General features: G+C 31.7%; 14 protein-coding genes across 25 annotated transcripts; 7 read left to right on the top strand and 7 right to left on the bottom strand.

Moving 5' to 3' along the window:
- The first annotated feature begins 5585 nt into the window (after positions 1-5585).
- LOC8265574 (protein IQ-DOMAIN 33) lies at positions 5586-7903 on the top strand. 5 transcript variants are annotated; one of them, XM_025159092.2, is made up of 7 exons: positions 5586-5766; positions 6018-6205; positions 6283-6570; positions 6674-6880; positions 6961-7074; positions 7161-7532; positions 7651-7903. In XM_025159092.2, exons 2-7 carry the CDS (start codon positions 6134-6136, stop codon positions 7696-7698), a joined length of 1101 nt encoding a protein of 366 aa, XP_025014860.2. In that variant the 5' UTR covers positions 5586-5766; positions 6018-6133; the 3' UTR covers positions 7699-7903. The 5 variants fall into 5 exon arrangements, with proteins under 5 accessions (XP_025014860.2, XP_048232964.1, XP_025014859.2 ...); XM_048377007.1 differs by having other exon boundaries at positions 5586-5772; XM_025159091.2 differs by lacking the exon at positions 5586-5766 and having other exon boundaries at positions 5851-6205; positions 7646-7903.
- Positions 7904-8704: 801 nt separating this feature from the next.
- Positions 8705-10038, bottom strand: LOC8265575 (eukaryotic translation initiation factor 1A). Its single transcript, XM_002528900.4, has 2 exons — positions 9880-10038; positions 8705-9347 (listed from the first exon to the last, which is right to left on the bottom strand). Exon 2 carries the CDS (start codon positions 9331-9333, stop codon positions 8896-8898), a length of 438 nt encoding a protein of 145 aa, XP_002528946.1. The 5' UTR covers positions 9334-9347; positions 9880-10038; the 3' UTR covers positions 8705-8895.
- Positions 10039-10789: 751 nt separating this feature from the next.
- LOC8265576 lies at positions 10790-22556 on the bottom strand. The gene is made up of 11 exons (XM_002528901.4): positions 22282-22556; positions 21763-21896; positions 17548-17629; positions 15795-15865; positions 15568-15669; positions 15371-15460; positions 13671-13745; positions 13552-13584; positions 13359-13439; positions 11320-11379; positions 10790-11242 (listed from the first exon to the last, which is right to left on the bottom strand). The coding sequence occupies exons 1-11, from the start codon at positions 22334-22336 to the stop codon at positions 11060-11062; spliced, it is 966 nt and encodes a 321-aa protein (XP_002528947.1). The 5' UTR covers positions 22337-22556; the 3' UTR covers positions 10790-11059.
- Positions 22557-23578: 1022 nt separating this feature from the next.
- LOC8265577 (putative BPI/LBP family protein At1g04970) lies at positions 23579-27602 on the top strand. 3 transcript variants are annotated; one of them, XM_048376671.1, is made up of 6 exons: positions 23580-24085; positions 24862-25001; positions 25422-25773; positions 26229-26477; positions 26928-27053; positions 27157-27602. In XM_048376671.1, the coding sequence occupies exons 1-6, from the start codon at positions 23669-23671 to the stop codon at positions 27355-27357; spliced, it is 1485 nt and encodes a 494-aa protein (XP_048232628.1). In that variant the 5' UTR covers positions 23580-23668; the 3' UTR covers positions 27358-27602. The 3 variants fall into 3 exon arrangements, with proteins under 3 accessions (XP_048232629.1, XP_048232628.1, XP_015580708.2); XM_015725222.2 differs by having other exon boundaries at positions 23950-24085; positions 24832-25001; XM_048376672.1 differs by lacking the exon at positions 26229-26477 and having other exon boundaries at positions 23579-24085.
- Positions 27603-28477: 875 nt separating this feature from the next.
- On the top strand, positions 28478-31669 carry LOC8265578 (tRNase Z TRZ2, chloroplastic). Its single transcript, XM_002528903.4, has 8 exons — positions 28478-28990; positions 29288-29450; positions 29543-29613; positions 29891-29986; positions 30066-30179; positions 30530-30598; positions 30679-30753; positions 31442-31669. Exons 1-8 carry the CDS (start codon positions 28583-28585, stop codon positions 31529-31531), a joined length of 1086 nt encoding a protein of 361 aa, XP_002528949.1. The 5' UTR covers positions 28478-28582; the 3' UTR covers positions 31532-31669.
- Positions 31670-31778: 109 nt separating this feature from the next.
- LOC8265579 (3-oxoacyl-[acyl-carrier-protein] synthase, mitochondrial) lies at positions 31779-37175 on the bottom strand. Of its 3 annotated transcripts, none has more exons than XM_015725244.3 (14): positions 36894-37172; positions 36533-36765; positions 36042-36173; positions 35893-35964; positions 35611-35697; positions 35038-35189; positions 34248-34328; positions 34130-34163; positions 33982-34048; positions 33819-33895; positions 33502-33562; positions 33287-33369; positions 32765-32836; positions 31779-32357 (listed from the first exon to the last, which is right to left on the bottom strand). In XM_015725244.3, exons 1-14 carry the CDS (start codon positions 37018-37020, stop codon positions 32193-32195), a joined length of 1443 nt encoding a protein of 480 aa, XP_015580730.1. In that variant the 5' UTR covers positions 37021-37172; the 3' UTR covers positions 31779-32192. The 3 variants fall into 3 exon arrangements, with proteins under 3 accessions (XP_015580730.1, XP_002528950.1, XP_048232630.1); XM_002528904.4 differs by having other exon boundaries at positions 36066-36173; positions 36894-37171; XM_048376673.1 differs by having other exon boundaries at positions 32206-32473; positions 36894-37175.
- Positions 37176-38225: 1050 nt separating this feature from the next.
- LOC8265580 (phenylalanine--tRNA ligase, chloroplastic/mitochondrial) lies at positions 38226-45492 on the bottom strand. Its single transcript, XM_002528905.4, has 11 exons — positions 45317-45492; positions 44989-45218; positions 44414-44604; positions 44093-44299; positions 43876-43993; positions 43381-43457; positions 40450-40629; positions 40226-40270; positions 39971-40075; positions 38644-38757; positions 38226-38561 (listed from the first exon to the last, which is right to left on the bottom strand). The coding sequence occupies exons 2-11, from the start codon at positions 45215-45217 to the stop codon at positions 38511-38513; spliced, it is 1317 nt and encodes a 438-aa protein (XP_002528951.2). The 5' UTR covers position 45218; positions 45317-45492; the 3' UTR covers positions 38226-38510.
- A 6977-nt stretch (positions 45493-52469) lies between these two features.
- Positions 52470-56818, top strand: LOC8265581 (protein-tyrosine-phosphatase IBR5). Its single transcript, XM_002528906.4, has 5 exons — positions 52470-53248; positions 54367-54466; positions 55198-55255; positions 55474-55580; positions 56266-56818. The coding sequence occupies exons 1-5, from the start codon at positions 53012-53014 to the stop codon at positions 56574-56576; spliced, it is 813 nt and encodes a 270-aa protein (XP_002528952.1). The 5' UTR covers positions 52470-53011; the 3' UTR covers positions 56577-56818.
- Positions 56819-57560: 742 nt separating this feature from the next.
- LOC8265583 lies at positions 57561-63457 on the bottom strand. 3 transcript variants are annotated; one of them, XM_025159087.2, is made up of 12 exons: positions 63300-63457; positions 62041-62286; positions 61153-61362; positions 60320-60400; positions 60153-60239; positions 59923-60018; positions 59752-59805; positions 59357-59641; positions 58824-59269; positions 58591-58639; positions 58437-58476; positions 57561-57934 (listed from the first exon to the last, which is right to left on the bottom strand). In XM_025159087.2, the coding sequence occupies exons 2-12, from the start codon at positions 62281-62283 to the stop codon at positions 57783-57785; spliced, it is 1743 nt and encodes a 580-aa protein (XP_025014855.2). In that variant the 5' UTR covers positions 62284-62286; positions 63300-63457; the 3' UTR covers positions 57561-57782. The 3 variants fall into 3 exon arrangements, with proteins under 3 accessions (XP_025014855.2, XP_025014853.2, XP_025014854.2); XM_025159085.2 differs by having other exon boundaries at positions 58824-59641; XM_025159086.2 differs by having other exon boundaries at positions 58824-59641; positions 63244-63400.
- A 21930-nt stretch (positions 63458-85387) lies between these two features.
- On the bottom strand, positions 85388-87876 carry LOC107262041 (mitochondrial pyruvate carrier 4-like). 2 transcript variants are annotated; one of them, XM_015725236.3, is made up of 6 exons: positions 87730-87876; positions 87511-87601; positions 87306-87404; positions 87113-87165; positions 86077-86150; positions 85388-85586 (listed from the first exon to the last, which is right to left on the bottom strand). In XM_015725236.3, the coding sequence occupies exons 2-6, from the start codon at positions 87563-87565 to the stop codon at positions 85541-85543; spliced, it is 327 nt and encodes a 108-aa protein (XP_015580722.1). In that variant the 5' UTR covers positions 87566-87601; positions 87730-87876; the 3' UTR covers positions 85388-85540. The 2 variants fall into 2 exon arrangements, with proteins under 2 accessions (XP_015580722.1, XP_048233080.1); XM_048377123.1 differs by lacking the exon at positions 87730-87876 and having other exon boundaries at positions 87511-87717.
- Positions 87877-91112: 3236 nt separating this feature from the next.
- On the bottom strand, positions 91113-95303 carry LOC8265586 (probable lipid-A-disaccharide synthase, mitochondrial). The gene is made up of 8 exons (XM_002528911.4): positions 94956-95303; positions 94641-94740; positions 94449-94554; positions 94130-94353; positions 93816-93894; positions 93215-93453; positions 92034-92260; positions 91113-91614 (listed from the first exon to the last, which is right to left on the bottom strand). The coding sequence occupies exons 1-8, from the start codon at positions 95201-95203 to the stop codon at positions 91428-91430; spliced, it is 1410 nt and encodes a 469-aa protein (XP_002528957.2). The 5' UTR covers positions 95204-95303; the 3' UTR covers positions 91113-91427.
- Positions 95304-96832: 1529 nt separating this feature from the next.
- On the top strand, positions 96833-98785 carry LOC8265587 (GDSL esterase/lipase At2g42990). Its single transcript, XM_002528912.4, has 3 exons — positions 96833-97312; positions 97430-97922; positions 98509-98785. The coding sequence occupies exons 1-3, from the start codon at positions 96938-96940 to the stop codon at positions 98697-98699; spliced, it is 1059 nt and encodes a 352-aa protein (XP_002528958.2). The 5' UTR covers positions 96833-96937; the 3' UTR covers positions 98700-98785.
- Positions 98786-103342: 4557 nt separating this feature from the next.
- On the top strand, positions 103343-105810 carry LOC8265588 (GDSL esterase/lipase At2g04570). The gene is made up of 3 exons (XM_002528913.3): positions 103343-103782; positions 104196-104688; positions 105443-105810. Exons 1-3 carry the CDS (start codon positions 103408-103410, stop codon positions 105634-105636), a joined length of 1062 nt encoding a protein of 353 aa, XP_002528959.1. The 5' UTR covers positions 103343-103407; the 3' UTR covers positions 105637-105810.
- Positions 105811-117579: 11769 nt separating this feature from the next.
- LOC8265589 lies at positions 117580-118461 on the top strand. Its single transcript, XM_002528914.4, has one exon. The coding sequence runs from the start codon at positions 117739-117741 to the stop codon at positions 118324-118326; it is 588 nt and encodes a 195-aa protein (XP_002528960.2). The 5' UTR covers positions 117580-117738; the 3' UTR covers positions 118327-118461.
- The last annotated feature ends 6811 nt before the right edge of the window (positions 118462-125272 follow it).

Here is a 125272-nt window from a genome sequence, read left to right as displayed (position 1 = left end):
CTAAATCCAAATACTGCATCAAATTAGCATCAATTTGTCTTTAAAATTTACCCAAATAACAAAATCTACATCAAATTTTCAATTGAGTTTACTCGAAATTCTTACATCAAAAAAAGTCTTCTTCTTGGGTTTGCTTTTGTCCATAAGATATTCAGTTCAACTTCTTCTCTATAGTTATAATAAGGCCTCATCAAATGAGGATACGGATTCTCCATCTCACCTTCTAAGGCAATTCACTTTTGATTTTGGAAATTTTTTTTATCACCCCCCTCTTTCTCTTGTGATTTTGGCAAAAACTAATAAGAATTTGGAAAATAATTTTAGCATATTCAAATTGATTTAGTTTTAGAATTTTTTCATCACAAATTGATTTTGGATGTTAGGAATTGCTTTAATTTGCTTGAATCCACGCATTGTAAATGTAAGCAGAAAAAGGATTTAGTTAAAAAAATGAGTTCAGATGGCTATCAAAACCAAAAGAAAAGTTTAGATGGCCAAGTGACAAATTACAAAAAGATTAAAAGGTCGCATATATATTAAGGCAAAAAAATATCTAGACATAGTAACGTGACTTGAGCTGTAAAATGGAGGCCTAGAATGATAAGGACCAGCAAGTTTTAGACCATTAGGCTAAGGATGGATATGCAAAGAAAGATTGTTTAACTATTCATGGAGGATCAATGACAAGAGCTAAAGCTAAAAATAGAAAAGAAGCCTAAAGTTGTTTAATTGAAAGCATTTAGAAGGAGCAAGCTAGTCAAGATTCAATCAAGGTTCTAAAGATGCAAGAAGAGCCTAAAATGGTCTGTGAATCAAACAAGTCCAAATAATAAATACAAGAGTCCAACTATGTTAGAATAAAGAATCTAGCCCATATTTGAAGAATAAATGGCACAAAGGCTATGTTGGGTTATTGGGCTTAATTCGTGTGGGCTTGGATTTTAAATTTTAAGCAATTTATTTTAATTTAGTCTTATTTGGTTAAAGTTTTGTTTAGTACGAGCCTTATGTGTTTTCTAATTAAGAAAAGAGTTACATAAGCTAAATAATTGATGGTAAAAAGGGGCGGCATGTTTTTCAAGTTGACACTATTAAAAGTGGAAGTTACAAGTTTTGTAACTTATGCCTTTCATAAGCCTTAGCCTAGTACTAAATATACTAGATTGAATTTCTTTGTAAAATACATCATTTAAGTAATAAAAATATATTTTCAGCTTTTTGTAAGTGTTTTGTTTTAAATTCTTGGATGAACTTAGGACTTTACTAAGCTTATTCAACTTGTGGCGTTTTGAAGGATTCAAAGTGTTATTATAATTATTTTATCATCATTCCATTGATAAAACGATTAGAATAGTTTTTCTTACTTCAATCTTGAACGATTTTGTTTAGTTGGAGGGTGTTAGTTTGTGTTCCACTTATATCATAGCTCTTTAGCTGTTAGGATTTATGGTTGGATAATTAGTGATTCTCATAATTTAACATTAGAGCTTGGCTCAAGTTTAAGGTTTGCATATTCATTTATTTGTTTTTTTTTTTTTACTATCTTTCCTTTTTCCTCATTTTAGCACTATATCTATTATTAATCTTCTTTCTTCATATGAATTGTTGTGTTTCTTGTCTTATTATTCTTCTTTATTTTCGCACTTTATGTTTAAAGAAAAAGAATAAAAAAATCAGAATGAAAGAAAAAAGAGAAACTCTGCGAATTCAAGAAATTCTTACAAACAAATTCAGAAGTCTTTCTTTATTGATTTGGTTTCTTGTTTTCGGTTTGGTTAGTATCTAACAAAACAAACAAAATTCTTGTTAGCATAAAAATCAATATTTGAGCTTTAATCTTTGGTTGCGTGATTGAATTAAGTTTTGTATAAACCATTTTAAATTGGCATGCCTTTTAATTTTCTTTTAGATCTGCTCATTTTCATTCCATTGGATGGCTCTATTTTGAATTGTTTGTTAGTTAATCTAAGAATCAAAAAAAAAAAAAGTGGTAAAAAGCAAAAGAGGTAAGACTAGCATCGTAAAAAGCCATATAAAATGTGAAACACTAGCAGTGCGATTCATTATTTAAGTGAAACACGTGAGGAAGTGTGTGAGATTTTAACTTTATTTTTCAGGTAAAAACATGCCTAGCAAAGATAAAGAATCTTCCTATGTAAGAGATCATCTAGTAAAATATGATGACGCACTAGCCAAATTGCAAGGTGGAACATGTCGTGGAAGAAAATCAGCCTTTGTCAATAATGAATATGATGGTGAGGAAAACATTGACAATGACTAAATTACTATAATTGGTCAAGATGTTAATCTTACAAGACAAACTAGGAGAGCAAATTTTGATGGTATGAATCTCAATATAAGCAGCATCAAAATAAAGATTCCATCCTTTTAAGGAAAGAATGATTCATATGCCCATTTAGAAGGGAAAGAAAGGTGGAGACGATTTCTAAATGTCATAATTATTTGAAAAAGAAAAAGGTAAAATTAGTTGTTCTTGAGTTTTGTGATTATACTCTTATTTAGTGATAAGGAAATGCGTCGAAATGGTGAAAGGCTCGTTGAGACATGGTTGGAGATGAAATACATCATGAGAAAGTGATTTGTCCCTAACCACTACTATAAAGACTTGCAAGAAATAGAATTGGGACGTTATGGACATTCCATATAGATAATTGCACCAACATTTATAAACTTTAACACAAGGTTCCATGAATATAGAGGAGTATCGCAAAGAAATAGAGATAACTATGATAAGGGCTAATGTGGAGGAGGATCGAGAAGCCATCATGGCAAGGTTCTTGAATGGCTTGAATGAGAACATTGTTGATCTTGTGAAGTTGCAACACTATGTGAAAATTGAAGACATGGTGAATACGGTCATAAAAATTGAAAGGCAACTTAAATACAAGGGTACAAGTAAGTATGATTTTAAACTTTATTCGAGTTCCTCTTCTTCTTATAATACGAATTGGAGTAAAAAGATGATAACCCAATTATTGAACCAAAAATTGATGAAAACCGAAATAAAAATAAAATAGGTAGTAAGGATAAAAGTGAGAATAAAAGTAATCAAACTAGAGAAATTAAGTGTTTTAAATGCTTTGACATGGTTATATGGCATGTGAATGTCTTGATAAAAGGATAATAATCATGAGAGATGGGCCTGTTGAATTTGAAAATAAGAGAGAGAAAGATAATGATGACAAGTCATCTTTAGAAAATGTTAGCGATGTTGAGTTTGCTAAGGATGATATGTTAGTTGTACAAGTAATGGTTGCCTTGTGGTTAACTAAGTGTGCGTTGTAAAGAAGGATCCTTTAACCATTAATTAATAATGTGACTTGAGCTATAAAATGGAGGCGTAGAATGACGAGGACCAACAAGCTTTAAATCATTCGACTAAGGATGGAAATGCAAAGAAAAATCTTTTAACCATTCATGGAGGACCAAGACAAGAGCTAAAGCTAAAATTATGAAAGAAGCTTAACTTGTTTAATTGAAAGAATTTGGAATGAGCAAGGTAGTCAATATTCAATCAAGGTTCTAAAGGAGCAAGAAAAGCCTAAAATGGTTAGCATGATCCAAGTAATGTTAGAACGAAGAATTAAACCCATATTTGAAGAATAAATGATATGGACTATGTTGGTTATTGGACTTTAAATCTTAAGTATTTGTTTAATTTAGTCTTATTTGGTTAAAATTTTGTATAGTATGAGTCTTATGTGTTTTATAATTAAGAAAGAAGTTACATGAGCTAAATAATTGATGGTAAAAATAGATACATTTTTCAAGCTGGCACCATTAAAAGTGGAAGTTACAAGTTTTATAATTTCCGTCTTTCTTAAGCCTTAGCTAGTACTATATATATTGGGTTGAATTTCTTTATTAAACACATTGTTTGAGTAATAAAAACATAATTTGAGCTCTTTATGAGTGTTTTGTTTGAAGTTCTTGCATGAGCTGAGTAACTTATCAAGCTTATTCAGTTTGTGGCATTCAACACCTAAAATCTTTGTCTTATTTTTAACTTATCAAACCTATTAAATTTGCAGTGTTTTGGAGAATTCAAAGTGTTGTTCTAATTATTTTATTCCATTAATAAAGTGATTAAAATAGTTTTTCTTACTTCAATATTGGACGATCCAAGTTTGTTTCATCTAACTTGAGGATGTTAGTTTGCAGCTCTTTAGCTATTGAGGTTTGTGATTGTATAACTAATGATTTCCATCATAGAACTAGGAAGAAAAGGAGCATCTCATTAGCTGGATAGTCTGAGACTTAAACATCTTCGAGGTAGTCTCCATACAACAACTAATAGATAATGTCATGTGTTATTATGTAATTAATTTTGTCTATAAGTGGTAAATTAAATCTATTCAAGAATATCTCTTCCAAGCGGAGATCCATCTTCTCCATAAAAATTGTGGATTACTCTCTCCAGTTTAAATTCCTCTTCCCTTTGACACTAATACTAATAATACTTCCTACGCGAGCAAGCTAACCAGACAACACCTCAAAAGAAAAAAATAAAAGTGAAAATATTATAATTTGAAAAAGAATAGAAAGCATTGGAAAAGGGAAGCTGAGCTTTGAGCATGAGATTCTGCAGCATTATTGTAAGACACAGTACATAATTGGCCTGAAACTTTAAGCCCTGCAAGGCAACCCACCCAACCATCATTTTCCCGTGACATGAGCGATTACTCCTCTTCATTTCTCAACACTTCCGGAATGTTTTATTTTATTTCTTTTTCTTTTCTTATACAAAATTAGTTATTGTTAAAAATGTTCTTGTGAGAAATTGCATGGCTAGAAAGAACTCATTTGAGGTGTTTTAGAAAGATCAAAAGCTCAATCAATGAAACTATATGATTCAGAATGTCAATATGAAATCAATGTCAAAAATTTAATATGCAATTATCCCATAATTACTAGTTAGCAGCTTCCCAAATGAAATCATATAATGTAGCCGTTGGATTAATAATTGATTGGTCGAATATCTGTTAGTAGGCTAATGGTACAACATACCATGCTGGAGAGGCACACTACACTATTCAGTATATTTGTATGTTTGCATGTCCAAATAGATTTTAGTCATTGTCCATTAATAAGTAACAACATAAGCAGCCCTTAATGGTTGTATAATACAGTTGCTACAACAAGCAAACACGAAAAGTCATTATCAGTTTTCCCCTTATCACAAGCAAAATGTATAAGCTGCTTCAATTTAAAACAAAACCCAACACAGCTTTTGTTCTTACTTTATACCCCAACACTGCATGAGAAAGCATTTGGTCATTTTCCTAATTAGATGGCAACTTTTTTTCACTGTAGTCAACCACATAGGATTAATATAAATGTCTAAGAATCACCTATACTTCTAACAGGATGGAGTATTTGCGTCCAGTACATACATCCGACTGACATCGACATGACACTCGTATCACATCTTTTTTTTTTTCAAAAAAAATAGTCATATCAATGTATCTGTAGTGTACCGTTTATGTGTTCCGCGTCCTATTAGATAAATACTCGAATCAAACAGTCCAGTTTGATTAGGTGTTTTTTAGTCCTCCACAAATTCTCCAAAGTCATTCACATGTTTCTCAGGTCCAAAAGAAATTGAGTAGAGAGAGAGCATAAGAAAAGAAGGGCCACTTGGAAGCAGAAAGAAAGGAAATGGAACAGACATTAGCCCCAGAAGCAAGCAAACCTTTTTTCCTTTCTTCTTTTTTTGGCCAATCTGCTAGAACCCATGTGCAAAAAGTAAATGTAAAAGCAGATTTAATTATGCTCTCCTCAAATCCTTTCCATCTATTATTTTCTTAGAACTTTTCAGTCTCTTATCATTTCTGTGGTTTAATGCCCCAAATTCCAGCTCTAAAGCTGATAACTACAACTAACATGTGCTTTGTTATAAGATAATATGCATGTTTTATAAAGTATATTCTAGAGCAACCCATTTAGGCATTTTATAATTGTACTGAAGATAACTGAATGAAGCATGTCATATGCAGGCTGTAACTTTCCTTCCATATCAGCAATAATTAAAGGGAATCTCAGTACTTCTACTTATAGTATAATCGGAGACGCACCCTGTTCAAAGCATATTGCATTAGGGTTCCCGAGGAAAATGGGTATCACCGAAGAACTGGTCAGAAGTGTCTTCTCAAGAAGCCGGTCTGTTGGGACGCATGAAAGCAATGTAAGTTGCAAATTCTTCAAGTTACAATGAGTATGTTTCTGAATAGTTTAAGTTGGTTACTTTATGGATCAATCTAGCAGGCAAGAAGCCATGCAGGTAATAAGAGAAGGTGGACTGTAGTTAGATCATACCTTTGCGGAGATGAGTTCAATTCAGTACTTGCAGAGGAAGATTCTGCTTCAGTTAAGAGCTCAGAAGCAACAGTTACACAGCCCGTGCTTGATGATTCGGCAAGTAAAGGAGACATCCAAAGTGAAGTGACTAAAGAAGATAATATCCCAAACCAAAAGCATAATTCAACGTCTGAATTATTTAAGCAAGAAGATGCAGCAATAGTTATCCAGTCTGCGTTCAGAAATTTTCTGGTTAGTCCAGTTTGGTAGAAATTAGAAACACCTTTGTTCTGTTGCTATGCAGTTGGATATTTAGCGAGAATATGAGTCATTAGAATCTGTGTTTAAATTTCAGGCTACACGTCAAAGTAAAGAAATCATATTGGAGGATGATAAACAGGAGGCTGTCATGGCAGTGGACAGTCCAAATAGGGATTCTGTAGGCACATCAATTGAAGTTCAGACCGGAAATTCTACAGAAGTTCTGTCAGCTAAACAGGAACCGTTTTCTGTTCATTTCCAAATGCCAAAGAAAGCCAGAACTCAGATTTTCAGGATAAAGGTGACTGCAAACTGTTTTGCTTTAGCTACTAATACCTCCCTGCTCACATTCATATAATTTGCTGTATTAAACTAGAACAGGAAGACTGGGATGATAGCACAGTGAGTAGCAATATATCAAGAATGAGGATTCAGAACAGACTGGAAGCTACAAACAGGCGCGAGAGGGCACTGGCATATGCTTTTGCACAACAGGTATCCTGATAACTTTATTTGATTGAGAGCAGAAATTGTCTTCTCATCTATTCCTTAACCAAAAAAATACTTCATCACTTTTATAGCTAAGAATATGTTCAAGGAAAAAGCAGGCCAGATCTGATGGTACCGAACCCAACATGGGTTGGAGCTGGCTAGAAAGGTGGATGGCAACCCGACTTCCAGAATGCTCTGTTGAAAGTCATACAAGCAAGCAATTTGAACCTATAAATAGCAGTCACAAACTTGCAGCTAGGAAGAGAATTTTTGATATAGCAGGAGAAGAAAGGGAAAGCTGTGGATCTAATGAGGTCTCCGTCCAATTTGATAGCATGTCAATGACCACAGCCAGCGAAGATGGCGGCGTGCAAACCAGAAGGAACTGGGCTAGGTCAACAAGAGCCATATCAAGGAGGAAAACAGTGCCAAGCTACCACTGTCAGAAAGAGAATTGTAAGGTAAGAACTCCCTCCATATAATACCTGCACTTAGCAGCTTAAATTCGATTAACATGAAAAATCACCGAGTTTCAGTCCTCTGATTTTCCTCTCTGTTTGTACTCTAATGTTAGCACAGGTAATCAAGAAAGAGTGTCAAAACGAGATGAGCAACATGATAAGATAACCAAGAAACAGAGAAGAAATAAGTGCAAACATACTGATTTGCAACAGTTTAAGCTCCTTGTATGATTCTTTTTAAGTGAGACTGTAACTGTTCAAGGGTAAATTCTCAATTACTACTTGCAGATGAATAGTGTATGGCTTCAAAAAATGTTACAATTTCCCCTGTAAATGTAAGTTAATAAGACTGTTTATCAAATTGAACCCAAGAATCATTGATGAAGCAGGCTCATGCAACTCACTTGACCTTACACATCCACAATTCCTAAAATAAGCTCCTCTTTAAGGCTGCAAACAAACCAAGTTTATCCAACTTTGTCTTATTTAAATTGACTCTATATTGAATCAAGTCCATTAGGCTGTCTAAACGAATTTAATGAATTTAAATTAAAGATTAAATTATTTATCAATCTAATAGAACAAAATCTTTACATAAAAACTGTAACATACTTAATAATTTATACTTTTATTCTAATAAATATGTTTAGACAGATATTTTTATACCTAATATAAGTAAAACATAAAAAATATATAAATTTACGAACTAATTCATGAGCTGAATATAGACCATTAGCTTAAAAAGCTGAACTCTACCAAGCTTAAACAAGTTTTTATCGAGTCTAGCTTATGTGCGGCTCACTCATATGCAGTCCTCTCCTGTCCACTACCAGCTAATAACCACGCAATACCACTTGGAACAGGTAACATAAACATGAATATGAATATATTGAAATGGAAAAGCAAAATTACAGACAGCAAGACGAGCAGCTCATGCAAGCAAATCACACACTACAAAAAGTGAAGGTGACTCGAGGGTAGAAATTCTGATTACAATCTTGCCATTGTGCTTGCTTGTGCTTACGTTGCTGTAGAATGCCAAATTGTAAAGCAAAAAGTTATACGACTCTGCAATGCAAGCCAAAGCCATTAACCAAAGCACCGAGAAATATTGGCCAAGCAACCCCACATAAGGGCACATATTACAAGCTTCAACCATAGAAGTAGTAGAATTCAGAAAAGCAATAACACATGAGAGAGATTAAAGTGATAACAGGTATTACATGAAATATAACCAGTTTACCATATCAACTGCCAATTTATAAAGCACAAACCCTTGGTTAGGCTTTTAATATCATCACAAACTCTCAGAAGCTCACATCATAAATAAACATTGAAGAAAATGAAAGTCAGCTCCAGAACCCTAGATCTTATCTATATCTTCATCCTCAAACTCAATATAATCATCACCAGCACCGTCATCCTCCTCATCAAGACCTCCAGCAATACCTTCATTGAGTCGTGTACTCTCGGGGAGTTCACCATAAGCCTTTAGAAGCCTAGCTTCATCAGGCATATACTTCAAGATAACATCAGCCTTGTCGTCCTGATAGTCACGCAGGCCAACGAGTATTATATCACCAGCTGCAATCCAGACCTTCTTGTGCATCTTCCCGCGAATGTGACATAGACGCTTAGTACCATCAATACACATGGCTTCACAGCGACCATTTCCAAGCATGCGAAGCACTTGGGCATACTCCTGCCCATCTTCCTTAAAAATAAGCTCACGCTTCTCATCATCTGCTTCGTTCTTTCCTCTCTTCCTATTCTTTCCTCCCTTTCCCTTGTTCTTCGGCATGGTTTCTGGTCGTGCTACAAAAGAAAATACGAAATCATTTTACAACTATAGAAAAACTGCAAACTGAAAACCCTAATTCCTTTCAAGCCAAGAATTCTTGCACAGAGATATCAACAACTTGATTGTTCACTTCTATTTCCCCCAAGAACACACAAGAAAATGAAACCTAAATTAGGGTATAGCATCAAGAATAATTAACCTAGCATAAAATTATGAACAATCCAAGAAAATTCTTGAAAGAATTTAAGTTTATCCAGTAAGCAGATTTTAGTCAAGATACAGCAAAAACAAAAACCTAATAACTCCCAAAAAATGTTCAGGATTTCTACTTCATAAATTATACAATAACAGAAAGAATAAACTGGATCGCAAAAGAACAAATCAGAAACAAAATTGAAACCAATCAAGAACTTAATATTATAATTATTACCATAATAATATTGATCACAAAAGAGAAATAATCATAGATGTTTCTGATAAAATTGAAGACTAACTGACCTAAATTCGATTGGAGAAAACAAAATGAAAAAATTCAAAGAAAGATACCTTATTGATAAAAGAGAGGTGGCTTAGCGTAGACCTAAAAAAACCAAAAAGAAAAAGAAGCTCGTAGAAATCAATCACCGATTTTTGTGATTCTGCAAGTGCAAGCCCTACCTTTTTATTTGTTACCTACAAAGGAATGCGGGTCAAATCCGGACTCTTTACTTTCTTCCCAGTTCCTTTTTCCGGGCCCATGGATACTTATTTGGGTTATGGGCTTCTTAAATTGATTTTTCTTTTTAAAATAAAATAATTAATAGAGCTAATATTAAACTGAATTAGGCGGTTTAATTAGTTTGATTTGGCGTTCAGTTGCTTACTGTTAGTCAATTTACAGTTTAATTTCATTTTTTTTACAAGACAGATCAAATCACAAGATCATAATTATATACTAATATACGATAAAAATATTTTTTTTATTTAGTATTTAAAATTAGTCTGACTAATTTAGAATACACCGAAAAGAACTCTTACGAGTAGTAAAATACTATTTCAAAAATTCTAACACAATTGGATATTATAACTCGAGATTTTAGTTACCATTCTAGCATAACAGTATATTAAAACTCGAGACTTTAATTACCATATCATCTACACGCTTGTAACTTAAAAGTGAAAATATTTTTAATTTCTTTTAAATTTTTTCATCCAAATGCTAAATAATAAATAATAATAATGTTACTTGAATGAGAATATAGGCCAAAAGTAATCGAATAGCTTCTCAACTTTTTATGTGTGGCGGGCAAAGAAATCTTTCATATTCTTTAAAAGTGTCAAAATGCCACGGATCACTAATAAGCTTGAGAATAAAAGAAAATTCTGGAATTCTTCAACTATAATTTAGCAACTCCTCAAAGAATAGATGAAATTTTATTCACACATCATACAAAATTATCCACACCAAAAAGAAAAATATTCAGCAATCAAATGACTAATTTCTTTTTTTATTCTGTAATTGTACAGCAATGACTTTGTAGTTACAACAAAATATACTCCCTGTATGCTTTCTTTGGCAGCCAAGGAAACATCACATCGCCTATAATAATCTACATCTATATCACATGTTTGAATGATGAATCAAGTCATCAATCTAAAAATCGCACCACGCATAAGCATGGAAATGAATGCAAACACTACCACAGGGGCAACAAAATCCGCATATATGAAGTACAGAACTGAATAATTATATGCCAGAACCCAGTAAGTCGCGAGTCAACGACAGCCCAACTGGATATGACCTGTGTATTCTTGGTTTCATGGTCTTGATTTTCTCACTGGGTAAGTTTTCAACTTCACTTTTCTTCACATGTTCTACTGATTTGTCAATCGTATTCAACTCTGCAGATTCGGCGCTAAATAGAAGGCCCTGAAGTATTATTCAGGACGGTGTCAACAAAGCACCAAGACACGATATCCATGGAGGAAATGCAACTCTTAACATACCTTGAGAGACCTCTCCTCATATGTAATTGTTGAATGGTTTGCCACCTTAGCACCAACATCCTGCAAAGTAGCTCAGTTCATCACTTAATATGAGAGGATAAAAAATACAATGCCCATCCCCCAGAACTGCATAAAGCAAATATCCCCAACCTAGGAACTTCTGATACAGTTGTTGCCTAAGAGATGGAAAACCACATTAAGAAATTGGAGCTAGACAAGAAAGAGTGAGGACTAGAGACATTGCAGATTAATGAATTACACATACCATAGCAAATAGAACGTGGGTAGTAATCCAGGTCAAGTAAATGACATCTCCAAGTTTGGAAAAATTGCATAGGGAAATGGTCTTTTGTTGATGATAATGATAATAATAATAATGATAATAATAATAGTAGTAATAATAATAATCATATCAGCACTTATAAAATGCTTAACAGCCAAGAAAATCTGAAAAATATAGGTTTTTCTTTCAACTTTTTTGGTAATGGCCAGGAACCTATTAATTCCACCCTTAAGTTTTATCTCTAGAAATTATAGGGTTTCCAAAACTTTTCCTTCTAGGGTATAATAGCAGTCAACAGGATAGCACAAATTAAAAAGAGAAGGGGAAATGGACCGGAATTCTGTTTAGTGGTAAAAAACATCTTTTATTCTCATTTTTCTGTTTTCTTTTCTACTCAAAAAATGAAACTGAAAAGCATATTCATCTCTTCAAATTTTTCATTTTTCAATTCCATTCAAAGAATTTTATTTGTAAGTTCATCTTTGTCATATAATTGATGTTAAATGAAAATAGAAGCGAAGTAATGCATAATGTAATATATAAATATATTATTTAGTCACTTGAATGCAGGGTTCAAGATAACAGCCAATATGTGTTACATATCGATGCAGGGTGTTAGTGACTAACTCCAATACTGTTACGTTTCCCAATATTACCATTATTTACACCCTACTTAAATGATGATACCGTAACCTATATGAACTTTTAATAAAATTAGTCATTAAAATAAAATAAAAAGTTAAAGATGAATAACATTAAGAAAAGCAATAATATCCTTGTTGTAATAAGATGAAAAATCTTAGAGGCTAAAATAATAAATAAAGGTTATACATGGTATCAATGTTATGGTAACACAGTTGTAACTCTAATGTAAGCCTTAGAGTGAACTTGTGTGATTGCCAAGAAAACAAAGGAGTAATGGAGCTTCACACAGTCGAGCAATTTATTTTTGCTCTATATAATAAGATTAAAATAGCGGTACTTTAGCAAATGTGAGATAGAAACAATAATAATAAGAGGTGCAGGAATGAGAAAGAGACGAACTTAACTTCTTGTTATTATTATTTATTATAATTGTGTGTGAGCTTATGCTTTTGAGTGAGAGAGGAGCTGAAATGAGGAGCAAGAGTAATGAATAAGGGATATACATATATATAAAGAAACGGTTGTGGGATTTGACCCCACCAAACAAGTTTAACATGTTTTCTTTATATAAGAAGTTACTTGTTTTCAAATGAGAATAAGAAGTTTTCACTTCATTTATTCCAAGTCTATTCTTTATACTTAAAATATTACCCAAATAGAAGACAAAATGTTTTTTATAAAATAAACATGTTTTACAAATTTTCTATGAAAATGAAAAGTTTTCGTTTTCCTTAAAAATTAGAAAATGAAAATGGAAAAAATTCTCTACAAGTAGACAGGCCCTTAACTTTCCTATAGAGAGAGACAGACCAATGCCTAAAAAATTCGTTCAATTATCAAAGTTCACGTCCACCAACCTTTGATAATTTTCATACAAGTGACTATGATTGAAGAACACCTATAGTTTCAAAGTTATTGATAATTTAGCTCTTGTTCTTTTATGGGTTTTCTCAGCTTATGTGTGGGGATGAGGGGAAGGAATGGTTCCAGGCAACAAGTGTATAACCTGAAATCATCAGATCAAGCTCAACTTTTGGCAAGAAAAAACATCAAAATGCCCAATTTTTATCAGGAGACATATTTTAATTAGTTGCTACAAATAATATCTTACCTGAATAAATGGTGCACCATGCCCATCTTTGAAGCCTTCAGCAAACTGGCACAGATATGAAAGACCTGAGTTTGTTATGTCCTGCATCATTTAAGGAAAAAGGAAGGGAGTCACTTCAAAAACTTCATTAAAATTTGCTGCCAAAAAGGAAAAAACCAAATAAAAACCATTGCTTAGAGAAGTTGAAAATAACCTGTTTGCTCTCAAGAAGCTCAAGCTTTCCTTCCTGCAGAGTTCATTGAGATATCAAGAACATAATGAATCCTATGATAGGAGAGAAATTTGAAAATGCATAGAAGCATTGCAACTTACCAGCCCTGATATCATTTGTTGGATCATCTCAACGTCAAACCCAATTTGGGAAAGATTTGTTTTCATCTCATCTACCTGCATGCAAGTAACACTGAATGTTGTTCAAATATAGTTGCATATGCATCCATTACAAATTGCACCAACTAGATCTATCTTGTAGTATATGCATTTACATGTGGTGCACACATGTATATCATGTCACTAAAAAATGGCATAAAAAGATGAGGATTTGATGTATCCTATACATTTTAGCTCATTAGGAACAGCAAGGGATGCAGATTTAGTTACATTTCAAATTTAATGATGGTCCTAGTGAAAATCGATCGTGCAAGGTAATCTAGACATGATCCGATTATTAAATGCAATGCATTTATACTCGGTTGCCTCTTGTCATCCTATGCACTAATGACCTCCAATAGATTTGACACTGTATTTAGCGGGTGTCTCTCTAATGTAGTTTATTCCAGAAATGCCAGTTTAAAAACAAAAGAAAAAGATTATGCAATGAAAAACCAGCATTTACAAAAAGTCCATTTGCCATTGATTATCTCTCCCTAAATTAGTTGATGACACAAACATAAGGAAGCAGACATAATGGGCAATATCATAGCACATAGTATAGACAGAAACCCATTTTTCTAAACAACAATGGAAACAAGCTTCACGGACATGTCACCATGATGAGAAGAGCATGCAATAAATTCTTGAGCAGAAAAGAAAAGGTTTGCTCTAAACAATAATTTAAATGGCAAGAAAATATGCCAGCTTGAACAAAACTCCCATGATATAAAATGAAGAGAGAAAGATTGAGTGCCTACATAAGACAAAAAAAAAATGCATAGGAAAGATTAATTTTCACATATCTACTTTACGGCTACAATGATCTGGGAAAGCAAAAGGGAAAGCTTATGCCACCACATGCTGGCACTAAATTTGCCAAAGAAGTATGCAGCATGTCTAGTTCAGGCTGAAGATGACAACTGCCCACAAATAGTTTAGGCTCAGGTTGACCCCAAGTTTGGCTCAACTAGGACAGACTCAAAAGTAAAACAGGCAGAATCCAGGTCTCAAAATTGAGATCATAATATGAACAACTATACAAGTTCATGAGAGTCATGTTTCAGATGGGTTTGAAAAAATAATGCTGACAGAGGATCTCTGAATCAAGCAACTTCCTAACCTAGGATAGCTTCTACAGGCAAACCAAAGCATACGTATGCAATATCATTACGCTTTAACTGATACAGATGTAACATCAGAAGAAAGTCAAAGAGCAAAAGTTGCCTCCTAATACGAATAAGTTTGTTTCCAAATCACTTGTAGGCTGAGCTCAAGTGGTCCATGTAACTAGTGCCTTTTATGGCCCACTAGTTCTCTGACCAAGCCAAATGACATATGAACTACTTGTTCTTCAATTTTCACTCAGCACATTATCAAAATTTTTGGCAGTTCTGGTATGAGACAGCTTGGATGTTCAAGTGATATTTGTGTCATACAACTGCATAATCAGCTCAAGGTCCACTTAGTAGCTCATCCAGAAGCTATTGAGCTGAGCTTACACACCTGCACCTACAGGAAGGATGCATACAATACACATGCCCTCATGCACACAGAGAGAGAGAGAGAAAAAGAGAGAGAGGGTGTGTGTGTGTGTGTGTGTTTGTTGTATATATACAGAAACATGAGAAAGTGCGATGTACATCATTTGCAATGAGCTTGGATGTTTCTATCTGCTCCTCCATCTTCCAATCCAAGTTTTCCAGCCTCTTTGTCAGATGTCTCTTTGTTGACTGCACAAATTAATAGTTGACAAAGTATTAAGAATACTACAATCATGTCAAAACAAAGAGTTGCCATCTGGGAAAGGAAGCATTATTGACTAGCCTGTCTTACTTACAGCCAATGTTTCCGATACATTGTCTAACTGTTTAGACACAGTTGCAACGGCATTTGCCATGTTTTTCTTTGTGACAAACATTACATCAGAAAATGACAAGCCCTGCATCAAAGAAGAAAATACTTGTTATCAGCAAGAAGAAGCCATGCACTTGGAACTTGCACGTGAAATGCCAAGAGCATGTATGACAAAAGAAAATATTTCACTTGGAGTCACTAAAATCTTGCCTTCCACCACATGTAACAATATCCCATTGCTCCCAGTGCAGCAGCTGGCACTAAATAAGATGCAAAACCCCCTGTTTATACAAGAAAATATTAAGCATTTTTGTGGACCTTTAATCTGCTATCTAGACATAAAAACATGTGGGATGATGTTGCATGTAATGACACATGAAACACTATGAACTTTTAACAAATTCTGAATATAGTAAGGTACCGTTTGGAAACTCTAATTGGAATTGGGCTGCTGAATTCGAATTCAGCTGTTTGTATATCATTCAGAATTGGAATTGAATTCTGAACCCAATTCCTATGAATTGTATTTGGCTTATAAAAGCATTTCTTGGATTCCTGACTTGGCCCCTAGGAATTCTTTATTTTGACCGTTGGACCCTCGGAATTACAATTTGAAATCTTTTATCATCATATACAGTAAAATCACGATAGATTAGTACTTGATAAATTAGAAATTGCGAGAAAATAATATAATAGAACATGATTACAAAACCCTTAAATGTTTCTATATGTCACACTTACAATATAAATTAATAACTTGTTAATTTTAAATAAATATACATGGACAAGGATGCCTTAAAATATGAGGTGACTGCTCTTTGCTTTTTCTTGAAGTTGAGGTCAAGGATGCCTTAATATTTACAATGAATGCTATATACTGTACGGTTTTTATTTGATTAAATATTTATAATCAAATTAATTAGAAGTACATTGGATCTATGTTGATAATTAAGAATTTTTATTTTTTATTAGGTATTAAATAGGTAGAATCAATCTCAGTTACTGTAGGGTTTTATTTGAAAAAATGTTTATAAGAAAATTTATTAGAAGTATATACATTGGATCTATGTTGATAAGTACATATTTTAATGATTTTACAAGATTAAGTACGATGAATCTTAGTTATTTAAATAAGTAAAATAAACTGCTAGATGGATTAAATAAGAGCATTAGAAAAACAAGATATATTTTGATAAATTAATATATGTGTGTGTATTACATATTATTTATTATTTTATATATGAAATTACAATTTTGATTCCAATTTCTTATGTAATCCAAACACCAAAATTCTGTAATTTGATCCTAATTCCAATTTCAATCTGCAATCCAAAAGGATCTAAGTGAAATTGAGTGCTTTAAGGCATCAAGAAGAAGGATATCATTTAAGGGAACCTAAATCCTATTCTTCTTTATCAAGGAAGTAATTTAGCTAATCCTTTTTAAGGCTCCCATCACAAATTAGGTAGAAAACTAAATCATACTTGCTGATTCCAAATCACTATTCCTTTCAGGAGTGAGGGACATTACGAATGAAACATCTCCTACTAGCTTATCCTTCTCTTAACACATTACTTTGTATCTCATTATTGAGGCACCAACTTACTTTTTTTCAAATAACAATCCAAATATAACTTCCAAAGTAAGCAATGAATTTCCTTTATAAAAATCAAATAATACACATTTATTGGAGTCCTGCATTTAATGAATGAGGTCCACTAAACAATTTGGCTAGAACTGAACAAGAATCCAATAAATCTGCCAGGAACTTTTGATCAACTGTAGACTCACTAGAAACCAAAAAGACCTAATTGGATCATTTATCCACATGTAAATAATAAGTGAAGGATCCCAAAACTGAAATCAGATAGTTTGAACTTGGAAAAAAGAAAAATGATTGCAGAAATAGCATGAATAAATTACTTTGACTGTATAATTATTAAAGAAAATGTTGCCTACTCACCACTAGATGAAGAATTCCCATTATAGATGGTCACGGGGTTGGAAAATGTTAACTCCTTAATCTCTTGTGCCAACTGACGAATCTGACAAAATCACAGGATCAAGAATCCATCAGGAAATACAATCTCCATGAAGAAAATAAGACAGATTACTAGCTTTACTAATAAAATTAGTAAATAGAGTTTTGCATAAAACTTTTCCAAATCAATCAAAGCGAACCCTTTCATTCTGAATTAAAGATTTCAGAATCAAATCTCCCCAACAATTTTGTCCTCTTTTCAAGTAAGAATCTCTCTTGACCTAAATGTTGCCATAATTTCTAAATGAGCTTTTGGCAGTCGAAGCAAAATGTAGGCCATAGTTGAGATATAAATCAATACACCTGAACAACTTACCAGACTTCATAGATACCAACACCGCAACCCTTCTGCGATTACAATATAACTATTTAGTGTTGATTTTTGGGTAAAAATTCTTGACCTTTAAGACTAAAGCTAGAAAGACTGCAAAACGATGTAGGACAGATTTAGATAACCTATTCTACGACTTTTGCAGAAAATAAAAGTTCTAAAGTTGGACCTCAGGTCTGTTTTGACAGAAATTCAAATATGAAGTAGAAGAATAGCAAAGAAAATATAAGAAAACTTCCAAGAGTCAACACATCGAAGGTTTAGGAGTTATACTTAAAGAGAATTGAAACACACAATTCTAAAGCAGCAATTTGCAAAAAATCTTTGTTTGTTGAATCTGAAAAAGAAACTGAATAATAATTATTACAAGCCTAGATATTTATAGGAGTAACTAATCCTAAACCTTAAAGACTTTTAGACTCCTATTCCTTGAAGGATTGTCTAGATAAACATTTCCTCCTGATCCAACAAGGATTTAGAATAAGGCTGAACAATAATTAATAAACTTATAGGATAACTTATTCACATATCACACTTAACATAAAATAAAGACTTCTAAAATAAATTTTAACTACTATTCCAACAAAGCTAGAAATTATATAAATATCCTTTACTATTAGAATTGTACATATTAAACCAAAATTCTAAATGGGTGTTTGTTATTGTTTTTGTTTCATGTTTTTCATTTATTTTTTCAAATAAAAAAATAAAATTTGTTTGTTAAAATTGTTTTTGTTTTCTCTTTTCAAAACTTGTTATATAGTGTTTAAAAAATAAAATATATTTTCAATAAACCACTAAATGTTGTTTTTATAATTTTTGTTTTCTATTTTTTCTCTTCACATTTTTTCTTTCCTATTTTTTCTCCACTTCACTCCCCACAACTTATCTCTTTTTTTTTTTCCTTTTTCTCTCATTACATTCTTATGTAAAATTAAATAAAAAAACTATTTAAAGAAAATAGCAACTAAAAAGCATTAAACATTTTTTTAGTTTTTTATAAATAAAAAACAAAAAAACAAAAAATGATACCAAACTAATCCTAAATCTCTTGATTCTTTGAAATTCGTTTTTCTTGACGTTTTCCTTATCCGCATCATTCTCCCTTAGTTGGAGAAAACTCAACCTTAAGTTCTGAAATGCCTAAGAATTAAAAACAATAATGCATTGGACTTGAATTCAAGATTCTTCACAATTTGTAGCAAATGTAATACTTGAAACCTCCTTTAGAATCATCTATGAACTTGTTAAGAATAATGAAATTCATCTCTTGAACACAAGCAATATACAACACAAATTGACCATCTTGAGCATCTTTCGTAACTTGAACAATAAATTTGACCCCCTGTCTCTGTACCATTTGTTGATAATCATCTTGCATAGGCTGTACTTCTTGATGTATTTCTATTTCAATTGCTTCATGTTTAATGTCACAGGCATGCAAATTTTAGAGCAGGTTTCATGGTTTGAGGTTTTGTGGTTGCATGACTTGATTTTCTATTCCTTTTCCATGTTGATCAGAGTTGAATGCGCTCTTTTAATAGCTGCAATTATTGTTCCACCCCTGTTGAGAAAGTGTCTCTAGTTGTTTCATAGGCTTTACCATTTGCTGTCTTGAAATTCTTGCATGTAAATCTAACCTAAAACTTCCAGTTGCACATTTTGAGGTTTTGCCTCTTCAAATTGTGAATTTTGCAAAACTTTTTAGTTGTTGGTTCTGCATTTTTGGCTCTCTTGCTAATAGATTTCTTGCTCTTGCACCAACAGTTTAGCTTGCAGATTAAGTCCTAGGTTTGGTTTTGGTACAGTTTGTAGGCTTCAATCAACTTGTGGACATTGTTCCCCAATGATCTTAGATGCAACCTGTAGACTTAGAGCTAGTTTTTGTAGAAAGACTTGGCTACTAGTGGTTTTAGACGTTCTGAAGGGAATCTTTTTGAACAACTCATCCATCATAGCTTTCAAACGATCAAACTAATCTTATCATTCAATTTATCAAAATTCGATTCACACTCTTGATGAAAAGAATTCTACTTTTCAAGTTGCTTCAAGTAATTAGCCATTGGCATGCAGCTATATGTTGAATTACATACCTTCTCATGCATTCTTTGCAGATAATATGGTGGCAAAAAAATTTTTTGAAGCTTTGTTTTCATCTCTTGCCATGTATTATTTTGCGGTGGCCTCCCTATTTATATATCATATAATACTATACCACCATAATTTTGCAGATCCTATCAAATTACACTTTGCATATCTGATCTACACAGTTCCCCATAGTTGTAGCGATCAAAGTAAGTTTCGAGAGAATCAATCCAATCACAAAATTTTGTAGGATTACCTCCTTCAAAACATAAATCATATATTCCCATTGTTGATGAAGATCAAAACATCAAACTATAAGGATCTTAAAGTTCTGATACCAAAATTGATGTAGGACAAATTTAGATAACATGTTCTATGTTGATTTTCGCGGAAAATAAAGGTTTTAAAATTGAATTTCAGGTTTTTTTCACGGAATTCAGATATTAAATAGAAGAATAGGAAAAAAATTAAGAAAACTTCAGGTTTAGGAGTCACACCTAAAGAGAATTAAAACATACAATTCTAAAGCAGCAATTTGCAGGAAATCTTTGTTTATTAAATCTGAAAAGAAAAAATATTTCAAGCCTAGATATTAATAGGAGTAACTAATCCTAAAAACTTTAGACTCCTAATCCTTAAAGGATTCTCTACATAAACACTTTATTTTAATCCAACAGAATTTAGAATAAGACTTAACAATAATTAATAAACTTAAAGATCTCGAAAGATGTTAGGATAACTTATTCCTAATCACATTAAAATAAAATAAAATAAAGACTTCTATAATAAATTTTAACTACCATTCTAGAAAAGCTGGAAATTATAGAATACCCTTTAGGTATTGGATTGTAAATTATTAGACCAAAATTCCGAATCTTTTGATTCTTGTTTTCCTTATCCGCATCACAAAATCACCTACATTTTGTTAGTTTCATTTCTATAATTTCTGTTTTAACTGCTTTGAACCTTAGTTTCTCTAATTCTTCTAAATTCAAGTGCATAAAGGAAGATGTTTCCTAGTCAAGTGTATTCAACTGTTTCCCACACTGTAGAGATTGTTGGTACTGGTTTAAAATCTACATCTCCACATTGTTAAGCTATAATATCATGCATAAGTGCACATCACTAAGACAAATTGCTCAGTATAGAAATCAATTGTTTCTCAAGGGACATGTGAGCCTCATAAGCACATCAAATTGGGATTACTTTTTCCAATTTAGCATGAATCTTAGTAAAAATGAGGGCCTAACAACCTCATTAGTTTTCTGGTGAGGGTAAATTGACAAATACCTTAATTAGGAAAAATTGTCTATGATGCACTTAAACAGAAATCAATTCGAAATTGAGCACTCTCTAAGTCTAGACTGCTATCCCATAGTTCTTTTACACCCAGCCATGCTTTAAACAGTCACAGGTATCATAAACTAACCTCCTAATAAACTTCAGTGTCCAATGTTTTTCTGACATATAAAGGAACCCAACTCCTCCTTCATAATTAACCTCAAATTCTAAGCTTTAGTAAGAGTTCTATAGCTAACTTATCATTTGAAGCCATTTAAATTGTATATGTAGCATTTCAATCAAACTAGACATGCTACTCATACTTGTGAATAAAAATTGGAAAAAAGTGTCAAATTCTTATTTTCCTATTTAGTCAATGGGGAAAAAGAAAAAAAAAAATCAATTAAAGTACAAAGAGAAAAGAAAACCAAAAAAACAACCTGAGCAGCAAGAAGTGCACTATCATATTTGTAGGGTGAAATCTCAACTTCATTAACACCCTTAAGTAATTCATGAAGCTGAGCAAGGAGTTCAGATAATCGTCCATTGTTTAGAATAATTGAACCAGTCAAACCTTCAAAAACACCAAAAAATAAACAACAGTTACAAACCCACATGCCAATGTCCAAAAACCACAACAAATATACAGAAGTTAAGCTCATTAGTCATAACCATCAACAACAAACCCCAAAAGAAAAAGAGAAAAAACAGTCAAAATAAGAAAGAAACTTTAGGCACACTATAGTATAGAAAGCTGACAACTTTAACTGCAAGGAAATTATAAGAGTAGAAGATTCAAATGGATTGAAATTTGTGGAGCTAATTAAAAACGGTAATGACAGATCAAGAAATATAAAAGATATGAAGTAAATGATTAGAAGATATTAATTACCGAAGTAGCCAAATTTACAGTGTTAGAGAATAAAAAAAAAAACACAATCAGAGAGAAAGAGAGAGACCTGCACCGGCGAGGATGAGAACTTTAGAGCTGGAGAGACCAACCTGCATCGCCATGTTCTGATTGGTTGCTGTCGCCTTTTTCTTTTCGTTTTTTTCAGGCTGGAATCGTCTGTTTGGCGTTGTACGTCATTCAAGCCGAAAGGGATTTATCTTTCTCCTCTTTTGTTTTCAGTATTATTTGCTTTTACTTTTAACGATTTCTTTTTTTGTTTTCACATAAACAGATAATATATTTGGACACTTGAGTTAAGCTTCCAGCACTAAGAATGTTTATTTTTTTAGTTTTTTCAGAAGAAAGAATGTTTATTTTTATTTTTATACGAATAATTTTTATATTAAATAAATTTTTACTTTACTGGAACCAAAAAAAAGAATAGTTCTTTATTATATAATTACATCTCTTATAAATTAAAAGATTAAATATATCATTTAAAAATTAATGTAAAAAGTACAAGAATTTTCATATTTATAATTAATAGCAATTTATCATGCAATAGTATGATTATTTTATTTATTTTATATTTTAATTCTATATAATTATAATTTGTGATTATATAATATTAAAAAATATCTAAATAGATGTATTAAAAAGTATATAAATTTACTTTTTCTATTAATATATTTTATATATAATAATTATTTTAAATGAATTAAATTACTTAAATTTTTACTATTTATTTCTTATTATTATATTTTAATATATATATATATATTAAAATTTTTTCTATTTATTATATTATATAAATAAAATTTTATAAGAATTTTTATTGATATTTTATATTTAAATTTTATATTTAAATTTTATTATTATTGTTATAAATCTTTAGATATATGAATATAAATATATATTTTATTATAAAAATAAAATTTATTATAATATTTTTAATAATATAATAAATTATATTTAAATAATTTTTATCATATTTATTATTAGTATATTTGTGAATATATCACATATCATTTTTTTATTGGAAACAACATAATATGATTTTATGAGATTCTACTTTTTATATATATTATAAATTAAAAAGAAGTTATATAAAAAGAGAAAAATTATTAGATGGTTGATTGCATAACAAAATTATTATCATTTTATATTTATTATAAAAATAAGCATTCACATAATAATATAAAGAGAATAATTTGAATTTGAGAACTTGAGCTAATCGTTAAATATATATTTAATTTAGTTTTGAATTATATTAATTTTGATAAAAAATTAATAACTATTAATTATTTAACTATATATGAAATATCTTTCTTACGCCAAATAAACGAATTACGAACCGTTTATTTTGGATATATAACTATCAAGTATCTAAATTCCAATTTTGGACGTCAAAATCAAGGGAGAAGAAGAAAAGAAACTAAAACCCAAATCAACAGATGGCACCAACGTTTCTCTTCCTTCTCTTAATTTCTTCTCTTTTAATCCCTTCTTATACCCAAAATCTCCAAAACCCAGATCAAGAATCCTTCATTTCTATCCTAATTTCTCAAAACGGTCTCGACTTTATCAAGAATTTACTCATAACCAAAGCAATCTCCTCAATTATCCCTCTCAAATTGCCCAACATTGAGAAAACAGCTAAAATCCCATTTCTGGGTAATGTTGATATGGTTGTTTCTAACTTTACTATATATGAAATTAATGTCTTGTCTTCTTACGTTAAGCCTGGAGATTCTGGTATTGCAATTATAGCTTCTGGGACCACGTGTAATTTAAGTATGAATTGGTATTATCAGTACAGCACTTGGCTTTTGCCTGTTGAGATTGCTGATAAAGGAAGAGCTTCTGTTCAGGTATATGTTTTATTTAAGCTTGTTGGAGTTATGGTAACTTTTTGGTGAGCGGTGGTTAATGGCATAATGAGTTGGTTTTATCTACCTATTTTACAGTTCTTGAACTCGGTTGCTTTTTTGCTCTGTTCAGGGTAAAAGTTTGAGTTGCTTTGTTGTGTTATATTGATTATGCAAGTACCAAGTAAAGTTGCTGATGATTAAGGAAACATTTGCAATTATGAATTGTGTTTGGAAAGACTGAAAAATGCAAGAATTAATTTCAATTAATTCTATTAGTCAAGTTTCATGTTTGAAAAGACTAGTTACACGAATCCAATTCGTTCAACTTGAAAAAAAAAAAAAGGGGGGGGGGGGGGGTATTGGTGTTTGAAAATTTGATACATTCAATTATAGTTAGTGTGCTAATTATGGCTCTTAATCTATTTGAATTGGTTGCAATTAGGTTGGGGTTTTTGTAGCTTGTGGAAGAGTTTACAGCTTTTCTTTTCTTAAATTGAGTTTCAATTGATTGTGGTGGGAATTAAATATTGATTATTACTTTTGGCACTGAATACAATGTGCATTTCAGCTGCATTGTTCGTATACTTGTGTTTATGATATATTTTGGCAAAGAACTTGTTTTTGTTTAATCTTGGTCTCATGGTTGTAGCCTAACTCACTTTTATTTGTTAGTTTAGTTGCTCTTTTCCCTTAGTTATTTCTTCTACATGTTTGTTCGCTCATATTTTATCTGCCTTCTAACAAAGGGAAATTGATGAATGCTGCTTGTGGGTAAGGTTGAAGGCATGCAAGTGGGGCTTTCCTTAGGCTTGGAGAATCAAAATGGAACTTTGAAGCTGTCCCTAATGGACTGTGGTTGTTATGTTAAAGATATATCTATAAAATTGGATGGAGGAGCATCTTGGCTTTACCAAGGGTATGAGATTCTCATATATGCAACTCCCATTTGTTCAATTTGTAGCACTGTGCTACGCGGTTATCCTACTTGTTGCTTGCATGTTCTGATCATGATTGGTGAGCCTTTTGCACATTCTATGACAGAGGCTGGCATTTTCATCATTTCATCTGCTCAAACACTTGTGAGCATTTTATACAGAAAACCATATAGTACTATAGAAGTGATATTTATTTAAAACTTTTGATGGTCCTCGATAGGATAAACTGTTAGAAGTCGCTCCTGATAAAATAGGGGTCCAGACAGGTCAGGGACACTTCAGTTTGTGCTGGGTGGGGACTGGTATAGGGAAATTTTAAATGGATGATCTACATTCCCATGATCGTCCTGATCAATGTTTTATCTCATCAGCAGCTTCATAATTTTTCTTGTTATGTGCAGGATGATAGATGCATTTGAAGAGCAAATAGGAGCTGCAGTAGAAAGCGCTATTACCAAGAAACTTCGAGAAGCGATTCTAGAGTTTGATTCATTTCTGCAAGCTCTTCCCAAAGAAATTCCAGTAGATGATAATGCTTCTCTAAATGTCACTTTTGTGAAGGACCCTTCATTGAGTAATTCAACAATCGGGTTTAACATCAATGGGTTATTCACAGCAAAGGAAAAGATTCCAGTACCAATGCTTAACTACAAGAATTCACAACCTTCAGTATTCTGTACAGATCCATCTAAAATGCTTGGAATTTCATTAGATGAAGCTGTTTTTAACTCTGCATCAGCCTTGTATTATGATGTAAGTTTTCAAATCCAAGTTTTCACTCATAATGAGAGCTTCTAAATCCTTGTGTTAACTGTCCATGGAAAAGCAAATTGACAGTGAGCAGTAGAATTCTCAGAAATATGGTCCATCTATTTTGGTCTCTTGTTCTAGAACTTATTCTGGAAAAAGTCATGGGATTTGAAAAGGGAAGGAATATAAACCTAGCTCATGAATTAGTAATAAACTATACTATCATCTATATTACATCCAAGCAGTTGACATTGTATAGCTACCAGAAGTAAAGGTCCCAACTTGTGGTAGTGTCCATGGGAGACTGGAAGTTGGCTCGTAAAGTATGTTATTTGAATATCTTAAATTTGCAGAAGGTTCTTTTATTAATATTTTAAAAGCATGTGTGGTTTATAGAATGATTCCTTTATTTTTGTACTTCATTGTTGTTAAATAGTATGTTTCTTTTCTTTGGTTAGGCAAAATTTATGCAATGGATTGTGGATAAAATACCGGATCAGAATCTTTTAAACACTGCAGGATGGAGATTTATTGTCCCTCAGCTGTACAAGAAATACCCAAATTATGACATGAACTTAAACATCTCTTTATCTTCTCCTCCGATCATTAGAATTTCAGGACATGATATTGACGCAACTGTTTATGCGGACTTGATAATTGATGTTTTGAAAGCCGACCAAGTAATACCAGTTGCATGCATTTCATTGGTAAGTTTGTTGATGGGTGGTATAAACATTTGATAGCCTTTTTTGTCACTTTCTTTATAATTCTCATTGTGTTTGTTCTTGTTTGTTTTATTTTTTTCTTTTTCTCCTACAAATAAGTAATCAGTTACAGTACATATTTAGGTAACAATTGTACCTGAGGACCTTGAAAACTTATAAATGCCTTAATGTATTGTATCAAGAAATTGATTAATAGATAGCAATAAAACAGCATGCTGGAAACCTTGTCTAATAAAGTTACCAAAATGTAACTTCGGTTTGTTTCTCAGTAAAACTGGTTCCACTAAATACCAGCTAACACTTGTGTAATATTAAGAAGTCAGTTGTGTTTTGTTGTTTCAGTTTTTGCTTGCTAATTATATGCAACTTTATTTTGTCGAAGTTGCTTTATCTTAATGGCTAACATTGTATTATTGATCTGTGTTTAAACAGGATATTCGTGGCTCAGGTTCGGTTAGAATCTCAGGGAATAAACTTGGTGGCAGCGTGAAATTAATTGACTTTTCGATGTCTTTGAAGTGGAGCAATGTTGGCAATCTTCGGTTGTATCTTGTTCAGGTATGTCATGTCATAGTGCAATATTTTTCAGCCTTTCTTTCCTGCAGAATATGTTGATCAGTAGTAACTTTGGGCAATATGTTGAATGCTTCCCCTTCTACAGCCAGTGATGTGGACTCTTATCCAAACTGTTTTCTTGCCATATGCAAATGCACACCTCGGACAAGGATTTCCTTTGCCAATCATTCGTGGTTTCACCCTTCAGAATGCTGAAATAATCTTATCGAGTGCAACAATTACAGTTTGCAGTGATTTGGAATTCACAGAGTCTCAGGCTATTAATCAGCTGGTCCCTGAATTTTGAGGAGGCGAAATGTCAACCAGATACACATCAAGAACCCACCTACCAGATGTCAATTTCTCAACGTCTTTTCATATGTGAAGAAGCATAGGCAACCTCAACCCAGTTTGGACATGAATGTACAAATTGTAAAATAACCATATTATATAGGGTACATAATTCATACCAGGATACCTTGTAATATTCTGAAGCACTTAGTTTAGTTAGTGAAGATCTAAAAGAAGAACCTGAGTGAATTTGCTTCGCTATCCGTTTTCTCTCCCTGTTTCCTCTTCGCTCTTAATTTTTTCTCTTTTTTAAGATCTGGGGCTATCCCCGGTGACCCTGATCTCTTGTTTACCGGCGTTCCAGGGGCTTCTTTTTTTTTTTTTTTTTTTTTTTCCTTAGTTCTATTTTTTTGGTTGGTATTACTTTTTCTTCCATTCCTTTGCGTCTGGAGTGATGTTCGGGCACTGTTTAAAAGTGAATTAATAATCTCTTAACATTTGTTTTAAACTTTTCATCAATTATATTTCTTTTTTTTTTTTGTTGGTCAATTGTTACTCCCTTCTTTTTTCTTTTAGTTAATGCAGTCAAAGTGTTAGTCGATTCCATTAAAGTATTTAAATAATAACTAAAATTTTCAATTTAATCATTAATTTATAATTACCTATCAATTTCATTTAAATTTTTATTATTATCAATTAATTTCATTTTTAAGATGATTTAGTTTTAATTTTTAGAAAAAATAATTAAAATTTATATTTTTAGATTTTTTTAGTTTTATTATAGCAAAAATAAAATAAATTTATCCAACTCAACACTATTAATAACAGGTACCGAATAATATTGTCGTTAGCAATTGAACGATTTTATTTTGACATTTTATAAAATGATATAATTTTATTTTATTATAATGAGTGCTGACTATTGAATAACTTTATTTTGTTATTTTATAAAGTGATGTAATTTTATTTTACAATAAACAGTACTTTATTATTTAATTGATGAAGTGGGAAAAAAAAAAAAATCTTTAACACCAAATTTAATTCAGAGAGTTTTACTTTTAGTAACTAGAGCAAAACGCACCGTCTTATCTCTAGCAAATTGACTGCTGTCGCTAAATATCTATACTACACAGGTGCAAAATTCAACAAATTTAAAACAGAAACCTCTCTTAAACCCTCTCTCTCTCTCTCTCTCTCTCTCTCTCTCTTCCCCTTGATGCAATCTTCTCTCAACTCTCAAAATGCAGACTTCATTACCCATTTCACACTCTAAATTCCCGTCAATTTTCCCATTTAACCACCCCATTTCTCATAAACCAACAACCACAAGAACAACAACAGAACATCAATATCCCTTCCAAACCCATATCAAAAAACCCATAGGCCCAACTTCCCTCAAATCCACAGGCTATCTATCAGCAATTGGCCGTGTAATTGAGGAAGAAGAAGAGTACAGAAAGGCCCGTGCTGCAGTTATCCGTAAAGGTATCGACTTGGAAGGTTACTCAATTGAAGGACTGTCAATTGGTGGCCAAGAAACCTGTTTAATTATACCTGAATTCAAGTGTGCTTTCGATATTGGTAGATGTCCGTCAAGAGCTATTCATCAGAATTTTGTGTTTATTACTCATGCCCATCTTGATCACATTGTGAGTGACATTCTTTGCTTTTCTTGTACTTTGATGTGACAGAGAGATGGGGGTGGAAATAGAGATAGACACAATAAGATTTCAATATTGGCTTTTGTTAAAGTTGTTAGCTTTTTGTGTTTAGAGTTTCTGGGTATAACATTTGGCTTTCGAAATGTTAAAACAGGGATAAACCCAATAATATTTGGGGATTACTTTTTGTTAAAGTTGTTATCTTTATGTGTTTTTAGTTTCTGGGTATTACATTTGGGTTTTAAAATTGTTAATTTGAGTTCATTTCGCATTTTATCTACTCAGGGTGGATTACCTATGTATGTGGCTAGCCGTGGTTTGTACAACTTAAAGCCTCCAACAGTATTTGTGCCTCCTTGCATTAAAGAGGATGTAGAGAAGTTGTTTGATATTCATAGGTCAATGGGGCAAGTGGAATTGAATCTTGAGTTAGTTGCACTGGATGTGGGTATGTTAATAAGGCCCTTTGATTTGTAAGTTTTTTATTGTTTATAATATCTATTTGTTTTGCTTTAATTAACTTCAAAAGATTGAATTCAGGTGAGACTTACGAATTGCGGAATAATGTTGTGGTTAGACCATTTAGAACACAGCATGTTATACCTAGTCAGGTAACAAGTTTTGTTATGTCTTTCGAATGTGTATTGGAGAAGAAAAGCTTACAACTACTCAGATAATATAGACTTCTCTTTCTATCATACATAAAGTAAAATATTGACTTCGTAAAGGTTTTGAGCTTTTTCATCTGCCTCGAGATTGCTTTTTCATGAAGGTGGCATGCAGCCACAGACTGTTAGACATGTCTAATATTTTGCAAAACTCATGCTATAAAGGTTGAAATTTTAAACTACATTGACTGAGACGTAAAATTTCCTTGCTTTTTTCCAGGGTTATGTCATCTATTCTGTTAGAAAGAAGTTGAAGAAACAGTATACACATCTCAAAGGGAAACAGATTGAGAAATTGAAGAAGTCTGGTGTTGAGGTCTGTAATCTCTTCAATAGGGTCTTGGTTGAATTTTCTGATTCAAATTTTTCATTCTGCTTTGCACTCTGCTTGTTAGATTACAGACATAATGTTGTCCCCAGAGGTGGCCTTTACTGGAGATACCACTGCAGAGTACATGCTTGATCCACATAATGCAGATGCATTGAGAGCAAAAGTTCTCATAACTGAGGTATAAAATAAAGATATTCCTCTCCATGTAAAATGCTGTTTTGGGCAACAACCTTTTGATCTTGGAGGACTTTTTTACAAACATCGGCTTCAGCTAGCTGATGTCACCTTCAAATTTTTTTCCAATTATTATTGCAAAGTCCTTTCTTTTACTTGGAATGGAATGTTCTTGTCTGCTTCAAGTTGTTAGATCTGTTAGATTTTAGGTGGTATGGTCCAATCCGAGACGGCAAATCCAACTGGATCTATATGGTTAATTCCGAGCGCATTTCTCAAAGGAAATACGCCCTTGGTTGTATGATCTGATGCTGGACATTCACATGATATTATTCTGTGTTTTCTTTTTGACAGGCAACTTTTCTAGATGAAGGTTTTAGCATTGAACATGCCCGTCAACATGGTCATACTCATTTGCTTGAGGTATAAGTACTGATTCTCCCTTTATACAAAAAACCAATAACTGCTGAGAATTTGCAAAATGTCGTCTTATAACTCTGCAGATAATTGAAAATGCTGAATGGATTCGGAATAAATCTGTCCTTTTGACTCATTTCTCGTCTCGCTACACTGTAGAGGTGAGCATTAAAATTGAATTTAGTAGTCCAAGATGTAGTTATATTCAGGAAAACTGCTCAACACTTTTATCATCTTTATATTGGTATTCATTGAGATCCTCTGCATTTGATGAAAACAAACGCGAAAGAGGGGTTGATTTGCATCTGCTGCTTCAGGAGGTTCCTGCATTGCACGTAAGGTTGAGGGCTCTTCTATATGGAAAGTCTTGACAAAGTTGGTTTAATTGGGTAGTTTACCATGATTTCAAACCTAACCAAGGAATTGAAAAAAAAAAAAAAAAGAGTTTAAACATATTAGTATGTTGTCTTTTATTGGATAGACTTCTAGGTTAGTCTCCAAGTGACTTATATCAGGAAGATACTTGAATGATACCAGATGCATAGTCCAAACCATGGACAAAAGGGATGAATGCCAAGAAATGAAATACAAAAACTTGAGTTCAGAATTTGAGGGGTACTTGAGAAAAACTCAGGTGTCAGCTGTGCTGTCTTATCATATTCCTTTATGGAGAAAGCTTCGATGCTTAATTCATGTTCTGATTGCCAGGTTTAATAGCATGATTTTTGCCTAAAAGTTTCTCCTTGTGTGGGAGTATTGCTGATTGAGCCCATTTGGAATGCATTGGCAGCTCATCTGGAGTTGCCCTAATAGATTCACAATTTGAACTTTGGTTTCTATTAATTGCAGGACATTCGTCAAGCTGTACTCAAATTGCAGTCTAAGGTATCAGCAAAAGTTGTCCCTCTAACAGAAGGTTTCAAATCAACGTACTCTTAAAAGAATCGAGGTTCATTTAGTCTGTCAGGGAAATTGTAGAAAAATGTGACCGCTCATTGTAATTTTTCTGTAAAAAGGACTGATTTCTTCAAAAGAATTAATGGCACGAAATGGAACCTGCAGGCCACGTTTCAAGTGTGTTAGATGTTAATGACAGTAACTGGATTTAGTAAACAAAGAGAGGACCAAACATCTAATGGGGCAAAACGCCATTTATATGAACCCAAATCTTATAGTCACGATGAAATAGCATCTCAAATGTGAAATTCTATAATTGGATATCCTACCAACAGTATGTAGAATGTGAGAATCATTTGTATCCCTCCTCGGAGGGGAAGAAAGAAACAATTCCAGCAAAAACAAAAAGAAAAAGAAAACAAAAGAATGAAAGAAAGAAGAAAAACATGCATGATTCTCTGTGCCCGTTACAATGTAATGTAAAAGAGACTGAAGACGACTCTATGCAGATCCAGTACACAAGAAACAAGCCTGGTGATATCAGATGTAACTGGTAGATTATAGGCTGCAGTCTGATCTGAATATCAAGAGTTCTAAAATGTCATCCAATGCCAAAATGGCATGATGACCATCATATCATTTCATTGGCACCATACCTACAAAGGTGCTTCATTTTAGCTAACAGCTATGCCCGCAGTGCTGTCTAATAATGTCTTGTGAGCAACAAAGATGCATTTGTTCCTCCAAAGCCAAAGGAATTTGACAAGGCGGCTTGTATCGGCATCTTCTTTGAAGCAGTCAATGGCATAAATTCGTCTTTGAATATGGGATCTGGTTTATTGAGGTTAAGCGTCAATGGAGCGATTCCCTGAAATGTGACGACCATTCTAATATTATTACAAATGCTCCCAACTGGTGAAAGTTCATGAACAAGTTGTGCTGAGAACTAATATCTTTGAGCAGTGGCTTTACAAGTGAAGCAAGCTACAGATGAAAGCAAGGCCATACATGATTCCAAATTCAGACACATAGGTGTAAATCTAATTCAGAAGAACTGTATGGATTTATTGGATCTAATAATTCAAAAGCTTATGTGATCATATATGCAAAATGAACTACAACTATGAGCAGGAGAGAACAGTGTATAGGCACATAAACACACATACAATGGCTAGGATTCACAGTCAAGCAGGTAATCAATCAAATCTTAATACTATAGCATTGAGTTTGCTTTATCTTTAACCAAACAAGATGCAAGTTAACACAATTGCTTACATGGTGTATGGCTAAAACTGAGAAAATTGCTTCAACAGCACCAGCTGCTCCAAGGAGATGTCCGATGGCACCCTGAATTTTAACATAACGATACAAAATTACCACAGCCATTTGTTTGTCGTAAATCAACATAAACACAGTAGATAGCTCATAAGAAAACACTAATTCACTTTGTTCGTTTTTATAAGAAAGATTAAAAGAAAAATAGGTCCACCAAAGCAGGATAATCACTGACTTTCTATGTTATTCCTTTATTATAACTGCTACATCGCTCCTCTGAAGGAGCAAAAATCTTGAATAAAGCACACCGGTTCTCTATGAACATTGATGCAATCAGTGAAAGATTGCAAAGACCAATACACATAATCCTTCTTTGGACGAAAAAAAACATTTGCAGAAATCATACATATGCTACAGCAAGTACCATATTGAGAAACACACAATCTGATACCATTAACTATGCAAAGAAAACTATGTGTGCAATGTCCATATGAAGTAGAACTGGTTAGAAACCTAAATTACCTTTGTGGAAGATAACGCCAAAGCACCTGTTGTTGCATGCTCAAAAAATATGGTTTTGATGGCACTGGCTTCTATTGCATCACCTGGATGAGATAATTAAGAATATGAGACGCACATATAAGTTCCAACTTTCAACACAGGAACTCTCAAGATATGCACCTTTTTAGTTTAAAAAAAATAAAAAAAGCAAACATGTGAAGGTCCAATGAGGTTACCCAAAGGTGTAGATGTAGCATGGGCATTTACGTAATCCACTTGATAGGGATGAAGACCAGACTACAATTAATAAAGAAGCAAGCATGTCAAAATAAACCACTAGATCCATCAGAATGTTGACATTTAAAAGTGAACACCATTAGAGAGAATTGTAAACAGTATGCCATCACCATTAGACAAGACAAAATGGTGGTCCCACAATTCAAACAATGGCAATCTCACATTTCATTTGCAGATATAACCTATGCAATTCAAGTACAAAATATTACACCATAATCCAGTACAGACAAAAGAAAAGTCATTAATGGTTCGTTACCTGTTTTAGGGCACGTGTCATGGCCAAAACAGCTCCTCTTCCATCGGCATGCGGTTGAGTAATATGATATGCATCACCTAAAGAATAGTATTGCCCTTGAAATAAAAAAATTAACCAAATAAAGGCAATAGCAGATTTTAAACTCTACGTTTCAGACAAAAACCTGACATCCCATAGCCGCGAACCTCCGCATAAATTTTGGCTCCTCGTTCTCTTGCATGCTCAAGTTCCTTGATGGGATAAAAAACCAAGAAACAACAGTAATTACTAGAAATGCATTATGAGGTCAAACAAAAGGTGTCTCAACTTACTTCTAATACAAGGACACCAGAACCTTCACCGATCCTGACTCAAAGCAAAGTTAAATCATGATTAGAACAAAAACAAAGTGACAGACAAGATAATTAAACCTGAAAACTATGTGCTTACACAAATCCATCACGATCACAATCAAATGGTCGAGAAGCTTCCAGGGGCAAAGAATTGTATTTCGTGGTCAAAGCCCTTGACCTGAGAACATGAAGTGGCTATTAGCTAAGTAAATTAGCAAATCTGCTGAAGCCTAGTGTCATTAGAAAGTGAGCTCAACATAATTTGTCAAGAAGACATCATCTGATGACAATCAATGCAGTAAGTCTCCTACTTCATTTTCTAGGAATATTTGTAATAGCATTATAAGACTATTTACACTGCACTATACCACTTCCCAGATAGATGGCAAACAAACAGAGGCCCATGAAATCCTCATTTTTAAATTATTTAGTGCTTGCAGTTTCTCTCTACAATAAGTGCTTAAATTGTGGCATAAAGCATTGGCTATTATTCAACCAAGGGATGGTCTTGAGAAGGGACAAGTGGACACATTCTTTATAATTTTTGGTTATGTCCAAAATTTTTGTCATTCTAAATCTTTCAAATTGCTAAGTTTTCTCATAAAGGATCACTAGTTCATAGCCCTATTAGAGCAGGGTCCTGGTGAAGGGACAAATGAATTTAGTCCTGTTCTTCAACGTAAAGAATAGCTCTCAAACAGCAATATTGCAATCACCTAGTGGCAATCCAAAGACTTTGACATTGCACATAAAGTTCATTTCAAGAAAATGGGGCTTTGCAATTTATGCATGCCAGGTATAACTGAGATTCAAATTTCAGGGTCTTAGCTAAGTGTTAACAAGGATTTTTGTTTCCAAAAAGACATACAATTTCATAAAATAATAACCTGCAGAATCCTGCTATTGACAAAGCATCTATGCTGGACTCTGTCCCTCCAGCCACCATAACATCCGAATCTCCAAATTGAATCATCCTTGCAGCATCACCAATGGAATGTGCACCAGTAGCACAAGCAGTCACAGCAGCATGATTTGGCCCCTATATCCAAAAGAAAGGCAGATTATGTCATAATATGTCACTTTGTCAAAATGAATGAGTATGTCCTTGAAGTGGAAGCACAACTTTTCCTTTGGTCAGAGAAACTGAATGGTGAAATATATGAACTAGAGGTTTGCACAGAGGAATCAGCAGCAGCATAAAGAAACTGCTCTAGTACACTCATGATTCTGCTTATTCTAGTAAATAGTCAAACCTTACATAGCATAACCTGAAGAATGGGCCATCATAGTCTGTCACCTAAATATTTTAGCTACATCTTAAAAGCTTCATTTCATGAAAAATCTGTCAACGAGCCTACTATCTTTAAGGAGACAGAGTTCCATTAAAAGATAATTTTACCAGAGTTAAGTCCAACATGAGTATATATGTAAAAAATAGTAGGTAGGAAATATACACGCACCTGGAATCCATACTTCATACTCACATGGCCAGATGCCATGTTGATCAATATTCGTGGGATAAAGAATGGACTCAGCCGACGAAGTCTCTGCAATGAGGGAACGTAGATATGAGATTAAGTTTCCTACTAAAATATAGATCATTATTCTCAAGGGCACTCAGAAACCATGAGGAGATAACGATGATTGCAATAAAGAAGGGTGACAGCATGATGCTAATGATGAGAAAACAAGAACCGGAGGCTTTTACCCTTGAATATATTAAAGGATAACAATAAGCTTACCTTCTCACAAATCATTTGCGACGCATCCAATATATCACTGATACTTCCAATCCCACCACCGATAGAGACACCCTGGTATTCTTCATGTTAAAGAAACATGCATCACCAAAGAGTTAAAAATATGTATACTATTACTACATACTACATACCATCCACATATAGCAATTGATTACCGTTCTTTCCTTATGTTCCTGTTCAATGGGTGCCCATTTTGCATCTTTCAAAGCTTCATCAGCAGCACATAGTGCATATCCTATGAACCTTGATACGGATCGATGCTCCTGAGAAACACAAATTAAAATGGTATAAATGCTATATAGCTGGGTAGAGCATGATAATCCAGCATCAATTAGCAAAACTGTAAGACAAAGCTAACTGCCGCCGAATAATTAAGATTGCAAATGGAACAAAGATATCATAAACTTGAAAAAGAAAAAGACCCATTCTTTTAGTTATTATGTGGAACAAATCTATGTATAACCAAATAGAACTATAATCTTGCTTTACTTTTCAAGTTCAAAGAAATGAAAATTCCAGCAACTAAGGACTTTCAAACATAAGAATCGACTTCAAAGAAGTAAGCACAGCAGATTACAGGGAACACTTGTGGCATACCCAAATGTTCAAGTATATGATATACCTTAGAATTAAGCCACAGTTCCTCATTAAATTCACCGGGAGCAGTTCCAGAGGGGACAATAGCAGCAACTTTAGAGGTCAATTGATTGAAAGTATGCAACTGAGTTTGGGAATCAAAAGTACAGTTCATTTTGAGATCATCAGGAGTTATTGCTCTTATGCCACAATTGCCCTCTATTAACCGCTTCCATGTGGTTTCTACTCCGCAACCAAGTGGACTAACCATCCCCAGACCTGAACTTATCATACAAATACAGTATTACTTACATTGAAAAAAATAAAAAGCACTAGTTTAAGTAGATTACTATAGTGACTATTACAAAAAAATTTTGAAAAGAAAGAAAGAAAGAAAAATGTATTACCGGTGACAACGACTCTGCGAGGAGTGATAGAAGGGGGAGGGCCAAAGTTTGAACGAGAGGAGGAAGACAAGTAACGAATCAAATGGAATTTCCTGCGCAAAGAAGATGAAGATATTGACACTGCCATGGTAGCAGCTTGCTTGCAGGGGCTCTTCTTCTTCAGTATAGAAGATGAGAGACCTGAACGAGAGAGTATGCACCAGCTTGGGGTGTAACTGACGCTAAAACAAGCTCCTTCTAAATTACAAGGCCCGGTTTTCAGTCACATTCTCAGGTTTTCTTTTCTCTTGCTTTATTCAGTCTTTAAAGTAAACGAGTCAAATTTTTATCAATAATTATAAATAATAATGTAAAATGAATTCATAAGTAAATTAAAAAAGTTTTAATGTATTATAGTTATTTATTAAATTTATAAAATAATCATAACTTAAAATGTTTTTAATATGAAAATATTTGACATAACATATAAATTAAAATTACAAATTACCGTATAACTAAAGTTAATTAATAATTTAAAATATTATTTAAATATTATTATTATTTAATTATAAATATAAATTATTAATTAATATATTAATTATACAATAAATATAAAATTATACATCAATATAATATTTATATGTCAAAAATTAATATATATATTAAAATCTCTATATAAAAAATAAACATCCATGTCAAAAGTTTTTATATACCAAAATAATAATTCATTTCCTCCAAAAAAATAATAATTTATATTAAAGAATTTTTGTATTTCGGTATTTATTTATATTATAATATTTTTTTATCATTTTATTATTTCCTTTTATTATATTTCATTGTTTTTTCAGCTCCGTGAGATTTTAACATTTTCACTTATTTTTAGAATTATTTTATTTTATTTTTAGAATATTAATAATTACTAAAAAGTAACATTTCAGATTTTCACAATTTATTTTATAAATATATTTGGAAAACAAACGGAAAAGGGCAAAAAGAAAAACAACACATATGCTCTGGCATGAGGTGCCATATTTATTTATATTATAATTAGGTCCACATGACCGGCCCGAGCTCAGGTCTAGACTTACAAACGGAAAACTTCAGACCCGGTCTAGACTTAAATACTGAAAACTTCAAATCCAGTCCGAACCCGGCCCCGCGCAAAATTTTAAACAGGTCTACTGGAAGTAATTGGCATTAGCTTATAAGCCAAACTTGAAGTACCATCTTCAGCATGATTGTAGCAGAGACAGCAGAATCATTGCAGATTGGAATTGCTCAACAGGGCATGGCTGCCCGTTACAGTAGGGATATCATTCTTGCCAGTTTTTCAAATGCCATAGATTTATGATCTGTTTGCTAAATGGATCATTTCTGTTTGAGCTTTCCACACAAATAACTTATGAGTACTGACATCACTGCCATTATGTAAGATTCCTTTTCTTTTCTATAAGAAAAATGCTACATAGATTTATTACAGAAACAAAATGGTAAAATTGTAGAATGCCCTTGAATGAAAGTGCCTGCAACAATCCATCTGAAATGCTACAAACCGAAGCCTCATCATCTCTAAACTCTATCAGTAACGAAATTTACATATTTTGAGTGGCCGTGTTCGTTTTGCAGCTCAAGAATTTCTCATCTCAAAACAACATTTAACTTGGTCTGCACTTGTTCCCTCACATTCCACTGCATTCAAATTTTGAAGTTATTACAGATGTTTTTTATTATATGGGAGATAACATTACAAACAATCCTAAAATAAACATACCTGCAAATCATTGATCTCCTCATCTGTAAGTGAACGTTCCATTGAGCGATATGCAATCCTATAACAGTGACTTGTCATTCCCTTTTTGTTGGTAAAATTATCTATCAGGCGTACCTGAGTCACAAATAAACCACAATATAGTTCAGCTGCAGAAAAGAGCCCCATCCACCATTTGGCAAGTCATAAGCTCAAAATATTATCTTCCAAGAAGAGAACTGTCAGTAGAAACTTTCAACATTTCAAGGTTCCCAATTTTGCACTGGAATACGTAGAAGGAAAATGGCACTTAAATATGCCCTTAAAAATTACCAATTTAAGCTACTATAGAGATTCTATTATTACTTCAACAATTTGAAACTTCCAGTTCCCATGAAACTGTGAAAGCCATTCAATGTCACTTTAGTAGCCACTAGATGTCCATCACCTCAGTTTGTGTCATTTGAATTGTGAAGTTCACACCAAATTCCAACTTCTATAAGAGTTACAATCACTATAGCACTTCTTTACTATATAATTATCCAAAATATTTATATCAAATGTAATACAAGCTTTTCATAGTTTTCTTTCCTTCTCCAAGTTGTGTTAAAGAGAGTGCTAAACAATCCAATATTACTTGCAAGTCCCTAGCAAATATCAACACATAGGTTTGCCAAGAAAGTCTAATAAGCTACTGCATTTTAAACTCCTAAAATATAACGGAAAATGAGATTATTATAGCCTCATTAAGCAAGACCATAGCTGCCTTGCTGATAAGGATTACAAGGCTTGCAGAATTCATTATAAAACACAGACACTGATCCATTTATATTATTATTATGGACTTGCATAGCTAGTCCTTGACTGCCTTAGTGCTAAGGATTAGAAGGTTCGAGGAATCCATCACAAAGTAGATCCTGTGATCTATTCATGTTATCACGTTGTCATTACCCACCAAGCAAGTTGCAAGCTGGTTTATAAGAATTAAAAGGCCCACAGAACTTATTACATACACATCCTCCAACCATTACCAATTATTCCCTCATCATTGACAATCATATTTCAGAACCTCCTGCAGCAATTACAAATTTAATAAAAAGACTGACACTCAACAATGACCGATATTTGAGTATTCTCATAATGCTCAGTGTCCATGTATCCAAGGAAATAGATCATTTAACTTTATTTGTTTCATTAGCAGATTTAACATAGTTCCATAAAAGAATTTTGACCATTAGTAATCAATGCTATCAACTTGCATGCCCAAAATGACAGCTGAGCAAATAAGGTGGTTGAGGGTTGCTTACACATTATAAATAGTATAAAAGGGAACAAGCATCAACATATATACCTCCTCGACAAGATCACCAGCAATTCCTCTGACAACTTCACATAAATTGTTTTCAGTAAATGATTCATTAATCCAAAAGCTCATGTCTTTATAACAAGGAGGATACTGCAAAAGACATCTCCACATGTAAGTGTCCCAATGCTCAGCCAACCTTTCTAAATGAAAGACGGGACATTTTTCCAAAAATATAAAGGAAAGCACTAGAAAACAAAAAGGAAATAGGTTGCATTGTCAAAAGGGAAGACATAATCGCACCTTTGAGAACGCTTTGAACTTGACTCCCAATTGACCATTATGAAACTACATACAACGAGATATCTCCAAATCAGTTACCCAGTTGTACTAGATTGCTAAATATAAATGATGGAAATTCATGAAATTAAAGTAGACAATCTTGAAATGAACAGAAAAAAAACCTGAATCCATGAAAGAAGCAAGAAAATCAGTAAACTTAAATCATTTAATAATTAAGGACAGACCTGAGAAGTAAAGCGTTCATCAGTTGACCAGAAAAGACGAATATCAGGTATGTCAAATAGAACCATCGCCAGACGCTCCAATCCAAGTCCAAAAGCCCAAGCAACATCCTGAGATCTGCCATTTCTCGTTAAAATTTCTTGCTCAGTGACACCACATCCCAGGACCTCCAACCAGTCATCCTAAGAAATCAGATGCAGTCCAGGAATCAATGGAGAAGGCAATCCCAATATTTGCAAGGACATTCTTTTGCTAAAAAAAGGAAATTGGAATGATGGAAATTTAAATTCTTAAGAAACTAAACATAAGAAAAGTAAATCTTTAACAGTCTCCTGTTAGAATTAAAATTCTTAACTAAGTGCTTTCTAGATAAAAATTACAATCCTGGAATACTTTAGTAAAAATCTAAAAAATTCCGCTGTAAGATTTCAACCATTTATTTTCAAAAAATGGCTGAGATCTGTTTATCCAATATATAAACATCTAATTTTCAAATCAATCTAGAATGTTGCTTTTAAATTAAATGGTCGATATTGTTCAAACATGATTTATCCTATTCAAACCAATATTAGAGGATCTAACTTTAAAATTTTAAAAATAAATTATAATATAAAAATAGTTATAAAATTTGAAATTTAAATAATAATAACTAAATTCTTAAGTAATGAGGATAATAAAATTTAAAACCCTAAGAACTAAAAAGCCTAAGACTTACAAGTTTCAAGACTTGAAATTCTTAAGAACTTAAAATCTCAACAGAAGAACGGATCTTCAAGGTCCTTTATAAGTTAAGACATGTTTAAAGAGCATCTTATAGGGCAGTTTTGGACACTTCTCATATTGAATTCAAGGCTATCCATCAATCTTTGATATGCAAAACTATCTAAAATTATAAAACAAAGAGCATTTTTAATTTTATTTTAAATTTAAATTTAATATATAATATATATTTAAATTAAATATATAGCTTAATCTAATGTTTGCTTTATCACAATAATGGCGCCTTTACCTATTTGTGAAAATGTGATGGTAATAAACCAAACAAGTGTAATATAAATGGAATGTGAAAATTATAAAGTCTAGGTACTGCTAAATTTAGTTCAGCATTTTAACATAAAAGACTAGGCGGACAACAGCTTATTCTTATATATTTTATGTTTCAAAAATGTTAATTCCTTTTTGCAGGATCCATAGATAAAATAAATGTGGTCCACATATAAAGCGTTCTTATTTAGATACATAGAAACGGCCTGAGATAAGGGAAAAAAAAAAAAGAAAGGAAAATTGCACAACCACCATATAAATTCAGAAAAGTAATTGAGAGAGAAAAATTGAAATTAGCAAAATTCTAAAGTCGCATCATTTAATCTAGTGTTTTACAGAGTCCTGTAATTGTGAAATATAGATACAAAGCTCAGTTATCATGACATACACAAAATAAGAAGGTATTAGATTATTATTATATTAGATTTATCAACCCAAAGAATTTGAAATGATCCTTATATTTTAATAATTTTCTACGTTTCCCAATTGTCACCTATATAATATAGCTTATATCACATAAGTTAATAAATGGTAGAAAACAAGAAATAACAAAAATGCTTTACAGATAGTTTAGAAAACCATAACTTTGAGCAAAGCTTTAGCCTGTAAAGGGTAAGAACCCTGTAGCCCAAAGAAAGTTAAACCTTAAAAGCTATTTTACCAGTAATGTGTTGATTCTAATCAAGTTTAGACTAATCTATTTTAACTCAAAAGTATCTATTTATATGGATAAGCTACTTAGATCTTTGACTGGAGCACCATGGATCATGTTGCCTAACTCCTTTAGAGAATATAAACCAAGTTACAGGATTAATCTATTTTGAAATAATGCATAACAATTGTGTACTTGTGAACAGCAAGTGTAACACTTGTTGATGCTCTTGGTGGGTGATTGATAGAGGATCATTAAAAGAGATTGGTTTGGAGAAGGGCCTAATGAGGTAAGGATGTAACACCTACAGATAGTAATGACAGCATTTTCTGCGTGATAAGAAGCTTATAAATATTTTGGACTTTTTCTTTCCACAGATGAGCTAAAGAATTTTATAGCCATCAAGTTATACCCTGATAACTTGTCTACATCGGCCTCTTCAATAGGATGCACCTTTTAGGAGTGACCTCTAAGAGCATTCCTGGGAGGCTCTCTATTTTCCCTCCTTCCTTAAAATTTTTGAGAAGCCACTTTCTCACTCCTCAAATCCAAGGAGTAAAACTGTTTTTCTATTATTTTCTCTTTCTTTCTCTTTTTTGCTTCTCTTTCCTCTCTATCCTCATTATCTTTTTCCTAAATATTTGATTAATAAAAAAAAAATAGAAAGTGAAATAGAGAATGTTGTTGGAACATGCAATATTTCAAGACAAATCAAAATAGGGTGAGATAAATAGTATTGCTGAAGATGCTCTAAGGCTCTAACTAAGGCTTTATACTGGGGAGTAATCATAGGACTTCCTCATTTTGGGATCATGAGATGGCATAAATACTTTAGAATGTTAGATGGAAGGGTTATTTTTAAAATAATTACAAACCAAAAATGCACCTTCCATATTAGTATTTGGCCATTACATAGCCATCAAAATGCAAGCAAGCGAACTGCAAGTCATCTACAAGCCCTACGTTTTTAAGCTATGCAATTTAAAACCTTACAATACCTAATTCATCAGACCATTGAACATTACATAAACATCCACATATAAAGTATCTTAATTGCACTTTTGGAAGGTGATAGAAAATCTTTCTAATGAACCATATGATATAAAAGTTAAAAGTAAAATATAGACCTTCTCTTTTCTTTTTTTTAGGGAATTAGGTGGGGAAGTAATAAGTGAGCTAAAGCAGAGTAATTGTAGGAATGCCTTCTCTACATGGAAATGATAAAATTACACAATACCTTAAAATATATCTCTAGTTCAAATGAAGGATTGGTAAATGGAAAATATGTGTCAATCCAGCGCATCTCCACAGCACCTGATACATTTAGCAAAATCAGCTAAATAATATTCATTAAATACATTCTATGATAGCTTAAGAGAACTCAATCATAAACTTAAGGACAAAATAAGGAAAGTTGTTATTAGATTCTGAGGCATTGCATAACTTGTTTCCAAAGTAAAAATTATGAAATTACAGCCCCACCTCCTACATTAACTCATTGCCAATCCTATAATGCAAATCCAGTAGACTGGCAAGATACACCATTCCGTTACACATATTACTTCTACCACTCAATTTTAGCCACACAGTTTCCAAATAATTAACTAGATATAAACAACCTCAGACTAAATGTCGAGGGCAAATTGTTCTAGAATTCCAAACATCATCATTGCTTCAATTATCAATAGCATTATATGTGCATTTGTGTTTACTCAGATGTAAACTACTTTACCAAATAAGTGCTTTGCTAAACCCTCAAGACATTTCTTTAAATCATCTGCAACAAAAGATGTGGCATCCGAGCCAGATGCTTCCCAATCAGCCGAAGAGAAAACACGAACCCCTTCCATCTGTGTGGTACTAAAATAAATTTATCATAGGGAAAGGGGAGCAGGATTTCCATACATTCTATAAAAAAACCGTGATTGCAGAACTTCTACATATCCAACCTGATGGAAAACAGGGTAATGAGTTGAATCAATAGAATCTCTACGATACACATCTCCAGTTACGAGGAAATGAGTGTGACCATTTCTCAGTAGCTCTGCCTGATGTGCACTCGTATGGCACCTCAGGACAGTTTGAGAGTCAACATAGTACGTATCGTTATAGCTCCTACTTACATGATCAGCAGGAACCAATACATCATCAAAATTCTGCAAGAAGTACATTTATCATCAGTAAGAAAATAACTACAGTACTTCAAGAACATAATCACAATAAAAACATACAAAAGCAGAGCAATGTTAGTCGTCCAGTTTTATATTTACCTGTTTTACAGAGACAAGTGGACAGAGATCATCAAACTTATCAAACTTGTTTGAGAAATTGGTATCAAAATACTCATATATTGCATTCTTCAGAATCCCTATTGGGTGTTGATTCCTCCTATGAAGCTGCATCCCAAGTTTCGAAAAAATCGTATCCGGCACATTGTTTGTAGGGTCATCCCTAACCACATCTGCAAACACCATTATCAAAATTTAATCCCATGAAAACAAATAACTTAACATAACATGATGAAAATAGACCATATGGGTATTGCTTATTACACAGCTGCCAACTAAACAAAGTCTAAACATCTATGTCCAGCCAATGACAGCAATTAATTCAATTAGAACAGCAATTTATCTTCACTAATTACGAAAATAGCACAGGAGATATAACTACACTATAAGCATCTCAAAATCATAGCTTTCCTTTTCGACTACCACAAAACAAAATGTAAACAAATTGCAAACTTTAAAAAACCCAAAACATAAGTTCCTGCTAGAGTAGCAGCAGGACTATTAATCATTCAAAAATCAGAATATAAATTGAGACAGGGGTAAAGTAAAAGTGATACCATCTCTATCAATCTTGACACCACCAAGTTCAAGGACAGAAACGACAGGTCGTCTCCAGCTCTTTTTATTATTATCAGTAGTAGCAGAGAGAGCAGAAGAGGAAGAAGAGAAAGACAAACAGAAAGCGAAGTTATTAATTGCATTTCTTCTTCTCTGAAGAAACAGTGACGATGATTTTCTAATAGAGAAAAGTGTGTAGTTTGTAAAAAAGGAGGCTGTTGCTGCCATTCTGCACCAATTCAAGAGAAACTAAAGCTCAAATTACCAAATAAATAGAAGTATTAATCTTTGCAATCAATTTGAAACAAAAAAAAAAAAAAGAATTACCTGCAGAGTATTTAGTGAGATGGAATAGCTAATCTAAAGAGGAAAAAGCTTGTATTGTTAGGGTTTTTGAGTAATTGGGGATTGAATTGTGAGTGTGGTAGTCTGGTCAGCCACCACAGCCCATTGAGAGAGAAAGATAAGAAGGAGATGTGTTCTTGAGGGGGAAAATGGAAATATAATATCGTTGGAGTCAAGAGGATTACAAGAAAAAAGAAAAAAAAAAAAAGTAATAAAATTCAATTTGACCCTCAAACTTTGCAGTTACTTTTATGTTCAATTTAACCTCTACCACTTTTTATATAAAATTATTTTAATCTATTTTAAAAAATAAGTTCCATTATATTTTAAACTTGAAAAGATTTAAAATTTAATTTGAATTATATTTTGATAGTTAATACACTTGTATGTGTTCTTGTCCTCTTATGGGTCCTTTTATCCTCTTTGTAGGTTTCATTTATATTTATGGCTACATATGCCGATTAGATCCATTGCATATAATGTAAGTACTGAAGTTGATGAAATTGTCTCTTTCATTATAAAGATGGTTCTAATAAGATTAGACACACTTTCTTCATTTTGATTGGTAAGTTATTCTCTACTAAACCAATTAATTTAAAGCTAATGACTACTGTTTTGAATAAGATTTGAGGGTACCTTCAGGGATTCTCGATTCAAAAATTCATAATGAGGAGTTACTGCATTTCTATTTTCAATCTAAATATGATCAACATCAAATTTTCAAGGATGCTTCTTGGCTTTATAAGCATATGCTCTTGCTTTTTCAAAAAACGAGCTGAGGGAAAACAATATATTGATTTGGATTTTTAATTTTACCCAATGTAGGTGCAACTTTGGGGCCTTCCACTTCGCCTTCACACTAAAAAGGTTGCAAATCGACTCGGTAATAAATAGGACAAGTTGTTGATTTGGGTTTCTTCACACTTCCATCTTATGAATCAATCTTGAAAACCAAGGTTCTAGTTGATGTTGGCAAACCTATTCGTTGTGGTGTTTATTTGGGTATCGAGTCTAAAAAGATTTGGATTGATCTTTACTATGAGTGCCTACCGTTATTTTGCTACTACTATGGATTCCTTAGGCATGATGATGCTAATTGCTACAAAGCTTTCTTAGATGATCAAAATGGTGAAATAAAAGAAATTAAGTTGGGACCATGGTTACAGGTAGAATTCTCTGGACAAAGGCTTCTTGTTGGACAGACCCCTCTCATATCTTGTTATGTGGATGGTCTTAGACGCCATCCTGATTCTCTAATTTAACATCTTTCTATGTTACAAATGCATAATAAAAAAACTTGGATGCCCATTCTCCTCTCTGCAATATAACTAATATTGTTATACAAATATGCCCTCCTGCTATTACAGATTATATACACCATCACACCAACCTAGAGCATACACTGACAGTACTCTAAGGCGGTCTCATTTTAAAATGTTGCCTCGGGGGAGTTCTTCTATGACAGGTAATTCACCTTCGGTGGACCATGATCCTAGTAATAAAAGGGGAAAGACTGATGGTTTGTCTTATCACTGTGATAAATTTTTTTATGTGAATGACAATGTCAATATTGATACTTTTTCATCGATGGACGTAGCCAGCCGTGAATAGCCCCATCCTACGATATGAAGATTGTGTGTTGGAATGTACAGGGGTTGGGGAACGCCCTTACTCTACAAAGTTTATGTGCGCTTACTCGTATAAAAGCCCCATATATATTATTTATAATGGAAACAAAAATTGTGAAGCCATGGTTTGTTTGAAGCTTGAAGTTGTTGGTTGAAATTCATGTCATGTTGTCAATCCTATAGGATATGCTGGTCGATTGGTGGTTTGCATGAAAAGATTATGTTAATGTGTGTGTGGTTGCTTTTAAGTCCTTTTCTATTCATTGTACACTTTCATATACCTCATTGCTTGAGCTATAAGATATTATTTTCTTGCATTTTAGTGTAGATTTTTTTTGTTCTTTACATATGGATTGTTACATGATACCCAACCATCATTATCTTTGGATGTTATCTGTTGTGGTGATTTTAATATGCTTTTAGATCCTGGTAAAAAATGAGGGAATGATGCATATGACCCTTCAAAGCTGGAGCAAATGGTCTCTTTTGTTCAAGATATGCAGTTACTAGATCTTGGTTGTGTGGGTTACTTATACACGTAGAATAACCGTTGACATGGTGCCACAAACATTAAAAATTGATTGAATTAATTCTTAGCCAAAAATTCTTAGTGGAACTTTGACTCTTCTACAATTGTTCACCATTTAAAGTGGATTCTAATCATAAACCCATACTCTTGTTGATTGATGGTGATGGATATGTTCTTCAATAACGACTTCATTATAACTCTAGATGGTATAATAATGATTAGGTCAGAAATCTAATTGAACAAGCATGGCAGCATTCTTGCGGAGGCTCTTCTATGTATCTATTGTTTACTAAGTTAAAGGAATGTTGGCATCAAATGGTTGATTGAACTAATCAGGAGAAAACTAACTAAAAGAAGCAAATTTACCATTTAAAGAATCAATTATCTCTCCATAATTCCTCTTATGCTTCTTGGGATAGAGATGCGATGGTTGCTTTGGAATCAAAATTGCAAGTTCAAATTAATGCTGAAGAGATTTATTGGGCTAAGAAGTCTTGCCAATAGTGCTAACACTCGAGGATTGAAATACTACTTAATTTCATGCAACAACTAAGCAACAATACATTAGAAACATAATACTAGGTTTAGAGGACTCTAATGGCTCTTGAAAAACAGAGCCACTACAAATCAAGTCCATAATATATTATAACTTTTCATCGGTTTATATGAGTGAGAATCCACAGTCCTTTAGGACTATTGCTACTGAGCTATAACCTCAAGTTAACCAAAGAATGAATGCTGCTCTAATCAAGTTTGTATGTGATCAAGAAATACAAGATATTGCCTTCTTTATTAGTCTATCAAAGTCCTCAAGAGATGATGGTCTGACAGAAAATTTTTCCATTACTATTGGCCTGTCATTGGATCAGATGTTATATAGGTTGTTTGAAGCTTATTTAAGATTGGGAAACCGTTAAAGAATTTTAATCGTGTAATAGTGGTAATGATTTCTAAAGTTGCTTCAGTCTTTAGAGTTCAACAATTGCGTCCGATTAGTTTATGCACTGTATTTTATAAGATCATCTCTAAGGTATTAATTGCTTGACTAGAAAAAGTTAATGTTAAAGATTATTCATTGCTCTCAAGGTGTATTTATTTAAGATCACTTAATTAGTAATAAAATTCTCATGGCCCAAGAGATAATGCACTCAATGAAAACTATAGCTCATGGGATTCGACGAGATATGGACTTAAAACTTTATTTAAGTAAAGCCTTATGATCGTGTTGACTGGCGATTCTTGAAACATATGCTCTGGAAACTTGATTTTCACAGTTATTAGATAAGGTGGGCTATGGAATATGTGACATATATAACATATCAATATGTGACATCTATAACATATTTTATTCTAGTCAATAGAATAGAAACTGATCTTATTGTGCCTTTCTATGGCCAATGGCAAGGTGATCTGTTACCACCTTTTCTCTTTCTAATTTGTGTAGAGGGTTTCTCACATATGGTATCAACTACAGAGCAAAGAGGTGACATTATTGGAGTAAGAATTAACTAGTATAGTCCCAGTGTCTCACATTTACTATTTGTTGATGATTCTCTCTTATTTTCTTGTGCTTCAGATGTAGATTATGCTACAATTGTATACTTATTCTGCCAATATTATTGCGTAAATGGTCAACAAATTAATTTGGAAAAATCATTTGTTTTCTTTAGTAAAGACACTCATATGGCTTAAAGATTACAATATGGCAGCATGTTAGGAATTCAAAATATTGAAACTCAAGATCGGTATTTGGGTTTATCTTTAATGGTGCATCAGTTTAAAAAGGAGACTTTCAGTGCTATAAAGAAAAAATTAGCCAGTATTTTATTGGGATGGAAGGATCGTCTTTTTTCTCCTCATTGTAAGGAAATTCTACTTAAGTCTGTTGCTGTAGCGCTGCAAGTATATTTAATGTCATGTTTTTGCTTACCAATTGGATTATGTAATGAACTTAATCGTATGATGGCAATATATTTATGGACAACAAGTAAGAGACATAGAGGTATTCATTAAGTGTAATGGAAAAAATTATGTGATAGAAAGTTCTGTGATGGTTAGGCTTTTGTGATATGTTTGCTTTTAATCTTGCATTACTAGCTAAGCAAGGTTGGCATCTTTGTAATTTAGAGGACAATTTGTTTGTAAAATTTTTTAAAGGTTGCTATTGTCCACACTTTTCATTTCTTCATGCTTTGGTGGGTGTAAACCCAAGCTGGGCTTGGAGGAGTATTATAGAAGGAAGACATATCTTGGTCTAAAAGTTACGATGGATAATTGGTATAAGTGATCGAGTGGGCTATTTCAATGATCCTTGAATTCCATCTATATATCCATACAAATCTCATTTAAGATTGGGTCCTAATTATGGACTTTTATGTGTTAGACAACTTTTGGATGAGAGTGGTACTCACTGGAATTCTTCATTAGTGCAGGAATATTTTTCATCTGATGATGCTGCTATGATCTTTTCTATGTCTGTCAGTTGTACAGGTGTTTCAAATTTTTTGATTTGGCATTTTACTTGTAATGGCAAGTACCAAGTAAGTCTAGATATTTTTTTAGCTATGGAATTACATATCTACTTCCAATTTAAATTCTAAGTGCATGACATCTACTGAGTGAAAATATGTACGAAATTTGAGTTTACCTCCAAAAGATGAAATTTTTTTTATGGCAGTGTCTATCAAGCAAGACTGTTGTTCGGCATAATTTGCGGCGACAGATTTCTGTGATTGATCCATCTGCCCTTTATGTGTTAAAAGAATATTTAATAAAAAGTAAAAAGAAGATAAAAGAAGTGGAAAAAAGAAATAGGGAACTTATAAATAACAATGAGTAGGGCTGAATACGAGACTTGAAAATTTTGAACCGTTCTTGAAAAATTGAACTGAAAGTATTCATAACTAAAACTATCTATTGATTATTTGATCTTTTCTAAATCGGGTTGTACTGAAATTTTTTTTTGGTACGGTTCTAAATCTCATCAGTTATTTATACCGAGAATTGTATCAAACCATTTTGTATTGTTCCAAAATCGAAGAACTGAAACTAGAATCAATTTAAAATGTTATTAATTTATTTAATATAATTATTTTTATAATAAATAAGTCTAAATCTTAAACTCAAACTTAAAACTAAATATAAAAAGTCTTACCATATACAAATTCAAGAATTCTATTCTAATAAAACATAAGCTCATTAGCCCAAATCTAAAATAAAACACTATGTTTATATTTTATTACAATTTTAATTATTTTCGAATTTCATCTCAATTTATTGTAAAGAAATTTTATCTCAATTTTAAAGCAAAATCTCAAGTTGACACTATTAACATTATTAATTAAAAAAATATAACCTAATTTTTTTAAGCTTTAATAATGAAAAAAATTATTCTGATAGTATTCAGGTATTCATTAATAACTGATGATAATCTAATGCTAATATAACATAAAAAAAGTTCTTACTACCAATGTGTTTTTTAATTAATTAATAGAAGATAATTCTTATTAATTTTTTTAATAAAACAACTATGTTAGAGGATCATATAAAATGTTGGAGGATAATTGAATATTTCGGTATTCAATTTGGTAGATTGTGATTATTAAATATATATATTTATTTAATATTTAATTTATTTTATTAGCTTGATGCATTAGAAATAAACTTCTCTAATATTAGGAGTGTCAAAACGTGTTCGTGGATCGTGTTCGTGCCGGGTTGATCTATTCAGGTGACACGATTAGGGTCAATACGAACATGGCCATTTTAGTAATCGTGTCAATTTATCTCCATCCTAACACGACACGAATCTTTAACCGAAGACATGAACACGACAAGCATAACACGTTTATTTAAATGGATCGTGTATGGGTTATAAACTTGACACGATCCGCTTAACCTGTTATACAAATGGCATAAGATTTAATGTATTTAACATACAAAGAAATTATATTTTTTTAAATCAATAAAAGACAGTATCAAATCATAAATAAAATTTCCAGCTATTACAAAGGGCATCTTCAAAATTCATATAAATAGTACCAAATTATTTTGTTAGGATTTTGTTTTCTTTTGTGCGAGGAGTGGCACAAAAATAAAGAAGTAGAAAATTTTGTTAGGATCGTTATACTAATTAGATCTTATTTGTTATATTTTACTTTTTAGCCATTTTATTTTTATTTACTTTCACTTTTATATATGGTTATTTTTATCTTTTTTAATTTATAGGTTGTAAATGGATTGGGTCGGGTTGAAATGATCAAACATGATAGGAAAAATTAAACGGGTTACAACGGGTTCGCGAGTCAACCCGTTATACCACTCATTTCGAACCGTGTTATAAACGGGTCAATCCGTTTACTGATCCAGACCTACTAAGACTCACCTGTAACCTGTATTTTTTTCGTGTATGACAAATCGGGTTCGCGTATCATGAACTATTTTGACCCTCCTATCTAATACGTAGTTATTAAATACAAGTATATATTTTAAAACTTCTCTAATGTAATTGTAGCAATTTTTATTTTTTATTGTATATATTTTAAATTAACTTCAATCCAATTAATTTAAATTGAAAAAATATTTAATTATCAAAAAATATTTTTAATTATTTAAAATAAAAAATTTATAAATTTTCATTGTCCGTAATTGGTAAAGTTCGGAACAAATTTTTTTATTAAAAGTTTTAAAATGCCAGACATTTAGGATGATTCTAAAAATTTTAAATTTCTAGATTTTTCTAAATTGTGCTTACTGATAATTTTATGTGTAAATAAATTAAATAAAAAAATAATTCAAATAGGCAAGTAAAAAAAATCAAAAAATATTAAGACATTAGTTTATAATAATTATTATTATTATAGTGAATACTGTCGGGCTAGCGATCTCATACTAAAATATGAATAAGTAATAATTTTTCATTTTGTATCCGTCTTATTACCATCCACTGATATTAATAGTTGGTATCGTTCTATTGTTATAGAATATCGCTGTTATCATTGAATTAGCGATTCCTTGGGACTGAAATCGACTAGGACTGGAAATCGAATTAATCGTATTAGGTAAGGCAAAAAGAAAAAGAAAAAAGAAGAAACAATCTTAAGGATCAGCAAAGCCAAATCCGAAAAGAAAAAGAAAACTAGTGATATTAAATTTAATGGGATCCCATATACCCATCAAAACTATCAAAAATCCAATCTCAGTGTCAATTTCTGTTTCTGATAGATTCTCAGATAATAATAGCACAATAACAATCAGATTTCTTCTCTCTTTCTTACATGCCCACTTGCCCTGTCCCAAATAACCGACATATATAACGACTCTTCCCAATAAACGACCCACTATCTTCTTATATTCATTAAAAACCCCTCCTACTGCTGCTGCATCACCAGTGAAATTCTTTAAACATCTTCAGTTTGCTGTGTTTATATAAATATCCAGTACCTGAATTGGCAATTCCATATTGGGTTTTGTTTCATTTGTCGATTTGATCAGGAAAGATTGTTACTTTGATCAGGCCTAATGCGGAAGAGAGAGAGAGAAAACCCATGTGGGGTTTGTGGGCACTATCACAAATACGAGGAAGGCGAAGTTTGCGGAATTTGCGGACACCGGATGCCGGAATCGGCTGAGAAATCTGCGCTTCATGTCAGTGCTTTTCCATCTGAGATCCTGCCTGAGTTTCTCTATCTGGGTAGCTATGACAACGCCTCTCGCTCTGAGCTTCTCAGAACCCAGGGGATTTCTTGTATTCTCAATGTATAAAGATCTTAACTCAAATCGATTCATGATTTTTAATTTTCTTATGCTTCTGTTGTTAATTTTAGTGGTTTGTTAGTGAGGTTATGTTTGGTGCGCTTTAAGTTTATTATGGACTATTAAATTGTTAGTGATTTAGCATCAGTGAAGTGACTAGGGCAAAGGAAATGAATAATGAAAACTGAAAACCTTGGTCATTAGTTTTTCTTTGGGAATTGGTACTTTTGCTTGGATTGTATCAATCTCCGTAGGAGAGAGTTGGAAGTTGAGCATTGTTATTCTAGTGCTTTTGTGAAGAAGGCAGAGATATAAGGATGCACATGTTATATGGAATCGAAGGTGGTTAAAGAACAAAAAATCTATGGGAGAATCTCGTGGCAATCAACTATTTCTTGGACCATGAAAGCTATTGATTAGTTGCCCAATCTATCTGTGGTTGTAAGGGTTTATTGATAACATAGGAACTGCTATTGTTCACCATATGATAAGATATTGAAAGGGAACTGGCTTAGAATTTGGTTATTCTACAGGGTTATAGGAGTTGATATTCTGAAACTTGCTCTTCTCTTTTTGAATAGTTTTTATGGTGGATATAATTGGAAGTTTGGCTTCCTCCATAAAAAAGACCCTAAAATCTCTTGCTTTATTTTATCTTTTAAAGTAATTTTATGAGGATTTACATGCCGAATGGAATGGAGTTATTGGCAGTTAAACCTGCTAACCTGGAGAATAATTTCAGTGATCTAATTTGGTATATAATTATGGTGCAAACTGAGGGATCAAACTACCAAATTCCTTGCTTCAGTTTTATTGATAAGAATAAATGTTGATTTCTTCGCAGTAGATCTTAAGGACTAAATCTTACTGAAATGAGCATTCAGGGAGGGGTAAAAAGAGAACACTATTATAGATTTTTGGTTCCCCTGCCACCTTGTATATGCTATTTTTTCTTTATTTAATAGGTTTCTGTTAAATTCTTCTACCAATTTTATACAGTTTTGGATTATCAGTATCAAGTTTGTTTATAATTTATATTCATGTGATACAGTAGTTATGTTAGAACAGAAATGACAAGAATTCTGGCATGTTCTTATATTTATTCTTTTGTCTGAATGTAGACAGTACCGGCTTGCCAAAATCTCTACAAGAATTCATTCACCTATCACTGCCTCCAAGATGACAAAAGCTTACAATTTGATGATGCCATTCAGTTTTTAGGTGAGTCTTCTATGATTAATCATGAATATTTATTAGTTACTTTACATGTTTCCTTCAACTGCTCACGCGACTTCAGTACATGTCATGGAACTCCACTTAACAGTGGATATAACAATATGCACTTCCTCAACTTTATCATATCTTTGTTTACATATGCTTCCAAAAGGGTCCAGAAATTAGCTGTTCGATTCTATTGTGATTTTGCTCATTTCCTTTTACTGGCACAAGAATTTTCCAACTTCTATGTTAATACCTTCGCTGTATGTTTGTTTCAGATAGTCTGTTATATTAATTATCTTCTTTTGCTCAAATAGCCGCTTGCTGGCACATCTTGTGGATCAATATGTTCATAATGCAGCGATTTTCTTTAGGTTTACATGCTATTGATCAATCACCTTTTCTGTAAAATTGATAACAAAATAGTCAAGTTGGTTTTTATCTGCAGAAAATTGATCAGTGCAATATTTTATTTCTTATAACTTTTATTGGGAAGTATTATCAGCAGAAACCAACCTGTATTTGATAAGATTAAAGCCATTGTATGTGAATTAATGTTGCTTGTGATTAGAAGAGATTTTATAGAGAAACAATTAATTTGAATAATTTGCTCACAATCTAATGTGGTTTTGAATTTGATGAATTGCATTAATTTCATTAGTTAACTAGCATATTTGCATATTGACTTTCTCATGAAGCTTTGAGTGTAACGTGGTGCATATTTCTTTTTGTAGAGAAATGTGAAAAGGACAAGGCCCGTGTTCTTGTGCACTGCATGTCTGGAAAAAATAGGTAGCTTGTGGCTGCAACATACATTCTTCTTCCCTTTTTCCCCTCCATTTATTTTCTTCATCAAGTAGAAAAATGTGCATAAAAGAGGGACCGCCGGCATCTGATCTCAAAGCTTTGTCATAATTACGCCAGTAGTCTTCTGCAGCATATGTTCTCGAGATTATTGATTTATTTAAATTTGTTGTTCAGGGGAATGATAACCATGTTTATTTTGTCAGGTCTCCGGCTATTGTCATAGCTTACTTGATGAAGTCCAAAGGATGGAGGCTTGCACAAAGTTACCAGTGGGTGAAGGAGCGGAGACCAGCTGTTGATCTAAACCAAGGTACACACATCTCAGTGCAGATCTACTTGTCACATTCACAGGAAAGAACATTTGATTAAATCGCACGTGGACTTAAATTGAATTACTTTTAGTACTAAAATTTAACTTTTTAGTACTTTTTGAGCTCCAGTAGGCATATAGAACTCTAGAATGCTAAATGTGAAGAGTGAGTAGTGTTTCTGGATGTATTAGAACTATTAAACTGCATTATAGTTCTATGTTCAGCTTTAGTGGGCCTTCCTTCTCCCTTTTAGTGGGACCTTTTCACCAGGAAAAGATTATTATCTGAAACTAGACCCTCCTTATATGTCCTCGGGCAACAGTAGTCAAAAGTAAGGAGCCCAAAATTAAAGTTCTACATTGTTTATTTGATATTATGTAATTCTTTCCATGAAAGGGAGGGCAATTGCTAGTTTTTTAAGGGTGCAAACTCAAATTTGACATCATTTTAATAGTATTATATAATATTTTCATGAGAGACGGCTAGTGCCCTCCTTAGCCACAGTGTGGCTTTGCCCCTGTATGTTGTTGGATTTATTCTAAGCAAATATCTAACTATGTTGTCCTTGAATGTCATATATGTAGCACTCAGTTTCTAAGATATTGGCTTCTGCATTTTGAGGTAGTTATGTTTTCAGCTACCACTTACCCCATATGAACTTCCTCATTTGTTTGTGAATTCCAGCTGTGTACCAGCAGTTGCAGGAGTATGAGCAAAAGATTTTTGGGTCAGCTGATTGTAACAACCTTGCCCTGCCAGTTCTTCCACCTGCAGGCGTACCATCCTTTAGCTTTGGCTTTCCAAAGGTTAATGATCCAGTTCCTGCTCCGGCTTTTAACAGTATCAGTGCTACCTCAATCTTTTCCCGTCCTCTGGGCATTCCTCCGCACGAGTTCCAGTTTGGAGCTGGCCAACCTCAAAATAGTGCAAATGAGAACCCCTTTGTTGCCAATCCACCAAACCCAAATGGTGGGGATATTTCAATGGATTCATGAACGTATAGCATTCACCCAATGAGATCAATGTTCCCCATAGGTTAAATGAGTTCACAAGTTTCCAGAAGTTACAAACTGAAAATGGTACCCCTCCCTTTCTGTCTCCCCACCAACTCTCCCTTTTCTCTCTTTCTTTTTTTCTTTTTCCTTTTGGCTTTGTGATATGACGTTTGCAATACTGTCTTGCCTACTGTTATACAGGAGTGTTAATCGAATGCAAGAGTAGAGAGCTGTTGTCATGACTCCTAAACTTGTAGCTTTTGCTGCTTGCAAGTGTGGGATGGTTGATAATTGTGAATGCCCAAAATGGCAAATTCGTTAAACAATGGAACCCCTGGTGTTCTGATCTTTTGGCCATTTCTTTCTACGTAGCTTACCCTCCTTTTCTTTCTGACGAAATTTTACCCTCGGCGTAGACAACAAACTAGGAAGATTTGCTCAATAAATTTGCCTCTACATACACAGATATTGGACCGTTCCGCCTCTCAAGCTAACTCGTTAGCAAGGATTAAAGCCTTTGGGTGCTTACAGGGCCTCTTTGCAGGCGACATTTATTGATGCTTAACAGTTACCAGTTTCTTCTTAAATACATTACACTTAACATTAGACACACTCAAACTAATCCAGTTGCCATGCCTTATGATTTAAGAGTAAAGAGTGAATTTAAGCTTTATAATCTGAAACATAAGAAAAATTGGTTGCGAAATACCATCAGGACACAAATGAAGATGAATTCACAAACAGATTTCTAAAATGTATTTGATAGCTTCTCTTATACCATTCATTGGCACTCTGATTTCGGCATTCGTGTATAATTTTTCCATTTGTGAGATTATGACTGTATTTTCCAACATCAAATATTTGTCAGGACTCCTGCAATATCAAGTTCAGAATTTCACTTGCAATTGTCAAGGGTGCCATTTGATTTTCTGGTGTTAGAACAACCCTTTGCTGAACAATAATCAAGCAATTCTAGCACCCAAGTTTTCCAACATATCACCTTTAATTACAACTGTTGTTTTAATGCAATGCTGCATCAAGGCCACAATCATATTTGATATTTTACAAGCAATTGGTGACCTATATATATGGCACACAACAAACTTTACAGTTGTGAATTTTTTTTTTCTTTTTACAGGTCTGGAATTCCTTTTCCTTTTTTTTTTTTATCTTCAACTCATTTTCAATATGCTGAAACTCCCATAACTAGCAGGCTACATATGTTTCAAGGGATGATTTAACAAGCCACAACAGGCCTGGATCATTCCGCTTCAATACTAAATAAGTTTCCGGTTTCCCAGTTGCATCGAAAACAACATCTTCACTGAATCCAGCCACAAGAAGAATTTCCATTGCAGCTAAAAACACACAATAGGCAGCCAGTGTTAGATAAATGTCCCACTCATAGCAAGCACATTACATGATTTTACCCTCAACTCTTCTTGATAGATGATTTTAGTTGCTTAGGTACCTATCCCACTACTGTTCTAGTTGCATGCTAGAACGAGGACATGTCAAGCCATTTGATGTCCAAGTTGAAGAAAAGTGTTTTATTTTTATAGTATTGTTAATTTAATTTTTAATAATACTATGTCCACAATAACCTGCAGCCTATGTGCATAATTGCTCATTTAGTTGAATATTATTAAATTATACTTGAGATTAGTACCATTGCTCACATTTCACCAAGCTAACTCTCTTCAATGCAAATTACTTCGACTTAATAAAAATCAACAATTCAACACGAGTTTCCAAGTACCCAATTAACTAGACCTGATAACTAGCAAGCAGAATAACCTCTTCTAATATGTGATACCCCATTGAGCATTTAACCGAACAGATCAGAGAAAAGATGCAAACCTCTGTGATTGGCAACATTCTTCTGGATTATAGGATTAGCCTGCATGCATATCAATTGGCAATAAAGAATTATACAAGGAACTGAACTGCAAAGGAATTGAAGAAAGTTTTCAAAAAGTCATTGGAGAAATTCCTCAAGGCTCAAAGTGCCTACCTTTCGGAGTCTCTTGAATTTCATTTCATTTGGGTGTTCAATCACATTCCTGACAGCAATTAGACATGATTACATATTTTAATATTGTCTACAAGCAAGATAATTAGAAAGAAAAAAACTGAGTAAAAGCATCAACCATCTTATCAAGATGGGGAGCAATGCTGAAGAAGTTGGTATGTAAATAAATGTACAGAAAATAATTAATAGAGGAAAATGAAGTTGGATAAGTATACCTAATTATTTTGAAAAGAGTTTGAAAGGCAGCAATTGCTTCTGTGGGATTAACTTCAGCTCTCAATGTCTCAACAGCCTTCTGCAGCCGACCACAAACAACAGTAACAGGATCTTGGATTCTCTGCAACTCTTGGTCATCAGGATCTGGTTCATCAATTGCCATACTGGATGCCTGTGAGGACACCAGTGCGTCAACAGGATCAGGCTCTTCCTGCACAAGTCTATTCACTTGAGATTCATCAGGATCGGGTTCTCTATAAGCCTTATTCTGATCTTGTTCATGGATGTTTCCATCTCCTGAGCTGCTCTGTTTTGCTTCTGACTCATCTGGGTCAGGTTCATCAAAGATCATGCCTCCATCAATTCTAACACCAGATATTGACTGTGAGTTTAAATCAGATTCATCAATGATCATGCCTTGATCAGTTCTAACACCAGATACTGCCTGTGAGTTTAAATCATCATCAGGATCAGGCTCTGCCTGCACAACTATGTCCACTTGTGATTCATCAGGATCGGGTTCATTATAAACCTTATGGATGTTTCCATCTCCCAAGTTCCTCTGCTCTGCTACCAAGTCATCTGGATCAGGTTCATCATGTACTCCTGAATTGTTATAAGCTAAACGTTGATAAGCAGCAGTCACTGAAGATGCACGGGCACTTGCCAGCTGATCTGAAGCATTTCCCCCAAGTTTGAGGGAGAAACTTCTGTTGTCTGAAGAATTTGATTCTTCATAATCATCCAGATGCCTAATTCCACTCAAGGTATGTCCCCCTGACTTAGTCCAATTGAAACTAACAGCTTCTTGATTCAGCTGACAAGAATACACTAATTTTAGACAAGCTTCATTGAACTGTACTAGTGAACTTAAAGCAATGATCATACTGTCAAACATTTAAGAAGTGAATGTAAAGCACATTTTACCTGTTTATCTAGAGCATAGAAATTGGCATCATGTTCTGAATATACCATGTGAGCCTGAAATGAAGCAACGACAAATGCACTTGCTCAAAAGTTAATCGACTGATAATTAGCTGTAGCAACTGTTGAAGGATCCTAAACAAACAACAAAATTTTGTTACTTCTAGAGCTTACAAGTTCGTGCAGAAGTGTTTTTTTGATGCTTTCATATTTCCTGAAGCCCTTGAGGTCATCAGTTCGAAGACGCAAAGATATCTCCTCCCCATGATTCTGCAATACCAAACAACAGTCAACAGAAATAAAAGGAGAGGAAAAATTATATGGAAAAAAAAACAAGCAAAGCTCAAAAGAACAGCAGTCAAGTGACTGAATAATCTATGCCTTATACTTTGCCAGGTCATTACCTTGTTCAATCCTAGAATACACTTGGGACTCACACCAACATAGCCAACTGGGGCCATCTCAGTCATAATTCCAACACGCCAACGATGCTAAGAAATTCAAAGTAAACACATTAGAACCAAAATTTGGGCAATGATTATTAATCTGGAAGAGATGCATCCAACAATACCTTGTTCATTATTGCAACAATTCCAGGATCTGCAGCAAGCATATGCATCCTTTTTAATGCCTCTGAAGCTGGGGGTTTCAACTGTAGACCAGCAAAATTATATATATTTTTTACCATATTGTATAAAGGTATGTACATAATAACATCCCTGAACACCTATATTAATATAAAATATTACAAGTCTACTAATTTTAGTATTTTATGGAGTGAAAAAGTAAGCCCTATCACTTGTAATTACATTTTTATCTTGATTCTTATAAGTATGCCTAATAATGAATAGAGTAGTCTTCTATTACTGAATAGAATGTAATTGACATATGCTCTACAGCCAATTTTTGCGTGCATAATTATGAAAGCAGGCAACTTTTTGGGATGGCCTTCCATCTCACTGGAATAAAGAGAGGGAAGTTAATAACAATCACTAGATACTGGCAGTCTATTAACCACTAGAAAACACACTCAAGTTAGCGAAGCCATGGTCGAAAAAGAAGATGGCCCATTTACCCCAATAGACAAACACTGCCTTTCAAGGACCTGCCACATTATTATAATTAATTATCATTTCTGCAGTTCAAATTTTTATGAAGATTTATATTTAGCAATATCCTCAAGCACTCAGAAAGATCATATTCTACCCCTTCTATGTTCCAAACATGAAATCTTTTACCAATATGGCGTCTCATTTATATGCCCTACATGATCAAAATTTTCTACTTTCTTAGATATGCAAGGCAAAAAGGAATTGGCTCGCTAGTAAGTAAAGCATATATTTAAAATCTCTCTCTCCTAACTATCAACGCCATAAAGAAATGATATATGCAAATTTAAAGCACCTCCATCCCAGGAATTTGAAGCGTGCGAAAATCACAAAAGATATAAGGTCCTTGCGGTAGTTTAGGCGAAGCTTGGAATCTATATGTTGTTCGCTGCCTCATTCTCTTTTCCTCTTCATCAAATCCAGCAATTCTCAAGTCAACTTTAGCATTTTGTAGAACTTTATCAACCTCATCTTCAGACACTCCCATCATTCTAATAGACTTACCCTGAAATAGAAGAAGAATATGGATTAGTGGCATTGGAAAAGATGATGATAGTTTAAGCATGATAGACGATGATGATAATTTAGGCATGGTAGGAAGTGGCAGAAAAAAGAGCATTGATGAGGAATAGCTTATTATAACATGCAAAAGGGGAAAAATCAGTTCCGAGTAACCGCTTTAAATATTTAATCCAGCTTTTACTACTTCAGCACATTCCAAGCATCCCTTTGAGGGATAGTAGTTATACACAAATTGGGATGACAGAAGCATGCCTCTATTCTATAATAATATTCCAAGCACATTATCAAAGTCAGCTAGAAACTCTAGTAAGTAACAAAAATTCAAGTTCATATAACAATGGCCATTAGTGATCTGGCCACCAAGCAGTTGCAGTCAAAACAAGATGGAAATGGCCAAAAGTGGTAGTTTGATTTTTTAGCATATGATATGCAGACACTCACTAATATAAACAGAAGAAAGAAAAAAATTCGACCATGATACTCAAATTGTATAAGACCAGACGTATATGGTACTAAACATTTCTATTAATTTGGGATGGTTATATTGTCATATTTAAACTTAAAAAGGAGAGAAACGTACAATATTCACAGAAGATTTCTTTCATGCCCCAATAAATAAGAGTTTAAAACTAGTAAGAGTATCTCTTATGAGCTATCTTACCTCAATAATGGAAGCTTTTTGCAAACTTAGCTGTGAGTGTTCATTTGAGAAAGGAGAAAGTAGTTGGGAGCCTTTGTAAGAAATTTTTGGCACAATTAGTCGCATCGTATCTGGCTTGACATTAGTCAACTTCTGTAGTTCATCCCCTAAGTTCTTGACAGATGCATCAGGGTTCATTTCTACAATATACTTGTTCCCCCTCCATATAACTGTTATTTTGAGTAGGCTGTCGGTGTTTTCCATGTGCTACAGACAAAGGGAAAAAAAGGGTCAAGCTTTTTCTAACCATGAGGTGTGCACTATGAACATTTTGAGGAGTATGAATATCATAAAGCTAACAAAAGAAAAAGAAAAAGAATTATACAAGTATAAGAAATGTTTACATGCCACTGAAAAGACTATAATGCATGTCAAAAACATGTCATCAACTGAAATATGAAATTCTTGATCGGGAAAATGTTTGAAAGTAATGTTAATCAAGGCTTGATGAAAAGTCCAGTTCCCTCTTTAACTAAGTTCCTAAGGCGTATGAAAGGTAGCATATGATAAATATCAAAATAACTGCTAAGCCAGACAAATGAAAGCATCCAAACTGGGGAGCCGCAGAAGGCAAAATCATAAACTGGAATTGCAGTATTTTGATAAAGAGCAACTGCCCCTCCATAACCAGTATCCAGAGACTTCTAAACTAAAATGAAAAAAGTAGAACTCTGAGATTCTTAGACTCAGGTAAGCAAAGTCACATAGTATACTACTACAATGATGACCTAACTTTGTCAGCCTTATATGAAGAGAAAGAACAAGAAGTTCAGATGAACTTTTTCTTTGGTTCCAAGAAATAGCTTCCAGTGAATCTCGAGACACTATGATCAAATTCCAGGATCAAGAAAAATGAAACAAAATCAAAGACACCACATAAACTTCAAACTTCATCACCAATTAAGACAACCCACATCAAAATTCAGCAAAAAGTCACAAAGAAACCAGCTAAACAGGACAAAGGCACAAGAAACAAGTTCGAAAACTTGCAAATTCAACCACCTAGAATTACATTAACACCAAACTATCAATAAAAGAAGCAAAACAAACAAAAAAGAAAAGTAATTAACATTATAGAAGTAAATAAACGCTGGTAAGAAAGTGCTTTGCATAATTTCCTGTGTTAATCATCACTAAAAATTTTTAACATAAAGAAAGAATTACCGACGATCAAGCAGACCCAATTGGAACTTCTTTGAAAAAGATTCAAAAATCTTTACCTTTCAGCGAATTGGAGACGTTGAGAAAATATTTGGATATGATTCTTTTTCTTTTTGAACTAAAACAAGAAATGGAAATTTTGAGCCGGCTTAAGTGATTAAATAATTACTTTTAATTATGACGGAGGCGTAGGATAAGAGGTGGCGCATTTTACGCGTTGGATGTGAACCTCATGCTAAAGTGCTCGGTCAGTAATTGTTCGGATGTCTTCATCCTTCGTTGGGCTTGCGTATGTGCTGTCGTATTTAAGCGAAGATAAATCCAGAAGCACGTGTGTTATTATTATTTTTGATAAATTTCGATTTGGCCACTGAACTTTTTAAGCAGAACCAGATAAGTCCTTCTAACCTTTTAAAACTATTTTAGCATAAAATTTATTACTTTTGAATCACTTAGAACATGGAGTGTGTGATTTATAGTTGTTCTATTAATAAATAAAAGATAAAAGATGTATATTATTTTATTACTCTTCTTGTTTCCTTCTCCCTCTTCTCATGTTTCTCTCTTTTTACTAAATTGAACTCAAAAAAATTAATTTGAAGTCTAATTCAAATGCAAAAGTGCTTACTTATAGAAGTGAGAAATTTTAGGTTCGAGTTATCTCCTCCATAGTAGGAATAGTTACCCTTTGTTGTGTGTAGTCTATAATACATTGGCTCTCCTAGAAATTAAAAAAAGAATTAACTAAAAGATAATGGAGGCTCAACCCAACTTCTTTCTCTATTTTATTCTTATTTTTTTCCCTTTTTCAAATCAAAGTCAAGCAAGTAACTAAAATCAAGAAAAGAATAGTGGTTAATTCAAGATAGGTTTAATGGTCGATATAAGGTTTTACGAGTTTGTTAGAGGCTACAGAAATAATAAAATATGAATGATTACATGCTTACACCAACAATACTTTTGAGCCAATACTCTCTCCTTTTTTTTATGATTTATTTAGTTATTTATTTTCTTAGATGTTGTTAATTTTGATTCTTGGAAGAACTTTTAAGACTAATGTTCTTTACTACTCGCTTAAAAAAATTTCTCTCTACATTCTCTTCTTTTATCTTTCACTTGTTTGTAATCTTATTTATCAAGTTAAAAGCAATTTAGAAAAGTTTCTAATGATTCTTATTACTTGAAAAAATGAAGTTGAAGTTTATATATACACACACGAGAGAAAAGAAGCTATAACTAGCAGCAACCAATAGGAATAGGAGAGAGAAAAGATTATAAAACGTGTTGATTAAAAGCTATAAATAAAACGTGTTGTATAATGCTAATAGCCCCCTCAAACTGGTGCATACATATTGTGTATGCCTAGTTTGGGAATAGCCTGCTGAAAAGAAAAAGTAGATAAAGGCTTAGTAAAACAGTCAGCAAGCTGAAGACTTGACAAGAAGAAGATGAAGAACTTTTTGTTGTAGCTTAGTCCTAATCAAGTGATAATCAATCTTAACGTATTTTGTTCTCTCATGACACATAGGATTCTCAACAATATGAATGACAGACTTGTTATCATAGAAAAGAAGAGCTGGTTAGGGATGAGGAATGCAAAGATCTTATAAAAGATAAAGTAACACTGAATTTGACAGGTAACAGAAGCCATGGCTCTGTATTCAGCTTCCAAGGAAGAACGAGATATAGTTAGCTACTTCTTTAATTTCCAGAAAATTAAAAAAGTGCCTAGAAAGACATAAAAGTTATGATAGATTTTCTGAAATCGAGATAGGATGCCCAATTTGAATAAGAAAAAGTTTAAAGCTGAAGCTTTGAGCTGTGAAGAAGAAAAGACTTTAACCTACCGCAGTTTTCAAATACTTAGGGATTCGATAAGCTATTTAAGATGTTTTTGAGTTGGATGTTCAAGAAATTAGGATAACTGATTGACTACAAAAGAGATGTCTAGTCTCATAGCAGTAAGGCAGAGCAATTTCCCAATTAATCTCTTAAAGTGAGTAGAATCAACAAGGTCAGAAGAATCTTGGACTGTGAGTTTCAGATTCTGGACCATTGGAGTAGGAGCAAGTTTATATCCTGTGAAGCCAGTGTCATTAAGTAAGTCCAATGTATATTTTGTATGAGAAAGATTGATTTCTTAAGAAGATTATGCATTTTCAAGACCCAAAAAATACTTGAGAATGCCAAGGTCCTTGATCTTGAATTGTTGATTTAAGAAATCATTAATAGAAGCAATCTCATCTAGATCTTGCAATCAATACATCATCAACATAAATTAAAAGTGCAAGAAATTTAGGACTCTATATTATGAGAAATAGAGAATGATATGAATTGGACACATGAAAACCTTGAGAAAATAAGGCACTACTGAACTTTTGATTCCACTATCTGTTAGCTTGTTTGAGACCATATAAGGATTTTGTAAGTCTACAAACTTGAGTAGAGGAACATTGAAGACCAAGAGGAGGTATCATGTAGACTTCCTCATGCAAATCACCATGAAGGAAAGCATGATAAATGTCAACTTAATGGAGATGTTAGCCTTGAATAGAAAAGACAGCCAACAAGGTTCTAACAATAATGAGCTTTACCACAGGGAGAAAAGTATTTAAGTAATCAATTCCATCCTGCTATGTAAAACCTTTTGCCACAAGCCTGACTTTATATCTCTCCACAGAACCATCCTGATTATACTTCATTCTAAAGATCCATTTATAGCCTATGGGTCATTTTGTAAGCGGAAGTGAAGTTAATTCCCAAGTATTATTATTCTAGAGAGCCTCGAGTTCTGCTTTCATAACTTCTTACCAACAAGGATTCTAGAGTGGAAGTAATGTTGGATGCAAATAACTTATGACCAGGTGAAAGATGATCATATGAGAAAACAAAAGCCAAGGTGTGTGGACTAGTGATGACAAGAGATAATTGGCAGACATAATCTTCAAGGTATGAAGGAATTTGTTTGTCTCTTATTGCTCTCTTGGTAGGGATGGCTAGTGGATGAAGAATTAGTGGGTGAGATGGAGGTAGAGATGATGGTGGTTGAGGTAAAGAAATTGGTGAAAGGGGTGGTGAGGGTGATGGTGAAGTAATATAAGGATGTGATTATGGAATCGATAAGGTTTCTAGATTAATGTCAGGGAGATGTGGTAAGAGAGGGAAAAATAAAAATTGATGGTTGAGAAAGAATGGATTGCTAAGGAAAGAATGGTTCATAAAAGACAACATACCTAGATATTACAATTTCTTTTTTGTTTAAATCAAAAATCTTGTAACCTTTAGAGCCTAATGGATAGCCTAAGAAAATACATTTAATAGATCTAGGAGAAAACTTTGATCTATTGTGAGACAATATTAAAGCAAAACATAAACATCCAAATGTCTTTAGATTGTCAAAAGTAGGAATAGTGTGAAAAAGAATTTCATGTGGAGATTTATTCTAAAGTAAAGGGGTAGGCAATCTATTGATCAAGTAGACATCATGACTAACAAATTCAGATTAGAAACATAAAGGAAGATTAACTTGAAAAGAGAAGGTTCGAGCAACATGAAGAATATGTTGATATTTTCTTTCAATTAAACTATTTTGTTGAGGAGTTTGAACACATGATGTTAGGTGAAGAATACCTTTAGAAGAATAATAATAAGGCATATTAAATTTCTAACCATTATTTTCAGTGCGAATGATTTTAATGATTTTGGAGAGTTGAGTTTGAATAAAGGTAATAAAGTTTTGAAGTAATGGTCTAGCTTGAGCTTTATCTTTCATCAAATATAACTGTGTATGTCTACTGTAAGAGTCAACAATGGTAAGAAAGTAAAACTAGACTTGATAGTAGTATTACTAACAGGAAAAGGTAAACCTTTGTGTTTTACATAATTATAAATATTATAAGAAATAGTAAGATGATCATTTATTGATGGAATAGTAGTTATTAGCTTGATTTTGGACAAGGAGGCATGGCCAAATCTTTTGTGCTAGGGATCTGTTACATTGGGAAAAGAAGAAGTAACATTGAAAGTGAAATTTGATACAAAAAAGGTTGTGAAGAAGTACAAGAAGTTGGAAATTGATTAGATATAAGAGAAGGATCAAGAGAACAAAGGTCTTAAAGTTGTTTAGCGGTACCAATCATCTTCGAAAGAAGAAGATCTTGGATAACACATTGATTTCGGTAAAATAAAAAACAAATTGAAGAGTTAGATGTAAGTTTGGATGTAGAAAGAAGATTAAAAGTGAAATTTAGTACACAAAGAATATAATACAAAACAAGATGAGTAATAATTGAATTGTTCCTTTATGAGAAACCATAAACTTTTAACTATTTCGTAATGTAACAAAGACATTAGAAATGGAGGTGTATGAAATGAAAAACTTCAAACTACATGCAATGTGGTCAATAGCTTCACTAGCAACAATTTATGTGTCAGCACCAGAAGATTTAACCAAGGCTTTAGAAAGAGAACAAGAAAGAAAAGTAATACCTAGAGATGGAGTCTATAGTGAGAATTGAGTTGAGACAGTGTCTATGGATGGTTGAGAAGATTTAGCATCACTAGATTTATCAGAAGATTGAATAAGACCCAATAGCTTGTTGAACTAATCTTAAGTGAATTGAGCAGTAGAAATTGCACTCATATCAGCTAGAGGAGATGAATCATAAGTAGTTGTATTTTCTTGATCATGAGAAAAATCAACAGCTTCTGAATTAAAGTAATCAGTCTGAACATGATTAGCATTAGTTTGTCTAATAGGAGGCTTGTAATTTGGTGGATAACCATACCTTTTGTAACAAAAATCCACAGAATGACTTGGAATATTACAGTAGCTACAAATAAGTCTATTGTGTTGACTAGCAAAATGAAATGGAGGACTTGAAGTCCTTTATTAAGAATAAGAATATGAACTAGAATTAGAATAATTTCCTCTATCATAATAGTTGGAAAAACCTCTACTAGATGAACCAAATGTATTGTTTCAACCAAAAGTAAATTTTTTTGTTGTGTTGTCCTTTTGGAGTAAAAGATAATAGGTTCAGTAGAACTAGAAACAGAAATAGGTAATTGTCTTTCATGTTGTATAGCCATAGCCAACACTTTGTTGATTGGAGGCAACGATTTAAGTGACATGATTTGAGAACGAACTATGGCAAAATTGTCATTAAGACCTTTTAGAAAATATAAAACAGTCATTTTATTGATATTTCTTGACAAGAGTAGTAGCTTCACAAGTGCATTTTGGTGTGCAAGAACAAGTAGCTAATAGTCGTAAATTCAGTTACTCATCCCACAGTATCTTTAGCTGAGTATAAAATTCTATAACAGTAAGATTTTTCTAATGAAAAGAATATAACTCTTTTTGTAGTTCAACAATTTGGAAAGCATCAACCTGAAAAACTATCATGTAAATCATTCCAAACCATCAATTGCAGTATCTAACTAGATGATATTTTGAGCGATTGAACGAGAAATAGAATGTTGCAGCCACTGTAACATCATATTATTGCATCTTTTCCATGCTAAATATGGTGTACTTTCCTTTGAAGGAACAAAGATACTACCATCAACAAAATCAAGCTTATTCTTTGATTAAAGGCCATTTTCATAGATTTTGACCAAGAATGGTAATTAGTACCGATGAAAACCAAAGAAACAAGTATCAATGAGGGACTCTCGCTAGGATATAGGTAATAAGGACTGGAAAGAAGCTCTTCTGGTTTAGTTGTATTGTTTGCCATGAGAAAGAAAAGAAAAAGCTGTTTAGTTTGCAAGAAAAAATTTAAATAGGTAAGGAATATTTAAAAAAATATTGAGTAAAATGAAGAACAAAAATAAGATCTATGCTCACAAAGAAATGAGAAGCAAGAATATTTGATTTGTTTTAACAAAGACTGAAAAATGAAAGAGGGTTTTTGTTTGTTTCTTTCTCGAGAAAAAATGGAAAGAAAACTTAAAGTGAAAGAGAAAATATGCTTTGATACCATATCAAATTAAAAGCAATATGCAATTTGGAAAAGTTTATACTAATTCTCATTAACTTGAAAGAATGAAGTTGAAGTTTATATACACACACAAGAGAAAGAAAGATGCATTAACAATCAGCAGTAACTAATAGAAATAGGAGAGAAAAGATTATTCTAACTAACTATTGATTAAAAGCTATAAATAAAACGTGTACTATAATGCTAATATGATTGTTCAATTCTTTGTATGGTATACTTGTGATTCTTTACTTATAATGGAGAAGATGGATTATAGAGCGGCAACAGTGATATGATATATGAAAAAGACCATAAAAATGATAGAATTATGGAGGGTTGACTGCAGCGGTAGAATTTTTAGTAAATAGTAATTGTTTGATTATGGAGAGAAATTATTTAGAGTAAAAATCATTTAAAGCAGTAATCTTAATTTATGGCTTACTTTCTATTGAGTTTGCAACTCAAGCATTCACACTACTCATTTGAACAAGAAAACAGTAATTCTTTGCAATATTATTTACTTAAATATCTTTAATAAAATTTTCTAAAGAAGAATTGTTTAATAGAGAAATATCTTTTGTTGGATATTAGGATTTGACATTTTATTATGAATAAAAACTCATTTTTATATAGTTTTATATTTAGTTTAAATTTCAAGGACTAAATTGAATTCTTTTAAGAATTAAATACTTTGGTTTGATTGACCATTTTTAATAAATTATTGGACAAATTGATAAAAAATATTAAAATTAAAAATATTATAATTTTTATTTTATTACAATTTCTTCCTTTTTGTAAGAAGATTTTAGGTGGACTTGTTTTATTAATTCCACCCATTTTTCCTTTCCTCTCCATTTTCTTATACTCACTTAAAATACTCTAATAATTATTTCTTTGTCTCTGTCTTTTTTTTCCTCCAAATACAATCTTATTTAAAGGACAAATATCTTTCTTCAAAGCAAAATTTACCTCAATAACTTTGTAGTTTAACTAATTTTTATAGTTTTTTATTTAACTATTAGGTCATATACTAAGAGACAATTTTCATATATGTATATTAATATTTTTATATTTGCATTTTACTATATTAAGTAGCCCATTCAAGTTAAGAAACTTACAAGAAAACTGTTATCACTCTATTTGTGGGTCCGTGTCCGGCGCTAAAGAATGAGTAATTTTAAGGCTACTGAAATTCGTAGCAAGCCTAACTAATTAATAAATCAAATAATACACACACATATATATATACTAGTCAAATATATCAACAATTCATTTACTAACATTCATTCACATAATCACAATATAATTAAATCAATATGTTAGCTTGATCGTTTAATACTATTCCCATAGACTTAACAAGCAAAAATAAAATATTAAGTTTTAGAACCACTACTATGGAGAGTCTAAATTTTCAAATGATTTGAAGTGCAAAAAAAAAAATAATTACAATAGACCGAAAGGAAAAAGAAGTCAGGTCGTCAAAAGAGGAGGACGGTGGATTGCCTATCTATTACCTGAAAATTAAAAATGAGACTGTCAGTCTTGAGAGTGAGTTAAGATTATATAATCTGAATTAAAACAACTATATATATATATATATATAAGAGATTGGAAAAGACTATGAAAATAACAAATTCTTATTGATGAACAAATATGAAAGCTTTAGAATGAAAGCTTTAAACAAAGAAACACAACTTACAAGATTAGAGGAATACAAGAGGAAGAAAAGGTGCTCTCTCTTTTTCTCTCTATTACTCTCTTTTCACTATATTTCTAAGGACTTGAAGAATACAGGAGTTTCTTGTGATTTTTCAGTCTGCCTTCTTCTTTGGTAGCTCCTCTATTTATAGAGGTCTTCAGCCTTGAGACTCAATAATTCTTGCTTTGGATACTCTTGATAATGGAGTGAGAGGCTCCACGTCTTTTGGGTGCTTTTGATAATAGAGTGAGGGGCTCCATGTCTTTAGCAGGAATTGTCTGCCATGCGTCTTTAATGAGAAATCTTCATCATTTTCTTTAAAAAAGTAACGGTGCAGAGTCTTTTTTCTCTTTTTGAAAAGACTTTTTTTTTGCAGGGTATTTGGCCCAATGCAGAATTATCTTGGGCTGCCATTTCTGGTTTTCAACCCAAGGGCTTTACAAAGATATCATTTGATGGGCCTAAATATCCCAAAACAGTCATCTTCATCGAGTCACCATCTAGATCAATTGCTGCTGAGCTGGTGCAGGAAGAGGAAGATGAAGCTTTAGATTTTTCTTTTGAAGAGACGGTCTCTAACAACTGTTTGATCAATTGTAAGAAATCTTCTTCTGTTTGAGCCACCGCTATCTTTGGAATAATGAAAGACTTCTGTGCCAGGAAGGTAGTTTATTCTTTGGGAGATGGCAATAAGCTATTTTTTGTAAGAAAACTTTATACCATCTTTAGAGATAGTTTTTCTTGGTGATTGAATTTATCCCACCATTTAACTTTAAATCTTCAGGCAAGGATGATTTTTTCATCTGTTGCTTGGTTGAAATGGAAATACCACACACATATCCATGGGAGGAAGAAGTTTGAACAAAATAGAAGTAAAAGAGGAAAACGTCTTTCTATTTTGTTGAGTTTGTAGTGAGCTTTGAATAGATTAAACAAAGGGAGAACTTCTGGGATTATGGTTTCTGGAACATTGCCATAATAATTCCACCATTGTTTAAACCAATATGGGATTTTGGAAGTCTTGATTGTGCTTGTATTGAAGTAGAAAAGCCAAGAATGGCTCTGTCCTTCATTTTATAAAAGAAAGGTATTAAATTAAGCTTGTTGGTAATCCTAATAGTTGAAAGTTGTATTTAGGCTTGAAGGGTAGGTGTTTTGGAGAAAGGTTGGAAAAGATCTTGGCGAGTGTAAATCCATTCCCCAATCTGATGGGTGAAAGATTCTTTGGATGGTGCATGTGAAATATGCAAGGTCTTTGTGGTCTTTATGCTTTTTGAAGTGTTTGAATTTTGCAGAACCAGTTACCTATATGATAGACTGGTAATAAGATTGGGGTTTTATTTTATTCCAAAGTTTAAAGTACCATCCTGGAGGAAAAAATTTTGAAACTAGTTTTGAGGGGCTTTCTGTACAGAATCCTTCCTCAATAGTTAAAATGCTTTGAAAGTTTTACTTTTCTACATATTCATTAGTTTTGAAAAATTTTGTTTGAGACAAAACTATGTCTTATAAGTTAGGCTTTGAAATACTTTGAGAGTTCTGAGATAAGCTTTAAGGAAAAATTACTATCTCAGGTTTTGAAAATGGGATAGAGAGTATACCTTTACCTTTATTTAAAGAGGAGGATGACTTTGGAGAAATTTCTGGCTGGACTTCAGCCCTAAGTACTTGCTTTGAATATTCTTCAACCATCTTTAAAAACTCGAGAGTTTGCTGTGCAAGCCATTCCTGAATTTGGAATTGCTTTTGGGCCGGGTCTTCTTTGCTTTTGTCTATTTCTTCATGGATGATCTCAGTCCAGGTTCTGATAGGCTTTGAAGAGGAGGGTAAAATCTCCTTTTTTGGGCTTTGAACAGCTTTTGTATTTGCTGTTGGCTTTTCCTCTTTGACTTTTGCTCTCGATTTTCTTGGCATTGACACTCCTATTTTTGAAGGAACTCTCTGGTTAGAAAGTCTGGAATTGAATTCGAATCTCCTCTTATGTATTCGATTTCAAAATCAACAACGGAAAGAATGGCTTGCCATCTAACAAAAATCTGTTTTGAAGCTATATTTTGAACATCTTTTTGTAATACTTCTTTCGCGGATCTACAATCAATCCTTAAAAGAAAATTTTGATTTAAAAGGTCACTTTGAAATTTTGAAATGCTTAATACTATCGAAAGAATTTCTTTTTTTGATAGTTGAATAATTCTTTTGAGTATCATTCCAGTGTGCAAAAGTAAACTGGACAATGCATTCTTTTTTGTTTTGAACTTGTTTGAGAATTCCACTATAACCTAAATTTGATGCATCAGTTTCAACAATTTTCAATGCAGATAGATCAGCTAGATGTAAACATGGAATTTCAGAAACTTATTTTTTAATGCTTTGGACAATCTTTGTATGCTCATCAGTCCATGCAGGGGGATTTTTCTTTAGTCTATCATGGAAGGGTTTTGCTAAACAGTTTAAATTTGGATAAAAATCCATGACATAATTTAAACTGCCAAGGAACCTTTGTAATTGAGATTTTTTTAAAATTTTATCTGAAAATTATGAAGTAAAAGCTAGAGATCTTTCAATTGGGGTGATGGTTCCCCGAAAAATGTAGTATCCAAGAAATCTAATTTTTATTTGGAATAAAGATACTTTGGATCTTCAAACAACTAGACCATTTTTCTTAACAACATAGAAAAATGTCTCCAAATGTTTGAAATGTTGCTCTAGAGAATTTGAAAAGATTAATATATCATCGATGTATACAATGCAAAACTTTGAATAAGGATAAAAAATGTTATTCATAATTTTTTAAAATTCAAAAGGAGCATTTTTTTAATCCAAAAGGCATCACATTCCATTCGTATTAGCCAAATGGAACTGTAAATGCAGTTTTGTACCGATCTTCAGGATGAATCTGGATTTGCCAAAATCCTGATTTCATATCAAACTTTAAAAAAATAAAAGCAGAATGAAACTTTTGAAGAATATTTTTTTTGTTTGGAATAGGGTATCTAATCCACTTTAAAGCTTTATTCAAAGATTTGTAGTTAATCATCAATCTAGGTATTCCTCTTTCTATTTCACTATTTTTGTTGATATAGAAAGCTGCACACAACCAGGGGGATCTGGATTTGGTAATTAAGCCCTTTTGTTCTAAATCTTTTATTTCTACTCTACAATGTATTTCAAGAGTTTCATTCATTTGGATAGGCTTGGCTTTGGTAGGAATTTGTTTTTCACTAAAATCTTTTTTATATGGTAAATCCACCATATGTTGTTTTCTTTTCCAAAAAGCATTAGGAATATTAGAACAAACTTCTTTTTCGATTTTCTTTTGCAAATCAGAAATTTTTCTTTGGACAAATTCATTTTGCAATTGGCTTTGGATTCTTTTTAAACACATATCTTTGTTTTAAATGAAAAAACTGGGTTTGTTTTCCTTTAATTAAAGCATTTATCTCAAAAATATAAATTGAGTGAGCCTTTATAAGATTGAGATTTCTTTTCTTGGGTTTTCTAAAAAAGGAAAAATAATCTTTGAATTTTTAGCTTTAAAAATGATACCAGCAGTAGTTACTTTGAAAGGAGTAATTAAATTGATAAAAGGTCTTCCTAAAATGACAGTTTATTGTAAATCTTTTGTAAGAATAAAAATATTATTTAGAGCAATATTGTTGTTTAGAATTGCAGCTTCAGTATTTTCCGCAATTCTGATCTTTGAATTATTAGCAGAGGTGAGTCTTTATGTTGTTTCTTGATGATATCTTTTAGGAACTAGCTCATAATTGATACAGTTGAGGTCTGCTCCCGTATCAAACAAAGCTATAGTTTCTATTTGAAAATCATCAGGGAAAATGAGTTTTGTTTGAATCAGATATTCTTTTGAGGTTATTTCTTTTAAAAATTAATGAAGTTTTCTGGGACATTTTCAGAAACTTTAAGATTTTGAAAATCATTTTCTTCTTCAGAATCAGAATCACTATTTTGTTTAAGAATCAAGCTTTGAAGCAAAACATAATCATTTTGTTGTTTTTCTTTCAATTCTTTGAGTTCTGTTTTAATGGTTTTAATTTCTTTTTGAAGTTCTTGGATAGTAGGGAGAGGGTTCTTTAGCTTTTTTCCCTTTTTCAAGATCATAGTAAGATCATAGGTGTTCTTACTAGAAGAAGGGATGAGGGTTTCAGTTTTTAGAATTTCTTTCAAAACTTATTTTTGAATTTAAGGGTCATTAATATGCTTGACGGCTTCAAGAAGAGCTTCTTGTTGCCTAGTGAGCATATTAATATTTTTTGGAATATCTGATTCCGATTCAGAATAATCGGAAGATGTTTTAATTTCATCAATTTGAAACTCTTCCTCGTTATTTGAAAATTCTTATTCAGAGGAATCAACAAGAAGAGCTGAGATTTTGCTCAAAATTTCTTCTTTTCTATTTGGAGCTCATGAAGTTTTTTAGAAAACTTGCAATACGTTGAAGTGTGTCCATTTTTTCTACATTTGTAGCAAGTAATTTTGCTAAAATCTTTTTTGAATTTTTTTTTGGAAATTTAGAAGAAGATGGTCTTTTGTAGAAATTCTCTCTGTTTTTGGAAACTTTCCTATTTTTTGAAAAAAAGTTTTTTTTAAAAGGTTTAGAAAATTCTTCTTTGCATTTTCCTTTGCAGGTAGAGGAAGGTTCTATGGGATTATACTCAAACTGGTTACAAAAGCTACCTAGCTCCTGTCTAGTCTTCTTCATTTTCCATTTGAGCTGTCTTTGGAGTTTAAGGTCATGGCAAATTTTTAATCCTTCCTTCTGAGGCTAACTAATTCGCCATAAGTGTAGAAATCATAAGGGATCTGGCCATTATGAGCTTCTCTAATGGTATTCCTAACTTTTTCACCTAGTATCTTAGGTAAACCAGCTAAGAATTTTTCTTTGCAGAAAGGTTGGTTTGAATCTTCCCTAAGCATGACTCTGGTCAGGAAAGTGTCTTTGTAAGATTGGAAATTACTAAGTTTTTTGCAGGTTAAATTGTTGAGGAGCTCAGGATTCTTATCTTTTAGAAGAGATGGGCCTCCTATGAAATAGAGGGAAATCGTCAAAATTAAGGTTGACACACCATTCTCAATAGGATTTCCTAGCTCATCTAAGATGGGGGTCCCTTCTATGGTGGTTTGGATGGCACCTAGGATTTGGAGCTGCTATGTTAGAGTGAGATGGTAATCCCATCATCCTTTAAGCTAGCTAGAAAATCCAGCTATAAGGAGCTCAGCTATGGCTCTATCAGAGGTACCGCTTTGAGTTTTGTAGGCATTAGCTGCCATGGTCATCTGTTGTAAGAGACCAAGAATGTTGTATTCCAAAATTCCATCTATATTCTATTCATAGACGGAGGAAGCGTTGAACCTAGATTGGATGAGGATATTATTTCTATTTTCTATACCTAAATCTGGGGCAGTATTCTTAGAAGTATGCCAAGTCAATCTAGGGGCTTGCCATCTCAATCTGTTGATGTTGGAGGGTTTTTCAGTGACACTTTCAAGCTCTGAATCATTGGATTCATTGCTTTGGGCTTGATCTATAGCACTGATATTTTTACTGCTTTGAGGAGTATCAAGTACTAGGTTTTTGGAGGACTCGGAAGTAGCTAATTTGCTAAGTTGTTCCCTGACTGCTCTAGCAAACTCAGTTTGCTTATGAAAATGGTCTTGACTGGGCTTTGAGGTTTGGTAGGGTTTAAAGACTGGGTTTTTGAGCTTTTTTGTTTGGCTTATCTCTCTAGGATGACCAGTGTTGGGAACTGGAGTGGTGAATACTGTAGGAGGTTTTTGAATTTGGCTTTCTATCCTAACAAACTGTTTTCCTATTGTGTTAAGATAGGTGTTTGAGAAATTGTTCTGCTGAACAATATTCTTGACATTTTTCTCAAGCTCTTCTCCTACTAATTTGTAAGGTGCGGCTTCGATTTCGTTCTCTCTATAAGAAACGGTTATTTTTCTAAGGGGAGGATGTTCAGACTGGATGGTTTGGTTTTCTCCGACCTTCCATTTTGGAGCCTTGTTCCTTACAGGCTAATGAGTTTTTCTTTGAAAGGATAAAAAATACTATTTTCTTTGCAATAAATCTGAAACCAATCAAAAAATTTAATTTGGATTCTGTTTTGTATATAAAATTGGTAGTATCCTTCTTGGATACTGTTCTTTTCTTGTAGAAAATGTTTAAAAAACCAAAGTTTTTTGGAATGGTTTTTCTTTGAATAGAAATCTTCATGTAAAAGCTTTTTATTGATCTGAAAATCTTTTGAAATCATGTTGATTTCTACTTCTAGATTTTGAGTTATTGTAGATGGTGATGGTGAAGAGGGGGCAGAGACGGTCTCTATATCATCATCATTCTTTGGTTCATTGTAAACAGGTTTAGGGATATGGCTTTGGTAATCAACATTTTGTAATATGGTATTTGAGCTTGGTATATCAGATGTTGAAAATCTTGGTTGTATTTGTGACAGAGTTAGTTTTTTGTAAGGGGCATAAATAACATAAGGTATTTTTGATACCCTTCCAATATCTATGGTCGAGATTGAAGAATCATTATCAGAAAATCTAGAATAAATTGATTTCCTATTGAATGTAAGCTTGACTTTCCCATCTAGAAACTAGGTTATGTTTCTGAGATTGGTATTTGGTTATGTCTGCTTTGGTGATTTAGGTTGGGTTGCACCTTGTATGATCAATTCTTCTGGAAGAGTGATATATTTTCATTGAATAGTTTTTGGAATAGTTGCATTAGATTTAGAAATATCTGTTTGGAGGAATAAGGTTTCTCCTTTTGGTGAGTGGAGTTTGTGTTTCGAACTAAAAGCAGAAATCGTAGCTTTGTAATGTATTTTGTAAATCAATACTATCGGAATAGATCCTTCAAGCATCTTGTAATTATGTATTTTTATTTGGAGAACAATGCTCTTTAAAATATTTTTGTCATTTAAAGAAATTGTAATATTTGGAAAACAATTGAAAGAAATTGATCCTTTATTAAGGCTTGACTCAACAGTACCTAATAAAGAATCATAGAAATTTATAAACCTAGCATCTCTAAGGATTGCTGAGATGGAAGTATTCAAACCTTTTCTAGTAAGGGGTTTTATTCCTACCTGGACAAGGCCTATATAAATATATTTATAGTCTTTTTCTTTATATTTCTGGAGGATTTTTGGATTCAAAAGATAGATTTCTTCAAAAGGCTTTGAAATTTGAATATATTTTTCTTCAGTTTTAATAGTAAAATCAGTTTTGAAGATAGGAAACTTTGAAAACTCATAAATTTGCTTCTTTTGGATCTTGGGTATTTCCCAATCATCAATGTGCTTTGAAAAATCTTCAATAGTGATTTCCTCACTATTTACTAATCCTTTAGACTTTGAAGACTCAGAGGTAGAAGAGTTTGAAAAAGAAAAAGATTTACAGAAAAAGGATTTTAAATTAATTTTAAAATAAATCAAAATATCTTTTTAAACAAACGTGGACCAAGCCAGTAGATTTACTGCCCTTAAATCAGACGGGACTTACTATTGTGCATAAATGAACAAGTTTGTTTAACAGAGATATGATGCAGTTTAAAATGATTTTAGAATCTCTTATATATAAATAAACTTCTCTTCCCAGCAGCTACACCAGAGGAAGAGTTTCAAATTGATGAAATTAAAACCTCTTCCGATTATTCTGAATCGGAATCAGATGATATTCTAAAAATATTAATATGCTCACTAGGCAACAAGAAGCTCTTCTTGAAGCCGTCGAGCATATTAATGACTCTCAAATTCAAAAACAAGTTTTGAAAAAAATTCTAAAAACTGAAACCCTCATCCCTTTTTCTAGTAAGAACACGTATGATCTTACTATGATTTTGGAAAAGGGAAAAAAGCTAAATAACCCTCTGCCTACTATCTAAGAATTTCAAAAAGAAATTAAAACCATTAAAACAGAACTCAAAGAATTGAAAGAAAAACAACAAAATAATTTTGTTTTGCTCCAAAGCTTGATTCTTAAACAAAATAATGATTCTGATTTTGAAGAAGAAAATGATTTTCAAAATCTTGAGGTTTCTGAAAATATCCTAGAAAATTCCATTAATGTTTTAAAAGAAATAACCTCAAGAAAATATATGATTCAAATAAAACTCATTTTCCCTGATGATTTCCAAATAGAAACTATAGCTTTGTTTGATACGGGAGCAGACCTCAACTGTATTAATTATGAGCTAGTTCCTAAAACTCAAGAAAATATATGATTCAAATAAAACTCATTTTCCCTGATGATTTCCAAATAGAAACTATAGCTTTGTTTGATACGGGAGCAGACCTCAACTGTATTAATTATGAGCTAGTTCCTAAAAGATATCATTAAGAAACAAAAGAAAGACTCACATCTGCTAATGATTCAAATATCAAAATTTCGGAAAAAACTGAAGCTGCAATTCTAAACAACAATATTGCTCTAAAAAGTATTTTTATTCTTAAAAAGGATTTACAACAAATTGTCATTTGGAAACACCTTTTATCAATTTAATTACTCCTTTCAAAGTAATTACTGTTGTATCATTTTTAAAGCTAGAAATTCAAATATTGTTTTTCCTTTTTTAGAAAAACCCAAAAAAAGAAATCTCAATCTTATAAAGGCTCACTCAATTTATAATTTTAAGATAAATGCTTTAATTAAAGGAAAACAAACCCAGCCTTTTCATTTAAAACAAGATATGAGTTTAATAAGAATTCAAAGCCAATTGCAAAATGAGTTTGTCCAAAGAAAAATCTTTGATTTGCAAAAGAAAATCGAAAAAGAAATTTGTTCTGATCTTCCTAATGCTTTTTGAAAAAGAAAACAGCATATGGTGGATTTACCATATCAAAAAGATTTTAGTGAAAAATAAATTCCTACCAAAGCCAGGCCTATCCAAATGAATGAAACTCTTGAAAGACGTTGTAGAGTAGAAATAAAAGATTTAGAATAAAAAGGCTTAATTACCAAATCCATATCCCCCTGGTCGTGTGCAGCTTTCTATGTCAACAAAAATAATGAAATAGAAAGAGGAACACCTAGATTGGTGATTAACTACAAACCTTTGGATAAAGCTCTAAAGTGGATTAGATACTCTATTCCAAACAAAAAAGATCTTCTTCAAAAGCTTCATTCTGCTTTTATTTTTTCAAAGTTTGATATGAAATCAGGATTTTGGCAAATCCAGATTCATCCTAAAGATCGGTACAAAACTGCATTTACAGTTCCACTTGGCCAATACGAATGGAATGTGATGCCTTTTGGATTAAAAAATGCTCCTTCTGAATTTCAAAAAATTATGAATGATATTTTTAATCCTTATTCAAAGTTTTGCATTATATACATCGATGATGTATTAATCTTTTCAAATTCTCTAGAGCATATTTCAAACATTTGGAGACATTTTTCTATGTTGTTAAGAAAAATAGTCTAGTTGTTTCAAAATCCAAGGTATCTTTATTCCAAACAAAAATTAGATTTCTTAGACACTACATCTCCCGGAGAACCATCACCCCAATTAAAAGATCTCTAGCTTTTACTTCAAAATTTTGAGATAAAATTTTGAAAAAATCTCAATTACAAAGGTTCCTTGGCAGTTTAAATTATGTCATGAATTTTTATCCAAATTTAAACTATTTAGCAAAACCCCTCCATGATAAACTAAAGAAAAATCCCCCTGCATGGACTGATGAACATATAAAGATTGTCCAAAGCATTAAAAAGTAAGTTTCTGAAATTCCATACTTACATCTATCTAATCCATCTGCATTCAAAATTGTTGAAACTGATGCATCAAATTTAAGTTATGGTAGAATTCTCAAACAAGTTCAAAACAAAAAAGAATGTATTGTCCAGTTTACTTCTGCACACTGAAATAATACTCAAAAGAATTATTCAACTATCAAAAAAGAAATTCTTTCGATAGTATTATGCATTTCAAAATTTCAAAGTCACCTTTTAAATCAAAAATTTATTTTAAGGATTGATTGTAAATCCGCGAAAGAAGTATTACAAAAAGATGTTCAAAATATAGCTTCAAAACAGATTTTTGTCAAATGGCAAGCCATTCTTTCCATTTTTGATTTTGAAATCGAATACATAAGAGGAGATTCGAATTCAATTCCAGACTTTCTAACCAGAGAGTTCCTTCAAAAACAGGAGTGACAATGCCGAGAAAATCGAGAGTAAAAGAGAAAGAGGAAAAGCCAACAAAAAATACAAAAGCTGTTCAAAGCCCAAAAAAGGAAGTTTTACTCTCCTCTTTAAAGCCTATCAGAATCTGGACTGAGATCATCCATGAAGAAATAGACAAAAGCAAAGAAGACCCGGTCCAAAAGCAATTCCAAATTCAGGAGTGGCTTGCACAGCAAACTCCCGAGTTTTTAAAGATGGTCGAAGAATATTCAAAGCAAGTACCTAGGGCTGAAGTCCAGCCAGAAATTTCTCCAAAGTCATCCTCCTCTTCAACAAAGGTACAGGTATACTCTCTATCCCATTTTCAAAACCTGAGATAGTAATTTTTCCTCAAAACCTATCTCAGAACTCTCAAAGTATTTTAAAGTCTAACTCACAAGAAATAGTTTTGTCTCAAACAAAACTTTTCAAAACCAATGAATATGTAGAAAAGCAAAACTTTCAAAGCATTTTAACTATTGAGGAAGGATTCTATACAGAAAGTCCCTCAAAACTAGTTTCAAAATTTTTTCCTCCAAGATAGTACTTTAAACTCTGGAATAAAACAAAACCCTAATCTTATTATCAGTCTATCTTAGAGGTAACTGGTTCTGCAAAATTCAAACGCTTCAAAAAGCATAAAGACCACAAAGACCCAGCATATTCCACATGCACCATCCAAAGAATCCTTCACCCTTCAGATTGGGGAATGGATTTATACTCGCCAAGATCTTTTCCAACCTCTCTCCAAAACACCTATCCTTCAAGCCTAAATACAACTTTCAACTATTGGGATTACCAATAAGCTTGGTTTAATACCTTTCTTTTACAAAATGAAGAAGAGAGCCATTCTTGACTTTTCTACTTCAACACAAGCACAATCAAGATTTCCAAAATCCCATATTGGTTTAAACAATGGTGGAATTATTATGGCAACGTTTCAAAAACCATAATCCCATAAGTTCTCCCTTTGTTTACTCTATTCAAAGCTCACTACAAACTCAACAAAATAGAAAGACGTTTTCTTCCCTTACTTCTATTTTGTTCAAACTTCTTCCTCCTATGGGTATGTGTGTGGTATTTCTATTTCAACCAAGCAGCAGATGGAGAAATCATCATTGCCCGAAGATTCAAAGTTAAATGGTGGGATAAATTCAACCACCAAGAAAAACTATCTCCAAAGATGGTACAAAGTTTTCTGACAAAAAATAGCTTATTGCCATCTCCCAAAGAATAAACTACCTTCCTGGCACAGAAGTCTTTCATTATTTCAAAGCTAGCGACGGCTCAAACAAAAGAAGATTTCTTATAATTGATCAAACAGTTGTCAAAGACCACCTCTTCAAAAGAGAAATCTAAAGCTTCATCTTCCTCTTCCAGCACCAGCTCAACAGCAATTGATCTAGATGGTGACTCGAATGAAAATGACTGTTTTGGGATATTTAGGCCCATCAAATTATATCTTTATAAAGCTATTGGGTTGAAAATCAGAAATGGCAGCTCAAGATAATTCTGCATTGGGCCAAATACCCAGCAAAAAAAAAAGTCTTTTCAAAAAGAGAAAAAAGATAAAAGACTGCACTGTTACTTTTTTAAAGAAAATGATGAAGATTCCTCATTAAAGACGCATGGCAAACAATTCCTGCTAAAGACATGGAGCCCCTCACTCCATTATCAAAAGCATCCAAAAAACGTGGAGCCCCTCACTCCATTATCAAAAGCATCCAAAAAACGTAGAGCTCCTCACTACATTATCGAGAGTATCCAAAGCAAGAATTATTGAGTCTAAAGGCTGAAGATCTCTATAAATAGAGGAGCTACCAAAGAAGAAGGCAGACTGAAAAATCACAAGACACTCTTGTATTCTTCAAGTCCTTAGAAATATAGTAAAAAGAGAGTGATAGAGAAAAAAAGAGAGAGTACCTTCTCTTCCTCTTGTATTCCTCTACACTTGTAAGTTGTATTTCTTTGTTTAAAGCTTTCATTCTAAAGCTTTCATTTCAAAGCTTGTATATTTGTTCTCAATAAGAATTTCTTATTTTGTTATTTTCATTTCTACATAGTCTTTAACAAGTGTATGCTCTGTGCTTGCCTCGTCTAAGGATCCTGCACACCAGAAACTTGTTAGATTGTCTTTCTCCTTAGTATATATATAATAATAATTATTATTATTATTATTATTATTACTATTATTACTGTTTAAATAGTATAGAATGTCACAGAAGAATAAATACGTGTCATATCATAATTTTAGAAGAATATATACACGGGACATGTACCTTAGCAGAACCCTAAATCCCTAATTCTAACAGTCTTTTAGCTCTCTTATTCCAATAAGACTGGCGCTTAAAGAGCAAACTCGATCAGGGTCCTTAAGTCCAGTCTAGTCACTTAAATACAAATACAGCCGGCGCCCAGAGAGCTTCGCTCGACTAGAGACTTTTCTCCGGGAAATCAAAATTCTATAAGTCTAGAGAGTTGAAATCGACCAGGACACATCACCAAATATTTCTTTATTATCTAACTCTGATTTTCACCGGTGCGCATGCGATCCTGATTAGCACATTAAGTGTCATGTTCTACTGTTGCCTCATCTTGAGCCACAATATATATTTAGCATCAATAAAAATTAAATTAATTATCAAGAGTGGGGTCATCCATAACTGCATTATTTTTCCAATTTCGCAACACAACACAAATCTCAATTAATAACAGACATTAATATTTATTTCACAATCAGCTCTCAAATAATTCATGGTATCTAATTTAATTATTCACAATCACAATTATTACAAAACCGAATAATAACTCATTATATTAATTAATTCATAATAATTTATAATTAAATTATTAATTAAATAAATAAAATAAAATTAAATTATTTATAATTGACAATTAATAATAATAATATTTTCTAAAATTTTTAAATAGTTTTTAAGGTTAGAATAAATTTTATCGAGACAAAAATCTAAAATCTGCGTGTCCAAAAAACACTAGGTTCTGAAAGCGATACCATCAAAAATATTGAAATTCGAAATCGAAAGCGACTGTATGAAGCTTGAGATGCACTGAAATCAAAAACACCAAAATCACAGCCTTTTTCTTGCCGGCAAATACTAGATCGCGGCTGGAAAGGGACTGCTCCAGTGAAGCTTCCTTAAGGCTGCTGGCTGAGAAACGAGGTTGAGGAGGAGCTGTCCTTAGGTTTCAGAGGGTGGGGAACGCAAATCCGTCGTTAGATTTGCAGGAAAATGGCGGCAGGAGGTTGGTTATATGGTGACAGTGGGGAGGAGCAACTCCACCCAAAAACGACGCCAAACGGCAAGGAAAGGAGAAGAGAAGGAAGGCGCCGACGAGAGGAGGGGAAAAGAAGACAATTCTAGTGACTTGTGGGAGGTGTAGGCGGCAGAAATGGAGGTAAGGGGGGAGGAGGAAGGGTGTGACGTCGGGGAAGAAGGGAAAGGGGGATGGGCTTGAATGCTATTTTTCAAAAGATCGAAAGATAGGAAAATGTATATAAGTCCCCCTTAAAGTATATTGCTACATTAATACCCAAATTATATTTTACACACATGTTTTTACACACTTAATTTCTATTCCAATAAATTAACACTAATTAGACTCACAATAGTGATGATATCTATATAAAATAAATAATATCTTTAATATTTAGTGAATTAAATCCAGTTAAATATAAAACGGTCTTTTAAATAAAGCTAGTATAAATAAAATTGATTTACTCATTTGAACCACAAACTAAATTTAAAATTTACTAAGAGTCGATATACTTAAATTATTAGATAATATTAATTAAATTAAATAGTGCTTAATTACTCACAGAAAATATCAATTTACTAAATTATCCATGAAAAATAATAAAATAAAAATTTTAAAAAAAAATTACAGGCTTTACGAAAACCTTTTTTTATAGCTTGACTTAAAAATTTAATTTCTGATTAATAAGATGAAGAGTAACTATAATTATCGACACAATTAATTAACTCCCAAATTCTTACAAATAATTTGGGTTATGTGCTAGGAATTTATAGATAAAGTTACTTTTAATGTCAATATATGCAAAGGAAAGGTCTATTTTGATTAAATAAACATAATACAAGCATTAAAATTAATCCTAGTGAAAACTAAGGCCACAAGAGCTGAAAATAAATATCTCAATATATATAACAATTGCCTTCTCCACCTGATACTTAGATAAACAAAACAAAAAGGAAATTTAAACAAAGAGTGATAAGCAAATAGTACAAATAAAAACTTTACATACCCAAAAATCAAATAGAGCTATCAATTAATGTTCAGTTATTTAAGAGAAGATGCATGGGACATAAGTTGATGTTAATTTTGCAACCCTAACACATGTGTATAGAATTAACTGACACTCGGCCAAGTCACAAATTGTAGCCTTCAGTCATTTCTTTGCCGCAGCTGCTTTCTCGTTGGATAGGAAATCATGCCTGCAATATCAATTCACAATCAATAATCAGCAAAAAAAAAAAAAAAAAAACTCTCAGTTATTACTTGAATTTTCTCTTTAAAACATTGATAATAGGCTAATTTGGCTCTTCAATTAATCTTGTTGAAAAGGATTGATTCAATTATATCAAAACTTTCTATTCTTAATCCAATTCGCCTAATTAAATTATAAACAATGTGGGATTAGAGTGGAATTTTAGTGGTATAAAGTCCATAATTAGAAGTCCATCTTTATTTTTTAATTATTTAAAAATACCCTATAAATCAGTCAAAGCAAATTAGACTAAAAATATATAACTTTAATATAATTAGACAAATAAACTGATTTTAAGACAAAATAGAACTTAAAAAATAATAATTGAAACAACAGAACTCAGCTATATCGTATAGTAATAGGTTATGCAAATTATTGCACTAAAGCATTTTATAGAAGTAATAATAATAGTAAAATAGAATGCAATAAACACTTACTCTAATTTACGAGCCAGTTGAAATATGGAAGTTGCAGCCATCACAACACTTACACTGCAGAGGTTCCAATTCTTCTGCACTTTCAAAATGGTTTAAGTAATTGAACGACCTGACCAAATATTGGGTCCACAAGGGTGCTATTTATTGGTAATTCAGTCCCTATATATTGATCACACAATGTGAGAAATCTAAACTCCATAATACTCCATTTATATGATAATTATTCATAAGATTTTCTCTAATTTTATTAATCTTGTAATAATTTTAAATTTAATTCACTGTGTAGTTTTTCATTTTTTATCATGAAAAATTATTTAGAATGATTAAATTATTTTTTTATGCAGATTATATTATTTTATTCATATAAAGTAAAACTAACTTTGATATCAGATTAATAATGTCAATTTAAATATGGTCTTTTGTTTGATTGTTAAATTTTTCATTTTAGTGAGTTAAAAGTAATTTTCTTAAGTAAAAAAGAATTAGTTATTGATATTATTAAGATTAAATTGTGTCAAGAATTATATACAAAAGATTTATACAAGTAAAAAGAATATTATTTAATATTTTTTAGAGACTAAAATTGAACTAACAAAGAAGGCTACTGGTGGGTTTAAACATAAAATGTGTTTAAATATAATATAAGTCCATGGAAGAATAAAAAACAATAGGTCCATTTACATGAACAGACACCTTTTTTTTTTCCACTAAGAATCTATTTACCTATTTATTATGAGTTAGACAAAGAAAAAAGATTAAAGGTAATTTTGATATTGTTGAGTAAAAGTGATTTAAGTAAAAGTAGTGAGAATATGCTATTTTAAAACATAGTTTTAGGGTTTAATTTCTTGAAAACTCTATTTTAAAATTTATCATAATAAACGGATACGATATTATAATTAATTTTGAAAAGTGTAATTTACTTTTTTTTTTTAAATTATTTTATAGCTATTATATAGAATTTAACTTAAAAAGAATAGATTATATTATTATTTCTCTAAAAAGAGATAACAAAAATGAAATGTTTAAAATTTACCGGTGTCACCACAGTGCTATATCTTGCCCATATAATTGCACTGCAAGCAAGAGCTGATAATAATGATCATGAATCAGTAATTATTTCTAAATCTATAATAACCAATAATGGAAATCAAAACCAAAACAAAAAGAAGAAGACAGGGTTGAGTTATTAAAAAAAAAAAAAGAATAACAAAAGCAAAAAGAATAACCTGATTGCTGAGGATAAGAGAGCTGTTCTGGTGGCTTTGCAGAATCAAATATGTTTGCAATATTTATCCCCCATTTAAAAGTCGGGGCCCAAAAATGAACTGCAGAAAATAGAGATTTCAGAGGATAACAATATTGATCTATCTGTTTCTGCAACTTAAAGGGACAAAATTAAGAACAATAACAATAGCAGTAAAATTGACAAACTTGTTTTGGGTCCTGCGGGATGGTTCCAAATCTTGTGAAGCTTTGAAGCTGACATGAGAATATATGATTATCCTTATCTATCCTTCTGTTCCTGTCAATAGATCAAAGGTAAAGAATGAAGTGATAGTTGGACAAATGAGAGATCTGATTTCTTGCTGCTGCTTGATGATCTAATTTATAGAGGCACAATAATGCATTAGGGAAGATGCATTTCCCTACCTGGTTGACTGTGTTTATTGATTATTGATTGGCCAAGTTGAAATTTTTTAAAACAAAGGATGAGGGAATAGTTTTTTAGTTACAAATGAAGATAAAAGGGGCTTCAACTTCAGACTTTATTTAAAGTTAAAATATGAATTTAGCTTGAGATTAAGCATAAGTCTTTTTATTCAATATTCCACATAATAGTTCTCTTTCTCATATTTTTTATTAACTATTGACTTGGGAGGTTTGTTAACCCTTCAATTTCTAATGAAGGGAAGTCTTTCCGGTTTGCTCTTGCCTTCGTTACTTATCTATTAAATGCACACTCATATTTATGTAAATATAATATTATATAACTCATCTTCTTTTATCTCATCTCTAGCTCACTCGATGTGACATTTAATATTTTTATAAAATTGTCTCTTATTTTTTTAAATTAAAAAATAATTTTATTAAAAGATTAGATGATACATTATATTATATGATGGGCAAAAAATGAGATGTTTAGCATTTTTCATATATTTAATTAAGTCTTTTTCTTTTTTTTTTTCTTTTTTTCTTAATCATATTGCAAGTGGCAAATGCCTACAAAATATAATTCAATCACTCGATTTTAGTGGAAACATAAAAATTATTTATCTGTATATTTTTAGTTTGATTAAAAATAAATTCTAAAACGACGCATTTTAGAAAGTAAAATTCATAATTTGATTCAGTTTACATCCGTATGAGTAATAAAATTGAAAAAAAAATGCATAAGTTACACTACACATAGCAATAAAAAGAGAAAGAAATGGAAAGGTATTTTAAAGAAAAGCAAGAAAAAAGAGTCGAATAGAATGAAAAAAGTATATAAATTCTCTTTTATTTGATCACATAAAAATAATTATTAAAGAAAATAGAAAAAATTAATTAAATTTTAAAATTTTATGTTAAAATTGTAAAGATAAAAGTAAACTAATTAAATTTTATTTTTTTATAAGTTGAAATATTTTACACCCTAAATTAGAGTATAATCTACAAAAGAAACAAAAACGAATCATTTCTCTTCTATTTTTTGCTTGAAATTTTTGAATTATTAAATATAATTAAAATTAATTATTTTTTTTTTCTCTTTCTTTTCTTTTCCATTATCTTTCATCCGCACATTGTTAGTCCAATGGTAATAAAGTTCACTCTAAGAAATCAACATCAAAACCCAAACTTCATCAAATTCAAAAGGAATGGATGCATTCTCTTAAATGATGAATGATAATCATTGATAAGTTAATACTCTTTTTCTCATTATTAATCTCCATTGCTAGGCAAATATTAGGAAATTAAGTTAAATAGTTAAAATGTGAATAATAATAATAATAATAATAATACTTGACTCCCTCCAACTCTGATCTAAATCTAATATTTAACTAGAGTAATCTCATTTGATGAAAAACAACTGAAAAGAAAGAAAAGAAACCTAAATACCAAAGATAACAAATGAAACATAGAAAAAAGAACAGTGAAAATATATTTGAAGAAAAAAAAAAGCTACAGAAAACACCAACATGACAAAGGAAAGACCCACGCAATAAGCAAATATAAGCATCGGCTAGTTACTCATCAGTGACCCAATACGACAACTCCAGCATCTCCAAGATCATCTTCCAGTTGCCGTGGGTTCAATATATCTCCATGGCCACTTGGATCGAACTCAGACGACGGAACAGATGTCGAAGGCGGCGGCGCTGTTGTTGTTGTTGTTGTTGTTGAAGCTAACACTCTCATCGGTGCTTTTATGGCAACTTTATTCACAACTTTGTAAGTATCATCAAACTCACCATCGTCTTCTTCAAATTCATTATTACCATTGCCACCAGCATAACTTTCATGGCATTTTCTGTCATCATCAGGATGAACGCTGCCGCATTCTGCATGGGTTTCTCTGATAAACAAAGAGCAAATCATCACAGTAGAGATCAGTAACAAGAAAACCATTCCTCTAGATGTTGCCATTGCTGTAAGGTATGCAATGAAAAGTATAATACTGCTGTAATGTTGTTAATAAGATTTTTGTGGTAATGTGCGTGTGTGTGTGTGTGTGTGTGTGTGTGTTGTGTATGGGGATTTAAATTAGGGGTTTTTTGTTTTCGGTTTACTATAACAAGAAGTGGAGTTTTTTGTGGCTTTGATGTGTTCTGTTGATAGTGTTTGAGCTGGTCTCAAGGGTGACGAAACAAACATTTTAGTTTTGCTTTAACTGTTCCTTTTCTTTTCCAAAAAAAATTAATTTTTAGTGGACGTACTAAAATCATGTGTTGTTTTTAGTGAAATTATTGCTAAAAATTGATGAAAAGAAATAAAATATGGATAAAAAAGTTATTGCTTAAAAATAAATTCATGTTTGATACACCCTGTTGTTAGGCTCGATTTTGGATAATCAATTTATGTCTTTATTCGAATTTTCAATCAAAAATTTATCAAACGGTTTAATTTATCAACTATCAACTATCAGTTACGGTACACTAACTGAATTGATGAGCTGAGGCAAAACAAACTCCAGTTTATTTAGTAAGAAATTTGGCACATATGAGCACATGCATTGCAATTAGAATTAGATGGTAAACTCTATAAATATAATTTCACTTAATTTTATCTCAATGTGCATTACTCTAATTAGATGCCATTTTCACGATTCTAAATTTTAATCCATTAAGCTTCCGAGAAAGAAGAACAACATTACATATCATTAGCATTGGAAAGACCCAAATAATATAAAAGAAAAATTCCATGTTCACATTGGTATATATTTTTCATCGCTTACAAGAATTCAACTAACAGCTTAGCTGGCAAAGCAAAAAAATAAAAAAAAAAAGCTAATAATTAAGGGCTTCTTTTAAGAAAAAAAATATATTTATATTCACTAATAATCAACAAAATATAAATACATGATTGTCTAAACTAGCGATGTGATATTAAACTACGTTTAACATAAAGTAATGAAATGTAATGACCATGTAACATTGTAAAAATTGTAATGCAATGTAATATAATAAATATTATATTACTATATTTGTTTATAATAAAAAACATATGTAATGTAATTATAATTATACTTTTAATATTTAATTTATTTATAATAATTAATACAAAAATAAAATGTTAAATAAACTATTTTAAAATAATATTAAAATATAAATTTAAAAAATATATATAATCGATAACCGATTCCCAAAATACAATGGCCTGTTGCCAAATAATGATGTGAATAGCTATTGAAGGTGTTATGTTAATAAAATATATTATAATTATTTACCTAAATTTTATGTGTATTGAATATTATATCAAATTAAAGATAATTGATTACATAATATATTTGTCATTACATTACAATAAAAAAGACTAATTACCAAACAAAGTAATAAACCATATAATCTAATGATTCCATTACATACTTCATTACATCATATCAAATATAGCCTTAATGTACTTGCAAGAGATGTACCAAATATAGACTTAATGTACTTGCAAGATGGAAAGGGAGACTTTACCGTCATTGAAAAATAAAATTATACACATTTGAAACTGCGACCAGCATATGAAAATTAGATTCTCCAACTACAGTATTAGCAGGAAACAGAATTGTGTTACTGCTGCTGACTCCTGATATTACTTCATCCACTTGATCAACACCTTAAAACTGAATGTCAGGATGTCTGATAAGCGATCGTTAGTCCTCATGGTTTTACATGGCGCAATATGGTGGCTGCTGCTATCATGCTTGGGGTGCAACTCACAAAACTGCTTTCTGTGCCCTGTTCTGTCAAGTTACTTATATTCCTCTCTGAAGGATACAGAAGGCTGATTACCTTATTAGCAGCAACAATTTGTTTTTCTTGAAGTCCTGTGTCATGTATGAGTTCCCTGAAATGGAGTTATATATTAGCTGGAGTAGCCAAGTCAAGAATCATTAAAGTTGCATCCATCGAAGCAATAGCTAATGACTACTGAACCCAATCCACTTCAATTTTCAACAATTAGGAATGGTTCAGTTTTAAGGGAAAAAAATGCTATATAGTCCTCTGCCTTTTCCTTTTACAATAAACATAGAGTTTGCAGATTAAATTTCAGCAAGTATGGAGCCATTTTGCCATAATGCTTGCAGCCACAGCTATGTGAAATGTGTAACTAACAAATTTATATAGTATGCTACAGCCACTTGGCTATGTAACAGGCTAACAGTCGCATCCACACTGCTCTAGCCCATTAAGAAGAAATATTTATGCTCATTTTCTGAAAAAGAAGGAAGAAACATCGATGCTTCTGATGTGAGATAATCTTACAAGAGCAATGAGGCTAAATTTCTTGGCGTGCATGCTTGAAAAAGGGCTTCAGGGATTATAGCTGAATCCATGAGTATATTAGGCAGAGAAATGTATGGTATCTTTGCTTTATACCGAATAATCCATTCTGTTAGGAGATGGGCACGATAGGCAACTACACATGGCAAGCGTGCCAACTGCAACTCCAAAGCCACGGTTCCGGATGTACATAATGCAATGCTACTGGCCTGATGACATAAAATCTACCTCAGTTATGGTTTATTTTATCAAAATTACAATGCAGTCAGTACATTCAGGATTCAGAAAATGCAGGCTCTTATAATTATATGAGAAAACTCACTATTTTCTCAACAACATTATCAAGTCCCAGCAGATGTAAGCATCAAATATTGTTTCTTCAGATAAGTGCCTAACATTTCAATAAGGAAATTTAGAATATAATTTAAGCTGAAAATAAAATGTAAGAAGAAAAAATAGATGATTTAAAAAGAACCTAGCCTAGTGACTCATAAAAACAAAAAGTTGCGCCCTATTTTCCAATTATGATCTCTTCTATAGAAATTATCTATAGCTCATCAACTCCAATCAATTGTAGACTCTAATCCAGTAAGTCTAATTTGCTTGCAAGTATAGATCAAAAGTAAATTATTGATAATTTAGTTACTGAATTCACGGATGTTATAGAAAATTGTAAGAAAAAGTATTCACATTTGATAGGGGAGTATAGCTTTGGATTTTACAGGTTGTTAGTCCAAAGACTATGCGCTTTGACCACAATAAATTATATTTTAATATACCTATCAAGCACTAACAGGAATATCCCAATTAGCCAAAAAAACATGAATAGTCACAATTAACTATAAAAGATAAACAGACACTACCAACCAAAATCAAATATGCCTAAACCCAATAGATCCAATAACAGAACAGCACAGGGAATTACACCCAACTCGTTGCAGGTTCTGACTAACAACATTCCAGTTTGTACCAGATTGACCTCTATTTTTCCCCCACTACCCATCCATAAGAACTACAAGCAGCTGGAAATCCTTAGTTTGATGATAGCATAGACACCCTCCAGCAAACCACATAAATCAGCACCTATAACCCTCATTCCTCAGTTATTTATTTCTGACACAATTGTACATATGTCAGCTAGAAGGAAGAGCAAGAGGACTTACACTAAGTGCATCATATTTCATGTGTCTAATTGCTCCAGGAATCAATATAGAAGGTACAGGCCACTTGCGAACAGAGTCCCTGATGTAATTCTCCACATGGAGATTTGGTGCTACGTGAATAACTGCAGTTAACTCGTGAGTACTACTTTTTAACTGCCCCATAGTATTTGCATAAATGGAGAGCATCCGTGTGACCTCTTGTAATCTGCTTCCAGGAAGCAAGGAAATGACTGTAGCTCCTTTCAAAGCCAAAACATTCCAAGTATCAATACACAGATGAATATAAAATTTTAAAGACATTAACCCCTTCCCTTCATTAAGAATTCAAGAACATATTACAATCTACAATTTGATGCAGGACAAACTGTTTTCAATAACACCAAAGTTTTATGTCATAAATATCATTAGAAAGAGATGCATAACATGATAAAGAAGATATAAGAGGAAAGACTTATCATGATGATGCCTGTTGATTAAGCTCCTACATATATGACATAATTTTCATACTATTACCATATAGGTAATTAACAACTGAAGATAGGCTACCACAGATTAAAAAAAAAAAAAAAAGAAACTGAAGCATTCATGACTTTCATATTACCTGAAGGAACTGCATGTTTACTTCGAAAATCTTCACTATTTCTCTCCATTTTCCATTCATGTGCTGAGTTTTGCTTTCCCTAGACATGATAAACCTTTGGCATGTTAGCAGTTAATCAACTTTAAAAGATTGAATTGTACCAATCAAATAAGAGATCATTTCAAACCGGAGATATCAGACAGCACATAAGTGCACATGAATAGCAGCATTTTGGAACTTCCATAGGAGCTCTAATGATGTGTATCATGTGATTTTTAAATACATGAGCTGTGTTAATCCTAAAGTAATTCAAAGTTTAGAATAAAATTCCATACCAAATTAAACTCTAAAAGATCTTCCAAAACAGGATGGCCCACAAACGTAGCAGTCAATCCATTTAATCTACAAACTGCTTCCTCATTAGGAAGTATACAGAAAACATGATCCACAAAATTAGCTAGGTTTTTGAGTCTTTCTTCTCCTCCTTTCCATGCCCAAAATGACGGTGCCACATAATGGAAGTGTACAGGACTATTCAATCTTTGCTGACTGTATCTAGCTGCAAAAATCATTTCGCCAGTTTCCTACAACATACTTATTGCATAAGCAAAATGCAAGCACTGATGGTAACAGCAAGAAAGCCGATGACAGTACCTCGTAACTGCTTCAGTAGACGAAAAGAGAATCCCTTGGAGTCCACTGTCACAACAACATGAGGCAGAAACGAGAAGGCAGCCTCTGTTGTTTCTTTCAACCTTTCCTGATATTTCAAAGTTCAGTGCTTATCAACTATTCGGAAGAGCAACCTCATGAAATCTACAAGGCAATATATTTCTAATTACTCACTCTAAATTTATTCAAATGTGGTAACAATTCCCATATCCCCATTACTGCAATATCCTCCATAGGGAACAGAGATTTCAATCCTTCCTTGGACATCATAAACCTTGCAAATAAATAATATAAACAAAATAAAGAATTTCCAGACAACACATTAGTGCCAATGTATATGTTTTCCCAACATCAACTAAAGAACTGATTTTTATAAAAAAAAATTATTTGTCAATACCATCTATGCTTAATGAAAATAATAATTTCAAAGAACATTAAATACTAAAAAGGAAAAAAAAAAAAAAAAGAACAGCAAAAGCCATAGCTTACCCTCCAACACCAGCAAAGCGAATAGGAGTAGGAGAGAGGTTCTTCAAGGAAGCCATAAGACGAGAACCAATAGAATCACCTGAAACCTCGCCAGCAAAAATAAAAACTCTTAGCTCACCATCTCTACAAGCACTTTCCATTATACTTCTGCCTGTTACTGATACATATCTTCTTCTATGTAACTTCAAGAAGAGCGCAGTAGTATTATTACTCAGATTGTTCCAAATCCTCAATGCTCTAGAAGTCATTTTCACAAGCACAAAACTCGAGTAAAACTTCAAATTACCCTAAAATTTGCATAAAGAGCAAAACTTTATACTCTATATTGAATCGGGCGGGTTCTTAAGCCCAGGCGACGAGAGAGCCGAGTCCATATTTAGTCCTAACTGTCATTCCGTTAAGCAGTTGGCACGTGGAACTCTGTTACGTTCCCAAGCTGGCAAAATAAAAACAGGCGAAAGTACAGATAAGCACTTAAACATTTGGTTAAAGTGCAATTAAATTCCTAAAGTTCAAGGTAGCTCAATTATGCTCCCAAATTTTGAAAAATAGAATAATAGGATTTTTTAATCTACATTTTTTTTTTTTAACAAATGATGATTGTACTGATTTTTTTATCAAAATGAAAGATAAATTATTATCTTATAATTTTAATCATCACATAGTAGAATTAATACTTATTCACACGCAAAAAAGCAAGTCAGGAAGAGTTAAAGCAATTCCTTCTAGCACCTAAAATTAACTGGATCTCATGTCATTACACTTCAAAATAGACAGAGTTAGTTTAAAAATATAATTATTTTATTTTTAAACTTTAAAGGTTAAATTGAGCTACTCTAAGATTTAAGAGTCTAATTGCGCTTTAATTGAAAATTGAAGTTTATTTATACTTTTACACTACAACTTGCAAAAATGCTATTTTTAATATATATATATATATATATATATATATACATATATATATATATATATATATATATAACTAATACGAATCTTATTATTATATTATAACTCTATAAATACTTGTACATATATCTTTCATTAATTAATACAAGATACTCTACATTATTTTACATGGTATCAAAGCCTAATGACTCCGGAGACTACATATAAAGTTATTCCTCCTCTTCTTCCACTTCTTTAACCTCATCTCCCTCCTCTTTCCCTTCTCCTTCAGCCCCTCTTGCTAATTTCACCACATCTCATTCTTTTGTAATCAGACTTGAGCACTCAAACTATCTTGCTTGGAAATACAATTTATTCCCTTGCTTAACTACTAAAAACTCATAAGTTTCATAAATGGATCACAACCACCGCCTCCAAAAGAGCTAACCACCGAAACTACTCCATCCATCACAGTACCAAATACTTATGTCTTGGTTACTTTCGTCCCTAAGACTTAATTAAGATTCGACTAAAAGTTTGAGAGGCTATCACACCTTTTACCTCGTAGTTAGTTTTTATTTTTCTATTTTCAAGTAAAAGGTGGAAAATCTGACAACTAAAAATGGATGTCTTGCTTTTAGAAATAGCTGAAATAACAATATTGGCCTGTAAAATTATAATTATTAAATTAATTATGTAATGAATCATCATATCTATGATTGTAGTTAACATTTATGTTCTGGAATTATTTTCCAGGCATAATCACCTGACTCAAACTGGAAAATATACAGATTTAGCAAAATTTATCTGCAAAGGGGACCAAGGCTCATGGTTTTGAATTTGAAATATTTTCTTAAAATATACTAATAAATAAATAAAAGCTACACTAATATCAAAACCTTTCCGCTGTCTAAGTGTACTGTAAGCGACACAGGTGCAGACGACAGTCATTAATATTTAAGAAACCCACCAAACTTTTTCGCATTAATTTGTTACCTTCTACTTATTTTAATATCTCTCTGTTCAGTTCCTATCCCTACATGCAAAATATATGAACTTGGCCAATCTTTTTTCTCAATTTAGACACTTAAACAAGAATGGCACAACTGCATGTTGATCTTTTCTTCTTTATAACACTAGCTGTTCTTTCGTTATTTGCTGCTGAAACTGAAGCCAAAGTCCCAGCGGTCATTGTATTTGGAGATTCATCAGTTGATGCTGGAAACAACAACGTGATTTCCACTGTTCTCAAGAGCAATTTCCGGCCTTATGGCCGTGATTTCGAAGGCGGTCGCCCCACAGGGCGCTTCTGCAATGGCCGTATTCCTCCTGACTTCATCTCTCAGGCTTTTGGGCTCAAGCCATCGATACCAGCTTACTTAGATCCTATGTTCAGTATATCAGATTTTGCTACTGGTGTTTGCTTTGCCTCTGCTGGAACTGGCTATGATAATGCTACTTCTAAAGTTTTAGTAAGTCCTTTTTCTAATTTTGCATGCATGAACTTAATTTCTGTCCCGTTTTAAAAATTACTTTAATATGGTATGAGAGCTTGATTTATTTTAATTTCTGTGATTCTATACTCGCAGAACGTGATACCTCTGTGGAAGGAATTAGAGTACTACAAAGATTACCAAAACAAGCTGAGAGCGTATATAGGCAATGACAGGGCGAGCGAGATAATAAGTGAGGCCTTGTATTTGATGAGCTTAGGAACAAATGATTTCCTAGAAAATTACTACACATTTCCGACAAGAAGATCCCAATTCACTGTCAAGCAATACGAGGATTTTCTTGTTAGGCTTGCTGGGAATTTCATAAGTGAACTTTACAGTCTTGGAGCTAGGAAAATATCACTAACTGGAGTTCCTCCAATGGGGTGTCTGCCATTAGAGAGGACAACGAATTTCTTGGGTCATAATGATTGTTTGGAGGAGTACAACAATGTAGCTTTGGAATTCAATGGAAAGTTGGAGGGAATAGCGGCACAGCTGAACAAAGGCCTTCCTGGACTCAAATTGGTGTTTACAAAAAATGTTTATGACATTTTCTATGATATTATTAGAAGGCCTTCTCTATATGGTAAGCTCTATTCATCGTTTTATGTCAATAGGTTGACACTTATTTAAATTCTTTCTTTCTTTTACATATTTGTGCTTTCCTAAGTCCCTTCTAGACTAAGAGATAATGGTTTTTATTGAATGAATATTATTTTCTATAATTGAAGCTATTTATTAAGTTTGTTATTTCTTATATAACAATCTTATACTTCATTTAATTCAGAATGGAGAGAGTGAATTTTAATAGTATTGTTAAAGTATAAGAATTAAGTTAATAAGGTGGAGGGAAGAGGACATGTGTAGGCATAATAATGTTCTTGCATGCCATTTGAGATAGGAAAGTTGAAGCTATAATTCTTGTTTGTTGGGTAGGGGTCCAAGCTAATTGGGTTCCATTTTGCCAGCTATAATCATAAATGCTTACACCAACTTAACAATAATTTAGTGGTACCTGGTAATCAAAAGCATGCATGCATAGAATTTAATCAAGAGGTTTTAGTAAGAGTAATTTAAATAGTTTTCCTTTTAATAATACTGTGAATTTGTTTTAGTAAAGAATGGCCTTATATAAAGCAATTGAGTTTTAAATGGTATTGGGTGAATGGCAGGATTTGAGGTGACAGGAGTGGCATGTTGTGCAACAGGAACATTTGAAATGAGTTACCTCTGCAATGAGCATTCGTTTACATGCCCAGATGCCAATCGATATGTATTCTGGGATGCCTTCCATCCTACTGAAAAAACTAACCAAATTATTTCTGATCAGGTTATCCCTACTCTTCTATCTCACTTTCATTAGTTATGTACTTGATTTTGATTTCTTGTATCTATATATTTCCCTCAAGTTATATATTAAGGTATCCTATCAACAATGATTTATTATAATTGATTTTTGTCTGCCAATTGAAAATAAAGAGACCCAATATTATGCTGTCAAGCAACAAAGAAGCTTCCACAATAATGAAGAAAAAAAATGTAAATGGGACTAATCTGATGAGTCCATTTTCATTCATTAAGCTTGTTGGTGGATCTTGGATTCTAGTTTTTCTATCAGAATTGGTTGGATAGGTAACCATTTTCATAGGGACAAAAGTTTTACAAGTGAAGGGCGACCTTGGATGTATATTGAAAATTCATGGCATATAATCAAAAAGTAAAATCTCTCTGGAGACTAAAATATAAAAGGCTTAGATGCCAAATAAATTTTATATTTTCCTTTATTTTCAAATTTAATATGTAATTTTTATCTTTTCAATGTTATCAAAATTAAAATAAAATAAAATAAAATTCCATGCCAAACTTGAAAACATGTTTAAAATATAGAATTTATTTAGTAATTAAACCAATATTGCTATCATTTAAATTGTTACCTTTTCTATAGTAGAATAGAGAGAGAGAGAGAGAGAGAGAGAGAGAGAAGAAGAGGAAGAAAAGGGAGAAATAAATAAAGATTGGTACAGGTTATGGTAACAGATTTTACAAGACACATTCATTATTCATGAACTTGAGACTAGATTTTAAAATAGAATGCCTTGCCCATGAATTCTGTCTAGAGTGATTTAATGTATTTTTGTTTTAGAGTCTGTAATTTATTTTTATCACATTGGTATTCTGTAAATATGACTGTTAGTAAATAACAGTGAAATTGTACAATACCGTGAAAAGAATATATTGTGGCGCCTAATAGCCATTATTTTTCCAATTGTCATTTGCTGTGTATAATTTGATTATTAACAGTTATATTTATAAAGTATTAAAATAACAAAAAATAAATTACTTATTTTAATATAAAAATACATTAAACCTTATAACAATTTATTAAAATTTTCTCTTTTGTTTATTAGGCCTATCATTTAACTTTTACATTTTTAAATGAGTCTGATTTGGTCATAAGTGGACCTGGAAATCAGGAAGGATTGGGTTGAGACCAAACTGGAAAGTGAAATCTCCAGCACTAGGGAAGGACATAACACGGCTACCAGTCTCACAAGCTGATTTGAGCTAGGTCTCAAACTGGGCTACAAGTGCTCAACATGGCCCAACTACAAGAAGAGAATATAAAAAAGGATTTTTCATAAATATTCTAAGAAAAAAATAATATATCATTTTTTTTTATATTTTTTTTAAATATGTTGTGGTCTTTTTTAGTTTTTTTTTTGGTTGTTTTATGAAAAAAACAACTAAAACCATAATTTAAAAAAAATTAAAAGAATTAATTTTTTGATATTTTAATACAATAGAAATGAAAACAAAAAATCTTAAGAGTTTGTGATTTTTTATTTGTCATTAAGAAGTTTAAGAAAATATTTTAATTTTATAAAAGTCAATTTAATAAAAATTGAAAAAACTCGATAGTTTATTGAAATAATTATCAGATAGACTCAGATGTTATATTTTTAATTAATTATTGTATTTATATTGGTTGGTTTTTAATTGTGGTTGTCTTATTACACTAACAAGTAATGAGGACTTTGTTTTTCAATATTATATATAGTTTTCTTTGTAGTTTATAATAATGTATTATTTTTCTTTTTTAGTTTTCTGTTAAATTTACTGTAAAATTAAAAAGAAAGAATAAAATGCTTTCTAATTAACTAAATAAAAAATAAAATAACAATTACCATCTTCATTTTTAGATTTACCATATTAAACTAGTTTATCTCTCGAATTTTACTATTATCCTAAATTCTTCATATATTTTCTAATATCTCCTTAACATATTTCGATTATGATCTGAAAATTTCATTCGCTTTCTTTATAAATTCAATACCTAGAAAGTAATGGATTGCCTTAAAAACTTTCGTTGCAGACTCATTAGCCAACAATCCCATAATTGATTCAGACAACATAAATGGTGATGTTGTGAGTAATGATACCATCTCCCATTCTTATAATAACAAACATATAATAATCAGATTTGCTAACTGAAAATCCAATAGACCATGAACCAATTATACCATGCATGTGGAGGGTCGTACCCATATAAAGCTTTATTAGCTTACAAATAAATTTTAGATGTCTTCAATTTACATAATTCAACAGTTGTCTCATGTATGCATCTTTCTTAATTTTGCCGAGGAGAAATGCATTTTTCACATCTGACTTGTTACACCTGCCAACCCTTCGTTCCATATAACCAATGTCAAAACTAACTGAATGGTACCTGACTTAACCACATAGTTAAATGTTTCTGTAAAATCAGGCTATCGCCTTTGCATGAGCCTTTGTGCTACCAAAAAATTTGATGCTTTTTAGAAGGATTTTTTATTATTTTATTTTAGTTTAACACCTAAATTAACGACAAACTATTAAAATATTTTTAAGAGCTATAAGGGGATTTATATAATATGGAAAAGTATTGCCCCGATTAATGTGATATATGGTAATCATTAAGGCTCTAACTACCCTCAAGGTTTCATAAGTTATTCAGAGCTTAATTTGATAGATAGTTTGTTTGGAATTGTATGTTAAGTTAATTAAATTTGATAATTTTATCAAGTTGAACTCAAATGACCGAATTTGGTTCATTAGCACACAAACTTGTTTATTGATTCGTGAACTCAAACTTGAGCCTATTTTATTTAAAAAAACTTATAAATAAGTTCACGATGTGGTTCATAAGTAAACTTGTCTATTGACTCAAGTTCGAATTAATTTTATTCTTAATTTAAAATTTTGTATAGATAATATAATATTAATATATATATATATATATATATATATATAATAATAATACATAATAAACTTAAGTTTGATTTTTTTCGTTACATAAATATTTAATTAACATATTTAAATAATTTTATGAACCAAAAATAAATTATTTCTAAATTAAATAATTTTGAAATAAGTTGAGCTGGAATTTGAATATAAAAGAAGTCGACGTCAAGCTGGAGCTCGGCTTCTCTATTTGATTACAAAGCTAGCAATCATAAGCGGCAAATTATAGTTATCTAAATTTTGTATACCAAGAAAAAGACACTGGCAGGAATTAACGGAATAGGATATCATTGTAATTAACGAATAAAACCAATTAATGCATGCAAGTTTCAAGATCAATGCAATACCATGTTTTTCTTTTTTCAGTCCCCACACGACTTATATCTGCAACTGTAGCAGTGTGGAAGGTAAGGGGTATATAGAAGGAAATGGGGAACAATGGTAGCAAATTTCTCATGAATATAATGAGGCATTTATAACGGACAAAAGCTAGCGCCTCCATTTCTGTTGGAGAATAGCTTTCAATGCCCTTTGCCTACTTCATCAAGAACTTACTTTGTTTCTTTCTCTTTCTCAGTAGTTGGCAACTAATTTGTGTTAACATTAACTCTCTTCTCTCTCTCTCTCTCTCTTCTTCAATATTCCTTGCAAGTGCAGTATACCATTTTCCTTCTTGTTGTGGTTAATGAAATCTTGATCCTTGTTACCAGAATAATGAAACCTTGAATTTCTCAACTCCATGTTTTATGAAGTTGAATCTCTTATCATTGCCTTGTAGTGCAGTTGATCATTAGTGGTTATTGCCATATCATTGTCATTTCTCTAATTCATTTAACTTAATGGCTTAACACTTTAGTGATTACTTAGCTCTGGCCTCATTCATGATACTATATCCAAGTGAGGTCAAACAATTAGGAGTCTATCTTTTCTAGCCTTCAAAGAATGTTTTAAAGCTATTCATCCTAATATAACTTGAAAAGGCAAGACTAAAGTACATTATAAGAAATACATTTATTGGTGATAATTTTTTCGTGATCATTAAAATTTGATGATTTGTTGTAGCGTCAGACAACTAAGTGGAAATGATAATGAGACTCTTTAAATTTTATATATATATAATTTAAGAATTATAAAAATCAAATAACTATATCTTATTTACTTGAATTATACATGTTTTATATGTTACAAATTTAAACATATATTTACATTAAGTAAGAATCATAACCTAAAACAAGATATCTTTATAGTTGGGAAAAATGGGACAAATTCTGAGACTCATCTTAATCAAAATAGAATATAATGAATTTATATGCCATCTCTATAAGTTGATTAGCTTAAGTTGATCTCATATGGAGGGACAAGATCAAACATTTGGTTAAGTATCATTCAATATTTGGTACCTTTCCTAAGCATGGATTTTGGTACAACCAAATTAAGTGGATGGCAATTGGATATTATGAAACTCTCCTTTTGCTCTAAATTTGATTCATTTATTACAATGAGTAGACATATTTCTCTCTATGCATGCAACAAGTCCATACAGAATTTATTTTAATTTTTTTCAATCTTACCAAACTTGTCTGCTATACATACACATATAATTAAACACCTCTCATTTAGTCCTTTTGGTGTGGCAATTAAAACTGCCAACAACCTTCCTATTTAAAAACATAAAACTTAAAATATCTCAAACTTTCTCATCTACTTTCCACTAGTATTTATTCATTATAGGCCAGCCTTCTTTGTAAACACTTCAGAAGTTGCACTTAGACACAAAGAAACCAAGAAAAATGAAAAGAATGGCAAAGAAATACAGTTCTTGGCTATTGTTAACTCAACTTGTAGTACTAGTGACTACTATTGAAGCCAAAGTTCCAGCTATTATTGTTTTTGGAGATTCTTCTGTTGATGCTGGGAATAATGACTACATTCCAACTGTGGCCAGGAGCAATTTTGAGCCATATGGTCGTGACTTCCAAGGTGGCCGGCCGACCGGAAGATTCTCTAATGGTAGAATTACTTCGGATTTTATATCAGAAATAATGGGTCTAAAGCCAACCATCCCACCCTACTTGGATCCTTCTTATAACATATCAGATTTTGCTGTTGGGGTTACTTTTGCTTCTGCTGCAACTGGCTATGATAATGCCACTTCTGATGTGCTAGTAAGTGCCTATTTATATCTAACTTATTATATCCAAGTCACTAATTTAATCTTTTCCATATAATTTTAGTTCTTATTTCCTTCTATTACTGCACTTGATGCTTATACGAATGAGTATGTAAGATAATACCAATTTATTAATTGTATAGGAAAATACATAAATATCCCAGTGTATGCTTATTTATACATCACAACCGTAAATGAATGATAATATATATTAACGATCGGTCACGTTTCATTCACCTATTTGTTACGATATATGTCTGGATTAGATATATACATAAGTATAAGTATGCAATGGGCCATTTTCATTCAATTCTAGGTCGGTTAATTGGAGGATAAATGAAGATTGAACCTGAAAGATCTTGATTACATCCACAAAATAAATAATGAATTAGCATTTGTGTCTTGCAGTCTGTGATACCGTTTTGGCAGCAGTTGGAGTTTTACAAAAATTATCAGAAGAGACTAAAAGCCTATCTCGGAGAAGCAAAAGGAGAGGAAACTATATCGGAGGCATTGCACCTAATAAGCATAGGAACAAACGACTTCCTAGAGAACTACTATGCAATTCCAGGTGGCCGATCAGCTCAGTACAGCATCAGACAATACGAAGATTTCCTTGCAGGAATTGCTGAAATTTTCGTGAGGAAATTATATGCTCTGGGTGCTCGAAAAATATCGCTTGGAGGGTTGCCCCCAATGGGTTGTATGCCACTAGAGAGATCAACAAATATTATGGGTGGAAATGAATGTGTAGAGAGATATAACAATGTTGCTTTGGAGTTCAATGGAAAGTTAAACAGCTTGGCAACGAAGCTGAACAAGGAACTTCCTGGAATAAAACTGGTTTTTTCAAACCCGTATTATATTTTCTTGCATATCATCAAAAATCCCTCTTCATATGGTAAATTCTGATGCTATATTATGGTCTTTCATCTTTGATCTATTTTATTTGAGTAATATATATATATATATATATATATATATATATATATATATATATATATATATATATATATTCATGTACATGTACATGCATATGCTCATGTATAACATAGCAATTCTTTTTTATTTATTTATTTTGAAATAGTCCTGAACTCTTGCATTTAAGTAGTCAGAATCCACGAGGGTGTTGTTAGTTGTTGATAGGTATTTAATGAGTTCACACTTGAATACTCATCTTAGTCTATTTAGCATGTCTGAATTTGCTGACCCATACATTCATAAAATTAATTAAGCTCTTCAAAAAACCAGTATAGGTAAGGGCACGACAAGAGTTCTAAAAATATCTAATCGGATTATATATACACATAGGAGCAAACTACGCCTTTAACTCTGCAAATCTTCTATTCTCAACTTGATTATGTTCCGTTTCGGTTTTATAATGTCAATGAATCATAAGAAAATTTTGAAAAAGCTATTTTTAATCTCTCATGTGCCAGCTTGAGTTTTATTCTTTTGTTTTGAAAACTACAAACTTAGAAAGTTCAAGCTCAGGTGGTGTTTAGTGTTTCTTATTCTTGTTATACGTAAAATTAAATCATCCACATAGTATAGACTGATTCTGGATATGCATATATTTATTCTTCATGCTCCTGATTCCTGAATGCATAAATTGAAAAATGGTCTGATTTTTGGCAAATAATGATGAATGGCAGGATTTCAAGTGACATCAGTGGCATGTTGTGCGACAGGGATGTTTGAGATGGGGTACGCATGCGCTAGAAATAGCCCATTTACATGCACGAATGCAGACGAGTATGTGTTTTGGGATTCTTTCCATCCTACTCAGAAAACTAATCAGATCATTGCCAACTATGTGGTCAGGCGTACCCTTTCAAAGCTCAACTAAATCTTCAAATTCTCTTTATATACATGTTATGTTTAAGCATGCATGCATGCCTTTTGCCCACTTCATATACTTACTATATGTATAATTAGTCTGTACTGTTATTTTTAGGTTAGTATATAAATAGATATGTTTTCTCTGCTAAAAACTATATATAAAAGAGTTATATATTTGTGAGGTTTTTGTATTACTGCCAGTTTTTTAGCATTTTCTTTTTCTGTTTGGTTTTCTTTCTTCTTCAGTAAAGTCGGACTATAATATGTTTATTTCAGATATGAAGTTTGAATTCTAACGTTTTAACTTCTATTGTAATCTCACGTCATGTACTATAGAATAATTAAAACAAAAATGAGAGAAATACAATTAATGAAAGAAGACCCAGAAGATGATCCATCCATATACATTCGTATAAGATGTAAAAGGGAACCAAAGTATAAAATAGCCAAGTACATGCCAAATCTTGCGAGAAAACTTGGGCATGTATTTGAGTTAGGCACCATGGCCTGACCACATAGGATTAAAGAAGTTACGTCGAGACAGGCCCTTAAAATTATAGGCCGTGGACTATTTGACTTTTTCTTGTTTATCTTTTAGGGTTATTTAAGGTATTTCTTGCTTCTTCTTTTTACGGCACTAATAATATTTTTACCTCAAATAAATTCAGCTTATAAAAATACACTCCTTTACATATAAATTTTTTAAAAATACGCTTGATTTTGTAAATTAAAAGTCTTATGGCTAATGACTAAATTGATTTTATAATCTTTTTTCACTGTATAAAATGTCACATCAACTTATAACATTTAATAAAATAATTAAAATCCAACTCATTATTATGGTCTAATAGCTAATATGTAACTGGAATAAGCTAATAAATAACTAAATGAAGACTTTACTTACTGTTTTGTATTATTACTTTTTTTAATATTTATTATCAAGAAATAAATGCATTAATAAAATTTCTTTTTAATGATTGCTTTTAATGATGAAGTTGTAATTTTTTTTTATAAATATTGTCCTATCTAGTGCAGTAAAATTCAAACCTATTTTAGTTTGCACTTTGCCAAAAAATTGAATTTTGATGTTTTTAGGTGAGAATGGCGGTATTTTTATAATTTTTCTCTATATAATTTTATAAGTAATATAATTAAATTTAAAATTCTTGAAAAGAACTGAAGTAAGTTTAGATAGTTTTTGAAATTATTTTAATTTTAAAATTAATTAAAAATACTTAATTTGTTAATATTTTATAATAATATTAATTTGGTGAGAGTGTCTTTAAATGGTTATAAAAGTATTTTTAGCATAAAAAGATAAATAAAATTATAATTTAATAAGTGGTACTATGCTTTTCTTAAAAAAAAGAGATATTTTCAAGTCATTCAAGTAATTTTGAAGTAACATCAAGTGAAAATATATCATTTTAAATTAAATCTATAAAAATAACAAAAATATTGACAAATATATCTTGATGCATCATTTTTAATTAATTATAAAATTAAATATATTATCTCGTAATTCTACTATAGCCACTAATTCATTCTTTTAAGATATTTTTTTTTTTTATGTTTAAGATATATTTTTTTTATTATTATTCACAAAGATAATTCTTCATAGATCTAAAAATCAACCAAATATTAATCATAATCATTTTAAAATTAACGAAACATCAACCAAATATCAACAAAAATCAAAAAATTATTATTTATTACAAAAAAATTATCAAAAAATAAGTATTCTTAGCTATGTACTTTTGCTAATTTCATGCAAGCCAACCTCCAAAGTATTTAGAATCAGTCCATGACTGCACTATCTTTTTTCTTTTTAAATAATTTTCTACATCAATAAAATATAAATAACAAACATAATTAAGCACAAAATAAAATAAATCTAAACATCAAGATAAAAAAATTTTAAAAAAAAAGAATTAATTTCTAATATTTTGAAACTTATTCAATAAGTAAATAACAGTTCAAGGGAAGAAACTAAAGACACTTTTCCATATATTCGACAATCAACCAAACATCCATCATACCCATCTAAAATCAACCAAATATCAACCAAACATCAACTAAATATCAACAAAATTATTCAATTACTAAAAGAAAGTCTTAAATAAATAAAAAAGCATAAATTGACATCAAAAGAACTATAACGAAACAGTTATAGCCTAAAAATTAGAAGACTTCAAGCATAAATATATATATATATATATATATTGAGAAAAAGACATTCCAGAGCCATAGCTATTCCGTGTAAGCTGAAAAAGGTAGTTATCTGCGTCTCAATACTTGCCTTCAAGCTAGACCCCATTGGGGAAAAGCCCACTCCGTCCGTAAAAACTAAAGGAGACTGACTTGACCAGGAAGCCAATCATGTACATAGTACAAGCAACCTATCGCGCTATGGGCTTTGATGCTTACGCGCGCCTTAGCACGCGAAAGATTGCCTTCCTAACTAAGCTAAGCGGAGCTCTTGCCCTGTCATATTCTTTAGCCCTATATATATATATTAATAAAAACTAAGATAAATTTTTTGCTAAATAAGGTTTGAAAAAAAAACTAAATTTTTACAAAAAGCAAAATCTAAAAAATTTAAAAAAAAAATTCAAAATGAAATATTTTAAAGCTATAACTCTTTAACTCTTACTATTGTATGTGTTTAAGAGAAAGAAGAAGAATAATAAAAGAAATTCACATTATCCCACAAGCTTTGCAACTTTCTAAAAAAATTTCTAAGAAAATTCATTATCACCCATGACTTAGATATTATGGCTATGGCTATAAATGAGCCAAATGTCTCATAAACTACTCGGAGTTCGGCTATAAAAAAGTTCATTCGGAATTGTTCATTAAATCAATCGAGCCAGGCTCGAGCTTAGTTACAAGCTCAATGACTTTATCAAGCTGAGCTCGAGCTTAATAGAGTTTGGTGTGTTAGCTCACGAGCCTACTCAGTAGCTCAATTTCGAGCTCGGTTCGTTTAGGAAGCTCGTGAACAAGCTTATTTATGAGCTCGTCAATAGGCTCGTTTAATAACTCAAGCTCATGTTTGTATTAATTTTATTTTAAAATTTAAATTTTGTATATATATATATATATATATAATATTAATATTAACATAAAATTATTATATATTATAAATGTATCATTTATGTTATCTATATAATATATCAAAATCCTAAGTCGGGAATAATATCAATAAATAATTTCACATATATTTTTGTATAGTTGGATTTATTTGAATATTTTTAAATAAATTCAAGTTAAGAAATGGCCATCAATTGAATGATTTAAAAGAATAAGTGCGTAAAAAGCCATAAACGATTGATAATTTTTGTGTGTAATATTTCAGTATAATTTAATGGTGAGAAAGAGAAATGGAGGCAAACTTTTGACATAAAAAAGAAAAGAAAGATGACAGCTAGCACAAAAATCAAGATTACTTAGTCGTCTTGATAAAAGAGCGTATAAATGTAAAGAAAAAATGTAAAATTGCAAAGATATAAAAGCGGAGATAAAAATGTAGTAATTTCAAAAATTGACGTATTGGGTACTTTCCTCTATTTTTTATTCTCAATAATAAAACCTTCGGTTAACCTATAATAAAATATTGGAAAAATAGATTTTAAGCCCTTGAATTCTTCAGTTTTATTTTATTGAGTCCTTTACTCTTTTTTTTATTCCATTGAGCCCTTGTACTGTTATTTGTGATTTTATTAAGAACTTAATAGTCTTTAATGAAAACAAAAATAAAAGTACAAAGGTTCAATAAAATAAATAAAAATCTCATAAAATATGTGTAAGAAGTCACTAATAAAATTTAAAATAAAGATACAAAGACTCGATAAAATAATATAAAAATTCAATGACTTAAAAGAATAAAACTGAAAAATTCAGGGGTTTAATAATAAATTTTTCCTAAAATATTTATATGATATGCTGATTTGGATATGCAGGATCCACCTATTTTGCTAATATTGGTAGATGAATTGGTAATGGGTTCTATTGATGAGGAACAAAAAAATAAAAATATGAAGGACTCACTTGGTATGCATTTAATAATTGAAGGGCTTCTATGTACTCTGTTTTTTTTTTACTTAAATTAACTAAAATTGAACTTTTTTTTATCAAGAGTGAGTTTGAAATTTTAAATCTGACAAATGATGATAAATTTCTTTATTTCAACTTTTTCCCATATCCATCTAATAATGTAACTTAACAAATCAAATGAATGCTTCCAACTCAAATCTAAATAACAGGAACATTGATCATCTTCTTCTAAATCAAGTAACACCAACATCATCTTTTTATAATGAAGATGATGTTGCTTATTTTTATTCAGTTTGATGTTGGTGCTGATAAATTTACTATCTGCTTGATGTCTTGATGATGGTTCTAATTGCCTTTTGTTACTGATTGGAGTTGGATCAGCAAAATGGCTAAGGTTATGAAAGTTAGAGAGATATGGAATCATAAAAAATTTGATTATGGTGAGAAGAAAAGGACGATGTGGTATTTGATGAAAATTTTAAAGATATGTATGATAATTTTATTAATTGAAGAATGCTTGAGAGAGAAAGAAAGAGAGAGATATAATAAGGGATATTAAAAAATAAAAAAGAATAAAAATAAAAATTCAGACAGGCACCTGAATTATAGTCTGTGGGCCACTTGAGTTCTTATTTTTTTTAATTATTGAAACTCATTTCTATTATAAATAAAGAAAGAATCTAACATGAAACTTTATTCAAATTGAAATATGCACCAACTATCAAGCTAAATTTATGCCTATAGATACAATTAGTGTTCGACTCATTATCAAAGTTATTAATATCAGCAAAATAAGTGAATCTCATTCGTCCATATTCGCAAAACGAACAGATGTCTTATTATAGTTTAATGAGAAAAATTCAAATGAGTTATACACAAAAAACTTCTATAGAGAAATAAAATAATAATGCCTAAGTGGCTCGCAAGCTATGTTTAGCGGTTTGTCCTGGACCTTTTTCTAAATTAATATTATAATAATACTTCTATATAGTCATACTTTTGGAGATTAAACTAATTTTATTATTTTAAGGAGGTTATAATCTAGTAGAGATATAGCTAAATAATTTTTATTTTATTTTTATCGAAGTGGTATAGAAATAAAATATAGACTATTTTAATATGATTAATTTATAGAGCATGTCAAAAATAGAGATAAATATAACCATAAAAGAAGATATTACATTTATCCATATAGTATTGAGAATCTGCAAAGTAGAATAATTGAATTGAACCAAATAAAGAAACGCTCTCTACCTATGCTCCAAAAACAAAACCTAAAAGCTTCTTTCTGAGGATGTTGCCGCCTCCATGGCTTGCAGTAGCCTCCAAGTCTTATTTTTTTATTTGTTTCTTCCTTTTGTTAATAGAATAATCTAATTTCTTAGATCTAGGATCTTTAGTTCTTGAACTTAAAATTTACTCTTTCATAGTTCCAATTAGTTATTTTATTATACGTTTTTAGTTTATTCTCTCCTGAAAAGGTGTTAGTATCTCACTTGATGGAGTTTTTTTTGTGATATTTTTTTTGCGTGAGGATGATTTTTTAGAGTTAACACCATGTATATGGTTCGTACATGATACAAAGGATTCTTGTGGTGTTGAGAGAGCCTTTTGGGTGTATTAGATCTTTTTCATTATGTTTACATCTTAGCCTCAAATTTACTATGGAACTGTTGGTAGATAGATTTGAGAATATGAGTACATCCATTTACATCGGAAGTGAAGCTTTGGACGGCGATGTTGAAAGCACACGGGAATCGTAAAGGCCATTGCTGCCATCGCTATTGGTTGGTGATATAACCATTGATGCAATTGAAGATCTCGAGGGTTTCATTAGAGAGGACAATGTAATTGGGGCTTTTGGCTCCTCTTTGTATTTGAGCACTTAACTGAAATAAATTTCATTTCTCTTAATAATAATAAAAAATGAACTGAATAATTTAGAATGTGTTAATTATCAATGTCTATTTCAAATGTTCCGAAATCCTACTCCTAAATAATAATATATTACTTATATTTTAATATTATATTAACTAATAAATTAGTTTTCTAATTATATAATGATTTTAATTCTATTCTAAGAATTAGCATATTAATTATATTTAAATATTATATTAACTAATAAAAATTATTTTTCTTATTAGATAATAATTTTAATTTTAGAAAATAACATTTTAAATTATATTTCTAATATTATATTAACTAAATTTTTTAATAACATAATAATCTCTAATAATAAAAATAGTAATATCAATTATACTACTAGTATTAATTGTTACTAATTTGTTAATAAGTATTTTTAAAATATTTTACATTATTACACTTTAAAATATTTAAAAAAAGAAAGACATTTAAAAATATTTAATTTCTTTTTATTTTTAAAATATTATAAAATATATAGAAAATTCTATTAAATTTTATTTATAAACTTAAGTTTATAATCAAAATAATAACAACAGTCATGTAACGCATGAGTAAAGGACTAGTAAATATAAAATTGTATATAAGAAAAATCACACACGTAAAATTTTTTAATATCATTATCATACATAATAGGAAAATGTGGAGTTTCCTTACTTTGTAAGAATTTTGAAAGATAAACGCATCTTTGGCCCCTGTACTTTTATTATTTTTGATAATCCTTCTTGCATTTTTATTTATCCATATTGAGTCCTTACACTTTTATTTTTATAATTATTTGACAACAAGTTAATGCATGTATTATATGATATGTTAATAAGAGTGGATATGACTTTTTGAGTATTTTTGTTATACTTTTTGTAAACATTTGCCCCATGTACTTCTATTTTTGTAATAATAAATCCTTATACTTTTATTTTTAAGAATAATAACTTCTTAAGATTTATTATTTAAAATTTAATTAAAAATAAATATAAAAAATTATTATAATATAATTTAACTTATTATTTTAATTAATAATATTTACAAAATTAGTCAAACCATAAATAGAATTAGTTCACAATCCGTAGACCTTCTACTTTCACGCGGCATTGCTCCGTTAGGCATCTGCTCATTACAGAAAATTCCGCACTACTGCCTCTATAGGAGTTTGGGCAGTGTCTCAGTTCTATTATGGCTAATCATCCTCTCGGACTAACTACTGATCATCGTCTTAGTAAACTATTACCTGACTAGCTAGCTAATTAGACATAAACCCCTCCTCGAGTGGATTTGCTTAGCCTACGAGGGTTATTGTTGTTAAAAGTAGATGTATAAGGACTTATTATTTAAAAAATAAAAATAAAGGGAAAAGTGTTTTTAAAAAGCTTAATAAAAAAAACTCAAAAAGTCATTTGCACTCATTCATTAATAGAGCGTGTAACCCATATATAACTTGCCGTTAAAAAAGAACCTAATGCCAATAAAAATAAAAATGTAAGAACTCAATGCGGTCAAATAAAAATGCAAGGATAAGTTATCGAAAAAAATAAAAAAGCAGGGGCAAAATATGTGTTTATCCAATTTCGAAGCAAAATATATCAGCACCATTAAGAACAAGAAATGCTAATACATATGCTATAGTACAATTAGTGACAGAGTTAACAAGAGAACCTCTTCTCTTGTTGATAATCTCTTAATTTGGACAAGACAAGGCCAAAGGTCCCCACTTCGATATGTGATCATCATTAATTGCTGCTATATATTAAACATCACATGGTTTTATCAATAACTTATGTTGTCTGCATCCCTGACACCGTATCTGTTTCTTCAACATGTTCTCGCAGCTCACGAAAGATAGAAGAGGCCTTTCGCATCCAATATAACCGAGACCGTGTTGTTTTGGAGGGACTTTATTTTTTTCTTCCTTATATTACTTCTTTTTTTAAATGATATTGATTATCAATATATAGTTCATCGCATTAATTTTATTTTCATTTTTTAAATTAATAAAATACTTAATTTTCTAATTAAATTATGAACCTTACTTTTTAATAATTTTATCTAATTATTTTAACAAATTTAAAATAAATATCTATGATTTTAATTTATTTTCAAAAATATTTTTAAATAATTATTTTAAAATTTCACAGTAGAAAATATGGCGTGATAAGTCAACTGTACTTAGTAGAAAATAATAATTGTAAATCAACTAAAACAATTTATCCGACACTTAGCAATATGACCATTGAAGATTTCACATATGTACATTTTTTTATACACATATTACATTTAAACACATCAAATATTTTGTTAACTTACTAATATATTTTAGTAAACAGTATTGACTTGTTAAATAATTTTTATAAAATTTAAAAATTATTATCAAAAAATATTTTTAAAAATAAATTAAAAATATGAGTATTGTATTTATTTTAAAAAATTAAAATAATTAGATAGAATTGTTGAAATTAGAATTTAATTAATAATTAGGCCTTAAAAGAAAGAGTAACAAATATTATCTTTATATCTAAACAAGAAAAATTTTAAAATTTATGTTGATTTTAGTTTTATAATTAGTTTAAACTAAAAATTAACAACGTAAGAAATTTTGATATCTCAATCTAACTCTCAAAAAAAAAAAGATTTAATTGTTAAAAAGTCATGCACTTTGCACTCATTATTAAATTTATTATGTAATTTATAATTTTTAATTTTAGTATCATATTTTAAACTTAATTTTAATTTTAATTTTTAATTAAATTATTAACTAAATTTATTAGCATAGAATAAATTTTCATGATAATATAATAAATGAGGGATTGAATCAACACTCTTATTACTAAAATGTTATCGTTTAAACACAAAAAATTAATAAAACTTTAAAATTAGAAAAAAATAATATTTTAGTAATATAATGAGTCAATAATTCTAATACTAATTTAACTTTTATTTGTTGTCGTCGGAGTACACATCAACTCATTAAGTTTAATTGATTATTTTACTGTATTAAAGTATGATATTGAAATTTAAAAATTTTAAAAATTATATATTAAATTTGATAATAAATATAAAATATAAATTTTTTATTTTTTAAATAAAAAAAGGGAGAATCCTTATCCGAAATTTATTGACTCTTTAGTTTCTGATGTATGCACCATCACTTTCATATGCAGTCTTTCAAATTAACTTTAGTAAGACTGATAATAAATGATAATATTCAACACTTGGTATTTATACAAAAAAATTATCCAATCTTGACATCAAATATTACAATATCATGAATTAAATTAACTTGGTTCGCTTATGTCGGTTTAAAACTTTTTAAATGTGGATAAATAATATTATTATTTTAGACCCATTTTAGTTTGAACCCATTTTAGTAGTCCTTGTTTGAGACTAACTCAATAAACCCACTCTATCAAAAAAGAATGTAAGTTTGAGGGGTAATTACTATTTGAATTTAATTTCTATATTATATTAATTATTTTTTTATATTTAAAATTATATCTTTTTCTCTTTTTATTTTGTAAATATATACTAAAAAGTTATTCTTTCTTAATTTTTATTAAATAATTATTGAATATGTTAAATTAAATACTATTTACCTCTTAATTTTTTATCTAATATATAAATTATTATGTATATTTTATTTATTATACTAGAATCTTTGTCTCTTAATATAGCTAATTACTACCTCTTTCATCTAAAATCAAGACAATTATATTAAATTAATTAAAAAATTTAACTTTATTATTAAATTTTTTTATTAGAATCATCTAAAATTATTTTTTTATCAAATTAAGATAGAACATTATTTTTAGTAAAAATTAATTTAATGTCTAATAAAATAATTGAATGATATTTTTTATTGACTTTTTTTGTATAATTTAATTCTAGTAAAATTTAAACATTTTAGAAGCACCTATATTTCAGCAACATATTAAAAGTTCATATAACTTAACTTTAAATTATTAAAATAAATTAAATATAATTTTTATTGTTACTTTTATAAGAAGTTTAAGGATTAAATTATATTTTTCTATCGATTTAGTGTTTTAATTACATTAACTTTTAAAATGCAAGAGAATGTTAGTGTAATAAATTAGATATATAGAATAACTTATATATTAAACCAAAGAATCAAAAGATAAATAGTATTTAACCAAACCTAGTTAACGATTGTTTATCAAAAATTCTAACGAGATAACATTTTAGTATAATATTATAAAGTAGAATGATAAAAAAATATAATTTTTAAATTTCAAAACGTAATTACTATAAAAGACATAGAAAATCAATAGTAATTATTCTTATTTTTAAAAATTGGACTAAGCTTGATCAAAATCAAAATCCAAATAAGCGCAAACCTAAAAATAGACTAAGCTTGAACAAAATCTTAATTCAAACAAGCACGGATCTAAACGAGCTCGCATTTCGAATAGATTTAAATATAAAACAACTGATATTAAAGTCATATCTATGACTGTGAAAAAAGGAAACAGAAAAAAGAAGACGGAAAAATACCAATTGAGCTTTCATTTATAAGGATAGTTATTGGGAAGGTGGCATCTAGAACACCTAATTAATATATCTTAAAGCATGACAATGAGACCTTCACTTCCTTTCATTTTGGGTTGCCAGAAAACCTAAATATTGGAGATAGACATTTATTTTATGATGCCGATTGCATCATGGCAGTAGTTTGGAGTGTTTGGTGAGGGCAGCATATACACTACCACTAGAAAGTCAAATGTTGTTCTTCGAGTTGCCCTAGACATTTTCTCGACCATTCCGCGTTGCCAAACGGACCCTTTCTTTTATTTCCTCGTTTCATCCATTTCTGACTTCCCCACTCTCATTGGAACATGTTATTCGACACCCAAATTTAATTCTTTTTCATAAACAAAATCAGTGAAATTTGAATTTGTTGCTTAAAAAGTTATGATTTGTAACTTGCAATTTAGAAGATTTTCAGATATTCAATTTGTAATGTTATATTTTTGTCATTCTACTTTCTTAATAATTGATGTTTTAGTCTTCTCCCATTTATTTATAGGTATTTTTTAGGTTGAGATTTTTTTTATTACAGATTGTAATTTTTAGAAATTTATAATTTTTAAATCTGTGGAGTGAAGAGAATATATTTTGAAGCTTTCGTTATTTGAATTGTCCAATACACTATAAATTGATAGAAGACAATTGTGAAGTTTTCTTTTGAAAAAAAAGAAAAAGAAATACAAGAATCTACCATTGGTAAATCTTGAACTTTTAATATTAAAATCTTTTGGAAGATGATGGATGTGTTTAAATCCATAGATATTAACCCTCTTTTGGATTACAAATTCATAAATTTAGCTAAAATCAATAGATTTTATTTAATATCTCTCATTTTAATAGCGGCATAGCTTTAATACATAACAATTTAATATATAATTCTTTTTACATCATTTATTTTTGTTTCTTATCAAATAAATGATATTAAAACTTATATGATTGAAATGTTTAAAGTTTGATTTTTAAATATCTCTATATTATTGATTAAATATTTCAATATAAAGTAAAGTGAATACATATTTGTTTACACTTCAAGTGTATTAAAACTTTCGCTAACGAAAATATAATAAAAATATAAAACTATTTTTGGAATCTCACCTACCACCTTAAATTTTTTGAAGTGTAATTCTATGGAATTTATAATATATACAATATAGTATTAAAATTATTATTATTATAATTATTAAACCTATAATCATTCTTCTTTATTATTCACTCACCCATGTGTTCAGTAGATGTTGCAGTTGTGCCACCTGGGAATCGGATGCATGTTTTTGGGGCAATTGTAACACTTGAGTCATAGTTCATTGGGACTACGATGCATCCTCTTTACAACAATCCTTTGATCATCTTCTTTATCAATAATCTAATCTTATTTGTTTTATACTCCACACGCGCTCTCAGAGGCGCGTAAGTGGATATCCTAAACATAAATATTCTGCAGAAGACTACCGAGAATACCAATACATAAAGTCTCAACCCATTTTAAAATCAACTGCAGACTCTTCCTCAAAAAATTTCCTTTACAGAGAAAGAAGCACAAACATACGCAACTCCATCAATTAAACCACAGCAAAAGGAAAAGAAAAACAAAAGCATGAAAAATCTCTACAACAAGAAAGGCAAAATCCACCCATCACCATTTGTCCCTGATCACTTATCACTTCTTCCTGCAACTATTATTACTCTTGCTGCTGCTCTCTCCGAAGAAGACAAGCAAGTTCTCGCCTACCTCATCTCCTGCTGCGGAACTACAACCAACACCAACAGCAGCAGCCTCACTGCTCATCAGAAGAAAAGTGCTGACGATGGCAAGGATCATGACCCTATGTTTAACTGTAACTGTTTTAGCTGTTACATGAGTTATTGGGTGCGTTGGGATACTTCCCCTAACCGCGAATTGATACATGATATTATTGAAGCTTACGAAGAAGGTTTGTTCAAGAAGAAAAAGAAGAGTCTGAAGAAAAAGAAAGATAAAAGTAACAAGCGTGATTTGAAAGAGAAGAGTACTTCAGAGATGGGTTTTGAGGATTCCAGAGAATTAGATTCTATGGAAAAGAATTCTGGTGATGGAAGTGGAAGTGGAAGTGGGGATGTTGAGGCGGAACTGGAAAAGGGTACTGTTAGGAAGATTACTAGTTTTTTCGGAGACAAAATCTGGGGCATCTGGAGCAGAGATTAATTAATTAATTAATCAGATTGATTAGTTAATCTTCTTTTTTGCTCTTTCTCTGTAAGGTAGAGATGAGTTTTCTTTTTCAATTGTTCTTTAGTTTCTTGAATCTTGATGAGAATTGAATTGATTACTGTTGAGTTCCATGGAGTCTTTTATCTGCTTTTCTTTTCCAGGTATGGAAATGGAATTTTCTTTCTTGCCTTTTTTTTTTTTTCTAAATTTTCCCCAGAGAAATGTAACTTGTTCTAGTTAATGTACATATTCAGCTGGCTTAGTATTAAACTAAATAAATAAATATAATTTGCCCTAATTTGTGGCCAGTTATCTTTGTTTGTAGTAATTACTGAAGTATTCGCAATGCATAATCACTTTGTCATGCCCTATCTAAAAATACGGTGACATGCTAATTTAGTTCTCCAAATTAAGAAACCAAATTTTCTATAAGACGTTAAGTTTTCGAATTTAAATTCAGAGTGGACCAGTAAATCTTATGTATTCCTTTTAAAAATATTTCAAATTGACTAATCTTCTTATACATCAGCTGGTCCAATCTATAGAATAGACGTTTGGCATCTTTTCATTTGCTTACTGTATTTTCTTTGAAAGTGTCAATAATCAAAATTCTTCTGCTTTGATCAACAACCATTGACAGGAAAAAGAATAAATAAAATAAAAGCACACACATTCAGACTTTGGACCTCTTCAAGATTGAGCAGGAATTGCGTAGCTGCTTAGATGAGACAGATAATAGGAGCGGACGTTGGGTTTGTCATTTTAGGGCATCCACACTTGGGGATTTGGGGATTCCTTGATTCCCCATCCCACAATATTCCATTTCTCATGCATATTTAAAGGAGCCTCCTTTCGGCATATAAAGTGACATGAAAGGGCATTTTCTGCCCTGTGCTAACACTAAAAATATGAAATCTTTAAAAGTTAAAAAAGTCATGTTTACTTGTAGAACTTTTTTTCTTTCTTTCTATTATTGCTTTCTAATTTTATTAATTTCTTTATAGAAAATTTTCTGTTTTTATTTAATTTTTTTTCCTAAAATGTGATCTAATTTTCTATAAGCAAACACACACTCGTTAAACTTTATAAATAATTAAAAATACCGTGAATTTTGAATGTGAATTCACATAAAAAAATTATAATGAACTAAGTTATTTAACTTAAAATATTCTTAAATTTAGCTCAACCTTAATCTAGTCGAGTTTGTGCTTCAATAACTCAGAACACATCAAATGAAATTTAAATACATAATGTTTAATTTGACTATAGCTTCTAATCTTAATCCAGTAGTTATTAGTTTTAATTATGTTCCATATTATACATGACAGTTTAATGATAATTTTCTTATTTTATCTAAATATGTAATTCAAAGTTGAGTTTAATGATGAAAACTAAATAAATAATCAATGTGGTAATCAAATCAAATTTGTGTTTAAATAAAAAAATAAATTTCAATTGAATACCAATCTTGAATTCTTTTAAACTATATATATCAACTCGACTCAATTAAATTATATAGTTTTAGAATAAATAAATAAATTCAAATTCTGTACTTCTAAAAAGATTTAAATAAACTTAAAGGTGAAGGTCAAGTGGAAGTTCAATTCAATTATTTACCAAACAAGTAATATAATAAACACTAGCAAAACATTGAGTCGAATAGACGTTCATATAAGTATTAGTTGAAATGGGTCCTTCAGTAACCTTCCAACAAACAATTGTCTGGTTCTCGCCCCATGTTAACAAAAAGAAGTCGCAACACTTAGCCGCCCACTACCTTATATCCTCGCAATGTTTTGTGGCTGTGGTTGTCCGTTCTGCTCACAGCTGACTTCATTTGAGCCGGTCAAAAAATAGCAAACTTGTCTTCTTTTTTTTTTATCAGACAATAAATAAATAAGTGATGATATATATTAGGAATATTTTAAATTAGTGATGGATAATTGATATTATATTAATTATTTAATATTAATAATACGTGGTTTATTAATTGATTTAATATATTAATATTTTAAATTCTGTTTTTCAACACTCAAAATTAATTTTAAATAGATTTTTATGCTAAAAGTTTGTCCTTAAACTTAATTTGGTTCACAATATTATACGTTAAGCTTAATTAGTAAATTAGATCGAGTATTAAATTAATATAACTCAGATTCTTGTAGTAATTAGGTGGTTGTTCTCTACTAAAAAACTACCGGATAAAAATATTTTTTTCATCCTAAAAGGATGTCTTTTTTTTAAAATTTTTTTTTTAGTATGTCCTAAATTATATTCTATTTTTTAATTATTAAATTAATAAATAATTGTTAAATATACTCTTCATTAATTAATATCGATACTGTCACATGTAATTTATTTTCATACTCTACACTTTTAATTTTATAGCTTTTATAAAAAAATTTAAAAAATAATTTAAAGAACTAATAATAAAATTTACTGTCATTATCTGAAAAAATCTATAATTCGTGTGTAAATTAAAAGTGAACTATTTTTTAAGACGGTTTTTAGCGTATGTGTATTGTAGTATTTTTACTTCCATGAACATGAATTTTTTGATTAAATTAACATCTTTATTTTAGTGAATATCACTCCTTAATCATTTATCTTTTACTAATTAGGAAGGTTATTGTTCTATTTAAATAGAGTTGAGTTTCATTTTTTTTTTCTACTCAAGTGTGAAAAATAATGTAATTTGAAGTTGTTATTGATCTGTGATGAACTTACAAGCAAATATTCTGAGATTTACAAGTATAAACATTGTCTATATATACAGAATGATGAGTAACGGTAATTTCGTTGCCTAATGTCTTCCTATGCTCCTATATCAACGTTCCATTCTAGTTAGGGGAAGGTAGAAATGACCTTTCTTCCTTAGGGAAGAAAGGTTGCTCCTTTTTCCTGATTTCAGGTCTGTGATGATGTGTCTGTACAGCTTTTTGTTGTACAGACCTGAGACCTTGGCCACATGTTCTTAACCTTTAGTCCCTGAGTCCTTGTTCTAGGTTTGAATCTTCAACACTCCCCCTCAAGGTGGGTTCGAACAAATTAATATAACCCATCTTGCTAAGGAGGTTTTGATGACTTGCTTTGTCCAGAGCCTTTGTAAATATATCTGCCAATTGTTCGTGGCTTCTGACAAATGGAGTTGCAATTTCTCCTGATTTAACTTTTTCTCTTATGAACTGACAGTCAACTTCAATGTGCTTGGTTCGTTCGTGAAAGATAGGGTTTGATGCGATGTGTCTGGCTGCTTGGTTATCGCAGTACATTTTCATCGGACCTTTGCATTCTATTCCCATGTCGACAAGCACTTATCTAATCCAAATGAGCTCGCTAGCTGTTGATGTCATGGCTCGATACTCAGCTTCTGCGCTAGACCTTACGGTCACTGATTATTTTTTGCTTTTCCAGGTTACTAGATTTCCCCCTACGAAAGTGCAGAATCCTGAGGTTGACTTTCTGTCACAGCTTTCCGCCCAATCTGCATCAGAGAAACCAACAGTAGTATTAGCATTATTATTATTTTTCATCCAAATACCTTAACATGGGGTGCCCTTGAGATATCTGAGGATTCTATCAATTGCATCTAAGTGAGAATTACGGGGAGCATGCATAAATTGGCTAACCATACTTACTGCATAACTAATATCCGGTCTAGTGACGGTTAGATAAATTAATTTTCCTACTAGACGCTGGTAGTGACCTATGTTATCTAGAGGGTCACCGTCTTCTAAGTTGAGTTTTGTTTTAGTTTCCATCAGGGTATTTATGGGTTTGGCTCCGATTTTTCCTGTTTCTTTTAGTAAATAAAGGACATACTTTCTTTGAGACATAAATAGGTCTTTATGAGATTTGGCTATTTCTATACCGAGAAAGTAGGACAGTTGACCAAGATCTTTGATATCAAACTCCTTTTTTAGTTTCTATTTCACTTCTTCAATCTCCTTATTGTTGTTGCCGGTTATGATAATATCATCTACATATACTAGAATAATGATAGTGCAGGTGTGAGTGTGTTTAACAAATATAGAGGAATCGGAGGCGCATTTGCTGAAATTAATTTTTAAGAGAAAATGGCTTAGCTTGGCATACCATGCTCTTGGAGATTGTTTCAATCTGTAGATTGCCTTTTTTAGCTTACATACCAGGAAAAGATCGGAGGTAGATTTGTGACCTGGAGGAAGGGTTATATAGACTTCTTTTTCCAGGGACCCTTAGAGGAATGCGTTCTTAACATCCATCTGAAATAGACTCCACCCCGAGTTAGTAGCGACAGATAATAAAATACGAACAGTGCTCATTTTAGCTACAGGGGCAAAAGTTTCCTAGTAATCCACTCCATAGGTTTGAGTGAACCCTTTTGCTACCAATCTAGCCTTATATCTCTCAATTGTTCCATCATGCTTGTATTTTATTTTATACACTCATTTACAGCCAGCGGGTTTTTTATTTGGTGGCAAAGAGACAAGATCCCTGGTGTCATTTCTTTCCAAGGCCTGAAGTTTTTCCTCCATAGCCTTACACCAATTGGGGTTGGTGTTAACTTCATAGAAGGAGGTGGGCTCAGTGCTTCATAACTCGAATCGAGCCCCCCCCAGGTAAGTATACACTAAATTCTGTTCCGCTCTCCTTCTCGCCTCTTCTGGGTCTATGGTTGGTGGGAGGTAACTCTGGAGTTCTTCCCACCGAGTCAGAACCTCAGTTGCGTAACTCATGCTTGTCCGAGTCCCTTGTTTAATCTGTGCCAATTCCTGTTTCAAATTAAAAATATGAGCATAATTTTGCTCATGTCCATACAGATTTTTCATTTTATCCTAGATAGCATGTGATGATGCCAGTAACATGCAGAGTCTGGCTTTCTGAGGCTCCATAGTTTTGGTGAGTAGTGACATGACCATATGGTCAGTCATCTGCCACTCCTCTATTACCTCTATTTCTTATTTGGTTGGTTGATTAGGGTTGATTATCTGTGGCTTGCTTCGGGTTCCTGTGATGAACCTTAACTTTTTTCTGCCACTCAAGCTGATGTAAACTGTCCTCGACCATTCAAAGTAATTTTGGTTGCCTTTTAACATAGTGTTGGTTAATTTTGTAAGGTCACTGTGAGACATGATGAAATTTTTTTTTTGTGTGTGATTGTGGTTTGGTAAGTGATGACTGGTCAAACCTGCTCTGATACCATGTGAAAAATAATATAATTTGAAGTTGTTATTGATCTGTGATGAACTTACAAGTAAGTATTCTGAGATTTACAAGTATAAACATTGTCTATATATATAGAATGATGAGTAACGGTAATTTTGTTGCCTGATATCCTCCTATGCTCCTATGTCAATGTTCCATTCTGGTTAAGAGAAGGTAGAAGTGACCTTTCTTCCTTAGGGAAGAAAAGTTGCTCATTTTCCCTGATTTCAGGTCTGTGATGATGTGTCTGTACAGTTTTTTACTGTCCAGACCTGAGACCTTGATCACAGGTTCTTAACCTTTAGTCCCTAAGTCCTTGTTCTAGGTTTGAATCTTCAACATCAAGTTTGATCTTTATTTTAATTTGATTAAAATTTTCCAAAAATTTTAACAATTTAATTTGATTGGTTAAAATCTAAAATAACCAAACATATATGATATTACCCAGCTTTGCTAAAGGGTTCAGTCTGATTGGATCATAAGGGCAAATCCATTGATGGCTCTTTCTTCCTTCCCCCACGCCTGTCATGTATCTGGGGTATGACCTGTAGAAATCTTCAAGGCTTAAGAATTGGAAACTAGCAGAAAAGAGGGAAAAAGAGAAGAAAAGGAGAAGAATATAATGATGAGGAAAGAGGATTGTTATTAATCGTTGAATAATCATAACAACCTCACGTACCACTTATATGGCTACTGCTATAATAGGAGACAAAATATCAAAAGAGCCAGAATAAGGAAAACAACAAAATAGCATGAGGATAATGATGGCTAGCATTATTCTAATTAACTAACGATAGAACCTTCTATTCCTTTTCTTTCGAGCCTTGCTCACTCACTCTAGCTGCTGTATTTCTATTGTTTATGTTACTGCTTTCTTGCTCATAGGCCTGGTAATGCTTGGACCTTCCTTATCCTGCCTTAAGTCCTTGACAACGCCCTGCCCCTAATGGCTAACATCTCTAATAGGACATGCTCCAAAGCCAGATTAAGAGAAGCAGGAATAATATCATTACAAGCCCATTAAATTAATATCTCATATATGTTTTCACCATTTATTAAGAGAATTAACATGGGATTTAGGGGAGTTAAAGTATCCCAAGAAACACATAACCGATAAGTACTCTTTACAAAGAAAAAATGACCATTCCTATCAAAATGCTAGCAAATATCCATATATCTAGGTTTAGGAGGAAGCTATATAATAATGTTTGCCTTAAAAGGGAAGGAAATTAGCTAAAGTAAGGTCCTCATTCCAAGAGAAAATTATTCATTGAGTAAGCAAGATATACCTGCGCATCAAGAAGCAAAAACTATGAGGGAGTGGAATCCATTTATTATTGTAGATGCTAACACTCTTACCATCACCAATCCTCCAACAATAACTACACTTAAATAATTCAAGACCCCATAATATATTCCTCTAAACAAATGAAAGATTATTCCCCATACTTGCCTCCAGTATAGAAGTATGTGGAAAATGCTTGTCTTTTTTAACACACAAGCAACCAAAGATTCAGGTCTAGTAAGAGTCTTTTATAATTATTTCCCAACTAAGGCCTAATTAAGAACTTGCAGATTTTTAAATTCCATTCCACCTGTTTCTTTAGACTCGCATAGTAAAGTTCACCTCCTCCAATGTATTTATGAATTTCATCTATAGAGCCCCACCAAAATCTAATAACATTCTTTCAATATCTTTCACAACCCCAACATGTATGTGAAATATATGCATTAGATAAGTAGGCAAAGAGTG

The sequence above is a fragment of the Ricinus communis genome, chromosome 7 (genome assembly GCF_019578655.1).
Source record: "Ricinus communis isolate WT05 ecotype wild-type chromosome 7, ASM1957865v1, whole genome shotgun sequence".
Taxonomy (NCBI): Eukaryota; Viridiplantae; Streptophyta; class Magnoliopsida; order Malpighiales; family Euphorbiaceae; genus Ricinus; species Ricinus communis.
Note: the sequence above shows the minus strand (reverse complement) of the source record. Positions and strands in the feature narration are given on the sequence as shown.

Excerpts from the sequence above, each read along its gene's own strand:
- LOC8265574 (XM_025159089.2), top strand. The coding sequence starts at position 6,005 with ATGTCATATGCAGGCTGTAACTTTCCTTCCATATCAGCAATAATTAAA. Across the intron at positions 6,206-6,282 it reads TTGGGACGCATGAAAGCAAT|CAGGCAAGAAGCCATGCAGG; the intron begins GTAAGTTGCAAA and ends GGATCAATCTAG. Across the intron at positions 6,881-6,960 it reads CTCAGATTTTCAGGATAAAG|GAAGACTGGGATGATAGCAC; the intron begins GTGACTGCAAAC and ends AAACTAGAACAG.
- LOC8265575 (XM_002528900.4), bottom strand. The coding sequence starts at position 9,333 with ATGCCGAAGAACAAGGGAAAGGGAGGAAAGAATAGGAAGAGAGGAAAG.
- LOC8265576 (XM_002528901.4), bottom strand. The coding sequence starts at position 22,336 with ATGGCGATGCAGGTTGGTCTCTCCAGCTCTAAAGTTCTCATCCTCGCC. Across the intron at positions 15,866-17,547 it reads TGGGAATTCTTCATCTAGTG|GGGGTTTTGCATCTTATTTA; the intron begins GTGAGTAGGCAA and ends TTGTATAAACAG. Across the intron at positions 15,670-15,794 it reads ATTGTTACATGTGGTGGAAG|GGCTTGTCATTTTCTGATGT; the intron begins GCAAGATTTTAG and ends TCTTTGATGCAG.
- LOC8265577 (XM_048376671.1), top strand. The coding sequence starts at position 23,669 with ATGGCACCAACGTTTCTCTTCCTTCTCTTAATTTCTTCTCTTTTAATC. Across the intron at positions 26,478-26,927 it reads CAGTTGCATGCATTTCATTG|GATATTCGTGGCTCAGGTTC; the intron begins GTAAGTTTGTTG and ends GTGTTTAAACAG. Across the intron at positions 27,054-27,156 it reads TTCGGTTGTATCTTGTTCAG|CCAGTGATGTGGACTCTTAT; the intron begins GTATGTCATGTC and ends CCCCTTCTACAG.
- LOC8265578 (XM_002528903.4), top strand. The coding sequence starts at position 28,583 with ATGCAGACTTCATTACCCATTTCACACTCTAAATTCCCGTCAATTTTC. Across the intron at positions 29,614-29,890 it reads AGCATGTTATACCTAGTCAG|GGTTATGTCATCTATTCTGT; the intron begins GTAACAAGTTTT and ends GCTTTTTTCCAG. Across the intron at positions 30,180-30,529 it reads CAAAAGTTCTCATAACTGAG|GCAACTTTTCTAGATGAAGG; the intron begins GTATAAAATAAA and ends TCTTTTTGACAG.
- LOC8265579 (XM_015725244.3), bottom strand. The coding sequence starts at position 37,020 with ATGGCAGTGTCAATATCTTCATCTTCTTTGCGCAGGAAATTCCATTTG. Across the intron at positions 36,174-36,532 it reads AACTGTGGCTTAATTCTAAG|GAGCATCGATCCGTATCAAG; the intron begins GTATATCATATA and ends TGTGTTTCTCAG. Across the intron at positions 35,190-35,610 it reads GTATGAAGTATGGATTCCAG|GGGCCAAATCATGCTGCTGT; the intron begins GTGCGTGTATAT and ends TTTTGGATATAG.
- LOC8265580 (XM_002528905.4), bottom strand. The coding sequence starts at position 45,217 with ATGGCAGCAACAGCCTCCTTTTTTACAAACTACACACTTTTCTCTATT. Across the intron at positions 44,300-44,413 it reads CACTTGTCTCTGTAAAACAG|AATTTTGATGATGTATTGGT; the intron begins GTAAATATAAAA and ends TACTTCTTGCAG. Across the intron at positions 40,630-43,380 it reads AACTAGAGATATATTTTAAG|GATGACTGGTTGGAGGTCCT; the intron begins GTATTGTGTAAT and ends CTGATTTCTTAG.
- LOC8265581 (XM_002528906.4), top strand. The coding sequence starts at position 53,012 with ATGCGGAAGAGAGAGAGAGAAAACCCATGTGGGGTTTGTGGGCACTAT. Across the intron at positions 53,249-54,366 it reads GGATTTCTTGTATTCTCAAT|ACAGTACCGGCTTGCCAAAA; the intron begins GTATAAAGATCT and ends GTCTGAATGTAG. Across the intron at positions 54,467-55,197 it reads TGATGCCATTCAGTTTTTAG|AGAAATGTGAAAAGGACAAG; the intron begins GTGAGTCTTCTA and ends TTCTTTTTGTAG.
- LOC8265583 (XM_025159085.2), bottom strand. The coding sequence starts at position 62,283 with ATGGAAAACACCGACAGCCTACTCAAAATAACAGTTATATGGAGGGGG. Across the intron at positions 60,240-60,319 it reads TTGTTGCAATAATGAACAAG|CATCGTTGGCGTGTTGGAAT; the intron begins GTATTGTTGGAT and ends TGAATTTCTTAG. Across the intron at positions 58,477-58,590 it reads AATTCAAGAGACTCCGAAAG|GCTAATCCTATAATCCAGAA; the intron begins GTAGGCACTTTG and ends ATATGCATGCAG.
- LOC107262041 (XM_015725236.3), bottom strand. The coding sequence starts at position 87,565 with ATGTCAGCTTCAAAGCTTCACAAGATTTGGAACCATCCCGCAGGACCC. Across the intron at positions 86,151-87,112 it reads ATAGCACTGTGGTGACACCG|AAGAATTGGAACCTCTGCAG; the intron begins GTAAATTTTAAA and ends TTGAAAGTGCAG. Across the intron at positions 85,587-86,076 it reads CAACTGGCTCGTAAATTAGA|GCATGATTTCCTATCCAACG; the intron begins GTAAGTGTTTAT and ends TTGATATTGCAG.
- LOC8265586 (XM_002528911.4), bottom strand. The coding sequence starts at position 95,203 with ATGACTTCTAGAGCATTGAGGATTTGGAACAATCTGAGTAATAATACT. Across the intron at positions 94,741-94,955 it reads CGCTTTGCTGGTGTTGGAGG|GTTTATGATGTCCAAGGAAG; the intron begins GTAAGCTATGGC and ends TTTATTTGCAAG. Across the intron at positions 93,454-93,815 it reads TAAACATGCAGTTCCTTCAG|GAGCTACAGTCATTTCCTTG; the intron begins GTAATATGAAAG and ends TGGCTTTGAAAG.
- LOC8265587 (XM_002528912.4), top strand. The coding sequence starts at position 96,938 with ATGGCACAACTGCATGTTGATCTTTTCTTCTTTATAACACTAGCTGTT. Across the intron at positions 97,313-97,429 it reads ATGCTACTTCTAAAGTTTTA|AACGTGATACCTCTGTGGAA; the intron begins GTAAGTCCTTTT and ends CTATACTCGCAG. Across the intron at positions 97,923-98,508 it reads TAGAAGGCCTTCTCTATATG|GATTTGAGGTGACAGGAGTG; the intron begins GTAAGCTCTATT and ends GGTGAATGGCAG.
- LOC8265588 (XM_002528913.3), top strand. The coding sequence starts at position 103,408 with ATGAAAAGAATGGCAAAGAAATACAGTTCTTGGCTATTGTTAACTCAA. Across the intron at positions 103,783-104,195 it reads ATGCCACTTCTGATGTGCTA|TCTGTGATACCGTTTTGGCA; the intron begins GTAAGTGCCTAT and ends TGTGTCTTGCAG. Across the intron at positions 104,689-105,442 it reads CAAAAATCCCTCTTCATATG|GATTTCAAGTGACATCAGTG; the intron begins GTAAATTCTGAT and ends GATGAATGGCAG.
- LOC8265589 (XM_002528914.4), top strand. The coding sequence starts at position 117,739 with ATGAAAAATCTCTACAACAAGAAAGGCAAAATCCACCCATCACCATTT.